The 143,564-nt window shown below is 47.0% G+C and overlaps 8 protein-coding genes across 11 annotated transcripts; 5 read left to right on the top strand and 3 right to left on the bottom strand.

Annotated features, from left to right (window-relative positions):
* Positions 1-514: 514 nt before the first annotated feature.
* On the top strand, positions 515-2,110 carry LOC135823721 (ataxin-2 homolog; the record flags this gene model as incomplete). The annotated part of the gene is given in 2 exon segments (XM_065336567.1): positions 515-585; positions 1,480-2,110. Coding segments are annotated over 2 exon segments (240 nt in total), but the record flags the coding sequence as incomplete, so codon positions are not given.
* A 954-nt stretch (positions 2,111-3,064) lies between these two features.
* LOC135822931 (uncharacterized) lies at positions 3,065-6,428 on the bottom strand. Its single transcript, XM_065335771.1, has 2 exons — positions 4,870-6,428; positions 3,065-4,603 (listed from the first exon to the last, which is right to left on the bottom strand). The coding sequence occupies exons 1-2, from the start codon at positions 6,229-6,231 to the stop codon at positions 3,698-3,700; spliced, it is 2,268 nt and encodes a 755-aa protein (XP_065191843.1). The 5' UTR covers positions 6,232-6,428; the 3' UTR covers positions 3,065-3,697.
* A 9,165-nt stretch (positions 6,429-15,593) lies between these two features.
* Positions 15,594-16,028, top strand: LOC135823505 (uncharacterized). Its single transcript, XM_065336348.1, has one exon. It carries the CDS (start codon positions 15,594-15,596, stop codon positions 16,026-16,028), a length of 435 nt encoding a protein of 144 aa, XP_065192420.1.
* Positions 16,029-29,121: 13,093 nt separating this feature from the next.
* On the bottom strand, positions 29,122-40,366 carry LOC135822939 (uncharacterized). 2 transcript variants are annotated; one of them, XM_065335779.1, is made up of 6 exons: positions 40,068-40,366; positions 34,783-35,174; positions 32,255-32,380; positions 31,664-31,873; positions 30,539-30,709; positions 29,122-30,228 (listed from the first exon to the last, which is right to left on the bottom strand). In XM_065335779.1, exons 1-6 carry the CDS (start codon positions 40,093-40,095, stop codon positions 30,028-30,030), a joined length of 1,128 nt encoding a protein of 375 aa, XP_065191851.1. In that variant the 5' UTR covers positions 40,096-40,366; the 3' UTR covers positions 29,122-30,027. The 2 variants fall into 2 exon arrangements, with proteins under 2 accessions (XP_065191851.1, XP_065191850.1); XM_065335778.1 differs by lacking the exon at positions 40,068-40,366 and adding an exon at positions 36,200-36,631.
* Positions 40,367-55,672: 15,306 nt separating this feature from the next.
* LOC135822927 (connector enhancer of kinase suppressor of ras 2-like) lies at positions 55,673-85,467 on the bottom strand. Its single transcript, XM_065335766.1, has 25 exons — positions 85,106-85,467; positions 82,795-82,901; positions 82,548-82,607; positions 81,601-81,884; positions 80,554-80,641; positions 79,470-79,505; positions 78,875-79,000; positions 78,552-78,608; positions 77,897-77,965; positions 74,672-75,214; positions 74,170-74,297; positions 73,720-73,798; positions 68,974-69,010; positions 67,989-68,029; positions 67,060-67,102; positions 66,728-66,750; positions 66,257-66,431; positions 65,611-65,624; positions 65,040-65,106; positions 64,435-64,500; positions 60,643-60,719; positions 59,615-59,688; positions 58,972-59,081; positions 58,737-58,778; positions 55,673-56,972 (listed from the first exon to the last, which is right to left on the bottom strand). Exons 1-25 carry the CDS (start codon positions 85,152-85,154, stop codon positions 56,941-56,943), a joined length of 2,427 nt encoding a protein of 808 aa, XP_065191838.1. The 5' UTR covers positions 85,155-85,467; the 3' UTR covers positions 55,673-56,940.
* An 11,342-nt stretch (positions 85,468-96,809) lies between these two features.
* Positions 96,810-109,529, top strand: LOC135822924 (uncharacterized). Its single transcript, XM_065335764.1, has 16 exons — positions 96,810-97,457; positions 98,347-98,425; positions 98,913-98,950; positions 99,403-99,621; positions 100,492-100,594; positions 101,311-101,499; positions 102,204-102,433; positions 103,136-103,168; positions 103,410-103,506; positions 104,088-104,284; positions 104,972-105,172; positions 105,714-105,746; positions 106,137-106,248; positions 106,855-107,070; positions 108,013-108,203; positions 108,754-109,529. The coding sequence occupies exons 1-16, from the start codon at positions 97,271-97,273 to the stop codon at positions 108,972-108,974; spliced, it is 2,346 nt and encodes a 781-aa protein (XP_065191836.1). The 5' UTR covers positions 96,810-97,270; the 3' UTR covers positions 108,975-109,529.
* Positions 109,530-111,728: 2,199 nt separating this feature from the next.
* LOC135822649 (uncharacterized) lies at positions 111,729-114,990 on the top strand. Its single transcript, XM_065335459.1, has 3 exons — positions 111,729-112,224; positions 113,463-113,569; positions 114,347-114,990. Exons 1-3 carry the CDS (start codon positions 111,793-111,795, stop codon positions 114,495-114,497), a joined length of 690 nt encoding a protein of 229 aa, XP_065191531.1. The 5' UTR covers positions 111,729-111,792; the 3' UTR covers positions 114,498-114,990.
* Positions 114,991-123,925: 8,935 nt separating this feature from the next.
* Positions 123,926-133,744, top strand: LOC135823268 (uncharacterized). Of its 3 annotated transcripts, none has more exons than XM_065336121.1 (4): positions 123,926-125,233; positions 127,416-128,464; positions 128,674-128,750; positions 132,960-133,744. In XM_065336121.1, the coding sequence occupies exons 1-4, from the start codon at positions 124,963-124,965 to the stop codon at positions 133,078-133,080; spliced, it is 1,518 nt and encodes a 505-aa protein (XP_065192193.1). In that variant the 5' UTR covers positions 123,926-124,962; the 3' UTR covers positions 133,081-133,744. The 3 variants fall into 3 exon arrangements, with proteins under 3 accessions (XP_065192193.1, XP_065192195.1, XP_065192194.1); XM_065336123.1 differs by lacking the exon at positions 123,926-125,233 and adding an exon at positions 125,642-125,772; XM_065336122.1 differs by lacking the exon at positions 123,926-125,233 and adding an exon at positions 125,937-126,073.
* The last annotated feature ends 9,820 nt before the right edge of the window (positions 133,745-143,564 follow it).

The following is a 143,564-nucleotide window of genomic DNA, read 5'->3' as shown; positions in this document are numbered from 1 at the left end:
AAAATGCAAGAAGCTGGGATGGCCACTTCTGTTTTGCTGCGTTTCCTCCAGGTCGTTGGTCTGCTTATAGAAGGCGTGCACCCAGACAAAAAGAGTGTACACTCTTCGTTCTTTTTTACGCCAAACCATGAACTTCGGGAACAGAATGCTGTGTTATGGTAGAGGCGGCTGCAGTCGCAGCTGTTGTGGTGAAACTGGATTATCTACGCCGACCTGAGGTCTCGGCTTCAGCGACCTTTTAGTGCAAAAAGTGGGGAGGAGTAGACACAGAGGGTCGGGGAAGGGAGAGGAAAGTGCATTGTGTAGGGAGTGAAAATGGAAAGATGATACAATATCATGTAACAGAGTATAAAGAGGGAGCCAGGGTGCAAGCGGAGAGAGTGTTCAGGGAGGGTTTAACTGGCATCTGTGGCTGAGTGCCAGTCTCGACTGCGGAGAGACTTCTAATCAAGTCTTTCTTATCTATCTGTTCTCGATTGCTTTGTCAATTTCTGCCGCCGTCTTATAGAGCCCCTATGCTGATCACAAGACCAAATCACAGTTAGCTGAACGGACGGGCCTCTCTACGGACCAGATTGCAGCCTGGTAAGACGGGTGGTATCACGTGCAGTCAAACCTCTTTTGGACGAACACCAAGGGACCGACTCGGGTATTTGTTCACAATAATGGGAGTTCTACTGAGTCTTGTTCAATCATGTTTTGTACCCAGTGAATACACAGTGATTTATCCAATCGCCTGGGAGTTATGAATACTAGTCCTTCTCAAGTGAAAGTACCGTGTACAGTAAAACCTGTGACTAGCGACCACCGTGACTAGCGACCAGCCTGGTACTACAGACCACTTCGCCAGGCGAGGACGGTCTCACATTCATATTATGGTTGTGCGGTGCAAACCTCTAACTAAAGACCACCTGCCACTAAAGACCGCTTTCTCTGACCCCTTGGGGTGGTCGTTAGTCACAGGTTTCACTGTCCTTCTTAATGAGGGTTTCTCTATACATCTACTCCAGAGTCCAGATCCTGGGATTCCTATGTAGATCTACATGTATATGTATCTTCTATTGTCGTCGTCGGAGCATTCTCCGAACCCTGAACTGGACGAAATTGAACCCATGGCCTTGATCAACATTAGTTTTAGGTTGCTCCTAACTGTGCCCCAGTCGCATTTATTCGTTAAGCTGGTTGTATTTCGGGGTTAAATTCCGAACCCAATTTTAGAAAGGTGCGTGGTAACGGGAATGTGGCAAGTTTACTTCCCCTACTTCTCTGCTCACATAGTGCTAGTCGACCAAAAGACAAAGAGTGATCTTTTCCTGATTATCTCGCAAAACGTGAAACGCGAGTCGCAGCAAGAAAGCTTTGTGTCACCTTATATGTACATTGAAAAATTTGATAATAATATAAATAATTGCCTAGTACATGTACTACACTGTAGCTACATACATACAGTGAAGTGTACGTATCTATGCTTTTCTGCAGGTTGACAAACGCCAGGAGACGCTTGATACCCAAGGTCATACCTATTGAGAATCACCGTCGCCGTATGCATGGCTTGCCCTCACTGCCCCCGGTGCAGCTTCGGGAGAAATACCCGCTGGGGAAACCTCCAGGCAGCCGTGAGGATGCAGACCCTGGAGTCACCTTGTGATGTCTTAGACTTTGGGATTAAATTCATCATTTTAAATCCCAGGATAATGTGGTATGAATATAACTGATTCGTCCTGAAAGATCGAGGATGTGCTTAGTAATTATTATGACATAATTATAAGAAGCTAGACACGATCTCCTTCACTAACCATGAACCTTCCAAGTTGGAACGCTGCTGGTTTGCGCATCGGAGATGTATTTCAGCTGGGGGTCAGTTCGTTGAGTCTTTCATTATCGTGACTGTCATTTAGGTGGCTAGTCGTCGCACCTTCTGACAGTATATTATCTATGGTTACAGTGGTGGACGATTGCTCATAACCCGCCTCCGTATGTCCCCTCTTCATACCTGTACGTACTGCTAGGAACACTGGCTCAATGTCCCAGTCTTTAAAAGTCATTATTCTTATCCTTTCAAACCGTTTCTTTAGGCGCGCAAGCTCCATTGCAGCCACTTTGTAACACCTTTCTAGCCCGGAAACCAAACACCTCTTAGTGTATGGTTCATCTCCCAATGTTTGTAGTAATGTAGCAAGAATTTGTGAGTCCGCACCTTGACACAGCAGCAATGATCCCGCTAGAAGATTAGCACAATATAATAACAGGTTTCACTACGAAAAGACATGAATTATTGTGGAAATAAAATCGATTAATAAAAATCGTCAATATCTCATGAAGTGGGGTTCGGCTATCTATTTTTGTACCCTAGTGCCCAAGGTCACGGCATAAGGTTAGTGAAGGGGGATGTGTATGTATATATATCATTCTAGTGTAATTATGCTGGAGGTTTTCACTGCTCACATAGTGCTCCATACCCGGACTTTCACGGCTCACACAGTACCTATTACCCGGACTTTTACCGCTCACATACACATAATGCTCCGTACCCGGACTTCCCCTGCTCATAAAGTGCTCAATACCCAGACCTTTACTGCTCACACAGTGCTCAATACCCGGAACTTTCACCGCTCGCCCAGTAATACTCGGACTTTCACTGCTCAATGCCCAACAGGGGCGGATCCAGAGATCTCTATAGGGGTTCCGGTTTAGCCAAAAGTGAGTAGCTGAATAATACATGTACATGTGCTTGCACATGTACATGCACGTGTTTTCCAGTAGTACATTGGCGAAATTTATTTTAGGGGGTTACGCTGAACCCCTGGAACCCCCCCCCCCTCCCCCCCTGCATCCGCCCCTGCCCATATTGAGCAATGTCACTTCTTTGTGTGAGTTGAGCGCTAACCTCACTATGAAGTGTTCAATACGGGGGGGGGGGGGGGGGGGCGGCAGAGGCTTCTAGTCAGAACTAATTGTTTGCTACAATTTTACCGCCAAGCGAGGCAACCTGTTATGAATTGTCTCGTGTTCTGATGAGCAGCTAGGGTACTCAGTGAATTATAGCGCGCACGCCCACACTCTGTCTTTGCATACACAAGTTCTTTTTCTTCAATTATTCGAAACATTTCACCCAGGAAGGAATCATCAGGGAAATAATGACCCACTATACTAACACCGACCAATATAAGCTGCAAAAATAAGTTGAAAGCATAACAAGGATGCCATTTCAGTCATTTCAGTGCTAACAACGGGAACTAATGTGGTTGATCACGCCACATCAAATGTATATACAAAGCACCATCTGCAAAATCTCAGCAAAGGCAATTCAACATCCATTTTTAAAATAACAAAGAAGAGGTGGCAATGTCTCAGCTTGCAAGCAGATCTAAAACCAGGTGGTGAAAAGCTAGCATGAAGTGCAAGGAGAGCATCATTAGCCAAAAGTGGTTTTTAATTGTTCTAAATAACCACTAATGTTCTCTTCGGCGAGTTTTTCTCTCTTTTCAAGCCCCTCAAACTAGCAAATGATTCAAGCTTCTTTTGATCTGCACGTTCGGTGGTGAGGGTGATATGTAAGACACGACAGAGTACATATAGTATAGGTGCAGTCAGACATATGCATGGGCTCAAGTATACTGGTAAGTCATGGTGTCATAATTATGCATTTTGAGTGCATACCCACGCGTAAACGAATGCTTGCACGCCAGCATCTCACCTACAGCATCATGCCCATCCGCTGTACCACGCGCTCCATCTCCCAGCTGCGGCTCTTCTTTGCCGAGCCGCACATGTAGACGAGGCTGTTGTCATCCACGAGCAACGTACCGTCCTGAGAGGGCGTCGTAAGCGATGGCAGACACTTCCACACCGGGGGTACTGCGCACTTCTCCAGAACATACACGTCAGTGACGGTTGTACTGCAGTCTCCCTTGGCAATATCTGCGTTGCCACCGGCAACGACAAGACATGAGTTGACGACGCAAGCGGCGCACCGACCGAACGGCAGATTTGGCAGCTCGGAGTTTGACCAGACCGCATCAGCGTCGCCGATAGGAGTGGTCAGGATTTCCAGCGAGTTGCCGTGTGGGTAGCAATCTCCACCGATGATGGCCACCTTGTTGTCATAACCGACGATTCCCGGATGATAGCACACCTTTGGTAGGTCCGGGAGAGCTCCCTGCTCGTCTGATTCCAGGCAGAACGTCTCCACGGTCAACACTGGGGACTCTTCACCGCTGTTTAACACCGTACATCCACCGGCGATCACCAGGCGAGTGCCGACCAACCCGGCACCATAGTGAGCGCGTGCCGTGTTGAAGAGCGCCAGCTTCTTCCACGCACCGTCAGCTTGCTTCCAAAGGACGGGCGGACATTGCTGCGATGGATCCGTGCACAGGTAAAGAAGATCATCTCGGTAGGAGAAGAAGTAGCTGCTTACTCCGTCATTCAGTGGAAGTGAGCGACATTCCCAGCTAGACTCCGTGATCACGTCCGGATGCGACTCGAACAGGGCTGGTTTGCTGTCGGCGTAGGCCAGTTTCAGTACAATCCTGCCCTGGTGCAGGAACGGTATGGAGCGACTGCTTACCTTCACCCGCGGAAGGCATCCAACCTTGCTCCACTGCAGACAGAGAGAGAAAGAGAAAGAGAAAGAGAGAGAGAGAGAGAGAGAGAGAGAGAGAGAGAGAGAGAGAGAGAGAGAGACACACACACAAACACACACACACACACACAGACACACAGACACACACACACACACACCCACCCCGCACGTTAGGCATTATGCTTCTGCTAGTGTACTATACCATACTCTTGCTGAGTCGGGAGGTCACGTCATGTTTTTTTTAACACAAAACCACAATACAATAGTAGTTGAAAATACCCTACCTGTGGCTGGTGATGTCCCATTGGAGGTTTCCCACCACCACCAAGAACCACAGCTGCTTCGGCGGACGCTCTCATCTTCTCACGCTGCCTGGAACTAAGGAAGAAGGAGGCCGTTGTATTCATCATGCCCTCGTAGAGAATACCAGTGGCCTTCGAAAGCTTCTGGTTTGCGACGGCAAGCTCCGGCTTGGGCACCACAGCTTGGCTGCCGGCCGAGCACGTACAGTGTGCCAGAGTCTCGCGCAGTCCATCCCGTTCTGACATCAGTGTGGCGTTATCGCTCTCCAGAGCGCGCACTCTGCTGTTGGCTGCATGGGCGCGCTGCAGAATCTGCTCAATCTCGTCGCTGCCCAGGCTACTCCCGGTCCGTGTACCCACACTGGAAGTGGATTGGCCTGAGCCCGGCTCATGCTGTTCAGTGGATGTGTGCCTATCACCACTGCCTTGCACTGCTGTGTTCAGCTCTTGCTTGCTAGTCAACAGCTTCTGTACGTTGGAACAGACGAGATCAGCGCTGTTGCGATCAACAGGATTCTCTTTCAGGCAGTTGACGACGATGTCGTTGAGCGGGTGATCCTTGATGCGCTCCAGCTCGTCCTCTCGGTTGCGTATGCCCTGCGCAAACGGCAGCGGTTCACGCCTCACCACCATCGACATCATGCTGATGGCGAACGCGAAGATATCCACGGGCAGGCCGTACATGGCGATGCTGCCAGCGTCACGCTTTCCGATGTTGCTCTCCCCCGCCAGAATGTGAAGCTCCACCATCTTTAGGGTTTCTGGTGCCATGTAAGGAGTACTGCCTGGGCATTTGGTCATCAGCTCAGCTGTGTCGACCTGCAGTAGCTTTTTCGCTCCGCCAATGTCAGTGATCTTGGCATGGCAGTCGTGTGCAGACGCAAGCATGATGTTGTTGGTGGTCAGGTCGCGATGGACAATATTCACGGAGGGATTATGCAAGTAGCACAATCCGGCCGCCACGCCGCTGGCTATCTTCAGATGCTCTAGCACGCTGAGCGCTGGCGTGGCCTTGTAGCGCTCACGCAGAGTCGTTGCCATCATTTCCATCACCAGTCCTGGCGTGGAGCTCTCGCTGGACCCAGTGGCCGCCATTACGCCGAAGTACTGGACGATGTGCGAGTGATGAATGGACTTTAGCGTCTCCCATTCCTCCACAAACTTCGTCGTGTAGCCCTGCGCACCATCAGGTCCGTTTTCGATGGTCAGATACGCATGCAGTCGCTTTATGGCTACCTTTATTCCTCGCCAGCGGCCCCTGAACACCATGCCATAGGAGCCTTTACCGAGAACATACCTCTCTTGTTCGATGTCTTGCAGCATAAACTTTCCAACCGTCTCCATGTCGGCCCGCCAAGTAACAAAACTACCAAACAGGTCGTGGCCATGAAAACAATAGGGGGAGAGAGAAGAGGCAAGCGTCGCTCAAGACGAACCTTCTAGCCAAGCGCTCAGCATTGTACTGCGATCCTTGCTTGCTTTCTCTCCTCGCGGGTTTGCACCGAATGTCATGCCACAGTACTAGTAGCTAGCCATTCTGAAGACAACACTAATAATTATGATATCGCTGACCACCTGTTCAGGTCCCACCAGCTGGTGTACTTTGAGCCTCACAGTGACGGCCAGGTCGAGTACTTTGTGCCTTCTAATCTCTGACCGAGTCGTCCGAGATCTTACAGAGGTCTGACTGAGTCGTAGATCTAACGTTACACATAGCATTTTTTTAAATGTTGTTGTTTGGACGACAGATCAATGACCACATGTCGGACCTACATGTCAAAACGGTCGCTCCTTGGATGACGACAGCTTAGTGGTTGAGTATCGCTGGCCATAATTTTAATTATTATAATAAGCGATGGTCCCTGGTTCGAATCCTGGGGCGGTGGTGACGGTCAATATTCCCTTCGAATTTTTCCCGTTTACAAATTTCCCTCAAACCAATGAATACTACAGCACTAGTGCTACTTTTTCGGCTTTGGCTGATCGGTCGAACGCCACGATACTTCTAATTCTTAAGCCGAATTCTAGTGGACGACAGCAAGAGATGAAAAAACTGCATGGCCAGGCGGATTGACATTATTGTCACGTCACTTTTATTCATGGTAAAAAATGGAGAAGGACAAAATGTTACGAGTCATGACTAACTATCCACAAACGCAACCAGATCATAAAGTCGGCGAGTGCGACTAAATGGCACAAAGCTGACAAGGAGTACTGAGACATTCAACGACCTGACACCTACATGTAACTCCAACACTTCTCCAAGGCGCAAACCAACAACCTTCCAACTTGGAAGGCTCAGGTTTGGACATTTCCAAGACTTTTTCTTTTTTATTTATTTTTTACTACAAAGCACTGGCCAGCAACATAAAAAGGGGAGGTAGACAAAATTGGACAAGCGAACATGGACAACACAGAGGAGCCTGGTATGCGTGCCGATGAGGTAGGTCAACCTCCCCCGACCTAGTGGTCTCGGGTTCATCAGTTGGTCTACGCATCAGGAAGGGGAAATGGACCGAGAAAAGGGAGAATGAGCATGAGGAGCTTCCCAGGAGAGGAAGAGTGCGAGAGAGAGAGAGAGAGAGAGAGAGAGAGAAACAGAAAATGATAATAATAGAGACAACCAGTTATTCTCAGTGCTGGTGGACGTCAGTGGCCCATAGTCAATTGTTCTCGCGGAGGTGATGGTAGGCCTTGGTCTTGAATGTCGGCAAGTTCTTGAGAGTTGGGCGATCGGCGAGGATTGGGGCAGGCAGTGTGTTCCAGCTCTCCAGGACAAAGTATGGGAAGGAGCGGCGGATGAACTCTGGACTGGAGGCTGGCAGAGGAGTTTCGAGTTGGAAAGAGTGGCCACCAAGGGACTGGCGTTGCCGGCGCGTCCGGGGTGCAGCGTTAACTCTTGCTGGGGGAGGTACCATTTTGGTAAGCAAAGCTGGACCTGGTATGCATTGCAGCAGGTAGCACAGCCCGTAAACATGCCTTCGGATTGCCAGACAGGGGAGCAATGAGGGGCCAATAACCTTCATGGCTCGACGCTGGACCAGGTCCAGCTGATGGAGGTGACAATGTGCCGCACTTGCCCAGACGAGAGGGGCGTACTCCATTATAGGCCGTACAAATCCTTTGTACACAGTTAGGCACCCTGCACTGTCCAGGATCCGAGACGCCTTTCGGAGCAGGCCGAGTCGCTGGTTGGCTCTAACGGCAAGGGAACGGATGTGGGCCCGGAAGGAGAGAGTACTGTCAAATAACACTCCTAGCAGCTTGAGCTGAGGGCTCTCAGGCACCTGCATGCCATCAAATGTGAGCTGTGGGACATCCAGGGATGGTCTGTGGCGGTCAAGGAGTATTGCCTGAGATTTACTGGCAAGAGTCATCCCCTTCTCCAGCAACAGAAAAAAAGCTAGCAACCATGGCGGAAGTGAAGAAAATAATGCTTTTGTCCTTCTATTTTGTCATTATTACAAACATTTTTTATCCTAAGAGAAAGGGACCTATAGGTTCCTAGTTGATGACTAACAGTCCACTAAAGTAACCAAGGTAACGAGATAATACAGTCAAATAGTGCCACAACAAGGCACAAAACTGAAAAAGGATGTTGAGATATTTGACGACCTAACACCTATTTCAACACATCTACGAAGCGCAAACCAACAACCTTCCAACTGGGAAGGCTCAGGTGCGGAAAGTTCCAATGAGGGGAAGGGATGCGCCACGAAAATGTGTACGAGCTATGTTGTTGTTGTTGTTGATTTTTATTTTGCTTCGCAAGGCCAAACGGGCAATGGTGCCCAATTCTATGGAAGCGAATTTCAAAAGGGAGAGAGCTACGGGGAGAGAGAGAGAGAGAGAGGGGGGGGGGGGGAGGGAGGGAGGGAGATGATTAGCAATTTTGTAGCGTCAACAGAGCTATTTTGCAGTGTCAATAGAGCGATTTTGAAGCGTCAACAGAGGGAACACAAAGAGTTCATAAGCGCACAAGCACGCAGAGAAGAGTAAATGACGTGGTGTGTGGACGGGAAAAGTCAGACAGAGCATTCATTGCAAGGTGTAGGGGATGGATGTTCCTCGGCAACAAGGAATGTCGAACGTTACGGAATGATGATGACGAGACTTAAACAGTGTAGGTCCTTTTCTCTTTACGTGTTACTATTGGCTAGGCTTTGCGGATAATGCCGACAGAAATATATGCAGAATTCGGTACTTTTTTCTGGTAAGTTTCATGCATGTTTGGTATGTGGATAAAGAAATGGAGCAGAATTCTAGGAATTGCCCGCCATAAGGTTTGTATGGTTCTGCCAATTTCACTGCTTTTCGAGCAGAATCTGCCACCTTTTCGAGCATTATCCGCCAATGCCTACTATTGGCTCAAAATCCGAGTATAAAAGCACACCTGATCAGCCGTTACCAGCAATACGGCGAAACGTACGTCGTGTGAAACCACTCTTTTGTTGTAGCACACTTGTCCATCATCGTTACATCAACATGGCTTTCGGTTCATGACAGTTCGTCTTCGCTTGGCTTCCCCTCTTCAAGTATTTTTTTACATACCTTTGAGCCTCCAAAGTTTGGTGGTCTATTGCCTTGCGTTTTCAAGTTGTAGTTAGACCGGTTTGTCCAATGGTCTTGCTAGTCTCGTCGTCACCGAGACCAAACTAGCGCCCGACAAGGCTACAGTTGCGGAAGTCTCAATCCCTCGCTATTACCCCCAATACGTCGAGACCGGACAGCGCAAGGCGGCGGAGTCGCCATATGGCTGAAAGAAGGGATGGCGTACAAACAATTAGACATCAACTCTGAGTGTGAAACTCTTTGGATCAGTGTTGCTGCACCGTCAGGCATGGAACTGGGCGTCTGTGCTGCCTACAGACCTGGTACGAGTGCAGACAGCGGCTGCAGTATCTTCACCCAGCTGGAATCTGACCTCGAAAAAGCCCGGCAGTCCTGCTCACACATTATTGTGGCAGGGGACTTCAATGCCTACAACCGGGAATGGCTTGGAAGCTCACGCACCTCGGCTGCTGGAGAAGCTGCAGAAGACATGTGCTGTGTTCATGGTCTCCGACAACACGTTACCTCAGCCACTCGTGGAGAAAACATCCTTGACCTCGGCATGTCGGATGTGCCTGGAACTGTGCCCACCACCACCCAAACACCTTTTGGCAGATCAGACCATGCTGTTGTCATAGCTGCTTTATACCATCCAAGGTCTTCAAGACCAGACCGCATGATCCAATCTTGTGGACGCCAGAATGCTCTGCAGCAGTTGACAGAAAGCGCAATGCCTGGCGGAAATTCCGCGATGACCCCAGAAATGGAGCGCTCAAGTGTACATACAAGCTAGCACTGTAACAGGTTTAATCAAACTTGAAAAGTAAGAGGCCTGGTTGAGCGTGCCTCGACCAGTTATATGCAAAATGTGATAGTATACATGTGGCAATGGCGCCAATGAAGGTGCTAATAGACAGGCGTAAGACGCATGAGGTGCGAGGGAGTGTAAAGTTATAGAGAACAGGGGAAAACTGTTACATCATCCCCCTCCTATGGAGAGGAAGGAGCTTATAACCCAAATGCTCAAGTGGAATAGAGTACAATAAGCGCAAACACGTGCGAGACGAAAAAAGGCTTCGCACTGAAGTAACACAATAAGACGACTGAAACTCCATGCAAATAAAAGTGTAATAAGCTCAACAAATGTGTAAGGTGAAACTAGAAGTTCAACTGCAAAACTCAGCGGGCAGAAGCCAAGGTTTTGTACTTCTGAAGTGGAACAATGTCATTACCAGATTCATCCAACAAATAATGTTCAGGCTCCCAAGTGGCATCAGAGTAGCCTTGCCACTTGACTAGGTACTGAAGCTGATTCTGCCGGCGGCGGTGACTGAGAATGTTCTCCACCACATAGCGGGCATGACCATCAAGGTCCGTGATAGGCGGAGGCGTAGGCTGTCTCCTATTAGGAATAGCGTTCTTCTCGTAGGCACGGAGTGCCGACACATTAAATACCGGGTGACAGCGGCTGGTATGAGGCAACTTGAGCTTGTAGGCATTCGGGCCGACCACATGGGTTATAGGAAAGGGGCCAAACCACTTGGGGCGTAATTTATGGGATGGTCGGTCCCGAGCTTCAGGAGTCAGGAGGAAATCCCGGTAGACCATTACCAAATCTCCCACCTTCAGCTTTCCCTCGACCCTTGTCCGATCTGCATAGAAGGCCTGACGAGCTTGAGCTGCCACTAGCGCATCTTGTGAGATCTTGACCGCGTCTTGTCTTGCTTGCAACCAATCAGCTGAATCTCTGCCTCCCTGAATAGGGTTGAGGAAGTCGGGTGGCGCTCTGGGATTTAGACCGTAATTTAAGAAGAACGGTGTGTTTCCTGTAGATGATTGAGTAGCGCTGTTGATAGAAAACTCACAGAGAGGTAGGAGCATATCCCAGTTATCTTGTTTATGATTTACAAAAGCCCTCAGCACATCCTCTACTATTCTGTTTACTCGTTCAGTTAGGCCATCTGTCTGAGGGTGATTGGCAGTACTAAATGCTAGTTTCGTTCCTAAGCGATCAAACAATTCCTGAAAAAATGCTGCCGTAAATCTTGGATCACGATCACATACAATACTAGAACTCAAACCATGAAGTCGAAATACATGTTGAATATACAGATCAGCACTTCCTTTAGCGTCAATAGTAGAGGAAGTAGGTGCTAAATGTACACACTTTGTCAAGCGGTCTACAAATACATATATTGCATCATGACCTGTATCGGTCCTAGGCAAACCCATGATAAAATCCATCGAGATATCCGCCCACGGTTGACTGGGCACTGGTAAATTCTGCAAGAGACCAGTTTTTAGCTGGCCGCCTTTAACTCGTTGGCAGACGTCACATGACTTGACAAACGCCTTTACATCCAGTCCCATTCTGGGCCAATAGAAATATCTAGCGAGTCTGAAATAGGTGCGATCTCGACCGGGATGCCCCGCAGTCACACAGTCATGGTATTCTTGAAGCAGGGCGAGTCGGAGTTTGCTACTCTTTGGAATGCATAACCTGTTCTGTGGTGAAGATCTGAGATAAAGATAACCGGGTGTTTCATTTAGAAGGTAACGGTCGTGCAGATTGTCATGGCTTGAATTTTTCAGTCTCCTGATAATGGGAGCAAGATCCTTGTCGCACTTGTAACCGCTGACAATTAACTGCGCTAAGTCTGGATTAATCTCTAGGGTATGCTCAATGGCATTCAACTGAATGTTAGGATAGGATGACCCGCCTATTTCAGAATCACTGAACAGATCTGGACGGCGTGAAAGCGGGTCGGCAATGTTTTTCTTTCCTGGTTTGTGAAAGACCGTGAAGTCATAGTCAGCTAAAAACTCTACCCATCTTGCCTCACGCTTGGTGAGAGTCGGTTTGGTTCGTAAATAGACAACACCCATATTATCAGTCATCAGGTCAAAGTGGCGAAATAGATAGATTCTCCAGCACTTTAATGCAAATACCACAGCCAACGTTTCCCTCTCGGCCGCAGTATAGTTGCGTTCTGCAGCTGACAGTTTCCGACTACAATAGGCTACGGGATGCAAATCCATATCTTCTCCCTGCTGTAGGAGCACACCCGCCACGGCAAAGTCACTTGCGTCAGTTTCTACCGTGAAGCTTTTCTCAACATCGGCCAGTTGCAACACTGGCGCCTCGAGTAATGCTGATTTTAGAGACTCGAATGCCTTCTGTCTAGCAGCGCTCCATTCAAAGCGTGAATGTTTTCCGGTGATTTCTTCTAATGGACGAGAGATGGTCGAGTGTCGATCTATGAACCTTCGGAAATAGTTTGCAAAGCCAAGAAACTTCCTCACATCAGTTACTGACGACGGAGTTGGCCATGTTTCCACAGCACTTATCTTCTTGGGATCAGGGGAAATTGATGTGCCGTTGATTTTATGCCCCAAGAAGAGAACTTCTCTCACGCCGAATTCGCATTTAGACTGTTTGCAATACAGCTCGCTATTTCTAAGTGTTTCTAGAACTGTTTGAAGATGATGCAGATGATCTTCCCAGGTCTTGCTAAAAACTAGAATGTCATCCAAGAATACTACAACGAATTTTCGGAGATGCGGTTGCAGAATAGAGTTCATGAGTGACTGAAAGGTTGCCGGGGCATTAGTCAGCCCGAATCCCATGACTCTAAATTGGAAGTGACCGAACGGCGTATTAATGGCCGTCTTAGAAACATCCGAGTCTTGAATTCTGATTTGATTGTACCCCGACCGCAAGTCCAACTTGGAGAAATATGCACTGCCCTGGATCGTGTCGAATAAGTCATCAATATTAGGAAGACAAGCTTTGTTTTTGATCGTAATTCTATTCAATTCTCGCCAATCGCACACCATTCTCAGAGTACCATCCGACTTCTTCACAAAAAACACGGGTGCACCGTATGGCGACTTACTTGGCTCAATGAATCCCTTCTCAAGTAATTCTGACAGCTGTGACTGGAGCTCGTCCATCTCTGGTTTCGGCAAGCGGTAGGCGGGTCGAGACGGTGGTCTGGTTCCATCTTCTATCTGGATTTCATGGTCGATTGGTCTCTTCGGTGGAAGCTCATTCGGCAGCTCGTCTGGAAATAAATCCTGGTACCTCTTGAGCAGGTTCTGGATGTCCTGTTGCTCTGATTCCTGGAGTTGTGGCCCGGAACGATTCTCCTCGTTTGCAGCAGTGACCCATGCAAGAAACCCTTCGGCTCCACTCCTCAGGGCATGACGAGCTTGTCGGCCACTGATAAACATGCTTTCCACAGATGGCCGGTCGGCTGTCGGCGGGTTAGCTGAAGGCAATTTGGCAACAAAGGGCTCACCGTCCAACTGAACTTCGTTCGTACGGAAGTTGATACTGGGGTTGTTCCTTGTAAGCCACGGCTTGCCAAGAATAGCGTCGTAGCGAGTCAGGGGATACACAGTAAAGTGCTGTTCCTCACTGAAGCCCCCGACTGTCACCTTTAGCGTGCGTGTGGAAATCTGCGGGACCTCGCTGGTCGAGCCGTCCGCCAATGTTACGCTCAGCATTTCTGAGCTTGCATCCGTGTCAAGATGATGCTTTCGAACAAAACCGTCTGCAATGAAGTCATGCGTCGAACCGGAATCTATCAGCATCACTGCATGGCGACCGCCGATCTTTCCCTGTATGCGCAGTAGGTCGTGTTCAGGTTCATTGCCGACGCTGACGTTGCTGACATGACACCTTTCTGCAACGGGACAATTTCCTACAGCTATGGGTGTCTCCGGCTCCGTAGGTTCCTGGAGAGCAACGTCTTCAACCTCCAGAGCTCCGAACCGGTTAGCGACTGGTACCGGCGTGGGTGCTTGGGTCGTCGCCAGTAAGCGCACCCCCTTTCTTACTGGCGACCAGCGTTTGGGTAGCGCTGTCCACCCTCAGTACAGTCTTTAGCGAGGTGGCCTGGCTTCCTGCAAGCAAAGCAGTGTCCCATTGCTCGCAGTTGGACACGCTCTTGGTCCGTCAGCTTGCGGAGGCCCTGACCACGGAAGCTGGGCACGGAACGCGACTCTCTACTGGCTGGTGGCCCCGACGCCGGTGGCCCTGGCGACTGCTCCACGGTGTTTGCTGCCATGACAGCTTGCTCCAGGGTACGTGGATGCTCACGCATGACCTGTCGCTGGATGTGCGGCGTAAGACCCCTGACGAACAGCAGCGCTCTGGTGTGGTGGTCGATTTCCGGCACTTGCAGGCTGAGGCGAGTGAAAGCAGCAATGTATGCGTCCAGCGACCCGCGCTGCGCTGCGGAAATTAGTCCCATACGCGATGTTTCCTCGTTGTGCCGTGGTCCGTACACATCGCCAAGTGCCGCTTTCAGAGCAGGCCAGTCGGAAAACACTTGGTTAGCTTCCAATGCCGCTATCAACCAAAGACGAGCGTTTCCAGTCAAAAATCCTGCCGCGTAGTCGACCCTCTGTGCCGCATTTGGGAGTGCCAACGACCGTAGGGCCATGTCCATTGTAAACGTCCATTCTTTGAATGTAGCGGAATCTCCTCCAAACACAGGCGGCTCTTTCGTAAGGCGAGGTGTTGGCTCCCACGGTTCCGAGTTCGGATGTATCGTTCGGTTTCCTTGGCTAACGCGCTGAGCGGTCTTGATATCGTTTATCAGCCGAACGACGAGTACGAGGAGCGTAAGCAGAGCGACCAGAACACCTGCCAAAAGCAGAGTAGTAACCATCCTCTGCTACCAGTGTAACAGGTTTAATCAAACTTGAAAAGTAAGAGGCCTGGTTGAGCGTGCCTCGACCAGTTATATGCAAAATGTGATAGTATACATGTGGCAATGGCGCCAATGAAGGTGCTAATAGACAGGCGTAAGACGCATGAGGTGCGAGGGAGTGTAAAGTTATAGAGAACAGGGGAAAACTGTTACAAGCACGCCTTGATTGAACAAAATATCTAGCAAGAGCCAAAGCCAGATATCTTGACCATGTCAAGCAACGGCTCAGGACGGGCATCCTGCAGGACAGAGAGTGGTGGAGCGTGATTAAACGAGTTGGAGGGCATGGCCGGGACAGCTCCATCCCAGTCCTGGTTGACCCCGATGGCATGGAATGCACCAAAAGCCACGACAAGGCTAACGTCATCGGGAAGTACTTTGCCCAGAAGTGCAGCCCAGAAGATGACTTCGCAGAACCGTCGGGGCCGTTCCCGCATGTCCGCTGGAGCACCGCAAATACGCTTGCAACAGTCCACTTCCGCCAAGCCACGGTACGCTGGACACTCCGACCTCTCAATCCAAGTAAAGCCACATGGCCTGATGGCAGTAGCCGCAAGAGTGCTGAGAACATGTGCCGACTCTCTGGCCCTGCCTCTATCCAAGCTGTTTACCCTGGGCTTCTGCAGTAGTCACCAACCTGCCATGTGGAAAGTTGCCAACGTCGTACCGGTACACAAGAAAAGCCCCAAGTCAAACCCGAGAAACTTCCGACCGATATCACGACCGACCATAATGTCTAAGCGCATGGAGTCCATTATGAACCGCAGCCTGTCCAACTACCAGAAGAAGAATGACATTCTTTCTCACAGGCAGTTTGGCTTTCGCACTGGACTGGGAACCTCCGATCTGCTGATTGCTCTTCAGCATTAGTGGAGCCTTGCAGCTGCCGGTGGAGGCCTCGTCAGGGTCCTTGCAGTAGATATTGCCGCGGCCTTCGACAAGGTCTCTCACAACGACGTCCTCCACAAGACTGAGCGGTGCGGTATAAGCGGCCCCTGGCGCCGAAGTTACCTGACAGACCGCCACATCCGTATCGTCGTAAGCGGCCAGTCTTCACCAACCCACCGAATCCAATTTGGCGGGCGGCAGGGCAGCATCCTCAGCCCCACCCTACTCCTTCTGTACGTCAACGACGCAGAAGACCACCTGCCTGATGGAGCGAAGCTGGCTGTATACGCCGACGACACAGCTCTCTACAAGTACAAGTGCATCACCACCCGACTCAGACTGGCAGAAGAGACAACAATCCTCCAGCAGGCAGTAGACTCACTGGCAGCATGGGGAAGCAGCTTAGTTCGAGCCCACAAAGTCGCAGGCATTGACCATCAGCCGCCACTGCTCGCCAAACCCTCCGAACGCAATACGCTTCCAAGGAGCAGTCGTGCCAGAAGTAGAGGAGCTCAAGCTTCTTGGCGTCACTTTCGACCGGCAGCTGGCATTCCGCAGCCACAGAGTGCGGCCCCCACCACCTTGGCCCGCCTCACTGCCATTCAGCGCCGTTCGGTTCCCTACACATAACTTGAAACGGATCATACCTCCCGAGCCTCGACATTCAACGTACCTTAGCAGGGCTCTGCTTCCTGTACAAGCTGCACGGTCCCGCTGGACCAGTCTCCTTGACCAAACTTGATCCTGTGACTCCCGCTGACGTCCGACGTCTCCTTGAGAATTTGGATGCGCGGAAAGCCACAGGTAGTGACGGCATACCGGGCTCTCTGCTACAGCAGTGTGCTGACTTGCTTGCATATTCTCTTGCTGTGCTGTTCTGCACCTCGCTGAGGACTGGAACCATTCCATCCGCATTGAAATTGGCGTCTGTCGTGCCACTGTACAAGGCCGGTGACCCATCAGTCCCCACCAACTATAGACCTGTATCCCTTCTCCCAATAGTGTCCAAGTTGCTGGAGAGGGTAGTGCAACACCAGTTAGTTCGTCATTTGGACTTGACCAAGGCATTACCCGAAACACAATTTGCCTTCCGCAAGAAATGTTCCACGGAAGACGCCCTCTGTGTGCTGACTGATAATCTGCAGAAGGGGAGAGACAGTGGCAAGACCACAGGGCTGTGCCTATTAGACATGTCGAAGGCTTTTGATATAGTGCACCACGACAAGTTAATTCAAGACCTCCTTGCGGTTGGAATTTCTGGAAAAGCCCTTAGTTGGTTCGTCGACTTCTTGTCCGGCCGCAAGCAGCAGATCCTCATTTCGCCTTCAACCAGCCCTGCTCTGGCTTGCACCTGCGGAGTGCCCCAAGGCTCTGTTCTCGGCCCTGTCCTCTTCAGTATATACACACGAGATGTCCCTTTGGTTTCCTCGCCTGTGCCAAGTGTACAATTTGCAGATGATATAGCCCTGTACGACTCCCAGGCCTCAGCGGCGGAAGCGTCCAGAACCCTCACCACAGCGGCAACTGCTCTGGCCGGTTGCTTGAAGTCCCGAGGCCTCATCTTGAACGCCACCAAGAGCCAGGTTCTGACTATCTCTCCCCAGCAGCATGTACAGGAAGTAACAGTCAAAAGCGGCGACTGTCTCCTCCCCTCAGCGTCTTCTGCGCGCTACCTCGGCGTTCACCTTGACAATCGCCTAGATTGGGACACCCATGTAAACTATGTGGTCACCAAGGTTGCCAAGAAAATTGGCGCCTTGTGGCGGGCACGCCGAAGCCTATCAAGACGCTCTCGTCAGGTGTATGTGAAGGCGGTCATAATGCCCGACCTGCTTTATGGGTCCTGCTGCTTTTCAGCCGCAATGCGAGAGGGTCAACTGAAACGACTGCAAACCGCGCAAAACAGAGCCATCCGCTGTATCGATGGCAACCCGCCCCGGACAGCCATGCAGCCGCTGCTCACTGCTCACTCCCTGTACCGTGTCAGCGAGCTCTACAGGCAGAACATATTGATCACCATCTGGCGGTGCATCCACGCCCGCACCAGCCCTGTGCTCGCCCAGCTCCTGACCCCAGCACAAGGCACCCCTACCCGCCATCAGCAGTCAATGGCCTACTAAGCCAGGCAAACCGTAACCAGTCACCGTCACCTGGGAGTGTTGTTGAGTGAAACACTTAGCTTCCAGGAGCATATTGAACAGACAATAAGCAAGTTTAGACAACGCTGCGTTCTTCTGTGCCATATGGCTGACCGCTTAACAGGAGACATCGTCAGGAAGCTGTACCTTACGTATGTCCGCCCCACAGCAGAATACGCCGCCCCAGTATGGGAGTCCTCCCTCTCTGCTGCACAGCGGCTCACCCTTGAACGGCTGCAAGCCAGAGTAGCTCGCACAGTCATGCGGCTTGAGAGATGCCCTTGCCCATCAGACGAGCCCAAGTCATCATTGTTTAAACAGCTGGGGTGGCCAAGTCTATCCTGGCGCAGGAAGATCGCCTGCCTTATGGAATTCTTCCATTTGGTCACCACCCAACCAGAACTTTTTGAAGCAGCGGGATACTGCCCCACGCGTAGTCGCCGCCGCCAACTCGCATTCACTCTGCCACAGGTTGGGAAACACGCCGGGAGGTCATTTCTCTTCCGCACCGCTACTGTCTGGAATGCCTTGCCCGCAGACCTGAGAGCCACAGCCTCGCAGTCCCTGTTTCACAGTCACATTTGCACGCACTTCTCTGGCACCAAACACAATGCCACTCCTCACTGACATGCCTCTGTCCTCCTTCTTTGTGCGTTGCGCTTATTCTTATTCATTTTTGTGTTTCTGTTTCGGTACATTTCGTATTTCAAGGCATATCCCGAGGCTATAGGTATCATTGATTAAAGGACCATTCTGGAACATTCAGCATAATTGTATTTCTCTTGCTAGGCTGTTCATTACGAATTATTAGCCCTCCACTGTCTGCTATCTCAACCCTACAGCCTCCCATTATAATGGAACTCCCTTCAATTTAGACTATGTCTTTGGGAAATCCTCAAATAATAGCCGCCGCGGTCAGCGGAGATTTTCTGTTGCTGGTGCTCTGCTGTGGAACGCTCTCCCTGGTGAGGTCCGCACAATTACCCGGCTACCTGAGTTTAAGCATGCATGTGTACCATACGCCTGTAGAGAGTAGTTCGAGTTGCTGCTGATCGCTCTGCTCTCCCTCCCCGTGCAGTTCAGTAATCCTCACGTAGTATCACAGATACATCGTATTCTCTCTCTCCCCCCGTTTACTCGCAGTTATTAGTATCCTATTCTCTTACTATGTGCTTCCATAGCTTTTTCTATGTTCTTCCATAGCCACTTCTAGGCTTAGCCTTCGCCGTAATTTTATTGGGTCGTCATCCCGTTTGAATGTGCGAAGTGAAATAAAAACCCACCAACCGACCACTTTGTAGATGGTCCGGAAATGGTGAAAGCCATTCTGCTACCACCAGCAGCCGCACCGCAATGCCACATGTCTACTCGTGAGACAACCAGGTCTGTAGCACATCATCCGTCACAACTCGCCAGTATCCTTCCTCCTCAGTCATGAAACAACACACTCCGCTCATTTCCCCACTCCCTCATCGCAACGTGGAATCAGCTCCAACCTACCCTTCTGAAGTCTCCCGCTTCTCGCAGAGATATGCACACCTTCAAGAGAAATGTCTACGACCACTTGCGGCGCAGCAAGTGGGAGTGGACTATAGACAGGTTACGATCTCTCCATCGCAGCCTATACACCAGCCTAATGTACTGACCGCACTTCAGCTCCCTTCTACCCCTCTCTGAGTCCCTTCGCTCAGCCTTAAACCAAGCTTGTCTCTCCCAGTCATCATACCGTATGCGATTATCAGTTCTCTCCATCTTCCTATTTCCACGGTGCACTGCTTTTACTATTGTAATGTCCTATCTCAATCTCTAATTCTCTCCATTATCGTTTGCAAAGGTGCTTCCCTCTTGGATGCACATGTTCTTTCTCCTACGGATCGGCGCACATGAGTAAGGATGAATCCGAAGCCTTTGATCGGAGGAGTTACTTTTGCCCCGCCCCCACTTCCATCCGATATGCTACCGTCCCTGCGCTGTGCATCATCTGATGGTTTTGTAGTATTCAGTAAAAAAATAAAATCATCATCCTGAAACGCTCGCCATTCTACATGTATGTTACCTTGGGACATAGCTCGTGCACATCTTCGTGGCGCATCCCTTCCCCTCATTGGAACTTTCTGCACCTGAGCCTAGGGTCCGGCGGATTCTGCCGGCAGAAACATTGGCAGAATTCGGTACTTTTTCTGGTAAGTTTCATGCATGTTTGGTATGTGGATAAAGAAATGGAGCAGAATTCGAGGAATTGCCCGCCACAAGGTTTGTATGGTTCTGCCAATTTCACTGCTTTTCGAGCAGAATTATTATTATTATTATTATTATACTCATAAAAAGGACACACTTCAGGCTCATTACAAACATCTTGAAAGTTTTCGTCTTCACAAGTATACTTTCAAGCCTTCTCATCAGGTGAAATACAGGCAAGGGAAAAGGAACAGGAACAGTGGATTAAATACAGTAAGAAGGTGGTAAAACAGCGCAAAAAGAAAGAAAGAAAGAAAGAAGATAGCTAAAGTAAACAGCGAAAATTGCAATAATGACACAAAGGTGCAAATGCGAGAAAACTCAATAAGCGCGACATGTAGTGCGACAACAAGAGACAACCACTGGACATACATGTAACTAACGAGGTTTTGACGACCTACCTAACAGCCTAAGTGTGAATTTGATTTGTTTCTGCTTGCAAAGGTTGGGTTTCCTTGTGTGGATGTATACAGCTTCCAAAACATTCAGCAATCTAGCACTGCGTACACGTGACACAATCGAAAAACAATCATCCGAATACACAGCACGACAATCAGGATGCTCAAACAAATGACTAGCAATGGACGACTCATACTTATCAGAACTAACATCAGAACAATCAGCATGTGCGGTGGACACATCCGATTTCACATGGCTAGTCGAGTGGACCCTAGCCGTTGCCTCTGTCTGTGCTTTAGTCGCTGCCATCGCCGCCGTTGCCGATCTTGTTATTCTTCTGGTTGATGCGGTTCCTGTCACTGCCACGCACGTAGGTGTCTTGTCCGGTTGTTTTTCTGGTGGTCTAGTTAATTGTGAGGTGACGTTCCTTGGTGTTGATGCCGCTGTGTTGGACCTTTTTATGAGTATTATCGCATTTTTGTCTCAGAGGAAACTGTTTACCTATTATTATTATTATTATTATTATTACGCACACACTCATGGCCAAGGCCAATCAAGGAGAAGGTGAGGGCGATTATAGCCAGCCATGGCAAAAAAAGAAGAAGAAAAAAAAGAAGAAAGAAAAACAAGTGCAAATCAGAACAACAACAATAAAAGAAGAGATTGGGCTGCAAATCAAGTTGTATTATTAGGTTTACGGGAAATGGTCCGAGAGATCACGAATAAAGGCAGAAATGTTTTCACATGATTGCATTTATTGGGGAAGCGAGTCCCAGAGACAATAGCTAATGAAAACAGGCGAGCGACTCATTGAGTTATTTCTTGAAATAGGGAATCTTAGTTTATTACGACTAGACGAAGAGGAGTTAAACCAGTTAAGCGCATTTTGAATATGCATTGGGGCCTTCAGCAGTTTAATCTGATGGATAAATGTACAGCAGAGTCTGTTAATTATGGTTTGTAAAGGACAGGTTTTGCATTGGGAATACAGAATTGTTAATGGGGTGTCAAGTGGTAAGCGAAATATCGCTCTCAAAATCCTGCGGTGCATTAGTTCAAGCCGCGTAAGCATTCCTGCTCCAGCACTGCACCACACAATGCTACAGTATAAAATTATGGGTAAGATATAGGAGGCGTAGAAAGCCCGACGACATACTAGTGGTAAATGGCTCATGTGACTGTATCTCTTAATTTGCTAAATCCTATATATAGGATTTTGGTCATATTTTTCAACTCAAAATGGGTGTGGCACGAGCATAGAGAAAAGTATGTGACCAATTCTTCCTTGCTAGGTCTTAGTAGATATTGAGAGTTGAATAAGATAATTTTTTCAAACACTAACATCTCAGGCTCATCTCCTTGCCCAATATTACCAAGGCCTGTGCCCTATTTTTCGAATCCTATATATAGGATTTGAGATTTTATTGGACCTTGTTTTATCCTTAAAACTGGTAGTTTCATGACGGCATGTGCGATATGTCGTCATGAAACCACACCTGCAATGTTCTTCTGCACATTCACTGCTTCAGTCCTTTCCATGACAGCAGCTGAACAAATATGCTCAAATTTCCAATTTTTGCTGAAAATGGGTATTCATCAGAAATATTATCGCCCTATGAATCTAAAATGTGAACATTCATGCCTCAAACATATTTACAACTTCCATGAAAACCATTATGCCGTTATTACTGGTCGTGATGACCAATAACAACGGCATAAAAGGCACACATTTTCAAATCCTATATATAGGATTTTGGGCCAGCAAATTAAGAGATAGAACACCAACAGCCGAACTTGTTCGGCGCTCGAGATACTCCAGATGGTGGGACCAACTCATGCCTGAGTCAAAGATGACTCCAAGGTGTTTGTGGTGGCTAACAATTGGGATGGGCGTCCGGTCGTCAGGGAAATGGAATAGGTACTGGTCGATGTAGGAAAGATCGGAACGCGGATGAGGTGGAATGCATAATATGACAGTCTTTCCAGCATTCGGTCGAAGTTTCCAGAGACGCATCCATTCCACTACTGAGCGAATTTCCGACTGCAAAGAATTACACGCCATGGGCAAGGAAAGTTCAGATGCCACAAGAGTAGTATCATCGGCGTACAGGGAGGTATTTGGAACGCGAGTTAAGTCATTTACATAGAGCAAGAAGAGAAGAGGACCAAGTATTGAGCCCTGTGGCACACCGGAACATACTCCGAGCGGTTGGGACAGCGAGCCTGACAACCTGACCTGTTGGACCCGGCAGGATAGGTAGCTTTCGAGCCACCGCAGAACATTGCCACCGATGTTAATTAAAGGAGGCGACTTTGGCCAACAAACCACGGTGCCACACTGTATCAATCTGCCACCTTTTCGAGCAGAATCCGCCGGTCCCTACCTGAGCCTTCCAAGTTGGAAGGTTGTTGTGTTTCGCCTCGTAGATGTGTTCAAACTAGGTGTCAGGTCGTCGAATATCTCAATATTCTTTTTCAGTTTTGTGCCTTGTTTTCGCACTATCTGACTGTATTATTATCTTGTTACCTTGGTTACCTTGGTGGACTGTTAGTCATAACTAGTAACTTATCGGTCTTTTCTTTTTACATATTACTATTGGCTCAACAGCCGAGTTAAAAAAAATTATCCACACATGCACTTAAGCAAGAACGCACCACCAGCCAATTAGGACATGTGTTATAAGCATTTAACGTTTTCATTCTCTTCTTCTCAAGATACTACAGGAACATTCAATACTTATGACACATGTCTGGTGGTGCGTACTTGCGTAGATAAAACATTTTTGTAATATCTTCTGCCTCCGTCCTAGTTTCAAAAAATCCCATATTCTTTTAAATCTTCGGCCAGCACCGGTATAGCTATTACCGTATTCAGTTCCTCTTGGAAGTGAGACATAAGACGTAAGACATAAGGAAGTAGCCATACTGGGGTGTGAGCCCGCCTCTCGCAGTCTCAGCATCGGATGTACATGTACATGTACAAGTCGACATGCTCGACTCGTCTTTCCTGAGGGAAGAGGACAGACAACTCGATCTGCCGAGCTGCGTCATGCCGTCGGAGAGACTTGCAACCATGATTTCTATCAAAGTTTCTATCTGAGGCCATCATTTTTTATATCTATGTTTCGCGTTGTCCGCACGCATACGTTTTGATTTTTTTCGGATAAAAAAAAAAAATCGAACATGCACAGTGAGTGTACGATCGCGCAAGTCATCACTCAGTGTGGACTGGTTGCATACGGCGAAGCTGGAATTCAGAAATGGCCTCGATGCCAGCGTTGGTAAATCGTTTGTTCGGCATCTGCATGCGAGCAATATTCTATGAGCCACCAGACCGCATCGATCGCCTCAAGCTGAGAGGATGCGTCGTTCCGGAGCTCTTTGCACCGCCGTTGAAGTCTGAGTACATGTACCAATAATCCAGCGAAGCATGGGCACGAATGGTTGTCTCCTCTGTCTAAAGCCTTTTCGAATACCGGATAGCACTGAGTCTCAGCAGCTTCCTGCATCGCAACAAATTAATATCACCGTCCCAATTTGCATATGTTCCACAGCGATCAGCAACGGACCAACTTATCCTGCTTACTCACCAGATGGCTCGTGTCTCGGACAAACACAACAGATATGATTGTGCATTTCTTGACTTCAGGAAAGCCTTCGATAAGGTTCATCATCCAACCCTGATTGAGAGGCTGAGTACTTTTATGACTCGAAACTCAGTGAAATGGTTTGAATGCTATCTCAATCAGAGAACGATAGCTGTCAAGATTAAGGAGACGATCTCTCCCCAATATCTTTTGAATTGTGGTGTCCATCAAGGCTCACATCTTGCACCCCTGCTGTTTTTAACCTACATCAATACCCTTCCCGACACATTGACCCACAGCGCCCCTTATCTATTTGCTGATGATGTTACACTGCTCAACACTCATAACATCGGTTTACCTGTTGGTGAGAATCTGGCCAATTTCCAGTTGGATTTAACAAGCTGCCAGCGCTGGGCTAGAGGCATTCACGGGGAGTTTTCTGCGGCCAAGACCACCATGTTCTCCAACTATGCTCCTCCACCCTCTTCGTCTGTCCAAATGGACAACGTACCACTCAATGTTAAAAGTACCGTAATCCATCTAGGCGTTGAGATCAGCACTAATCTTAAATTCCAAGACCATTTCACTACTGTGTTCAAAAAGTTTCGCCAACGTGTAAATTTGTTATGCTTTATGGGCCGTCATCTATCGCATGCACATATTGCCCTACTCTACAAGTCATATGTACGACCCACAGTAGAGTACGCTATCCCTGTCTGGTGCTTCAGACTTACTGCTAGCCAGCTAGAATCGCTTGACATTTTACAAGCAAAGATCTGCAGATGCCTGCTGCGGTCTGCAAAGATTGATTTTGATCGCTATGAATCGAAGAATAATTTAAATAGGCTGTGTAATTTGGAATCCCTTCACTTCCGACGCACTTACATTTCCATCACCGTTTTGTTCAAGTATATCCATTGGCACCCAGATTATCTATCCCGCTTTGACATCAATATCTCTTCTAGCGCACGCCGACCAAACAAACTGATTTTCAATTCTCATGGCCGCATCTCTTCCTCTCTCTTTCTGCATAAGATCGGAAAGCTGTGGAACTGCCTTCCACCAAGGCTGACATCCCAAGATTCACTTTCTAAATTTCAGCAGCAATATCGCTTGCACGTGAAAAGTTTTAAATTTGACTGTAGTGGTATATCCCTGGACATTTAAATTAATTGTTTTATTTTGAACAACCCAGCCCTGTGTTTATTGCTAATTTATGTAGCATATACTGTAACACGTGTAGTTTTCCTCACTGTTTATTTCTATTGCATGATTTGCATCAGGAGATCCCCTCGACAGGCCATCGCCTCTGGGAGATCCTTTAATAAAGATTATATTATAAAGTGAATACATGTATTTACTCATGCTGATAACCCAGATCTTGTGCTTCGATGTACGATTTTTCTTTCGAATATTCACCATGCACGAGCTACCGTAGTTCCGCGCATATAAGCCCATGGGCTAATACGAAATAATGCATTTTCCGGGAAAATAAATCAGTAATAATGGTTCGTTTTTTAGCCCTGGGCCTATATTCGAATTTTGAAGGCAGCTGGCACGCGAAAAGTACAAGTCCGTGCGCGGTTGTCCGCCTACCATAGGTACCGGTACTGGTAATGTGGTCTGCACTGACATGCTGTACTACGGTGTTTGGGTCTGTTTATTAGCCCATGGGCCTATAAACGGAGGTGGGCTTATATCCGGATATAGGCCCATGGGCTTATAATATGCGCGGAACTACGGTATTGTGCTATGTACTTATAAAATACATACTGAGTCCGAGGTGTTTACGAGAAATAAAAAACCGACACAAAACCCGAGGCGAAGCCGAGGGTTTTGTGGAGGTTTTTTATTATTCGAGTAAACACGAGGACGAAGGATGTATTTTATTTAAAATAATTATACTTATAAAAACCGATTTTCGTTTTGGATTTTCGTACCTATTTCGGCGCATGCTCGAACTTACTCCTCGTGTTTCAAATTTCTCCTCGTGTTGTTTATTTTGGTTTACGAGTGTAATGGCTTCTTCAACGTCTCCTGGACGTTTTGCGTCCGTTTCTGAAGAAGAAAGGAAGAAACTTTTGGAATCAGCAGTTCCTAAGTCAACCAAAGTTGCAACGAAGTTTTGGTTGAAAGTGTTCAGCGATTTTTTGATGCAGAAGAGCTTGTCTTGTGATTTTGCTACTGTCGAAGACAAGGTACTGGCGGAAATCCTCGAAAGGTGTTACTGCTCCGTGAGAACTCATGACAAGAAGGAATATAAACGGGCCAGTCTAATAGCTGCAAGAGGAGCCTTGCAGAGAGAAGTCAATGACCGTGACCAGGGCTTCGATTTGAAGCGTGGCGTGTTTGTCAAGGCCAACAAGCTCCTCGATGCCGTCCTCAAGGACAAGAGGCCCAAGAAGGAAGACGAGGAGTGAGTAGCTCAATTCTCTCCTTTTGATCATATGTATGTGTCTCTCATCTTACCATTCTTGAGTGGACTATTTAACCTTTCCAGTTCAATTTGTGCCCTTCTGATCTTGCTCTGCATCTGTTTGTACTGTTTTCGTGAATACTCTTATCTCTTGTTCTCATCTACCCCTAAAAAGAGGTTTTTATACAGGGTTTTTTTATAGCCGGCAGGTTTTTTATACAGTTTTTTTTATAGCCGGCAGGTTTTTTATACAGGTTTTTTTATAGCCACCAGGTTTTTTATACAGGTGTGTATGAAGTATAGAAACTCCTAACCCTACACGACAATCAATGGAGGTTTTTATAAGTATAATTTAAAGTGCTATACACCTCTGATGAGCCTTTTTTATTATTTTGCAATTTTTTATTTTTTTCCACCTCTCGCATATGATTCTGGAAGTTGAACTGACGCGAAACATAGATATAAAAAATGATGGCCTGCACACAGGTTTTGGTGGAAAAATCGGGGCATTTATACTGAAGATGTCTTGCTCCTTCACGCAATGATCACGAGAATACGCTAAGCAGGGTAAAAATGGACTCTGCCCCACTTCAGCGTATTTTCAAGATTAAAAATACACTGTGATTGTCATCCATCTTTTGACCACTGGTGGTGTCGACCGTTCAAGTAGGCACTGCATCTGCCACTGGATATAGACCGTCGTGAGTGCCCTTGGAAACGGACACGAAAATAATACTTTTACTTAATAATAAATTTGAAACTCGGATGTTGAGCCAATAATGAATGTAGAAAGGAAAAGGAAATATAGATACGAGTTGAGAGTAACTCTCCATCACTGTAACCAGATACTATAATTATATAGTCAGAAAGTGCAACAACTAGGCACAACACTGACAGAGTACTGAGACATTCGACGTCCTGACACCTAGCTTCAACACATCTCCGTAGCGCTAACCGACAGCCTTCCAACTTGGAAGGTTCAAGGTTATGGAAAGACCAAAGAGGGGAAGGCAAGCGCAACGAAAATGTTTTGTAGTCAACTAGTCCATCACAATGTCATGCATGAGGAGTACTGTCGGAGTTTGGCTTTCGGCTTGTACAATTCGTTTTCGCAAAGCTTCCCCTTCTGTACTTATCTTTGATATTTATGACCCACCCAAGTTAGGTGGTGTGCTGCTTTGCTGCTTCGAATTGTAGTTAGACCGCTTTGTCAAATATCCTACTGGTCTCGTCATAGTCCAGTAACAATCGACATTCTTTGTTCCGTTGGGACTGTAGCTTGTGCTCACTTTCGTTGCGCTTGCCTCCCCTATTTGGTCTTTCCATAACCTTGAACCTTCCAAGTTGGAAGGCTGTCGGTTAGCGTTATGGAGATGTGTTGAAGCTAGGTGTCAGGACGTCGAATGTCTCAGTACTCTGTCAGTTTTGTGCCTAGTTTTTGCACTTTCTGACTGTATATAGTATCTGGTTACAGTGATGGAGAGTTACTCTCAACTCGTATCTATATTTTCTTTTCCTTTCTACATTTAATAATAAATAATAATAATAATAATTTGAAACTCGGGTATTGAGCCAATAATAAAAGTAGAAAGGAAAAGGACATAATTATGGAAACGAGTTAAAAGCTAGTTGTTGCACTTTCTGACTGTATATAGTATCTAGTTACAGTGGTGGAGAGTTACTCTTAACTCGTTTCCATAATTATGTCCTTTTCCTTTCTAATAATAATAATAATAATAATACATCCACCGTCCAGGAGCGACACTGACTCACGCTGCTATCTGGTGTTCACGAGGTGTTTGTCGCGCTGGAAATAGAGCGTCTCTGTAAGTTTGTATCCCTGGTGATGTTTGTGCCTGGAGAGCACTATATAAGTGGTGCTCTTCAGGCACAATCTTCCTCAGCCTACTCAAGCTCAACTGATGAGGGGTGAATTCCCCGAAACACTGTGTATTGAGCAGGGAGTGGTGCTTTCTTGCAGGTTTGCCGAGTCGAAGGTTCGATGGACTTCTCGTGTGCTCTGGATGGCAGTCGTGAGTCAGTCAAGTGTCAAGTAAAGTCGGCGGAATAGCGCGAGCTCCGGTGTGGGGAGCAAACCCTTTCTTACAAATCATCGCCGAAGTCGCAACCACTACTTCGTTAATAATACATCGCGTGTAATAAAATAATATTATATCAATGAAAATTGTATGCCTGTTCCGCTTCTGTCTCACATTGAGTACCACGGTAAATAGGGTATGTGTTACTGAAATAGTTCTTTCCATTTGATCTTACTTAGCAAGTTTGGAAAACGGAAATTGTGGACCCCGTTGCATTCTCAACAGAGGGAAGTGAATGAGCGTTTTGCACAATGCCACCACTAGTGATGAGCCATTGACCGTCTGGGCAATTGCTTGCTCTCTGTGAGACTGATGAAGGATTTGTTGATGTGCAGAATAATAGATTCTCGACCTCAACAAATGCATCTACTTCAGCAGAATGAAGCCGAAGTATTTCCAGGTTTAAGCGAAATTCCACAAGTATTTCCGGGTTTAAGCGAAATTCCATAAGTATTTCCAGGTTTAAGCTGGGGACAGGATTAGATTCCGAGATCTCCTGAGGACTAAGAAGTGCATGGCATCGTATAAAATTATGCGAAGAATTCAGACCTCGACCTTTTTCACTGGCCGGGTGTTCATATAATAATGAATTATTGTAATAAACTGGCGCCTTCTGAAATAAAGATAATGGTTTGGCGATAAATGGTTTGGTGTCAAGTGATGTGATGAGAATATACTCAGCGATAAATTTCTGTGCGTGTGGCCATGCGTAGTGAGCTGATTGGAGGTGGGTTGGGTTATTGAGTGGAGCTGGAAATACGCCAGGCAGATGTAAAGCTGAAGTTTGAATGAGATCAGTCGGATGGCTCGTGGTGACTTTCTGGAATAAATTCGAAGGTGGGGTGGGGTGAAGGGGGAGGGGAGGTAGGACAAGGGAGGGGGAAATGGTAGTGGGGAAATATTTAAGTCATTGATTGTTTCAATAAATAGATAATCTGGGGGAGGGATGCAGCTCTAATGTTTCCGGCCGTGGCCTGATAAATATTTGGTTGAATATATTACATGGTTATGTGAGGTATAAATAATTGCTAAAGTACTTGTATGCCTTTCACGCCACAAGTTCTCTTTTCGCCGCAGCTCTTGGCCAGCTAGAGGTCTTAGTGACTAAGCAGCGGTGAGCTGGTTTTTGACACTACGCCAGCCACACAGGTACTGGCGTACTTTGATTTTGCTCTGCGCCTCATTCACGATCGTATAGATGTTCTCTACTCTCCTGAGCACATACTGGACGAACGCAGCCATATCCTGATGCGCGCTGCGAGAGTGCGTGCACGAGAAATCCGGGTAGTCTTTGGACAGTTCATCCTGAAGGAGAAGACGACAGAATAGCAGAGACATTCAGATTAGTGAGCCTTCCCCAAAGGTCTGCTACATCCCGATGATCAATCTGTACTGCGCGCCTGTCCAGACGTACAGCGCAATGTTGATCACAGCGTTCATTCTATCTACGCTATTGCACATTACTTACCAGTGACACTACACCTCTAAGACCTACATGTAGTATCGAACACAAGTGAACCTGGGAGAGGTAAAATATAATTTTTAACAGCTCCTGAAGTAACATAGTTGCCACAAGACTGAAGAGTTGCGAACGAAAGTTGTACTTATCGCTTACCCAAGTGAGTGGAGGTGAAATGGTGGCGACATCAGACTCATTCGACAGGAAGTTTGAGAGTGGATCGTGGTCTGCACTGCTGTCGTCCACTTCATTGTGTGTGGACGGCTGCTCGATCAGGCGTGCACATGTGTGCCAGTTTCGGTATTTGTATTCCTCCACCTTCTTTTCCTGCGAAAGACAGTAGTGCATGTACAAGTAGTTTGAAGACAGCACGGTCAATGCACAGTGCATACATGTACAGTGCGTATATGTACATGCAATGAAGTATATGTATGTTTATCGCCTTCTTAGTATTTGACCCCACTAATTTCCCTGATACCTAAGCGGTCAAATATATCGCGTATTTGACTGCTTAGTCAAATACACAATATATTTGACTACTTATATTTGACTCCTTAGAATTTCTTGGACTTAGAAATTTTCTCTCCAACTTAGAAAAAGAAATTTTTGAAGAAAGCAGAAATACACAAGATGGGATTTGAACCCACAACCATGTGGATCACAGTCACTCTTCCTCACCACCCAGCCACTGTGCTACCGATGCTGAACCTAGTTTAAACAATGACCTTGATCCTGTAATGCCGTACAATGCGGTATAGGCTATAGTATAATACTAAAATTACAAGGATATGTCGTATATGAAGAGAAACTATTGCGTGGAGAACACGATAAATAGATTATAGACCTCATAGTTGGTCTATACAGGATATATAGACCTCGTAAAAGACCTCGGGGGACCTCGGTCTTTTACTCGGTCTATATATCCTGTATAGACCTCCTAACCGGTCTATAATCTATACGTACTGAAGTATATGTACTGAAGTATATGGCTCTAATTCATGCAAAGGGGTACGTCTCCAGAGGGCGATACGCACCAATACTGAGCAGAAAAGACCCAGTGCAATGCTAAATCAAGTTTTTCACTGCTCCAGCGAATGGAACAGGGGAAAGTCTAAAGAACACAATACACTGTCACCATCAGGACTCGAACCAGGACCTTCGCTTGAGGCCAGCAATGCTTTAACCACTGAACTATGTTGTAGCTATCATCCAAGCAGAGACTAAGTAACAAGCAACATCTTTACGGTTAGTACTTTTGATAATCGTCTTTCGTGTACTCACCAGGCCTGGTAGCAGTTTCACACAGAGCGAGCGCCTTATCCTGATTATTGCCCGTCTTGTAACTTGACGTTGTGTACTAGTAGTACTTTGGGTGGACGAGGGATCGTTGTCCAGACACTTCTGCCGTTCTTGGGCCTCCATAAGCATGCTATGTGTTCCATTGCATAGATCCAGCAGGGAGTCCCTTACAGCAGTCAGGTATTTCCCCGTCTGTAAGCCGACACAGGAAATAACGAAAAAACGTAGACATTGTGCAAGGGCCTTCTACTTTGGAGGATGTTGGGTAAGCAGTACACTTCAAATTCAGTCAGAGTGCACAGCTACAGTCTGCCACTCCTGAACAGCTCGTGGCTATAGTAACCAGTGTTGACAAGGTCCGTGTGTTTTGGGACTCCACCGTACACAGGCTGCCGCGTTCTACCACACAACACCACTACTAATGGATTCTCAAGACTTCACCGGCAGGCAACCTGACAACACAAATCCAATTCGGCCAGGTAAACCCTGATATTCCGTGTTAACTCTGATACATTCTGGACCGTGTTTGAGCAGGAACACAGAGCATAATGAGTGGAAAACTGAGAGACCCACCTGATAGAAATTCTCAGTATCTGAGAGATCCTTGCATGGCCAGCTGGGCAGATGCGTGTTCTCCAGATCGTACAGGCGTGAGTTTCGGCTTCCAACTAATACTTCACCCGCGAAGTGTTGACGGCTCTGTGATCACGTGCAGGCAGAGAGACGAAATGCAGGGAGTAATTAGCACAATCTTGGAGGTGCCTAACCCAGTACAGTATCAGCACACTTCAAAGAGTCATGGAGTGGTATGCTGGTGGGCGCAAGCAAACAAGCAACTTCGGGCCTGGTTTAAATCTGGCTTTGGAAAATTCATTTTTCATTGCTATCAGGCTCGGCCTCATTTCCTCTGTGCCGTGCTGATGAGTCCATAAAAGGACGAAACAGTCTGGCCGCAGATTAAGCAACTAATACTAGAACGAGCAACATCTGCAGCGATTCTGGTCTGCTGTTTAGAATTGTGGTCATTCATTCATGGAATTTGAAGTTCTCTCAATCCTTTCACAACTTTATAGCTAACCCGCCATTATCACCAAGAAATAATAATAAGTTTCATGTCAATCTACTCATACACACACCCTCTCTCTCTCTCTCTCTCTCTCTCTCTCTCTCTCTCTCTCTCTCTCTCTCTCTCTCTCTCGCTCTCTGTCAAGAGCTACATGTGCATGTGTATCTTTGGCTACATGTAGATGTACATGTATACCCAAATATATACTGGTAGGTATGTCGAATGAACTTTTCAAAATTGCCTATTCCTAGACTAGTATCCTCGACCAGAGGCGACCACCTGTCCGAAGAAATGCTGCGGACATCTTCTAATAGAATGGACGTCCCTGGGGCTGGGTAGTAAGTGTACATGTCTCTGCAGCGGGTGGTCTGATGCAGCAGTTTTAATTAAACCCTTTCACTGCTCTTCTTTTTCTTGTGATCTCTCGCTCTCTCTCTTCTGCTGGATGTGGCCAGTGCATGTACATGTACGCGTGAGTGGATACCCAAATAGCTAGCAAATACCCGTGGCGTCATGATAGACGTCACCGCGAGTATATTCTCCTTGCACTGATCGAATGTCAGTCTCTTAGACGACCTGTCAACGTAACCTACTGCACAGTACACCCAGTATGACAGCAAGGCCGGCGTCTGGACAGCCTCCATGTGTACTGCCCGCCCAGAAACAGCAGTTGACACCATGTGCCATTCATTTGCGTATAGTGTTCTGAAAAGCGGCCTGAGCTAATGACGGTATTGAGAATGGCAAAGTCAATCCACCCTAACCACAGTCGGGGCACAGTCAGGGCACAGTCGGGGCTTAGACACGTGTACATCATGATCTTATACTCATTGCGTCGCTCTCTTCGCTTGTATTTCAAACTCGCGCCCAACTCCCATTGCGGCTGAGTCCGCTATGATATCCAAGGCTGAGTGCGCTATGATTGAAATGCAGGGCTGAGGGAGAGTGGTTCACCTTTCCACATTGGCGGCTTCCCTGTACAGCCACATTACACATGTGCCTGACGGCGAAGGATAGCTTCTCGTGCCGAATACGGTGTGCAGTTCTGCAAACCATTCGAATGTTTGCAAGCTGTGTCTACTAGTACTAGTCGTGGTCAAAGAAATCCGACCCACGAGTCAAAAGTAGCGGCGCGTTTCCACTTCAAACTACATCATGCATGTTCCCAAAGCTGATCTGAGGGACGCAAGGGCCGCATAAGCCTTGGCGCTGCTCTGGGCCCGCGGCCGGTGGGTTGGATTTCTTTGGCTTCGACTGTAGTAACTAATCTTGATACGCGTACCGCTTTTGTGAATCTTGGTCACATGCCGCCAACACAACTGGACAACTAGATTTTCGCTTTTCACGTGTACAGAAGGAAAAAAAGGTGCGTTGTTTTCTGGCACACGAACATGTAACATGTTGGTGTTGCAAATTAGTTCACTACTGTTCGCCGACTTGTTACCGCGTTCCGGGCACAGGTCAGTGACGCACATAGCCGCCATCTACATGCACCTGGTCTGATCTGGTTTATATACAGTCATGTGGAAAGTCTAACACACTGATTGATGTCTGAAGACAATGTTGAGCGGTCGCCATAACTAAACAGTGGTAGAGCATTGCTGGCCATAAGCGAGGATCCCTGGCTCGAATCGGGAGGTGGTGACGGTCAATTCTCTTTCCGACATTGCCCGTTTTCAACTCCGTATTTGTGGACATGTGCGTGTATATGATTGTAGCTATCTGCCCGTCGTGACAATTCATGCAATGGAGACATCCTCGTTTTACTCGTAGTACATATGCAAAACAATAAGACAAATTCCACACGTCTGAGTAACTGGCTGTTCGAACCAGGGAGTGAATAAAGAAGTTTCTCTGCCTGCTTCCTAGGTTACTACTTTGAACTACACTGCACAGGTAACCAGGTAACCAGGTCACTTCGCTTACATACAGTCATGTACATGAAGTTATTAAAGCATGATCTGATGAAGGGGCAGTTGAGTTCACTATGTACATCTATAGTACATGTACATCGACTGCAGGTGCAGGTACTTACATGATGGGATGCTATTTGGTGTATGGAGGGCGTCTTCAGCACGATTCTTTCGTAGGTCATATTCTGCGTTTCGCATACGCTCGTCAGGACGACTCCGCGATCGACTTCCACAAACGCTGCCCACGCGCACCCATGGCTGTCCGCGTGGTCTTCATCCGACCTGGCCTTCCTATTCGTGGTGTCGTCGTACGCCATACTCATCGTAGCTAGGTCAGGCGTCGTCTCCTGCGCATCCGCGTCCGACACGGGCACGACCATCTGCTGCGCTCCGCGGTGACCGGAAGGCTGGATTGACTTGGCGCTGACCAAAGTAGTAGTAGTAGTAGATAGCATCATGAGCAATAGCAAGGTTAGGGAACTAGGCAGACAACGCGAGGCATGTCCGCTGCTCACTGCGAACAGGCGAATAGAAAACAGAGCACCACCACATCGATTAGCCATGCTACTGGCTGCTTGCGCGAATACCAAGCACTTTACTGAGCAGAAAGCTCGAGTCAAGAGTGAAGGCAATGTTAGATAAAGCAGCAGTCATAGAGCGAAGGGATCAAGGTGTGACAATGATGTGACTGACTTGCAGTGACTATTGAAACGCACTTTATATAGCATTAGCAGTTGACACGCTCTATAATTCGCGCTGTTTGTCGGTTAACCTGCTCAAGCTGTTTATGATGTCGGCGTTGCAATTCCAGTTCGCTCTTCACTACAGAGCCACTGCAAGGGATATACATGCAAGTCCGGGACCCATTGTCAACTTCGGTAGGTAGTACATGTAGTTCGTGTACATGACTGTATGATGTACACATTGCGGACGTGCGCACACAAGGCACGTGTACCGGACCACAAAGCAGCTAACGTACATGTAGGCACAGGCATTAGATAAATTTATTTCATGCTGTCAAACCAACAACAATATGTATGTAGGCACAGGCAAAAGGTACGTACGTGTACATGGCAGTCGTACGCACTGATCACTGAGCTTTGCACCAGCAATATTATTAACATTATTCATGAGGACTAAAGTAGGCATGCCCAGTAGTTTGCAGCAAAGATCTAAGAATCCTTCGAATTTCACTGTGTCCACTGCCATGCCCATTACAGGTCACACTGCCCTGGCTGATTTTCAGACACTATAGTGTACAAGTGAGATGGGGGGCACCATGGCGGCTAGTAGCACTGCATAAACATAAGACCGCCGGCATTTTCTGCGGAAAGTAGGGCCGCTTAGAAAATTGTCGTTTGTGTCGGCGATTCGCAATAAGCGGGATATTTCAAGACTCCACCGCATTCTTGCGAACAAGGTATCTCTTAGCGCGGAGTGGGAAGATTTCTAGCCATGTTTTGTGACATGGAAGCAAAATAAGAGCAACAATAATTCTCGTTTATAACCACTGAAACAATCAGTTATGCTACTACCTACGTCGCAGTGATTCTGCTGGGGCTCCTCCGTAGACAGCAACCTCCTGCCTGCGACGCTTTGATGGATTCATTTCGGCTTGCAGACAGCCTTTCTGGTATTGCGTCCTCCCTTAGGGGCACCCTCACGCTGCCTCTGTCACTGTCACTGCTGCCGTCCTTAGCAGTGTGACTGCTGCAGTCACGTAGGAGTGGCTTGCGCAGAGCTGCGAAGGGGGCTTATTAGTCTGGTTTGTCTGTATGTTCTCTCAGCTGCTAGCGAACAGTAATACCCCCAGGTGCGCACACACAGCTAAAGGTAGCACTAAAGATTAGGAGACTTGCACGCCTGTCAAGGTAGCCGATCGCGGATCAACTCTACTCTACACGAGGAACAAATCCTGGAACAAGTCCAACGTCAGTGTCTGTCTGGGCAATGATCTTGGCGTGACAAGCGATGGCACCTTTTTATACTTTACAAGAGGTCTGGAAATAGCACTCTAGTCTGTGGCTGAACATGTCACCCGCCAATATTATTCTTTCCCAGAGGAAGAGGAAAACGAATGTGTAGATATTTGTAGAGAGTTGATTGCCTGACTGCAGTCTAGTGGGCGGGGGATCCCTGAACTATTTAAGAACTCCTGGTGGTGAAGTATTGCTGAGAAGAGCCTCTAATACAGGCTGGAGATGAAAAGGTCTCCTTCAAGTCTGATCATTCCTACCAGTGCAATTCTGAAGCATAGAATTCCACTAGTATTTGTCTTGGCTGATAAGCGACGGCCCAAACAGATTTCTGTAGCGATCTGGCATGTTTGGCAAACTTGCGGACAATACATTATTTATTGGCTCAATGCCGTTTTCTGCAACTAACGTTACTGAATAACATGCAGCTCACTGTTCGTTCCTCTTCCGAGGGCAAAAGGGACGGCGATTTAATGTACGAATGGGTGGGTACGCTAGGCGCTCGTGCTATGACATCACCAAGAGCACCTTACATAATGCAATTTTGCCGACAGGATTGTATATAGACCTGACTGTAGCCATTGTACATGCATGTGTGTTCACGGACTGCCTTATGCCTAGGTAGATCCTGGGCCTTCTCATTCAGTCAATTCATGAGGCACGCAACACCCAGGTTGGACAACGGGATGAGCCCGCCACAGATGCAATTCAACTGGAGAGGCACCTGACAATGGCAGCCCGTTGACCATACGACCTCGGATATAGGAAGTTTGCGCTCCATGCATTCATACACGCGCTGAACGAAAAAGCAGTCCCCATTCAAACGTCTCCTGACGTGATGCATGACTGCGCAAGAGTGCATTGCTACTGTCTATGAGTGCGCTGTTGCTGCTGCCGCTGTTGAGTGTTGTCCAGGATTGGGACAACTACAGTTCGAACACTTCGAGTAACAGCGGTAGCGATCATTGTGGCTCATTTCATTTTAACTAGCACGCGCTGTGTTTGCGCAGTTCCCGCCAAGATCCTGGCGAAGCCAGGCGACAGCGCAAACGGACCACTGGCGGTGAAAGGGCAGCTTCTGTTTTGCTAGTTTGACCTCTTTGCGGCTAAATATCATGCAAGCGTCTTGCGGGGTATATACCCTTTGGCGTGCCTCCCAAAGAGCGGATATAGAACCGGAGAAAGGAAACTGCTGCAAGGGAATGCTTGGGTGGTGCGACTCAGTCCGACCAGTCGTTTCTACGGGGTGCTTTGTGATAAGACATCTCGTTGATACTGTGGTTGGTGTTTTGGCATAATTATTGTTCGCGACTGGCTTTCTAATGCTCCAGGAGCGACTGCGCCAGAGTTACGCAAACCAAACCGGTATTGCTCTATGTGGTGGGTGCAGAAGCCTGGATGCATTCCAGTCAGCCTGGTCGACTGCGGTCCCTTCTGAGACGAAACGACTGGCAAGGCCTGGCGGAAATCCGCTGGCACGTCATGCAGTACTGCTGTCAACGAGCCTGTCAAACCCTGGATTCCTCTGTCCCGTCGTGTACTGCCTGCCTCGTGCTGCACTCCGCCCAGTAAGTACGACACTGCCACTGCTACCGACTGATGTACGCAGAGGAATGAGTGTCCTAGGACCAGGGAAGGGGTTTCATGACCTGGCATGCTGCATCGATCTTTGACAGACAACCGATCCATCATCATTATTATTGATCTCTACCCCAAGAATAGAGGCTCTTACCACCGACCAGGCATTACCGCGATAGAGAGATACATGTGGATAGGTAGAACGATAGAGAGAGAGAGAGAGAGAGAGAGAGAGAGAGAGAGAGAGAGAGAGAGAGAGAGAGAGAGCACGATAGACAGAGAGTGAGTGAGTGAGAGAGGCAGGAAGGCACGTGACTCTAGGCAACGTCGACAGCTTGTCGTGGCACGGACAATCTTGAGCAAAAACCAGAACTGTCCTGCTTTGGCCAGAATGGGTTGACGTCTGTCACTTACAGCAGACTCGAGTCAGGCTAAGGCATACTGATCGGATGATGTTCTGGACCGAGAGAAAGCTCCATGCGGCATTTTTGTAATGTATATTTGTCCCGTATAACATAGTATGGACTTTAGCAGGCCGCAAGCCAAAGGAAGCTGACAGTACAGTTCTGAACATGGACAGGCACGAACGCAGCAACCGCTAGAGCGTACTTGTAATGCTGCACGCAATCATGGGTCCCATCGATTTGCACAGATACTGAGATAACCTGGCAGAATACTGCTATGCTGCATTTACACCGTGCATGCCATATGCGAACGATTTGCCTTCTGAACTTAACTGACCAAAAAGGAGGTATCGCATTAAGCTTTGTTTCTGTGGTGGGATTTTCCCTCGATTTCCCCCAAAAGGCAGTCCGCAGTTCAGTTGTCGGACCACGTCAGCCCTAGAACTATGTACGGTCCCAAGTGAAACTGTGACACTGAAAGGCATGTCCGTATGTCGTCTGGAGCAGATAAGAGACTCGACAGCATGGGCGTACGTGCATTCTCGTGGAAAGCAGCTGAAATAATTAATTATACACAAGCTTGGCTGAAGGCTCCTCCTGTTCGAAGATGGCTTATGGTACCATCGTTATGACGAGGATAAAATCGTCACAACTATTAGGTCGACAAGCTGCTGCCCAACCTCCTACTCCAAGTCGAAGACACTCTATTACCCGCTCGGCCGGGGGCAATGTCTAGCTTGGGAAATGCCTGAACAACATGCTAGGTGAAAACATAGGGGCCACATCGTTCCATTTGGAATGTGTGCAAGACTCTTTGGGGTTTTCCCTACTTCAAAGTAAGTTTGTCGCCATATGTATTCTGAAAAGTTACGGACATTAGGAACCAGAATGAAACGCCATGCTCCACACCTAACTCAACTGCTGCTTGCAATAGCGTTTCTGGCACCACTAGCACAACCCATGCCTCCACTTCACACGACAAGGCACAGCACTCCTGCTCTGACACTCACCGGAAGGCGCGCGCCAAAAGCAGGACAGACGTCAATCTTTGGCACGGTGCACCGTCTGCTGTGCATGCAGCTGCAATACTCCCAGGCACTTACCAGCGCTGAAGTTGCAATGAATCCCCACCAGTAGTGGAACTAGTCTAGAAACGTTAGAAGTGAACCTCCTTGAATCATGGGGAGCCCAAGTCCTACTGGTTAACGCGAGAGCTCAGTAGCCATGAAGCTACTGTAGATAGATCTAATCAAAACGGCTGGAACCATTTGCAGCCGTTCCTTTTAGGAACTGCCTTCAACACATTTATGTCTAAACCAGGAAACTGGAGACCGCCATTGATGGCACCCTGGCCTACTGTAGTGTAGACACTTGGGTACGCACGCACTTTAGTTACAATGGATGCGACACAGGGTGTCTGCGAGTGCGAGGCACAAGCTGCAGACTTACCTTCTGTTGTTCCGTAGGAAATAGCCATCCTGTGTGATCCACGTGACGACACGATGAGAGGAGAACACGCACACTGGCTGGGGAGAGATAGCGGCGCGAGTGGGAAGCCTCCAATTCAGGTGCCAGACGGGATGACACAAGGCAAGTAACTAGTCTGGCACTCAGGATTCTTTCCAATACTAACTAGTACTATGCTGGCCAAAAAGAACGACAAGGGGATGTCAAGCACGGAAAGCTCGTATACTATGTGACAGAACCGGATGTGTACAAAGTAAGGTTGTTGCCTGAACTGTTGGTTGCGTGGTCGACTCGACTTCAAGACGAATCTGTGATCATCTGCTCAACGAAAAGTTCTTTTATACGTATTGTCTAGCGTTAGTGTGAGTGGAACAGGGAGAGAGGGAGAGAGGGAGAGCGTGCAGCGATGGCGGCATACTATGATGGTGGCCGCATAGCAACCATCAGCGCCGAATGATTCGCGTGTGGCAGCCTGACGGTCTGGGCGTTTGACATCTGTCAAGTGCAATACAGCCTACAGACGCTTGAGTCCGCGAACGCACAACAAAAATGACTGAACGCCGGACGTAACACGCAAGGCTCGTGAACTTAGCAACATTCTGATCCGTAGGCGACTGGAGTAGTAGTGACACTCCAGATCCCCGGATTGGACCCCAACTAGTGCCTTGCCAGTGAACACCGGAGTAGTGACGGAGCGAGCCGTCATCGGTCCAGTCATGGGCTGGCCGGCAGTTGGGATTGGCAAGGAGTTATCACAAGACCCTGCTGTACACGTACACCTCTCTACACTGCACTGGGCTCGACTTTTGTCATGTCGCAGTACTCTCTTGTGGTGCACGTGTGTTTCTTGTAGAACTCCAGTGTAATAATGTCGTGGGGGCATGTCCACAGCCTAAGGTACTAGAGATATGAGTCGCTTGTTCCGAAAAGAAAAATACTGGCACGCCGAAGAAAACAGCCGCAGAAAAACCTGCAATGTTTGCCGGAAGATGAGCGCCATGTTTTCTTGCTGATCGCCTGTTCAAATAGCATGCTGCACGGTCAGGTTGTGTCTGCTGTGTCGTCCCCGTGTCCACACCCTAGGCCCTGCACATATATGCGGGCAACGACTTACGTGTGCCTGTAGTCAGTCCACCCGTTGCACCCGGCACCTGTCGAAAAAGACACGTTTAGTGAGTTTGTTCTGGGCCTGGGAGATAAACATGTCGTGGCCATGGACATCGTGGCACCGTACTCAGCATGCCCGGCCATCTCCTGAATATCGATATCCTATCTTCCTAGGAAATTTGCCGGGAGCAAACAGCGCTGAGATGACACTCGGTTATGAGAGTAAGCTTGGGGCTAGGTGGTGGCGAAATGAGCGTCCCCAGCGTACCGTGCATGATCATTCCGATGCTGCCTGCAGAACAGTGCGACTACAAATAGCATACAGACACTATCCACATCCACTACATACCAGCGTGCTGTTATCTGCCATCGTACTTCTTGCTATGATAATCACGTACATGTACGCACGCACGCACACACACTGCACTGTGCTATGAAACTGCAGATATCATAGTTACGCCATTGGTGACGGGGTTAAAATTGATGTGCGACTTGCTTGTTAGCTGTCGAGTGTCGTGTATATTCTGAACACTGCACTGTGCTAAATATAGACGACATACCATCCCCTGAATCCCATCATCACCCACGTCCAGGTCCAGAAGGCTGAAAGGGTACGAAATGGAATACTGGCTTTTAGACTAATCAAAACAGTCGTAATCTAACAGCTCCTTGAAACACTATCTATTTGTACATGTATCCTGTGTTCTGCTTTTGTGCATATTGTATCCATGTACCATGCAGGTACATGATAATGATTGTACATTGTACATGAAGGTCCCTACTTGAATCGAATACAGCCGCATGCAAATGCTTACAATATAGTAGTAAAGCCATTTGTACGGGCAAAAATGAATTACCAGGTCCACTCCACTAGTGCACTCGCTATGCACCCTGGCCAGAGCAGGTGTTATGTGTGGCTACAATAGTACATGTACATGTCATCTGCCACTTCCCGTTCCGCAGCACAGCATCCACTCACTCCTCTCTTGCAATCTTGCCTGCAATCCGCATCTCCCCCCCCCCCCCCCCCCTATTATACATACACGTCATGTACACATACTCGCTACTGGAGAGCACCTCCAGCGGAATGCACACCCATGTACCCAGCCGATAAACGCTTCTTATGAAGGCTCCGCAGCCAATTTTGTTACATTCCACGGCGAGTGTCGGTCTGATCGATACATTAAATTTGGTGAATGATCGAGCCTATAGAAGAAGAATGAAGATTTACGACGCATCGTGAATCCCAAGAAATCATTTTCGACCATGATGTCACATGAGATACAGGTGCATGGCTGATCCAGTGTATACATGTACACAAAACTGTTTTGGGCATCTTTGACCGGATGCATTTCCAGCACAAGTTGTATCGTTCGCTCCATATTTGATAGCGCTGATATCGCCCATGCTTGGGGACCCACGGTGCTGGCGATTAGGCGGAATCCCAATCGAAAACCAGACGCGCTTTTCCTGTTCTTTAGGGAGAGCGAATCACGTGAACGAGTGCGTGTACTTCCGCCCGGCTATCCTCGGGCAGTGGCAGCTGCTAGCCATACTCATACGCGTGTTTCGTGCTAATTAGAATTGCCTGTCTTCGTCCCACTAGCCCAGATATCGGAGATGAGTGATGAGGAATGAACGGGCATACTCGATGCGCCCTACTGCTTGTTCCACTCCTAGACCCTAATCGCCAGTCAGAGTATTTCCAGTGAAACGGGCACCAAGGGACGCCAAAGCAGCGATCATCGGAACATCCAACACCATTAACTCCCTTGTGGAAAGTTTTGGAATTGCTCACACTTCCAGACCCGACCCGACCGAGTGTGTTGTCTAAACCAATGACTGATCATAGAGTGTACCTTATCACTGCCTGCAATGTTGTAAGTTCATCGCTTCGTCCAAGGCCGGTCGTCGAACTTCATTTTTCACCCCCAAAACTACAGAGAAGTATTGCAACGATTGGATATTGACAGCTTGACACCTTTACGCGTGCCACTTTAGACCACGGCTATTTAACACACACCCTCATTCCAGGCTTGCTCAAAACGCGTAGGCTAGCATTGCTCGTACTCCATGACGGATACCATGGATACCGATCTATGTTTGCTACATTATGTCAATATCTCCTGTCATCCGTGTCTATGGCAACGCGTGCACTGCTATGCCCTAGTATGCGCTGCATCAATGACAATGTGGCGAGTGTCATTCCTGCCCTCTTGCCACTGTGCTGAATTATGATTATACACGCACATGTGTGCACGCTGGTCTTCGGGTATGGTCTCTGTACTTCTCCTGTCGCCCATACTTCGGATTACGGTCTACGCAATCCATTTACCATGCCCTGTCATACGGGGTCGTCAGACTGCGAGCGGCCTGACACATTCGCAGTCGAACCTTTCATTCTCGCAGGGGCTAGATGCATTATGTGTCAAGTTTACTTGTCTTCAAGAGCGTGGTGAATGCCGAAACCATCCCCAGTTCGTCGCGCCTTGCGTCGCACGTGTGATCTCACGTACCCGCCCGTTCAGTAATCAATAAGAATACTTATGAAGGTTATAATTGAAGTCCTTCCATTACTTGAGCAAGGAATTTGTAATGACACACGTGCCTGGTAGATGGTTCGTCAGCGTTCATGATAATGATGGCAACATACACGCTGTCGGTAACAGAAGCACGCAGAATGCGTAGAGAGGATTGTACAATAATGTACACCCATGCAGAGCTGAGGCGGCATCCCGTTAACCCGTGGGAGAAAACCTTGTTTGCGTTTGGGACCTTGGCTGAACCACCGTGACGTCACAGTGGTGAAAGTCAGGAGAAAGAGAAGTCCAGTGCGGCAGTGGTGTTCGTTGTTACACCTTGCTCTTCAAAGTACATACCAGTGGATATATACCTTGTACTCTAACTTGAATGGGACAAGACCGTAGATACATGCATGACCTGTATTAACCGGGGGGCAGGTGTTCAGTCGACGGTGGATTATCATGTCTGCATCATCGTACACATCTCTTACTGGGGATTGCAGAATTCTTAGAGAAGAGCAGTTGACGACGGAATGAGTAGACATGATTCACCGCCTCCCACACTTACACCAGCCAGTGCAACAGATCCAACCACGCTCGACTGGGGCAAGGAAGAACAACAATGAAATTCCTTCGTACCTATCTCCCGTGAACAGACGTTGCGAAAACCCGCAGTGCATGATTACATGTACAGTCATGTATCTCTGAGAGCTCGCTATTGATTCATATACATGTACGTGGACCGCCGTTGCTTTGAAAGCAGGTTCAGTAATCGTTGAAACGCGCCAGGCAGCTGCGTGGCACTCGAGTGAAGGAATTATTATCTTTATTGCAATGAAAAGGATGAACTGCGAACTCTTTCTAAACACACATCAGGCAAAGTTGGTGGGTTAGTTCCAAGACCGTTTTCTTTTCGTTTTCTTTACACGAAAACGTTTTTGGAACTAACGCACCAACTTTGCTTTCCTGTGTGTTTAGAAAGAGTTCGCGGTTCATCCTTTTCATTACTATAATTAAACTGTGGTCTCCAAGTACATGTAGGTTATTATCATTATGATTTTTTATAAATCACCCATTCGCGTCGGCAACAACGTCAGCAGTGCGTGATGCCCTCTCGGTTCGCTCGCGTGAAAGGAGATGTTGAACTGAACTGCTGAAGAGAAAGCAGCCAGTACAGAGAATGGGGCATAAAAGAGAACAACCCCGCGAGTCCCAAATCCGTCATTTTTATATTTCACTACTTTGAAAGCACATGCTAGTAACCAACAGGTACGCTGACAAAAATGGAGAGAAAGACAAGAGAGAGAGAGAGAGGGAGAGGGAGAAAGAGAGACTTGGGAATACAATTGTAGGAAGACTAGAGATTGAATGGTGGTCTCCATCGTGACAGCAGGTACTTCAAAGTAGCTGTGCTGGTGAGGCTGCAGGCACTCTAGTGACCAAGACTGAAGGCAAGTTAGAGATCTCAGTATCGCCGTGCCGGTACATGTACTGCACCGAAAACAGAAGAAAGCACAAGCGCAATAGTGCAATCTTTTTGGGCTACTGTTCTGCTTTCGCATCATATTCGTACCCGCAAAAAAAATAAAAAATTAAAAATAATACTGCAATAACAATACACATGTGAACATCACATGCTGTAATAACTATAATATAGATATTAGGGCGACACAATACAATACACTCATCAGACATTATACACTTGGGAGAGGTGTAATCTAGAATTAGTAAGACCAAGACATGTAAAAAACAATTTGTTTGCCCGTCATCAAGTTCAATCCACGACTTGCTGTCACTGTCTAGCATTCTAAGGTGCTGAAGGTATTCGTCGCTCCCCAGCGCTACTTTTAGACCTTTGATGTCGCTGGCAATCGTCACTGTGATACTGTATTAGATGGTGGCTGGAATCGCTTCACGCAACATATTTGGAAATGGACACAGTTCCGTCCCTCGACGAAATCGTAGGAGTACACAATGTAGACTCATAGATCATGATGAAATAGGAATGACTAATTTTGTCGTCAAATGTATTCAAACTGCAAGTGAAGAAAGCACAATTGTAGGGCGTGCACAATCCCAAATCTCTGGCGGGGAACTTGTCCCACGGATGATTGAGAGCGGGACTGTATCGGGACATTGATGCGCCTCAATGTCGCCAACACCAGAGCGATCCCGGCTGATGGGTTTTTTGTGTCTTCACTGACAATAGCCCTGAGCACTCCGAACAAAGCCATGCGAATTTACGCCCGCCCCATCATGGTGACATTTCAAATTTGAGGAAAACAATGGAGCCTGAAAGAAGCAGGTGTTTGACAGCGTGCTTTCTGCAAGTACACCCCTCCTTGGAAAGTATGTGTGTGAAAGTTGCATAAGAATCGACATGTTGTTTCTGAATACACTGTACTTCAGTAATATCAACTGCGAAACGCACCATTGTAATTTGTAGTCTTTTCGAGTCTACTTGTCGCTGCCCATGTCAGACAGAAGCAAAGAGTATTGAGTGCGCCCACTCCGCTTGGGACTACCAGCGAACACACTATTGCTCCATCAGCACTGAAACAGCAGCAACAACGCGGTAATACGTCGTTGGATAGGTGGTTGTCACTCACACCACATACCTGTCCAGCGGCATGGTCAGATAGCGATGTCCCGATCTTGCCCGGGACCGGGGTTTGCAAGGAGAGGTCTGAGTGATTATAGACAGCTACATGTACTAGTAGTACTAGTCTGACTAACATTCATGCAGACCCCGAAATAAAGTCTAAAGCGGTACTGGTAGCGCCTGGCACCCAGCCAAAGCTGCTGCGAGACTTACGATTGGTCTTGCACAACACCTTTTATGAACATGGGCCTGGCGCCGCTGCAACACTTCTCCAGGTAGCCAGGTAGCCCACTAGAATGAAAGGCATCCGTAAAAACGTACCTACATGTACAATGCAATGTAGGTTACAGACACGTGACATGTATAGGTAAATATGGCTTACTGAGTTCGCTATGTGGGCAAGAAAGGATTTGAACTGAATTGGAGCTGCTGTTCCGAAAGCCAAACCTTGAAGCTCGAGGTGCAGAAGCAGATCTCATTCATTGGACAATGTGCCAACCTGCAAACTTTCCAAAACTGGCAGCCATTATCCATGAAAAGGATCGTGAATGAATGGCGATAGCAAGGTGGAAGATCAGTATTTATGGGATACGATGATGACTGGCGCTCACATCCCATCGTCGCTGCAGCAAACGTCGATCCATCCGCGGATTGTCGGGCACGAGAAGACACAATTCCATTGAAAAGTAACCACACACACACATACCGATGGACGATAGTTCCATATATCTTCCAAATACTTGATGCAGACGAAATTAAAGCTTCTTCGAGTACATGTATATACAGTCTTGGCATGGCAGACATCAACACGCAACGTGTGAGCGCGCTTAGAGCTAATTGGGTGTGTAAATGTTATTCCAGAATCTATTTTCTGTATCAGTGGAATTTACGGACAGCTATGTCCGTTTTGCTTCGCGAACTAAGTCTAAATTTTATCTGCATCAAATATTTGATACAAGCACAACATACTTGTGCGCTGTGGTATGAAAATGATAACTGTGCAGCCAAGTGAACTCCCATGTAAGTTTCAGCACACAAATTCTCAATTATAGCAGAAGCGGCTACCTCTATTCTATGGGCATGTAGTTGAAGGGACTAGTATGTTAACAGCTTTTAAAGCGCGACACTATCAGTATACAAAGGTCGGTATTGCTTGTTGATCCAGGGAGCACTCGCCTGATCCGAAACATGGGCACCAAGCATGGGGTGATGATACATTCGCAAGAACTGCCTGGAATCGATCATGTATTTGCCGACAAACAGCATCTACCAGCCACAAATGTCGAATACCACAGCATCATATCACACGTCTGCTTACCTACATGCACATGAACCTGTATGTGCAAATACTAGTTTAAGATCCGCTCGCTTACAAATGCTTGAAATATCACCACCAGAGTTGTAGGATTATTCTCACTGCTGTGTTATGGATCACACAACGGGGACATACGCCTCAGTACTACATTACAACGTAGAACCTTCCAAGTAGCAGTTACTTCGAAGTAGTTGGAAGGCTGTTGGAGTGCGTAATCCAAGATGTGCTAGAGCTGATTGCCAGTTAGGTGTAGAACGTCATTACCGTTGGTCAGTGTCGTGCAATGTTATCGCATGAGCCAATTCAGACTGTAAAGTAACTGGTGGTGATAGTGGATATCATAGCGTAACTTGTAACTCTTTGGTCCTCTTTTCTTCTTATAAATTATTCCTTGGCTCTCCACCCGAGTCTAATATCTATGTTGTTTGCTACACAAAGGCACACAATGAAAACCTTGGGCAAATTCCGTTGTGACTCAGAGTTTTTATGGCCGAACCAATCATCAGACAACGAACCTATAATTATTGTTTGCTATTATGTACAAAAGTGAGGGTGAAACTCTGTAGAGAAAACAATGTTTTTATCACAATTATTACAGAACAACAAGGAAAATCAAGGCTTGTTTGCTGCGACTTGAAGTTTCATGCTCTCGCAATAATCAGGCCACCGCGGTGTTGAGCACTGTCAGCACACTGGGCACACCCCCCCCCCCCCCGGTGTATCACAATTATTAAAAAATTGTAGAAGTTTTTGGTTTGATACTTTTGCACGCAGCAGGCTGAACGTCACAGAAAACAAACATTAGGAAGTTGGGTGGGTATCCTCTTCGGCGGATGCGTGTCCAGAACAGACGGCTGATCATGCTAGTACATCAACCATGTTGGTGGTTGTGCGATTATAGAAGTTCAGCTTTGAGAAATGCTCTGAGGTTTGCCTTCGGGGGTCCGAAGTAAACGGTATGTAAAGAGAAGCGTGTCGTGGTTTCTGGAAAGTACGAAACTTAAACATACAGAGCTTATCATCACAATTAGTAGTGATTGCCTTGAAAAGGTCAAAAGGTCTAGAAAATTACAAGAGAAGGCAGGAGGTGTCCACTTTAGCTTAATCGTAGGGAGCTCGCTATAAAAGGACTGTGGAAGCTGCTTGAAATCTACCGAAATCATCAATGAATCGACTGAAGAAATGAATGGATGAATGGATGTGCTAAACATAGCAATACTTGTAGTAGGTTTTCTTTCATGGGCAAACAGGAAAACGTTCACTATGTTGAAAGCCTGCACAGGTGTTCCCATTGCCTTACCATGCAGGTGTTCCCATTGCCTTAGCATACTCTTGATGGAAGCATGGCACTAAAACCAAAGTACCGGTAGTTGCTTTCGAGAACAAACTTCAGAAGTGTTGTAGTGTTTCGTACTTTAGTCTATATAACCAGACCAACCAGAGAGCCAAGACCTGTGTTCTAACTGGTTTACTATGAGAAGAGAAAAAACCTAGAACACATGCAATCACGATTAATTTAAACAATGTCATACAGGCTAGAGGGGGAAGGAGGAATGTAATGCTAGATCATGCACATGTAAGTGAATCATGATGAGGGGAATGATATCAGAATGATATCAGAATGCTTGTAAAGTTGTATGCATGGCTTTCAAGCAACTGAGTTTCGAAGAGAAAAAGAGCTGTACGAGGCATGTGGCCTCTAAATTCCTAATATTAAAGTAGAATTCTAAAGGGGTTTGCTCCCACACTGTAAAAGTAGAATTTTGCCGGTTTAAGAGGAATTTAAAAAGGAGAATAAGACCGAGATATCTTTCTCTTGTAACAGATTGGCATGTTGCTTACAATGTTCTTGAAGATCGTGTTCAAGAAAGCTGATTTCAGGAATGAAACGAGAAAACGGTTCAATGCTGCTCTAGCACATCTCGGATGCGCACTCTAGAGCTAGAGTTGTTAGCCAGTTAGTTGTACAGTATAAATGTATGTACTGTAGGTCCGTGTATCGTGCAATGTTATAGCATGAGCTGATTGTTTCGTAACTGGTGGTGTTAGTGGACATTAGAGCGTAACATGTAGTTCCTTGGTCCTATCTTTTCTATAAATATTCTATTTTACTTCAGCAAATGAACCTGCACCTATACCTTCTCACCAGACCAATGGTCTGGCGCATTGAGCGTTCGTGATTGGCCTCGCATCCCAAACGCATTCAATGTAATGTGTTTACATGATATTATCATGAAACCGTTACGCCAGTTGTGTACTCTTTGTAGTTGGGTGCAGCAGAGATATTCCTATCACGGAAACGACGTGATTCTAAAATGAAGACGACTCGTGACGTAGTTGGCCCATGCGGAGTTGTGCAGCTGGGTAAAATAATATTCGTGCACGTTTGGTGACTCAATAAAATAGGGCCAAAAGGCCTCTGGTTCAAACAAACGCCTAGCGCCTGTCAAGTGATAAACGAATTTGCTGGAACTTGCTATTTCCAGATTCTGTATCATATTACATATACTAGGGGTCGCCTACAAATGCCTCACAGTCAGATGATGCAGAATAGTCAACGTACATTAACTTACATGCACTATCCAATGATTATATACATTTTGTGTAGGCGACGGATGGGTATACTTCTCACGTGTGTGTGAAAAGTGTCAACGTGTACACTTCAAGTATATTTATTTTTGTATACATGTGTGTGCGTATGTATTTGTGTGTGTGTGTGTGTGTGTGTGTGTGTGTGTGTGTGTGTGTGCGCGTCCGTGTGTGTATGTGCACTGTCATGTTTTTATGTTCCCGCTGCAGGCAGCGTTGAACAGTACCAAAAATACCTTCCCTCGTGTGCTGCTGGAGGCACATGTATAATATACATGTATATACCGGTATGTAAGTATGTTCAATGCTTGTGCTGTTTCCAGTGAACAGTAGTGAAGTAAATGTACCAGGATGCTGCAACTGGTCTGTGAGCCCATAGGCACGAACGGAGACCATGCAAACCCGTTCATGAGAGATATTGCTGTCATGTTTAAGGTGGATTCTAAATGGAGGAACGCATTCAATACTCACCACGCTATCAACTGCTAGCGGGTATTTGCACCCATGTAGTGTCATACATGTTCTAAGACAGCATTGCTGGTTTGTTATGCGACGTCCTGATGCAAGCAGAACAGTCATGACAAACACAGAAGCATGTGTCTGAAGTGCTGTGTGTTCCATAGGCCTTTACTCTATAGCCTAGGAATACATCACTACATCTATCCTGCTACATGCTATACATATACATGCATGGGTGTCGGACACGCTATGGTCACTACGGTATTGACTGTGCCAGCTTCCGACTGGATGCAACCAGGCATTCAGGGAGTCCTGAAAGTCTGACAGCTCTCATGGCTCCCAAATGCAACTCAGCTACTGAATGTACAATGACGACGGACCAGTACAGTCGTACAAATAACGTTAGCAGTCCATTGACATCTGCGTGATCCTTTTTATGGGCAAAATAAACAACGCTTTTCCGTTCGGCAGTACATGTATTGAGATCAGGTCCTGGACAAACACCTAACATGAGACATGAGAGCATGGTGATTGGTGACGAACAGCATACATGACACTGACAATAACACTGGTATATACGGGACACACACACACACACACACACCTCAGACCTCAGACATGCCCATCGCGGGAGCGATGATAGCGAACAGCTATGTTAGACATAGCAACTTGTGCTGGGATTACACCATTCAACAGCTTGCAAGGCTGATGAATTGACCGCCACTATGTTTAGCCTGGTATCCACCACACAGCTGTTTGAAGTGACACACACACACACACACACACACACACACACACACACACACACACACACACACACGCGCACGTACACTCAGACTCAGACTCAGACATGCCCATCGCCGAAGCGATGACACACACACACACACACGCACACACACGCACACACACACACACACGCACACACACACACACGCACACACACACACACGCACACACACACACACACACACGGCGCATAGATTTATACCGACACATATGAAGAGCAAAACATACATGTACGGTAGTGGTAAAAGTCACTCAACTAACTCACCAAAAAAAGAACATTGATACAGAGAAAAAAAACTAACTCACCAACGTTTAACGTACCTCAGTATTATACTAAGATACACAATGTGTCCTTCACACATTAGAGGGATGACCAACAGGTCGTTTTCACTATTAATTTTTAGTAACTCCAAAATCGTGTGCTGGTCTAAGGGTTTCACATTATTATTGTCAAATGAAAATTCTACTCCAGACGTCACCTTTAGCATCAGTTTACTAAATTAACTAATGATTCCTTTTCGCCAAGCCATGGCCGAGTGATCGACTTGTTATGGAATAATGCGGCCGAGCAGATATCGATGGTTTCACGTAGCGGGACATTCGTAAACAGACTCACAACATCATAACGACATAAGAGCACACCGCTTGACCTTATTTGCGCTTAAATTCTCTGATTCCACTAGCACCTTACCACACTATAATTATCAAGAACATTCATTGAGTTTTTGTAATCATTGCTGTCTGATGATCGCCACAGGCGTGAAACTCTGAGTCACAGCCAACCCAAGCTCCGTATCCCATTCTATTCTTTTTGTAAGAGCACATGTAACCATTCTGGGTTTGCATTTGTATTGCCATTTTCATCCATTGTGTTTCTTTTCGAATTGTGTGTTGCTCCCTACTTGGGAGCTTGCGCTATTCCTGCCGACTTGAATTCTCACTTGACTGACTCACGACTGCCATCCAGAGCACCTAGAGCACACGAGAAGTCCATCGAACCTTCCACTCGGCAAACCTGAAAGAAAGCACCACTCCCTGCTCAATACACAGTGTTCCGGGGAATTCACCCTCATCAGTTGAGCTTGAGCAGGCTGAGGAAGTGTGTTTGAGTAGGCTGAGGAAGTGTGTTTCTTTTGCCCGTAAAAGAGGCTGGCTGCACATGTAACCGGTTGATACAAACTCCGACCAGTCCGTCAGTTTGTCGATAAATTCAAAGGTGTCCTTGACACAGCATTGTACAGTCTCTACACCGGCTCAGCCGCTGGAGTAAGACACACGCCATGGCTATGTGCCAAGGACACCTTTGAAATTAGAACAGGTCGATCATTCCGCCATGGCTGGGCGAAAAGGAATTTGTAACACACATGCTAATGGTGACGTCTGGAGTTGAATTTCGCGATAGGCTCGCCTCTGGGCCCTGTGTTAATAGAAGAAAGTCGATCCAACTCATCGTTCTTGTAATAGATGTGGACAGCATATTCGATTGGCACAATAAACCAGGGCTTTGACCAAATAATTCCTTTTTGACGTTGTCGGTGCGTAGCTTCCCCATGGAATGTTCAAACCAGTAAATGTTGGAAGTACTCAGATGGTCAGGCAAGGAAATATTTAAAAATGGAAACAAGGAAAACGGTGGGGCACAGCTAGTTATGTGTTGGAGTCCACCAAACGGGCCAGATTTTGAACAGTCAAACGTGCACAAGGTAGTAGCAGACTGACAAGGAGTACTGAGACATTCCACGGCAAAAAAGTGAGCACTGCTCCACCGTTTTCCTTGTTTCCAGTAAATGTTGGCTTTCGATAAACAGTCCTGCATGTCCAATGAACGAGTGTTAACCTTTCATTGTGGTGCTAGCGTCCAGGAAAGATATTATGTCGTTCCTTTCCTCGTCCGATGTAAACTTCAGTGCGAGATGATAAAACAGCAGGCATGTCTTCTCATCCTTATCGTGGCAGTAGACAGTCTTCGGCAACAAACCTACAGTTCATAGGTGGCCACATGCACAGTGACGGTGGGATGGAAGATTCGCAGAAGTCCAACAAGAATACTAACAAAAGGCTACCTCAAACCTTTCAGATTAAATTACTCGACGAGCCTCCCGCTGTCGATCCTGTTGACGGGCGGACAGGTCGGTGTGAAGCCTGAACGGCAACCGAGTCTGTCGCTTTGGGGGATCTCGGCGGTGAGTCTCGCCTCGCCTGCATACATGGACATTGCAACATCATCATAATAAACAACATACATGTACTTTCCAGTGGCATCAATATTCCGCGTAAGATTTTAAGATTTTCGCCGCCTGTGTGGTGTGTTCCTCCACCAATGAGCGCGTACCATGAATATTTTATCGCTGTTCTCACACTTTACCATTTTAGCAGCTAGCATAATAATTATTATGCCATTGTAAAATGTGGAAAACGCGCACTTGCGCCATTTCTGGTGTATAAGAATGATCATTCCTCCATTATCATCATTATCCTCTACTGATGAGCTCCGACAGGGAGCGAAACAGCTGTCTAGAGGCGTGGAACAATATTATCTCTCAACGGAAGTGTCCTTGCTGGTGTCTGTATGGTTCGGTTGAAGAGCGCGTGGTTGTGATGAGTTGGGAATGCATTACTAGTAAATTGAACAACCAGTACTATCATTCTAAACCACTGACTTATTGACCAGTTAGTGCTATAAATAGTACTGCGCCTGCCTTGGGTGGGCTCTGTCTGGTGCTGCATATATCCAGAGGAGGACGTTTGCCATAATATTGTCAGTTCGTCTTATCCGTGCGTCAAACTATAATGTTGCAGTTGGGACGACTCGTGCGTTCAAGGTGGTGAAAAATGTTCTGCCCACCCTCTCCACAAGTAAACTCATCTACTTTGTTCAATGCCGACAGTGTGAGAGTCGGTATGCGGGCAGAACTGTTCATCACCTTGGCGCACGAATCCGTCAGCATGTAGGTAGGTAGGTACATTTTTATTTGAATTCGCAGAACCAAACGGGCGGTGTCGCCCAATTACATGTACCGGTAGATGTAGGTCTACTAGCACCGTTGAGTTTAGTTCCTGTACATGCAAGTGATCCTCGTCCTCCTAAATGTGCGTCTACTGAGTATGCATCGCGTGAAGCATTGTCCCAGTCCAAGGTTGTGTCTGGCTCAACAGTACCATCGACTTCTGCTTCTATGGCATATGCGGGGCCTGGGCCAACGCAGGTCGGCAAGAGAAAGCGAGTCACTCGTAGCCAAATGAGGATACGCCCTGAACTGAGAGACGAGCAGTGAGTGACAGCGAGCGTGATTGGGAGGAAGCGTGGAAGACCCCCATGAAAGCCACTGACCAAAACAACGGAAGAATCGGAAGGGGACCCGATGGTGCGATGGAAAGGACGAGTCAGGACGTTTTCTTTTCATTCTTTTTCCTATCTCTACTTTTCCACAATATCCTTTTTAGACAGTCATTTATTCACAGTGGGTTAAGCATTATGCCGGTTTTGATATCCACTGAAGCACAACAACAACAAGGACCTGCAACATCGGATGTGACGACAAACACTCCGGCACAGTGGGAAGGATGAGTCAAGAGCAGTGACATGGGGAGGTGACGAAAAATATCCGACTGTCGACGAATCAGCGATCGGCTATCAAGAGTCATCTGTCGGTTGGTGGTATTTTCGTGATTTGTACAGAGATCATTGTGTTTTCAGTTTTGGTCCGTGGCTGATCTGTATTACATGTGTCTGTTTTGGAGGAATGTACATTGTATTATTCGTAAGTAACAAAGTTAGTTGTCCCCTGAACTGTGTATTCACTTCAGAAGGAAAAGTTCTCTTCAGTTGTTTGGCGCTAATCCTCGTGAAAGTGTCCGGAAACGCTATTGATGTTTTCATTATGTTTTAGCAAGAGAAGCCCCCACGGGGTTATGTACTCTTACTTTTAGTCAGGGAGGGAGTAGTAGAATATCGGTATTGTACTACTCCTTGCTTTTAGTCATCTCTTCACCTTCACCCTGTTTTGACCTGTTCCACTGAAGTTTTCGGTTTCACAAGTATAGTGCGAGGTTTAAGTTCAAATAGCTGTGTGGCGTAGACCAGGCTGAACAGTGGCAGCCAATTCTTCAGCCTTGTAAGCTGTTGAATGGTGCAATACCAGCACAAGTTGCTATGGCTTCTGCTGTAGCATCGCTACCATTGCCTCCGGCGACGGGCGTCAAAAGGTTGAAGTTCAATACAATACACACTTGACACCAGAAGAGATCACAAAGAGGATTGCAGCGAAACAGAATGTCTAGTGAGTTTATAGGATTGTCTGGTGAGCAATATTTTTTGATCTAAGAAACAATAGGAGAAATGTGCCCTAAGTCAAACACGCTCACACTCAATGCAGCGCAAAGACGGTGCTCATCACAGCAAGATAGGGAAACAGCTGTAGTATCACAAAAAAAGAGTGCAGACAAGCTACTAGCCCAGCGCAGTATCCGTAGTAAGAAGAGAACCCAGTGGCAGTACAGTGGAGGGCGTGAGCGAGTGCACACACATCACCTCCCCCCCCCCCCCACACACATACAGAAGCACAAGATATCGTGGCATTTGGCGTGCATATGAATTGACCAAAAAAAGATCGTGTGGGCAAATAAATAAGATAAATGATAGGATAGGGTGGTGGCAGCATTCTGTAACTCAGACGCGTGGTAGGACTGATGCAGTTGTTCATATTCATTCGCTGGTTGTAGCAGCACTTGCTTGGCACATGAAGGTGTCCAAAGACAGGTTTCAGTACAGTCTCTGTATTAGTTAGAGCATGTTGGATAGTCACAGAGGCAAGAACTATACACAATAACACAGCAAGCGAGGTACTGCAACCAACAGACATGTCATCTCAAGTCAAGTCAACATAAAGTCCAAGATAGTGACGATTCAACTAGAACATCTGCTGCACCGCTCAAGACTGGGCATGGCTGCTCAAGGCGAATGGCAGGGACGAAAGAAAGATGCTAGAAACACAAGCACACAAACACTACTGGCGGGTCGTAACATACGAAACACACACACACACACACACCCACACACACAGTTACACACACACACACCCACACACAAGGCACAGCTGAAAAGATGCTTCACACAATGGTGAGCACACAATGTTAACATGATGATAAAGACAGTGACAGGGTTGCCCTGTCGCACAAGTACACAGTCCTCAACGACGACATACGGGTGCTAGTAGGCGTGTGCCCTAGAAGTTATCTTGAGAAGTTCATCAGGATGGCGACTGGAAGAGTATATGCCTACACGGGTGAATGTCACACGGTGTAGTGTGCATCGTTCACACATTGTCCACAGCGCGGACTGCAAGCATTAGTGTGGCATGGCATGACGAAACAGTCACACAGTCACGTCTGCTGGTGATGTTGGAGGATGAAACCAACACGTCGGAGAGCGAACTGAATGTAGAGGGAGATGTGTGCATCGCTGCCGTAGTCAGGTTAGAGTTTGGAGGATTCCGTGAGCAGTGATTCTGCAAATGACAAAGCAGTCATGAAAAGAACATGAATGCGGTCATGAGCACATAGGCAATACATGTGGTCATGGACAACAGTTTAATTTAACCCTTTGCACGCCAGCGTCGTGTATACGCAACGCTCAGAATGCACCCTGGATGGCCAGCGACGAGTATACGCGACGCACCCAAAGTGTACGGTACAGTACACTACACATCACGGCATATAGACGAGTGTTCAAACTTTCGTAACTCACTCAAACGGCAAGGGATTCTCACGAATGATGCATCGCTGGAAAGGTATTGGACTCAGCTTTCCAGTAATGCAACGATCTTCGTGATAGGCCAATGTATCCCTGAGCGCCGGCGGTGTGAACAGCAGGAAATTTTAAAGTTCACCTGCCGGCGATCGACTCAAACCTTTTGCTCGTCACTTCGTGCATGCAGGGGATTTCCCTTGAGAGCAACACATGCGTATTGGGTATCAAAGGAAGCGCTTGAATCTCAGCTTTCTTTTGCAGTTTGAATCGTGAAAATCCTTTGAGAGTGAGTAAGGAGACGATAGAAAATGCGAGATGTTATTGTTTTGCAATTTAGAGGCATGGTAGGGGGACTTGGAGAGAACTTAGCAGTCTTCCTGGCTTGTCTTTTGAGCTGGAAACTATCTTGGTGTCTTTGTTGGATCCAGATCTTTCCAACCAAGCCATAGACCGTGAAAATCCGTCAATGTGGAGTGACAATATAATAAATTCAGTGCTGAACCTGAGCATGCAGGTGAGTGCATTGCGAGTTTGCGTTCACCATGACGTGGCCAGTACCCCGGATCAAGGCTTGGCAGGGAAAGAATACAAGTACCTTGATCCTAGAGTGTGGTGGTGTTCCTGCGAATGCTGAGAACTCAGTCTTACTGAGTCTGATGCGAATCGTGATTTTTTTACAGGAGATTTTTCAAATCACAGCGTGCATGCATCGTCGCTTGACCGGAGTGTTTTAAAACACGGTGAGTTTGCGCTTGGTCCAGATTGCATTCAACCTGCTGTCTCGGGGGATGGTTGACATCGAGAAAGCGCACCGCCAGCATGCATGTCTGTACTCGGTGACAGGATAGCGCAGCATTGCGCAATCAAATTTCCTACCAAAAATTGGCCACGCAAACACACAAGACTCTTTGAAAGGTCGGAGAGGCGGAAAGCTTGTGCCTCTGTGGGTAACTTGATAATTTGTGCTCACACTGCGTGCAAAATTGCACCGGACTTTGTGATTTCGTCCAAACTTTTGTGTTCCGCAAAAATGTAGTACTTGACCGCACCCCGTCACTATACAGTGGTTTCGTAGGTGTAGTTCGTTGCATGAAATTTGTCACGTTTTCATGTGCCTGCTCTCGCAAAGAGACTGGACCATCAGCCGAAGATTTTACTGCAGGAAGAGCGGTTGAATACTTGGGATCGCAAGGTAGACTGGATTGGAGAGTTTGTTTTCTGCTGGCCAGCCACATACGCTTCAACTGCAGGCCAGTCCTAGTCTGCTTCAGCATCAACTGCTGATCAAGACATTCTTCAGCTATCCTTTTTAATAAACGAAACTCTCCTCGACCCACCACCTACTAAAAAAACGTTTTCTGTTTCCGACGGTGAAAAAGATCGATGATTATTCACGGCCCCTTATGCCACAAACAACTAGCAAAGTTTCGGTTCCAGAACGTTTTCTTGTCACTCTCATTAACGGAATCTCGTGACCGAAGCAGAATAGGGGAACAATAGTAGGACAAGACCACGGGCATACCTTTAATTGAAAGTTCAGATCCAGACTGTTCCACAGTTTTCACTGCACATGAAACCAGAACACATCAATAAAACATAACAATGATTGGGTGCAGGCACCAGGACAGATAGTAATATCATACACACCAAACAAGCTGATTCAGGAGGAAAGGGATTCTAGAGTCGAGGCATACTGTATTTGCCGGAGTATAACACGCACCTAGGCTTGACCCTACGGAGCTCTGTTCTGGACTTACATTGTCCCCCGCAGGCCACGCGCAGTGCATCCATCCACATGATCATCTCCTCAAACGTATCGCAGTAGAACAGGAACGTCCTGGCGTTGCTGTGGTGCAGGCGTAGCGCACTATTCGGGGGGAGTGCGGGTGCACACACGTACACATGCACACGTGCACACACACACACACGCACACACACACACGCACGCACACACACTCACACACACACACAGACACACGCACACACACGTACACACACACACACGGTGAACGTAATGAGGCAGCGAGAAAAAAAGAACACATGGAAAGCCTATGCAAACGGCGCCAGATTGATTGCGAGCCAATCCGGCCGAGAGCAATACCCAAAACATGAATCGATATCATAAAAGACAGCAAAGGTGATCAGCTAGGATGCTGCAGTGTACACGAAGGAGGGCAATTTGTAGCAATTTCTCCGTGGACCCATGTGCAAGGAGAAACGAGAAGGAAACCCTCACGTCTTTGACAATGACCAGGCAGCTGAATATTGCATACGTTATGGGGGTGAGAACAACATTGGATGGAGAAACACACACACACACACACACACACACACACACACACACACACACACACACACACACACACACACACACACACACACACACACACACACACTTACAAACTCTTCTTGATGTCCGGCGCCAGTTCAATCATGTAGCTGGGCAGTGGTATGACATTGAGTGCTTGCTGATCCTGCACTTGCAAACACAGTCATAGGAGAAACAATACATACATAAACAGCTGGCCAGGATACTGATGGATTTTGTGCATGCCACGGACATGCGGACATAGAAACAATTGAACGCCAGAATACTACGGAAAATAACTGTATAAAGCAGAAGAAAAATAATCCCAAAAAGGAGGGAGACAATTGCTCAGGTATATGTTGGGGCTCCATGAGCACTAGCGTTTGCGTGTAAAAAAAGTAAATTATCGTGTCCATTCCCGAAGGGAATTCAAGACGGCCGCGAACACCCGGTAAACCCTAGCGGCAGATGCAGCGCCTAACGGTGGGGGTGAGTGGATACGTCTCACAACCACTGGTACAAGTGCCGAAAACGACCCCATTAGCTGCATCCATTGCTCAGGTATATGTTGGGGCTCCATGAGTACTAGCGTTTGCGTGTAAAAAAAGTAAATTATCGTGTCCATTCCCGAAGGGAATTCAAGACGGCCGCGAACACCCGGTAAACCCTAGCGGCAGATGCAGCGCCTAACGGTGGGGGTGAGTGGATATGTCTCACAACCACTGGTACAAGTGCCGAAAACGACCCCATTAGCTGCATCCATGTACCCCGTGTGCCTGGCCACAAGTTCCCAGTTGACTGTGGGTAGCAGCACGGCTGGAAAAACCGCTCCCAGGCAGGACTTGAACCCGGTACCTCTCGTATCTCAATCATGGTCTTTGACCAACCCACTGTGCCTGCCTGGTGTGTAGTGTGCGAGTATAGCGAGGACAGCAGTCCATCAGCCCATTCCGCATCACAGCCAGCACCATACACGTAGATTGGTGGTTGTGGAGCATGACTGGCCTATGGCCAAAGTAGGAGTACCTGCTTTGGATCCTCGTGACGGAAGAATAGATTTTCTTCGGCTTCTCCCATATCACCTTCCTCAAACCAAAGAATTTCAAGTATTACAACTCACCGTAGGAGTACGATAATAGTAGAGACAGAGGTTTTTCAGGATGAACCACCGCCGCTTCCAATTCTTCTTGACATTGCCTACAGCACGAGCAAGACATTACGCAAATGCATTCCAACATACACACGCATGGGAAACAGAAGACTTTTAAACAATGCTGGAGAAATATGGTACCGCATCCACTTTATACCGTATTTTCTCTAATAATAGTGCAGGTCTCTAATAATAGCGCAGTCTCTAATAGTAGCGCGGGTCACTATTAGAGACTTCCGTCTTGTAGTACTGCAGTGCGCAGTCTCTAATAGTGGAGCGGGTCACTATTAGAATGATTTAGAGAGTGTAGTTCTGTAGTACTGAAGCACATAGCGCAATGCAGACCTGTAGTACGATCGCAATCGTTTCGGTGCACTTGCCGTGACTTGCTAGGTGCTAGTTCTACAGGGTTCGTTCTACTTTTCATATCATAGGCTTGGACTTGTACTGCCACGAGCCTCCTATCGATTTGGTTATTCCTCTCTTTCTTATCTAGCCGCCGACCGCTGGAACTCAGTTCCGCATCGGTCCGCCTTGCTGCTTCAAGTCAATTTCGTATCGCAATCCTAGATTGGCTAGGGTACTCCGTAAGGAGACCATAGGTCTGTGGGGACTGCCCTAGAGAAATATGAATAAATACTAAATACTACCATAGGTCAGAGTATCGTCAGCGCAAGCTTTCCTTTTCCTTTTCTCTGTACTGTAGTTTAGTCAGGGGGGTTGTGTGGAGATGAGTCGCCACCCAGAGTGGAGAGTTGTGTTGGTGCCAATACCTGTAAGAAGAAGAAAGCGTACACGCTGAAGAGGAAGCTCGAAGTTGTGAAGTTTGCTGAAACTGTTTCAAATAGCGCAGCTGCTAAACAAATTCAACGTCGATCGAAAGCAGGTTCAGAACTGGATACGCCAGAAAGAAACGATCGTGGCCGCTTCTGCTGCTGGAACAAGAGGATCCAAACGGCAAAGACTCGTAGGCGGTGGGCGAAAATTGATCTAATCGACCGTGAATGATCGCGTCTGGGATTGGATTTTGGAGCGGAGGGAGAACAGGCATTTGTTTCTCGGCGAGCAATTCGCCTGCAAGCGCAGCGCATCGCCAAGGAGTGCAGCAACGGCGGCGACTTCTCTGCCAGTTTGGGCTGGATGGAGAAGTTTCTAAAGCGACATAGGTTCTCACTCCGCGCTACAACAACCACCTGCCAAAAGCCTCCCTCTGACTATGCCCCGGAGATTATTGATTTCGTTCTGTATATTCGCCAGGAAATGGAGAAGCATCGCTACCAGCATTCAAACGTGTTTGCATGCGACGAGACGGCGGTTTGGCTAGACCCTGTGGGGAAACGGTGCATCTAATCGATTGGCGTAAAGGATGTAACTGTCCGTTCGCTGGGCCATGAAAACCTTCACATCACAGTGATGTTGTGCGTTCGTGCGAATGGTGGTAAATGCAAACCGTTTGTGTTGCTGCCAAGGAAGAGGCCAGTGCAGGCGATAGTGGACAAGTTTAGGGGCCAGCTGATCCTGGTGTGGGCAGGCAAGGTCTGGATGGACAATGCCCTTACAGCTGATTTCCTGCGATCTTGCCTTGGCCCACTGGCTTTCAGCAAGAGGTTGTTGGTCTGGGATTCGTTCCGCTGTCATATTTCAGAGGACACCAAGGCCATGCTCAAGCAACTTGGCATCCAGCAGGCAGTTGTTCCTGGACGATGTACGAAGTATGTGCAAGCTCCAGACGTCAGCTGGAACCAGCCTTTTAAGGCAGCTATTCGTCACTCTTACGAAGAATGGCTGGCGACAGGGACCAAGGAGTACAACAAGGGTGGTGGATGCGTGGCATGGCCCGAGTACTGACCTTATTGCTCGCTCTTTCAAGTCCTGTGGCATTACCAACAAAGCAGATGACAGCGAGGATGACCTCATACACTGCTTAAAACCACACAGGCCCATTCCAGAAGGCTTAGCCGCTCTCAAGGCTAAGTCCACCGACACGGCACCCATTCAGCCACCACCAGCAGTGCCACAAGAGTGCCATGATGAGGAAGATGGTGTTGTAATGGAGATTGAAGTGGCTGCAGATGGCAATGGCAGTGGTGACAACAGTGGCGGCAGCAGTAACAGTGAGACGGATGAGTCAGAGTTGGACGAGTGATGGATCCGGCAGTCTGAATTTGCTCTCTAGTGGTGTTTTGGTAATGACATACCGGTACCAGTACCAAAAACAATATCGGTATCATTGTTTTCATCGATTGGTATTTCAATTTCTTATAAATTTAATCAATGCTGTGCTACTGCTACAGTGTATATCTATTGAGATAACACACATTTTTTGGCTGAATTTTTATGTGCTGTAATATGGCACTGTGACATTGTATCGATATATCCAGGATATCAGCATTGAAAAAAGAATAGCCCGGTCTCCAATAGTAGCACGGGTAACGGGGTCAACGAAAAAATAAGAACCCCGGGCTCTTATGAGAGAAAATACGGTAAGTTAATTATGACCCTCCACCACCCCCCCCCCCCCTTGAACGAAAAATATGTTGACTTGACAGCTAAAATGCATTGATGTTTCAACTACCAATATTTTTCATAACGAAACTCTCCTCGACCCACCCACCCAACTTTTTTCAATTTGTGTAAAAGATTGATAAGGCCACACTTTGTTTTTTCTATGTTTCTCGTCATCGCCCGCGTAGGTTTTCAGAAATTTCGGAAGAAAAAAAGAGTTCATACTACGTACATGTGTACATGTGTGTACGCTGCACATGCTGCAGCAGCTAGATGCGTCAATCAATAATTCTAAACGTTTGCACCATAGCATGCAGCAAAGGAGCGCTCCTCGTCCGTTCTCTGCGATGAAGGCTGTCATGACAAAGCTTTCAGTCGTTCACTGGCTGAGCTGAGCCTCGTGGGTCCCAGGAACAGTAAGTCGGACGAGTTCCGCGGCAACTGGCGTCTGTGGGACGATGTCGTAGGCAGAAAATCCAAGCAATAGACGCATGGCAAGGAAAAGATGAGCAGCATGGAGACAAGAGTTTGATAAGCGGACACAAGAACGTTGAAGTAACAAAACCAAAAATTAATGACGAGTGGGAAACGTTTGTTGATGCGATAGCAGATAAATGTATGTTCTCTTCGCCATCTCGTAATCAAACTTTATGCTCTCATTGACATTGTTGCAGTTTGCCTGATATTCGTGGGTTGATGTGATAATGTAGTGCAATCATGTATGGGACTACATGTACATGATTGTACAATGTAGTACTGTATACATGGTATACGCAGTGTCTTGTATGAATCACGCATATACATGTGCACTGTAAAATGTATACAGTTTTCAGTAGAAATTTTTCTTGTTTTTTCCTTGGCTTTTGTTTTTTTTCCGCCCGCCCGCGTACCTTTTGTTAAAATTCGCCGACGAGAAACATAGAAAAAACAAAGTGTGGCTTAATCATGGACGGCCCTTAACACGGAGTGACAACCGGTGCCAGTGACGTACATGAGCCAGACTGACAGAAGTTGACATTCGGCAACTCCTTTGGGCCAAGCAGCAGAGAAAGACTACAACCATACAACTACTACAGTGGTGGTAGCATATGAAATCCAACCCCAGAGCCGTGGCACGCTGCACTGCCCACTGCTTACGGTGCTTGGAATGTGCAGTCCCGGGACTGCTATACTATCTAGGTTGGATTTCATTATCCAGCACTGTACATGCACTGTTATGCACTGGTATGTAAGTGTGTGTAGCTGTGTAGTGCGTACCCTGTTTGGTCATCCATCCTTTACATTCCGGATCAGTGAGGCTGGGTGCTGGTACATCGCAGTCTCCTGCAGCACAAACACGAAACAATCAATTGACTTCTATCATACCAAAGTACATGCACCGTATCATCGAACACCCCCCCCCCCCCCCCCCCCCAACACACACACACACACACACACAGATAAAAGTGTGCACAGCAAACACACACACACGCACGCACGCACGCACGCACACACACACACACACACACACACACACCGGTACACCTCTACAGACGTACATGCAATGATGAGTCGTTGGGTTGACCCGTAGAGGTCAAAAGGACAACAGATGTATGCCCCAAAGCGAGATTTTCGATACACACAGCAGATACTCCCTGAGTTTCCAATGACGTTGCAACAAGCCTGCTTCTCGGAGACTACTCCACACAATCCATTCAGCATAGGAGAACTATTCACAATGACTTCCACAACCAGGGACAGTCGGACCACCCGCAAACGGCGCCCTATGAACCTACGCGCAGAGTGGTATGCAGAAATACAGAATTTCTTAAGCAGAAAACACAAAGTTTCGTTTCCGACTGGACATTAGCACTTGTACATACCGACTGTGGTCTCCTTGTCCAGCATACGTGACAGGCCAGAAGCAATCATGGCGTGTGAAGAGCGTTTCTAAACAGGGTTCGTAGCATAACATAAACACACAATTTCAGGGGATTTCCAGGGTCATTTCAAGGGTTTTCACAGATGCCATACAGTCACCAGACACCACATTACGGTTCTAACACAGTGGACCCAACAAACAAGAGAATAACGACTAGGTTGGTATGTAAGCGCATTGTGATGGAAGGTAGAATGGCTGCAGTCAGCATCACATTGTGATGTAAGATAGAATGGCTGCAGTCAGCATGACCCCGCACAGCACTGGTGTTCTTGCCCACCAATCAAGGTACAGTATGTATTCAGTATGTGACTAAGCCGGTGGCGGCACTGCCCCCTGTGCAACAAGTCGGCATGAGACTGAGCCTGCAACAAGTCGCGATGTGAGAGTCCAGCAGCATATGCTGGACACATTGATTCATAAACTAACTGTTTTTTTTAATCTTCAGACTACACCCCAGGACTATGAAAATGCTATGCATTAACAACTGGAGACACGTTATTCATTGCTCATACCTTTTTCAGGCTGTCTGCAGCACGAAGACAACAGCGCCAGCAAGGAAGCCCGCAGAGAAACGGTGGTGACGAAAACCAAGCAAATGAAGATACGAAAGAGAGCGAGCGTGAGAGAGAGAGAGAGAGAGAGAGAGAGAGAGAGAGAGAGAGAGAGAGAGAGTTAATGGCACAAAACACATTCTCGTACACACTCCACACGCGCTGCGGCAAGTAACATGAGCTATCCAAATCCAGTGGAATAGAGTGGTTTCACATAATCAATTTTGTCATTTGACTAAATTTGTGCAGAAAGTGATCATGGCATGTGGACAGTAGAATCAACATGGCCGACATCATGTGACCCATAGGTGTAGGGGTTGAGTGGAGTTGCAAACAGCATAGCTACCCTGTGTGGTCATGTGATAGAGACGCAATAGCTCGAATCTATTCATTCCGGTTTATTTCGACAAAAGTAGCTACATACATCGTCCATTATGTCAAGAGGTTCATAGTCTCTACACAATGTCCTTTCTGAAAACAAACAACAAACTGTCAAAGGTCAATTCATAAGCATCTAAAGGGGTTTCCCCAAATACTTTATTGATATACAATCCTTGACCGGTATTCTAAAAGTCTTCAATTCCACACTACTAACTTCAAAACTCACCTCTTTGGGCTGCGCGATCTGTTTTAAACCCCTCGCAAGTCCCAAGGACGTCCGACTCGCTTTCGCATGCATCTTTGGGAGCCGATGGGTCTGCCGATGAGCTAAAGCTTCGTCTAGATTTGACGGTAACCGGCGAGTCCAACGCATACTCAGAACTGCTAGTGGCCGAGCGTGGCTGTAAGTACATACACGTGTGTGTACACGTGCAAACATACACACACACGCGCACACACATACACACACGCACACCCACACACACACACAGGTGCACACACACACACACATACAAAAAATCCCAGAGAAACTCACTTATACGACCACCGGAAGAATCTGTAAGTAAAATACACACTTATTCACGGCATAACGTCAATACACCCACAGAGCTCACCCACACATATGCTGCCAGTACTCATACAGAGCTCACCCATGCTCTCCGCAGACAAATAAGTCAGTCAGGCAACTTCTACTTACATTCGAGTCCTTCTTTTCAAGATCTAAACACAAACAAAGCAAACAGCCACACCACATACAAAACGACATGGAAAGTAAGCCGTCAAGAAACACAGTTGCAGATTAATTTTAAAGTCACCTTTACAGTCAACGAATACACAACAATGTCACCACACACTACAGTTCTTAGTCCCCCCCCCCCCCCCCCTCCACTCCCTGCTGGGGCCTCAATGCAGAGTTGAGCACCAAACATGGCTTCACACACATCTCAGTGTTGCGTGGTGCTTCTGACCCACAGCAAAACACAAGCAGTGCAACATGCTATGAAAGACAGGGCAAACAAGACAACTCACCAGCTCTTCCGATTCCTTGCATTGACAAGCTAGATTCCACCACCTACACACAGACGGACAAGATTCACACATAAACAGTAGCTGGCGGATATTCGCGAGACAGTGGAATCTGAGAAGCAACTGTTTATCCTCCCCTCAGTGTTTAGAGAAAAAAGTGATATCAAATTACTGCCCACAAGATCGAGGGAGAAGTTCAAGAAACATGGATCGGCCAAGCAACAACAGCCCTTTAACGCTCCTACTATTACAGGCGCAGAGAGAGAGGGAGAGAGAGAGAGAGAGAGAGAGAGAGAGAGAGAGAGAGAGAGAGAGAGAGAGAGAGAGAGAGAGAGAGAGAGAGAGAGAGAGAGAGAGAGAGAGAGAGAGAGAGAGAGAGAGAGAGAGGGAGGGAGGGAGGGAGGGAGAGAGAGAGAGATGTGAAAAATGCCAGAAAAGTAATTGTGTATGAATTCTACCGACCCCAGATCACCAATCATGGCAACACTCTAAAAAAACTCAGCATATGACACACAATGGAGTGCCTATGGCAGGTACCGTATTTTACCGGTTATAAGTCGACCCCGGTTATAGGTCGACCCCCGTATCCGGAAGTCTTAATTATGTTTTTAAAGTGTTTGCTCAACGAAGCACTGCTAACCGCTCCCTGCTACTAACACATGAACAAATCACATAAACACTCCTCATTGGATTCTGAAACATCCCAATCCTTGAAAAAGGCAAACAAACTTGGCAAAAATGCATACACATGGTGCACTCGTGTATTCAGAGCAGGTCTTTTTTGGAAGATACCGATAATTCCCGGTTATAAGTCGAATCCCGGTTGTAAGTCGACCCCCACCTTTTCTCCTGCTATTCTCAGTCGTAAAAGGTCGACTTATAACCGGAAAAATACGGTATCAATCATGTATTCCAATGACTACTCAACTCACTCGTTTCGAACGGATCTTGGCACTCAGCACTGCCCATTTGTCTGAGGACACAAAAACATAAAGCGGTTATGCACAATGAATCAAACAAACACACTCGCTCGCCCACACACACACACACACACACGCACACACGTGTCCGCCTGCCTGCACGAATGCACGCGTACCAAGCTTCAAGTCTGTCAAATGTTCAAAGTCAGTTCTACTTCAAGTAGCACGAGCGAGAGAGCTTGGAAGCTCAGGGCCCTACGCTATGCGTTTTTGCCTTGATGACCTAGACAAAAAAAAGCATAGGGATGTTATAAATTCTTTAAAAATTCTTTTTTTTTAAGACATAACCTGGGATTCGAACCCGCACTATCGCGCGCCCTGCATGCATCCCCCAATACACTTCGCATACATACTTATTCTTCCAAGTTGTTTCACATTGTGATCTTGCATTTGAAAGCCCTATTTGAATATGCATTGTGGCCAGCCGTCTTTGATGGCACGGTACGGTAGGGGATAGGTACGGGACAGGTACGATCGAGGGTAATACGACACCGTCTCCCGTACCGTACCATCAAACACAGCTGGCCACATACAGCTGCCCGCAATATTCAAATAGGGCTTTCAAACGCAAGATAATAACGCGAAGCAACTTGGAAGAATGGGTATGAATGCGAAGTGTATGGGGGAATGCATGTAGGGCGATAGTGCGGGTTCGAATCCCAGGATATGCCTGAAAAAAATAGGAGAATTGAAAAATTTATAACATCCTATGCTTTTTTGCCGTTAGATACGGATAGCGCCAGGCGTGACACAAACAAACAAACAAACAAACACACAAATACCAAATTAAAGCTGTGTGGACCCTGGCTAGCGCCAGACGTTACTGAAGTAACGTCTTCTGCATAGCTACGGGAATAAATACAATATTTCAGTACTCTGCGGTTGACACTGAGCAGACAAGGAAACCATATCAGACACGTACGATAGGAAAACTTACTTTTCTTGGCAGCCTTCTGTTTTGATGGTTCTTCATTCTGATCAAGAGAACAACACATGTACATGTCATGTAGGTGGCTTTAAAACTAGTCCATCAACGTATACTAAATCATGATACCGTAAAACCTCCGTTTAGTGGACATCTCTCGATTCTTAAACCTATGTTCAGGACACCCCTAACTTACTGAGGACGCATATGTTCGGTCCCGAAGGTTCCTAATCAAGTTGTAATACATGCCATGATTCGTACAAGTCCCTATGTAGGAGTTGCATTACCGTATTTCCCCGTAAGTTAGTTCTCCCCAATGACTTAGTACCCCCCCTATACTCAATCTGCGGACAGCATGCTGTTTCGTTCTTTTTGAACTCATCAGCGCAGCACAGAGAAAATGAGGCCGAACCTGATAGCAATGGAAATAAAAATTTCCAATCAGGCCCGAACGTACCTTGCCAGAGTGCTCAAACTGACACGTCAGTGAGCTCTGCCCCCCCTATAAAAAATACACTTTCCACTGCCGAGGTTATCACCCCGAAAGACAGTTCCCCCCCCGAAAGATAGTAAGTTCGTACCCGTCCTACATGTACAGACACCGTACAGTACATACATCATATGCACGGACACTAGAGTTGCGCAGGCTTCCCACTGTGTGTCATTTACCCCCGATAAAAAAGTACTCCCCGAAAGATAGTACCACCCCCGAAAGTTAGTACTCATGTGGCTGCTAAGTTCGAAAGTTAGTACGTACTAACTTACGGGGAAATAGGGTATTTGATCGACCGGACACTGATTCCTAGGTTCAAACCCCAGGATTGACAGTAGTTACATTTTTCCCTCCTTGCATGTTTTTGTATCTTTCCGTGAGTCACTCACGAGTTGCGTATAGCTAAAACTCGTATTTCTCCACTTTACCCATGTGACTCTCTTTGGCGAACTGTGATTGGCCGCTTATTCTAATACCGTAAAAGCCCCTGTATACGCCCAGTCAGGGGAAGTCAACACTTTTGTTTCGAAATAGCGCTCATGCCCATGTATACGCCCAGGTATGCCGGAAACACCAACACATGTACAGGTACTGATACCCAATACTTACTGCTATCCCTATTCCAAGTATACGCCCGGTTCCAAAATAACGCCCGTGCCCTTGTATACGCCCAGGAAATCGAGGCTCCTATTCTATACGCTCGGGGACTATACACGGGCTTTTACGGTATTCCAGAATGTTCTCAATATTGTCGGTAACCGGTTATTGTACAGTGCTCATTGGTCACTGACAGAAAACATGGCTGCCGCTCGCCGTGTGTTTTGTTTTCTTGCATTGTTCTTTTCTTGTGCTCTTTCACTTCTTATCTTTACTTGCCGAGTGTGCAACTAATATTCTGTCCTTACGATTATTCGTAAAACCACGAAGTGAGTGCTTTATTTGAGTGCATGTAATTGTCTCCGAGGGCCAGCTACTACATTGGTGGCAGTGGTGGGATTCGAACCCACGCCTCCGGAGAGACTGTGTGTGCTGCAGGCAAGTCTAGTCGCCAGCCTGTCGCCCCGCTCGTACCGATGTTGGGTGGGTGTCCAGGTGACCTTGTAGCTATGGATCTTGTTGGTCCCCTTCCCCTCACTCAGTCCCGCAACCACTATTTACTCGTCTGTGTAGACTACTTCACTCGGTGGCCGGAAGCCTATCCTATACCAGACATAACAGGTCGCACTGTTGCGCATGCATTTGTACACGGCTGGATTTCTCGGTTTGGTGCCCCTGACCGGATCCACACCGATCAGGGCGCTCAGTTTGAGTCTGCATTGTTTTCTGAGCTTTGCTCCTTGCTTCAGGTCCGGAAGTCACGGACAACACCATACCACCCTGCTGGTGATGGCTTAATCGAGCGCATGAACCGCACGCTGATCACCACGCTCAGACTGTATGCCAGTGGCCACCCTGAATCCTGGGACCTGCATGCACCTCTGTGTCTACTAGCGTACCGGACGGCGGTCCAGAAGTCCACAAGTGAAACGCCTGCATGGTTAATGTTTGGGCGCGAGCTCCGTTTGCCTGCAGACATAGTATAATTATGGTTTGCCACCTGAGTACCAAGCTGTCTCGACCCATGAGTATGTCCAGCGCATTGAGTCTGTCCTTCATAGTACTTATGCCCGTGCGACCGACGCCGTGGCCCATCGACGGATGAAGGACTATTATGACCGACGTGTCCATGGTTCACCTCTTCAACCTGGACAGTATGTTTGGCTGCTAACACCGCTGTGAAGCCAGGCGAAAGCCGCAAGTTACACAACCCATGGACTGGCCCATACGCTGTCCGATCGCTGACTGGTCCAGTCGTAGAGATCGTGTCAAGCGATAATGCAAAAAACACTTTCCACTGTGTGTGTTCTCCTCTGAACAGAAATGGCAACTAACGGACACTCCGCAACCCGCGCGCTGCCTCGCCATGCGAGTCACCAGCAGGATCTGTTTTTGGCGTTGCAGGCGGGTGCAGCCGCACTCGAAGCTCTGAACCGGTTTCCTCAAGCTCAGAAGCTCCGAGTGCTGGCTGGAGGGTTGACCTCCATCCTAAATGCACTGAAAAAATGGGCGTCAGCCATAGAAGAGGGCCCGCCGCCCAAACGCTCCCGGGCGCCATCCGCTGCCCATTACGTGCCGTCAAGTCGGCCGACTGCTGACGCTCTCGCCGCTCGAAACGCCGCCCAGGCTGCACAAGAAAACCTCACGGCAGAGGCCGATGCCGAAATCGCGGAGGCAGCCAAACTGGCCGTCGCCGAAGCCGTACTAATGGCACAAGAATGATTGTCCCACTGTAATATTCTATTGATAGATGGCCTTCGGGTAAACTCACTGACTTGTGTTCTGTGTGCGACGAGCACAAGGGTTCTTTTGCTATTAGACTGGCTGGTCTAAAGGGGGTGCACGTCTCACGTGCCTACATAAACTCCGGTACTTGGGAGTCAGGAAGCTAGCAGTCGAACTATGGGGATCATATCCTAGTGAGACTGAAGACTGTGAGGTGTGATTTATTACAACTACTTAGCGTACTCGGGTTCAAACTTTGGACTGGGAAATGTAATATTACACCTTGTACCACTGCCTGGTAACAGTCAGTGCCATACCATTCAGATTGCGTACGCAGCGATGCGCAAGCCGCACCGCAAAGCCGAAAGGCAGGATGGCAGAGCACTGACTCGCCAGGCAGTCCAACTGGGTGAGATAAAAGAGGACCAATGGGGAATAAGAACTCATTCCACCTTCGGGTCAGAACTAAGAAGCTAAACAGCCTCTCCTCCAAGCTTTGCTTGCCCTTTTCGTGCTATTGCATTCTTCTTGCAATAAGATGGCTCAAAACCGTCCTGCTGCTGGTGCCAATGTTGCTGTTCTACACTCTGGTGTGAGAATTGAAACAAGCGAGCTACTTGATGTCGACTATATTGGTCGACGGCCTGGTGCCACTAGATAGATCACTGGCCATGACACATGTGTGAGAATGTGTGTCCTATTTTCTTCATAATTAATTTGATCTCTGCTGTATTGCTGTGTTGCTCTGAATTTTTTTTGGGTGTGTGTTGTGTTGATGTATACACTTGAAAATAGAGGACGATTTTATTCTCGTAGGAGGGAGTAGTGTAGGAGTTGCATTATTTGATACAACGGACACTGATTCCTAGCTTCAAACCCCAGGATTGACAGTACCGTAAAGTACCGCCAGAGCGCCCTGTCTCGCGAGAGCGCCCCACCTTGATTTTACAGCCAGGGAAAGGAAAATTGTATGGCAGAGTGCAACGAAGTTTGTACGGTGTGAGAACCTTAGTGTACTACGGTCACACTAAGCAGGCTTTGTGAGGAGCTCGTGTCCGCTCGAAGGTACGGATTGTCTGCACAACTCAACTCGCAATATGTGTACGAAGTTCGTGTCGTATGACCTACAGACAGGAGACCACCTCCACAATACGACCACGAAAGGACGAGATGGTGGGGCGCTCTGGCGCTACTTTACTGTAGTTACATTTTCTCTCCTTGCATGTTTTTGTATCTTTCCGTGAGTCACTCACGAGTTGCGTATAGCTAAAACCTGTATTTCTCCACTTTACCCATGTGACTCTCTTTGGCGAACTGTGATTGGCCGCTTATTCTAATATTCCAGAATGTTCTCAATATTGTCGGTAACCGGTTAATGTACAGTGCTCATTGGGCACTGACAGAAAACATGGCTGCCGCTCGCCGTGTGTTTTGTTTTCTTGCATTGTTCTTTTCTTGTGCTCTTTCACTTCTTATCTTTACTTGCCGAGTGTGCAACTAATATTCTGTCCTTACGATTATACGGAAAAACCATGAAGTGAGTGCTTTATTTGAGTGCGTGTAATTGTCTCCGAGGGCCAGCTACTACACCTATACCGGAGACACACAAGGCGAGTTGCTAATTACTTGCCAAACTGTTTGATACCACGAGGGTAGAGCCAAGTGGCACATGTTGGCAATGGAATAAAGCTACTCAATCTCCGGACAGCAAGCCGTATCGATCTCGCTTTATCTCGTCAGAAACGAGGCTATATGTTCGCTGTTCCTCTCAGTTTGATTGCAATCCGTCCAATCTTCAGACAACACTGAACAACAATTCCCTCCATTCCATCAACTTATGAACAACAATGAATGTTCGCGGTTTGAGCCGCAGGAGTGATCTTGGCCGGATTCATAATGACAAAATTGCCTCTCAGACAGCGGCAAGTACAACAATGGCGTACCTGGGTTACTGGTATTCTCATTACAACCCCGCCAACAATTTGCGTCCGGTAACCAAACTCCAGCGCTTTTGGTTCCGTCCTGAAGACAAACAACAGCAACACGAACAGAGCCAGTTCAGCCAGCGCACAAGTGACAAGGCAGTGAATTCATGCATGCACACAGGAACGAAGTGAGCGAACAGCCAGTGGTGAAACTAGGTGTATTGATTATGTGCAGAGCAGAGGCATCATATGCCGCTTCAAGGGACTATTTACTCATTGGTGGAGAACTATTCTCCCCCCCCCCCCAAAAAACATTAAAATAATGCCAATCCTAAGATGTGCAAACAAACACAGACATGTCGTAAATGAATGCTTGCACGCACACACATGTACACACACACGCACATAATCATGCACACAAACACACACACACGGACACTCATGCACACACGGGCCGCTGTTACTCACGAGTCGATCGGCGTGCTGTGACAACTCTGAGTGCCTCGCATGCCATCACCATTGCCGTTGACAGCTTTCATGCCGTCCGCACTGCAAGAGCTCACCGCGCTGCTTTCACTCTTGCGACCTTGCAGTTTCTATACACAAAAAACCGGCACATTAGCGAACAATAAAAAAGTTTGTTCGTGCAATACTGCAGTACTAAACCGAACCTAGATGAAATCAATACATCACACCGCGCTAAATGTACACACATGAGCACGCACGCACGTACACGCACACACCTTTGGACCTTCACACACACACACACACACACACACACACCCACACCCACACCCACACACACACACACCCACACACCCACACCGACACCGACACCCACACACACCGACACACACACACAGTGTGACACCCACCCACCCACCCACCCACACGCACACACACACACACACACACACACACACCCATACACACACACCTAGCCAGTATATCGCTGGAGAGAATTACTCACCGAGTGTCGAGGCTGGCGCGCCACAGCACCATCGCTACTGCAGGGTTTGACGCAGTGGCTGCTATCGTTGAGTATCCGGTTAGTCTTGACGTCGGTGTGCTTGTGCCGCTCCCGACCGCTATCTTCATCGTCCTGCTCATCGCCGCTCACTTCGGGACTGGATCCCTCGTCATCGCACATCTGCGCCTTGCTGTCACTGCGCTCCAGTTCCAGTGGAGTCCGCTGTGCCGAAGTCTGCGCCACACCGTCACCACCATCACCATTGACAATACCGTCCGTCGGCAAAGCAGAGCTGGAGGGTGCGGCGCTAGTAACGGGTGTGTTTGCGACCGGTTGATCTCCACCTCGGCCGCTCGCGGCGGACGGGCCACCGACACTCAGGCTCTCGGGAACGAGCTTGAACAGGCTGCTGGCCTGCTGCTGTGACGAGGATTCCTCCGCTGACGGCGCCTGTACATTGCCTCGCAAGACCACAAGTTCCAGCGGCTTGCTCTTGTCGATGTCGCGCAGCTTCTGAGTGATATTCTCAAACGCCCAGCCGGTCTGCAGCAGCACGGCACACAGCACATGATAACACAGAAGTTATGCGATAGTGCCACTCACTCAGTACGTAGGCACACAGCACATTACACCACAGTAGTTATGCTACAGTGCAACTCACTTAGTATGTAGGCACACGGCACATGATCAGTACAGTAGTTATGCTAACTTACAGTGCAACCCACTTAGTACATACTCTGATAAGACATACTCTTGCTTAGTACGAACATTGTCTGGACCATGAGTGTATTGACCCATACTGAAGTATGAAGTACCTTGGATAGTAAGTACACTTTCCTGCTGCCCACGCGGGTACGTATTATCAGAGTTCCACTGTATTTCTGGTGGATAACAATAACTATAGAGTTACAAGTCAACAGACCTCCTGGTCACCTTTGACTACAGCTTCGACTCTCGGCAGTTTCCTCCGAAACGTGGGGTGGGAAATCTTTTAAACACTTGTACCGTAAAGTACCGTTGATCCCCCCCCCCCCCCCCCCCGCCATGTCGCTTCCCAGCTGGGTTTTCCGCAGGGGGCGGGAATTAGATCAAGGCTGTCAAGTGCAGTACGATGTACAACAACGTAGAAGTTCGGATTCGATGTGCTGGATTGTGCACATTTTCATCCTGGATTGGCAAGTATTGTGTACAGCAGTGCATGCGTCGGTTCAACATCGTATTTCGTTGTATACGCCGAAGTCGCTTCACAGGTAGAAAATCGACAGGGGGCGGGAATTAGAGAGGGGGCGGATCAACGGTACTTTACGGTATATTGATTGAATCAAACACACTGCCACACAATCCGACTGCTCCACGTGATAAAACACGCAATGACAAGCATTACAGGATATACACGGCCCGGGCACGGTGCCGCATTTGTTCATGTTGTTAGGTACCTCCTCCCGTACCTTTTCTAGCTGGCCTGCATGCACTTGCGTACGCACCTTTTGTCTCCTTTTGTTCCGTTGGCCTGGGTAGCTACTTGCCCGCCCATATTTGCCATAGCTACCCAGGCCCTTTATCTTGCCGTTCAGACTTGATCTCTCGCTCTCTCTTTTCTCACTCTTCAATGTAGTCGTTTCGTTCGTCTTGGTCTCTTGTCTCGTCGTCTATAATAAATGTCGGTCCCCCACTAACCTGTTCCCGTTGTAATGTCTGGATATGTCGTCAGTCGTCTTGTTTCGAACTCAACATTGGCGCCCGATTATTGATCGACCCACGACCCTGAGATCATCCCATGCCCAGCCGTCCTCAACCGCCATTCGTCTCGTCTATGTCAACCTCGTCTCGTCCATGTCAGTCTCGTCTCTCCTACGCCAACCTCGTCTCGTCTCTATCAACCTCGTCTCTCCTACGCCAACCTCGTCTCGTCTATATCAACCTCGTGTCGTTCAAGCCATGCAGGTCAGCAGCTACCTTTCTCTCTTTCTTTTTTTTTGTATGCGTTCCTTCTTCGTCAAATTTATTTTCGTGAATTTTTTTGTAGTGTGTGTGCGCGCAGCCATGCAGGTCAGCAGCTACCTTTCTCTCTTTCTTTTTTTTTGTATGCGTTCCTTCTTCGTCAAATTTATTTTCGTGAATTTTTTTGTAGTGTGTGTGCGCGCGGGTGTCCTTCATTAATATTAGGGGTCCGATCATGGTGAGCCACGCTCTCTTATTTATGTCGTATAATTTAAAGTGTAACTAGGCTCTATTAGCCGTGCAAAATACTAGTCATCAGAATACAATTCAAGTCCCTCGTCGAACTCCAATAGTTATTTTTTGTGCCATGTTTTGAAGGGGCGTTTGGGCCCGTTGTTATTGGCAATGTACACACTATAGTATGAGTAGTACAGGAACGTTGACGGTTGTAATGATCTGTAGTGCATTTTTTAGTAAACACTTTTGTGAGGCCCGTGCGGTGTTGTGTGTGTGTGTTTTCTCCATCAGTCATTTTTTTTAAAATCTTTTTCTCTCTTTTTTTTCTCTCCGCGAGGACGCGGGATTTTTTTCATGGAGGGGTGGTATGTTACCTCCTCCCGTACCTTTTCTAGCTGGCCTGCATGCACTTGCGTACGCACCTTTTGTCTCCTTTTGTTCCGTTGGCCTGGGTAGCTACTTGCCCGCCCATATTTGCCATAGCTACCCAGGCCCTTTATCTTGCCGTTCAGACTTGATCTCTCGCTCTCTCTTTTCTCACTCTTCAATGTAGTCGTTTCGTTCGTCTTGGTCTCTTGTCTCGTCGTCTATAATAAATGTCGTTCCCCCACTAACCTGTTCCCGTTGTAATGTCTGGATATGTCGTCAGTCGTCCTGTTTCGAACTCAACAATGTACATGTACTACGTATTGTAGATATAGGGGTGCAGCGCTATGCTGCCGTGCGCTGTGCACCGTGGATGGGGGCAGAATTCATTCACAGCTACAGTGCTGCGTAATGAAATCCAGTCGCGTCACTCAAGTTTGCGCCTTGCATCATTCCATAACCCAGTGTTAGGTCTAGGGCTGCCCAACGCCCGGCGCGTACTTGAGTGACGCGACTGGATTTCATTGAGCAGCACTGCACATGCACTGCTGTAGCATAGATATCCAGCACATGTACTGGCCTCGAGTTACTGACACCATGTCTCCTCATCACCTGCAGAGTAGAATAGCAGACAGCACAACTCTTGATCTCTTGTCATCATAAAGTGCACGCAGGCCTTACCACTACAACTCCATCGACGGATGCTACCTCATCCCTAGCTCTAAGGTTGTCACACTCTGCTGCCGGAGTCTAATGGATAGAGGCACACAACGAGCACAGACAACACATCATGCTACTATCAACAGACAGAAGAACGGGCAGTTGCTGTTTCGTAAATTTGATTTTCACGAACTGAATCGATCATCAGATGAAACTTGATACTGATCCAGCCCTGACAGCGCTGCCATATACCATCATGCAACTATCAACAGACTTGCTACAGTGCCCGGGACAGAGTCCCGGTCGAAAGCCGTGACTGTGGACAACAGAGGCAAAGGGTGAGAGGATCACGTGACTGCCCACACCGATCGAACAGTGCTCAACACAGTGAGGTGGAATCGGTACACACAGAAGAGGGAGAGGAAATTTATAGTTACAAGACAGAGTTTCATGCTCTGGGCGATATTCAGGTATCCAGTACACCCTGCTCTGGGCGATATTCAGGTATCCAGTACACCATGATTTGTAACTATAAATTCCCTCTCTCCCTTCTGTATACTTGTAAATGCCCGTGCATGCAGCTGCTAGTAGTGACATTCTTATTGTTAGATTGACAGCATGAAACAAGGTGGAGGACACTGTGTTCGGAAACAGTGTCAATCACAGAGTGACTTACATCACTGACGATGCAATTGATTAGCGCTAGGCCATAGCAGCACTTGACGGAGAATCCCTGAACAGAGAGAATAGGCAACATCGTAAAGCTACATGTACCCCAGTATCAAGTCTGAGGACTGTGTGGAATAAAACGTGATATACCAGAACCCAGTCCACATGCAACTTCAAGGCGAACATACAAATGTACACACGCATGCATGCATGCATGCATGCATGCGCAGCACGTGCACCAACACACACACACACACACACACACACACACACACACAGACACACACACAGACACAAACACAGACACACACACACACAAAATGCACTCACCCATTCTTTACAGTCGCCCTTTGCGGGACTCAGGGTGGCCTTGACCTGGACGGGACGAATGTAACCCAGCGATGTGGCTGCCAGACACCGCTTGACTGAGCTGGCCAATTCACCCATTACTGAACACTGCCAGGTAAGACAAACACACAGAGAAAACTCAGATGGTAAGCCAAGGAAAAAATTGCAACTCTTCGTGCTAGATTGTGCATGTCTGACTGTTCAAAATCTGGTTTAGTTGGTGGACTCGATCGCATAAGGTGTGCCCACATTTTTCCATATTACAAAGAGAAAAACAAATACTTGCACAGTGCTGCTCGATGAAATCCAGTCGCATCACTTAAGTACGCGCCGGGCGTTGTGCAGCCCTAGACCTGCGCACGCTTGGGCTGCAAAATGGTGCAAGGCGCAAACTTGACTCGCGCAACCGGATTTCATTGCGCAGCACTGTATGTCCATGCACGACCACTGACACAGTCGTAGTATCAACAGGTTGCATTACATGATACTTCACTATAGAACAAACCGGTCTAGAGAACAGGAATGGCGAGTGCCACGTTCAAGTAGCACCACAGCTAGATGGCAAACTGCTACTTACCTTCTCCATTACAGCTTCAAAATCCGAGTCCAGCGCCTAAAGCAACGGTAACACACACACACACATGAAAACACAGCACAATGCTTAGACAGCAGTTAACACACACAGCAACTGCAGACAGGGCCATACACCACGCGTACAGGTATGATTGCAGTAAATAGTTTCTATCAGGACTGAATCGATCGTGGATTTCACCAATCGATTATATCTTGGTCTAAACGGTTGATTACTCGATTATAATTACTCGATTATAATTGTCAGCAAACAGGGTCAGGTTTGCATGCAAAAGTTACTCCATTTCAAGAATGTCTACGTCACACCATGACAAAGATGTAAAGCCACTCCTATACTTGTATGTGCAACACACCAAAAAGACATGGTGCCAGTTATGGATGAATTGAATGCAGCCATCCATTTCTTTACGGGATACGGATAGCAGCTTCTACCTGAGTTTAATTTCTGGAGCGCAGAACCTTATTCGGAACAAAGTCCAAAAGCACACCGGGGTATTTCAGTGCGAGAGTCTTGTGACAGGGACTAGACCTTGGCTACAACTGGATACCCCCCCCCCCCCCCCGCTTTTTTTTAACTGCTATTCCTATTTGTGTGTGTGTGTGTGTGTGTGTGTGTGTGTGTGTGTGTGTGTGTGTGTGTGTGTGTGTGTGTGTGTGTGTGTGTGTGTGTGTGTGTGTGTGTGTGTGTGTGCGTGCGTGTGCCTCTCTGAGAGAGAGAGAGAGAGAGAGAGAGAGAGAGAGAGAGAGAGAGAGAGAGAGAGAGAGAGAGAGAGAGAGAGAGAGAGAGAGAGAGAGAGAGAGAGAGAGAGAGAGAGAGAGAGAGAGAGAGAGAGAGAGAGAGAGAGAGAGAGAGAGAGAGAGAGAGAGAGAGAGAGAGAGAGAGAGAGAGAGAGAGAGAGAGAGAGAGAGAGAGAGAGAGAGAGAGAGAGAGAGAGAGAGAGAGAGAGAGAGAGAGAGAGAGAGAGAGAGAGAGAGAGAGAGAGAGAGAGAATAGGTGATAGACCTTCACTGGAGCCACATTCTTTCTGGCTGATCGGATATGCCACTTGCACACTAAGTCAAGATCTTACCGAAAATTTACACGCAATGAAAAGGGCGTATCGAAGAAGTAAATCTCTGAAGTCACTGTAATCTGCCGCATACTCCTGGGTGGGGTTTCTGTGAGAAACAATACCAGAAACAGTAATAAGAGTGTGTGTTTATGTGTGTGTGTGTGTGTGTGTGTGTGTGTGTGTGTGTGTGGTATGTGCAGCGATTTCCAATCGATAGGTTGCGGGTTCGATTCCCGACGATTATGGTCACACACGTCTTTCTCCTCTTTCTCATTCTCCTAGCTCTTCTTTCATTCTCCTGGGTGGTTACCAACAGCCAGTGTATGCCGGAGTATGTGGTGTGGTGTGCGTGTGTAAAAAAAAAAAAAAAAAAATGAAAAATGAATCACTGGCCAGAAAAAGCCACTTCAATCAGCTGTGTGGTGGATACCAGGCTAGAAAATAGTGGCGGTCAATTCATCAGCCTTGCAAGTTGTTGAATGGTGTAATCCCAGCACAAGTTGCTATGTCTAACGTAGCTGTTCGCTATCATCGCTTCCGCGATGGGCATGTCTGAGGTCTGAGGTGTGTGTGTGTGTGTGTGTGTGTGTGTGTGTGTGTGTGTGTGTGTGTGTGCGTGCGTGCGTGTGTGAGAGAGAGAGAGAGAGAGAGAGAGAGAGAGAGAGAGAGAGAGAGAGAGAGAGAGAGAGAGAGAGAGAGAGAGAGAGAGAGAGAGAGAGAGAGAGAGAGAGAGAGAGAGAGAGAGAGAGAGAGAGACAGAGACAGAGACAGACAGAGACAGACAGAGAGAAAGACAGACAGACAGACAGACAGAGAGACAGAGAGAGACAAAGAGAGAAAAAGAGAGACAGAGAGGCAGAAATAGATGATAGAAAATTAAGAAATAGATAGATGGAGGGAGAGAGAAAGATAGAAAGCATGTTCGGTTGAGGCACGTTCTGCAAATTTACAGAGCTTACGAGGTCTTACTCAGACTTACAAAACAGCAGGCATGTACATGTACTAACAGAGGACAAGTGCACAAAGAGATCACACACATATTTTGAAAGTATATTATTCATTTACCTGTCTAACCAGAGAGCCAGACGACGGGAAGTGTAGAGGAGATCACTAACACGGGTGCAAGTCGACTCCTGATCTAAATCTGACGAGGAGCGTACTTTTCCGGTGTCACTGCTCTCGGTCTGCAGCCCCGGCGAAGATGCAGAAGTGGCGGAGTCAGGCTGGCTCGGTCGATCTCGCGGCACGGGGATAGAGTACGTTGAGCTGAGGTACCGCTGGACGCGATGGCTGTACATGATGACATCGTTAGCCAGCGCGATACAGCGTTCGCTGTGGTGGTCAGACAGCTGAGCAAAGCACAAGAAAACACAGAATGAGCCCATTGCGCATTGCCGAATACAGGAGGCATGAGTAATACGCTGGGATCAGCAATGCACTGTTCAATACCCCACACGACAACACCCAGGTGGCTGTGTGGGGTGAGTATGGTACAAATTACGTCATTGCGCAATGGGCTTATACTGCTTCACTTGACACACTGCTTATTACTGCTTATGCCAAGTACATGCATGATAAAACAGCCATCAGGAGTTCCTGACTATACTTGCCATTAACAAGAAAAAGACCAAATCCACGATTGTACTTTTGACATCAATGACAAACGCAAGTGAGAACACGCGGAACACACTCAGACTCAGACATGCCCATCGCGGAAGCGATGATAGCAAACAGCTAAGTTAGACATAGCAGCTCGTGCTGGGATTACACTATGCAACAGCTTGCCAGGCTGATGAATTGACCGCCACTAATTTTAGCCTGGTCTACAACACAGAGCTGATTGAAGCGGCTTTTTCTGGCCAGTGGATCCCTATTTTTTCTTTTTTCCACACACAAACCACATCACATACTCTGGCATGCACACACAGCCTTTTAAATTATCCACCTGACATTCAAGCCCAAACACAAGTCTAGGAGAGAAGAGAAAGTACAAACACTTCGATGTTACCTACCGCACAGGACAGCCGCTTTATGCCAGAAAGAATGACATCGCGATGACCCAATGACGTCACCTAGATAAAGCACACAGCAAAGTTGTGTTAGATTGTCAAATAACAATCGAACACATCCAACGTCAAATACCAGCTTCGAAACAAAGTACGGAATGATCAAAGTGAAATCACGATATCCTAGGACCCGAAACTATGTGCGTTCGACCCAGGATTTGCAAAGTTTGCACGGCTTACCGCCTATACTCACTTTTAGATCGATAAGTTTCGAGTGGTCCAGCTTGAGAAGACTAGCACCATTGATATCTGCTTCAATGACAGCTGAACATAAGGCCGGGGAGATCGGGAATGAAAGACCTGGCAACAAGAGACAGAAACCCAAAACACGAGTACCAGAACATATTGCACAACGATTCACGACAGCAGTTGACAAGACCAGTAAGAAATGAAGAACGTTAGCGACGCAAGAGAGGCAATCAGAACTCCCACAACTGTTGAAGCAAGAGCTCTGTCGAACTTGAAGATATACAACGCGGAGATGGCACACCATTTCCCTACACCAAAAACCAGTACACATCTACAGAGCTACGCATAGAGTTTAACACCAGGTAGAAGTCAGAAAGGTACCAGAAGCCACCAGGCTGTCAAGTTGCATTGCAGATGCTCCGCTTTACGAGACGGAAACGCAACACGAAGAGCCGAGTAGTCGCGTGTTGTGTTTATTCTGCTCCACCTTCACGCAAAGAAATCATGTGGAATGTGTACTGAGATATTTGCATTTCAAACTTGGCCATCTTCTGACGACCTGCTCCCAAAATTAATGAAGTGATGTCCTGCAGATATGTATGCATTTTCTGCGTGTGTTTCACAACACAGACATGCTCATCGCCGCATAGAAACCTGGACCCTAAACACGGGGAAGCTGTAGACGCTAGCCTAGGCACTTGTTCTTTATGCGCAGTATTTTCCGGAGTGTACACAAGCCACACAACTCTTCATTTATTGCCTCGTCTTCCATTATACCCTTAACATGCTGGCACGTGTCTTAAACGGGTGGAGCGTGTGCATACAAACACAGAGCATGTAGAAGTGCACTGTGTAGATCTACCGTGAACACACCAAAACGCATGCAATCAGACTTTGTAGTGATTTCCAAAACCACTACTGTATACTATGCTGAACAAGGCAAGTTGGTTGCATCCAACTACAACAGGCAGATTTCAGCAGCTGATTGCGACTCAACTGCCCGAAACAGTCACTGCCACTTTCACCCAAAAGGCAATGTGAAGCCTGCACTCAAAGAAGTCCGCAGCATGCCCATGCTCGCTTACTATACGAGACCTCTGGTCGGCTGAGCTTGATGGGCCTCACCACCACACTCCATTATTCACCCCAGTGTCTGGAGATACGTGGATTTTGTAGAAATAACCTACTGTAAAACGGGTAACGTTTGCGACAATAAATGTTTTCGCTTTACAAATTGAGACTGGTTTGCGCTGTTTAATGTTTGCGATTGAATACATATGTACAACATACATTGTACGACACAGTCGAGTCAGTCCTTGCACTGAACTTAACATGGCGCGAGTTTGCGTTGTCTAAAGTTTGCGATTCGGGGCCTCTCGCAAAATTCGCAAACATTTTTACGTCGCAATAGTTACTAGTACCCGTTTTACAGTATACTGCCCCCCCCCCCCTCCCCCCCCCGCTCCCACAGGGTCATGGCTCATGCTAGTGCCACTCAATCTGTGGCCTTCTGCCAGAAGGCTTCACCTGCTTTCTCTGTTTCGAGTGTTGCTCATTCACCAATGAAAATCAGCAGTCTATTGGAGACTTTACCGACTTCTGTGCATGTGACGATGGGTGCATATTTGGACTGTTCATCAAGCAGTCATTACTCAGTCCTGAGCTTGGTAGTTCATGCCATCATGGGTGATGAGGACACACGGGCCACACTGACAGCCACGAACATGTTTTACGTTTTGAAACCGGTTATCGCTTGAGTATGCCGGTCAGTTGCAATACACAGATCTACAAGCACACATTCGTACTGGATGGAGAGAGGCAGAGTGTTCTCTCGCTCGCAGGTGGAAAGTAATTAGTTGGGAACAAGTCCGAAATCGCAACATCGCCTACACATGTACGAGAAGAAATCTACGGTAAGGCGTCCACCGTACTTCAATGCCACGAGTGATCTACCATATCCCACGAGTGCTTGCAAAAACACACATGTACGTGTCGTGATATCGGCAAAGCACGAGCACTTTGACAACAAACAAGATGAAGAAAGGATAACACCAACACTACACAAACATTATAGCAGTGTAGATTTTCCACTGGTGGCAAATAAAATTTCTGGTGAGGTACCAGATGATGGGTTCCAACTGTTACTTCCAAGGGATTCCCCGGATAATGTCATTCATCTGCTTTGCCACATGTGGCACCACTGGCCCATTGCCATGGTCTTCAGACAATCCCCACCGGTGCACCGAGCAACACAAAACACAACAAAACTTATCTACCAATTTTACGCCACCATAAGGCACACTGTACGATCTCACCTCTGAGCCATTCTACGACTTGTGTTGCAGTCCACTTGGAGACCAACATCGCCTCCTAGGCTGCGTAGCTGGAAGCCAGGTCACTAATGTCAGTAATAATATTCAGCTAAGGTGGTTGACCAACGACGAGAAGAGACGTTTACTAAAAAATCTGAAATTGCTCCTCGTACAGCCCCCGGCGCAATCTGAATTATTACTATTATCGCAAAGGGGTACTGACTCTCAGCAAAAGGTCAGTGTGCTTTTTAATAGAAAGAAACATTAGAGGAAACAGAGCAGCAAGTACAGAGTACTCTATTCTCTAAACTGATCTGCTGCAATGAGACAGAATTATTAGAATGTCACGCTCTCGCTCTCACTCAGCTCAGCTTTCAAGTAATGTTGAGAGCTCAGGCTCGACTTTGGCATGTCAAATCTTGATTATGGCCTGGATCTGCATGGAGGTAGATCGACTACAATCATGTAGTACAGCTCACCGGGTGACCGGGTTCACACACTTCACACCTGTGTTATGTGGGTTACTGACCATGCTGACACTGCAGTACTGACTCACTGCATGCACTGGCTCGTAGTCTAGTCGTAGATCTACACGGTACTCGTACGATCTCCAGCCTCTCCACACACTACCAAGAGTCCATAATCCCCCGGGGAATATGGACTCTTGACACTCGCCACCAGGTCACCATGGTCACCAGGTCACTACAAATCAAGAGTTCTCTTGCTTGTACCGGTGCTTTTAGTTGTAGCCGGTGACCACACTGACCAGGTGATTTGGGCACCCAGGAGCACGTGACCGCTTGTTCAACCATTCGATTGGGACGAAGGCCTCGGTCTACGGCAAAAATGCTGCGTCAGCGTCAGAATCATGAGCTTTTCCATGGCAACTGACGCAACGCGGGAAGTTTGAGCGTCAGACGCTGCGTCAGACGCTGCTGCGTCTGACGTGGGGAAATGCTGCGTTGCCGCTGATGGGAGTGACGCTTGGCGGAAAAACAGTGTCTTTCAAGTAAAATTAGTTTCAAGACACTTTGCTTGAGTTGAGCAGTCATTCGATATTCGTCTGTTCAAGGTTTGTTTTGTTCCCTCTTTTTGTTCGAGATGAGTCCGTGGACCTACGAGGCCGAGGTTGCTCTGCTCCGAACCTGGCGGAAGAGCGAGGCGTTTTCTGAGAAGAAAATGATGTCGAGAAAGGACCAGTTGTTCGAGTGGGTTATCGGCCAACTGGAGCCTGTTGACTTGTGAGTGTTGTGTTGCCGTCAAGAGCCCCAAAAAGGACAACCAGTATGACCAAGTCAGGAGAAACACAGCTGCGATGCGGACTTTTCTTGCCTGATCAATGACACTACAACTGAAAATGGCTTCAAATTCGGAAAGAAACAACAACGATCGTGCACGCGTGGACCTAGTACCTTTCGTCTTCTTGTAATCAAAATCAATGAAAAATTCGAAAACTTTGTCCGACAATTTTTTTGTATAATAAGCAAAAGGCCGGTTTCCGTGGGAATCCGTGTCGTCATTGAGTTTTCCTTGTGGTTTTGTGACGTAGACAAATGCGTCAAGCCGCGGCAGTCATGTGCTGCAAAAAAAAACAAAACACTGTGTGACCCCACGTCTCCGTCAAGTGCTGCGGCTTGACGCTGCGTCCAGCTTCAAACTGCCGTACGAGTCGTAGTGTGACCGAGGCCAGCGGCAGCAACGTGAACAATACTACGGCGGCAACACGACGACTTCTACAACACAAAAAAACGAAAATTATAAAAATCCTACCAACCCATAGAGTAACGTATAACGAGGGTCCGAACCTGGGTTTTCCCGGTTCAGATGGTCGCAAGACCGGGACTCTGCCAACCGGGTTATGGTTGTAGTCAGGAGCACTACGTGTCCTCGCCTTGTAACATGCTGTCAAAATCGAAAAACATATCCGAACTGTTGTAGTCCGAGCAACGCAGAGACTTGGAGCCTTTTTTTTTCTTTTTCTTTTTTTGAACTTTGTTTTACTTCGCAAAATCCAAACGGGAATTTCTTCCCAATGACAAGGTACGCGTAGCGAAGATCGAGAAAAAAAAGGAAAGAAAAAAGTGTGTATGACTGGAAATGATAGTCAGCTGGAAATCGGATCCATTGTCAAACATGGCATTTGCTACTGTTGCATGTAGTCAACGAGCAATTGCGTAGGGTACTGCTGCAGCTTTGAAGGTCTCCAGCGTTGTGCTGGAGCCGACGTCTCCAGGTAATCTGTTCCATTTACCTGTAGCGTTGAAGGCGTACCTCGACTTGCCAGCGTTTGTTCTTGCAACTGGAAGACTGAGTCCGTCCTGCTGCTGAAGGCGGGTTTCTCTGGTCATTTGTGGAGTCATTAGTTCTGTGACGGACTGCGATGTCTCACCGAGTAGGCTCTTCCACACAAGAGCTAAGGTGTTCTGGTGGAAGTGCTCTGACACCTGGAAAACTCCCAGGCGGGTCAGCAAAGGTTCAGCTGAGTGTCGCGTGGGCACACCGTAGACAGTGCGGACTGCTCGATTTAGCAGAACCTGCAGCCTCCTGGTCTCAGCACTCGACAGTGAGCCACTGAAAGAGGGCGAGGCGTATAGGGCGTCTGGCAGTACTACGGATGTCACGTACCGGTACCGTGCCCTTGCAGCTTCACTGAGGCCGCGGCGTGCGCGCCAGAGTGCTCCGATTTTCTGAGCCATCTTGGCTGCCACTTTGTCAATGTGCTCCTTGAATGTTAAAGTGCTGTCCACGGTCACTCCGAGATACTTGACTGAGGAGGCTTCTGGGAGGGGTGTTCTGTCGCAGGTGACTTTGATCAGTGGTGTTGGCTGTTTGCGTCCGGCATACACTGCTAGGAGATGACTCTTTGTCTCATTGAGAATGAGGCCACGTTGACGTAGCCAGTCACTGAGCTTTGTGACTGCTGTGGAGAGATTAGCTGAGATGACATCCGTTGACGTGTGACTGAATTGAACCTCAATGTCGTCAGCAAATTGGATTGACTTTGCTAGCTTTACAACCGATGGGACATCCCGGGTATAGACACTGAACAGCAGGGGGCCAAGCACAGAGCCCTATGGAACACCACATGTACACGGCTTCATGCCACTTTGGAGGGTGCCAAATCGGACATACTGCTGTTGGATGCTGAGATAGCTGGCAATCCATGACAATGCCCTGCCAGTTACGCCAACCTCAAACAGATCCTGTATCAGGACATGGTGACGCACTTTGTCGAAAGCTTTCGACATGTCCAGAAAGCATGCACCCGTGTGGAGCTTCTGATCCTTAGCAGCAAGCAGACCATCTGTGAGTACTACAAGGGCCTGTTTGGTGGAGTGCCTGGCTCTAAAGGCATACTGTGTGACGGGCAGCACATTATTCGCCTGAATCAAGTCTGCCAGTTGTCGCTGAACCAACTTCTCCAGCAACTTAGACACAATCGGTAGAAGGGACACCGGACGGTAGTTGGTTGGTATTGAGGGATCGCCAGATTTGTACAGTGGTCTCACCAATGCCGTCTTGAAAGCTGAGGGGACGACGCCTGTAAATAACGAGACACTAAATATTTCACACAGAGGGAGGGTGCAAGAAGATCGGCACAGCTCTTCAGGAGCAGCCCTGGTATGCCATCACTCCCCGTTGCCTTCCGAGGATTAATCCTGCAAAGCAGTTTCAATACTGTGGCTACATCTGGGCACTGGAAACACTGGATACCGTTCCGGTCATGGGGGCCACTGGGGATCCTTGCGCAAGGCATTTCACTAATGTGAGCCGAGCCTTTCCCCACTCCGTCATCCCAATTTGGAACCAGCTGCCTTCCTCTATCATTCCCCACCCATTTCACCCAAAGAACATCCAAAAGTTCAAGACAGCAGCTTATCACCACCTCCTCAGAACGAACTGGCACTGGGCCACTCATAGCATACGCGAGTAAGAGGGCACAGTGTCCTACCTTGCTTGGACATACATGTAATCTCTCCTCACAGACAGTCTCCTCTTGAATTTAAAGGTCTAACAGCGTTCACATCAATACTCAACTTATTCTTTTGCTCACTGAGCAATACAATCTTTCCATTTCCTTTCTTCTGTTTTCTTTTTCAATTTAATCCTCCCTCCCCAACCTCCCTTTGGTACGGCCATGGAGCTATGACGCCGAGACCTCTGGTCGGCGGAGCTTAATGGGCCCCACCACCACACTCCATCGTTCACCCCAGTGTCTGGAGATATGTGGATTTTGTAGAAGAAGAAAAAATTAGCCTTTGGCGGATTATGATTATGCCGGCATAATATTTGGCATAATCTTGGAATTGTGTAAAAAAAAATATGCTCCGGCATAATATACGGATTCCAACGTGTAAGGTCGGCATAATCTTTCGGTTTAGACAAAAATTATGCTTAGGGGCATAATACAGCTTTGTCAGAAAGCAAGTTTTTTTTAAAATACCCCAGCTACGACTTCTTGTCATAGCTAGCCCTTGGCGGATTATACCGGCATAATAATTATTTGGCATAATCTTGGGATTTCGTGAAAAAAAATTGCTCCGGCATAATATACGGACTCCAACGTGTAAGGTCGGCATAATCTTTCGGTTTAGATAAAAATTATGCTCAGGGCATGGCCATGTGTGTATGCGTGGTTTCTCAATCCTCTATGTACAGCGTAAATACATAGTGGAACCGAGCATAATTCAGCATATTTGTTGGCATAATTGTAGCATAATCAAAAGCATAATTTGACGATTGGCCGAGCATAGTCCGCCAATGGCTACGCTGCATCGCAGCCTTTTCGCGACTTTCGGACCAAAATCAGTCGACTCAGCGTCCAAAAGACTACAACATATGGGCCGGTCATCCGTGCGAACGGCATGGCGCTTTTATTAGTGACATTTTGCATACAAATCCCCATCTAGTAGGGCGCAGTCACCCAGTTGCAGTGGGACTCGGAGTCGAGTGGGAGGTCGTAGCCCTTTGCAAATCTCAACTCCTGCCGTAGGCGCTATGCACTCACTTTATTTAGAGTGTAGTTCCAAAACAGGCCTAAACCTAATGACAATGGTCCCACTGATAATAAGAGAAAAGAAAAATATATAAAAAATAAGCGGACAAACAGAACAAAGAAGAAGATAAGTTGGATAACTAATATGAGCACGGCAGCAGGGGGAAAAAATGTCACAAGCACGGCAATCGGGAAGTAGATCTATGGGACAAGTATTAGTTATCAGTTGAAGATTTACGACATGAAAAGGCATGAGAGACTCGACCCCTCCCCTCCCCCCCCCCCCCCCCCAACCGATGATTGTAGAATCATGGCCAACCAGGTCCTCCTCTGCTGAGATCCATGCCCCCCCCCCCCCCACTCTCCTTGTCCGCCATGCCGCACCTGTAAGTTTAACCCGGAGACAATGCCAACAGTCTGGTTCACACCCCTACCAACTGAAAAATGTTCTCCCTCCAGGCGCTCCTAACTTGCTACCTAAGACGCGCATTTCCATACAACATCATCAACACCTGGAACGCGCTGCCATCCTGCCTCTTCACCAAACCACCATCTCCCAGTAGTAAGGGCCTACAATCCTTCAACACGAACGTCCACTACCATCTTCGCCGAAGCCGTGGCTTTGGGCCACAGACTCCCTCTAAGAGTTGAGAACTACATGTACATGTATTTCCATCTTGTAGCTCCTAGGCTCCGGGGGATTATGCTCGCAAAATCATGGAATTTTGCTTTCATGGATTCTCGCATTATGCTCTCAAAATCCTCATATTATGCTTTAGCACGCGGGGATACATATTCACTTTGTTGTACTTATGGAGCCTCAAAGCTCGGGAAATTGTGCCTTTTTCGTACTAGCAAGTGGCCATAAGTACAACAAAATAGATGAGTATCCCCATACCAAGGTGTCCATGCATGCTAGAGATCAACATGGAAAAGAGAAAACATTACTTCTATTCCATTTATATACCAAGCATTAGTTGACTTCTTTTGTAAAACGATAATTTACATTGCCAAATTAAATTATCATGTTCAACTGTCTTCGTAATCGTCATACTCGTCCAACCGATGTGAACCTCATCCTGCGAATAATCAGCGGATCTCTCCCGTAGCTCCACCTCTCCTTCCATCATGACGGAACATCAGCTATACCTCTTTTCAATTATTAGAGCAATATCCATAGCCTCCACAGTCAGCATGGTGATGGCTGCTAAAAAGCCTAAAATCCAGGGGTCATGACTTCGTTAACAGGCATCATGTACAGTCATCATGGTGATGGCTGCTAAAAAGCCTAAAATCCAGGGGTCATGACTTCGTTAACATGCATCATGTACAGTCATCATGGTGATGGCTGCTAAAAAGCCTAAAATCCAGGGGCCATGACTTCGTTAACATGCATTTTTTTTTTTTTTTACTGTATACCACATCATGTACATGTAGTCATGTACGCGGAGTTTTGCGGACTACCAGACTGTACCAGTCACTAATACTTGAAGTACACTATCTACTGTGGTTGTGACTTTGTGCCCATACACATATACAAGAACAAGGGCAGCAGACATGATCCTGGTAACTATCGCCCTATCTCTCTGCTGAACACTGCTCCAAGATACTTGAGAGAGCCGGCTATGGTCGGCTGAACCATCATCTGGCACCACTGCTCCACCATGGTGTGTATTCTGGGTTCGGCCATGGTGACTCTACCTCCCTACATCTACTGTCGTAACCAACCTTTTTCAGAGACTGTGCAGCCTCCGAGACCACCGGCATTACATTGACCTACCTTTCTTGGACCTAGCAAACGGTTTGATTTTGGCATCGGCGATTTATCTATTTTTTATTTATTTATTTTTATTCACAATGACGTGGCACTAGCCAATGAAAAGGTGATGTGGGCGATATCCAGACATAGCGATAGCCAGACATAGCGATAATAGAGGGAAGAAAGTAAGAAGAATGAAAGGGGAACTGAAATGTAAAGGAAGCGTGGGGGGGGAGCTAGGGCTGAGCTGGATATCAACTAGTACATGTATATTGCATTCTGCAGTAGCTGTATGAATGTCTTGTAACATTGCGGCGGGATTTTAGATCTTGTGGTAGGTGAGACCAGTGGCGGTAAGCAAGGAGCAGAGGAAATGTTTGCATAGAGGCAGATCGCGCAATAGGGAAGCGGAGAGAGTTTTTGTTGCGCATTTCTTGAGATTGAACAAACCAGCTTAGGCGGTAGGGAGCATGAGGAGGAGCAATGACCAGCTTAAGTTAATTTTATGAATTGTCTGACGAGACAAAAATCGCACGCGAACCGAGAGCGCTAGCGGCACATTCGTGTGCGAAGGTGTTGCTCGAAAGGGCAAGTATGCCCAAGTTACAGTAGAACTGCCGATAGAAGCAAGGCGGTATGAATCTGTGCTTGGAGTCAGGCGAGGAAGCCGAAATAATATCTTCAGAAGACGCCCATGCATAACTTCGAGTCGAGCCAACAGTGTTGTAGAAATGCAAGCCCAATTTATGCAGCAATAATTAAAGAGATGGATTTCTAACATCAAAAGTTGGACGAGTCTTCCCTTGCATGCTCTCTCTCTCATGCAGCACACGATAGAGTTGGATTCAGAGACATCATTCACAATTCTCTCGCTGATTGATGCCTCTACGATCACCTTGTGATTATGAGTTATACATACATACATACATACATACATACATACAATCAAAATAGACAGAATATAAGAGGTGTAAATAACGTGGCGACAGTCGGCGTGAAGGTGGGTGATGTGTGAGGAGAGAAATCCCATTACTGAGCTAGCACGACTGTCTACATTTTCAATCTGGGATTTCCATGTTAAGTGTTGGTCAACAGTAACGCCAAGATGCTTGTGTTGTTCGACGATGCAGAGCGGGGTTGTGGTGTTAGTAGCCCAGATGCATGCTTATGGGGTCACCGGACGCTTGCAGTCGTGGCTTGCCTCCTATTACAACAATAGTAAAGCTTGGTCCAGTCCTCTCTGATTCTCTCCTTGTTTGTTCTGATGTACCGCAAGGGTCCACCCTAGGACCGCTACTGTTCCTGGCCTTTGTCAACGACCTCCCTGTCCTCAACCCTGGCGTGTCTAGGTTTGCAGATGGCATTAGTATGCTGCGCAGTAGTCCCTCTGTTCCCCGTCTCTAGGCATATGAGGATAATGCCGGCAGAAAAATTGGCAGAATTCGGTACTTTTTCTGGTAAGTTTCATGCATGTTTGGTATGTGGATAAAGAAATGGAGCAGAATTCGAGGAATTGCCCGCCATAAGGTTTGTATGGTTCTGCCAATTTCACTGCTTTTCGAGCAGAATCTGCTACCTTTTCGAGCATTATCCGCCAATGCCTACCGGTCTTACATTGGACCTTCAAGCGGGCGTCATGGATATCACCTCGTGGATGACATTGTGGAAGCTAAAACCTAACGTCGGGAAGACCAAGGTAATGATAATTCCCCCACTATCTACTACTCTCTACTACCCTCTCCCTCCCATAAATGTCCATTTCTCCGCCACCCCATAGAATATGTAGATCACGACAGGCATCTTGGTGTCCTTCTTGATGCCAACCTTTTCTGGAATCACCCTGTTGCCCTCGTATGCAAGAAGACTAGTCAGGCCATAGGTGCAGTGTATAATACATTTATTTATTTATTTCTGCACCTCGTGGCATGTCAAGACAGCCAGTTGAATACTAGTAGAGAAGAGGGTGAGACCAACCACGGAAGCAGAGAAAAAAGAAAATGAAGAGCACGTACACAAAGTGGGAAGGGATTAGCAACTTACAAAGCAATGGGATGCTCAGCGAGCTATGTATACTCACACCTTCTAAGGAGGGAACGATTACGAATTTCCAGTTGAAACACGTTTTTTTTTAAATAGGCCCTCTATACAACTCTCTTATCTACTAGTACTCTACGACCATCGACCACAAGGAGCGAATCGTAGAGTCTGCGATTCCCGGGGCCCGGGGGGTCATCCCTGGGTACAACTCCCTGATCTACAATCGCTGTGTACTATGTACTTAGTAGTAGTAGTAGTATTTATTTTATTTACCATCGGATGCCTCAACAGTGATACACACAACTCTTAAGAGGGCCGATAACGGGATAAGTGGAAAGGAAAGGAAAAGAAAAGAAAAAATAGAAAAAAATTGGAATTCAGACATCAAGCAGTACAGTAATCAAACACCAAGTCAACTTCAATCTTAGTACAAGAGCTATCAAGATCATCGAGAAACTCAACAGATTCCAAAAAGAAGGTCAAAATACTTCTTAAACGCCACTGGGTCTTTAAAAAGATCCCTGAGTTGGTTTGCAAATGTAGAGGTACGGTGGTGTCTGCGCCACTCGGCAGGTAGTGTATTAAAGAAAATTGCGGCACGATTAGAAAAAAGAATTTACTCCATCAGTTGTCCGGTGCTTAGATATGGCAATGGAAGCATTAGAGTGGCTTCTAGTTCTAAGGCCTGTTGTGATCGGTGGAAATAATTCCGTTAGGGTAGGCAGTGAGATGATGACATGATTTCTATGAATAAACTGGGCAAAGTTGAGAATCATATAGTGTTCAAATGGATAAATCGCCAATGTGGTCAATAATGGCGTGATGTCGTCCTGTGACTTAGCACCACAGGCAGCTCGCACAGCACGGCGGAACACAGTAGAGAGCCTTTGGCGGTCCTTAGGGGACAGCTTCGTTACAAAACACGAACAACAGTACAAAAGATCAGGTAGAATGACTGATACAATAAATTGCCTCCTGGCCTTCCTGCTCAATTCCCGAAAGGACCGACGAAGAGCGCCAACCTTAGCACATGTCTTGCGAATTACAAAGTCAATGTGAGGCGACCACGTTAGGCGGTCATCAATGATGACTCCCAGGATTCGGGTGCTGGTAACGCGGGTCAATACCTGATCGTTGAGTATCACAGGAACAGACAGGTGCATGGGGAGTTTGGAAATGAACATGGCGACAGTTTTGGCAGAGTTGACTGACAACCCTAGGTCCGCAAGATCTAGAGCAAGCACTGAAAGTACCTTGTTGATGGCGTCGACAGCTTCATTTGGCGACCTTCTACTGGCATACAGCGTCATGCCATCCGCGAACATCGGCAGCTTGCAGGAAAGAGCATCAGCTGTGAGCGGCAGCTTCCGCACATATAAATTGAAGAGCACAGGGCCCAGAATGGTGCCTTGAGGTACGCCACTAGTAACTGGTACCAGAGGAGACGTTCCGATGTAGGTAACCACGCGCTGCTGCCGTCCACGGAGGTATGACTGCAACCAAGCCAGGGCTATGTCAGAAATACCCACGGCCGCGATTGCGATGAGAAGTTGCTGGTGTTGCACGGTATCAAACGCCTTCTTCAGGTCAACGCAAACAACAGCTGTATGCAGACCCGCTTCGCGGGCTAGCAGCCAATCATTCGTTACCTTCGTGAGGAGTTGCTCGGTCGACCGGTGCTTCCGGAAACCAAATTGATCTTCATGGAACGGGCAACGTTCTTGGAAAAACACCTGGAGACGAGAGAACACGAGCTGTACTTGTACTTGTACGGCGATGTTCAACGCCGATCGGCGTGATCGCACCTGTCTTGGCAAGAGAGCCACCAAGCACAGCCCATCACCGTGGTGACGGTTTTATGTGGGTCTGTGTTTTGTGGCTTCCATGCGCAGTAACAGGCACTACCCGAAACGGTCCGTCGGCTACTTCCAACACCTCCGCCTCACCGCCCTGGAGGACATGTTTCATGTCAACCTCCTCGTCGTTGTCCGTCGTTGTTTGCTTTCCCGAGCCAGCTCCGTCTTCGCCAGCTTCTTCCTTACGGTTACTGGTGATTGCACTCCAGGAGCAGTACATCACCTTGTCCAAGTAACATTCTGGCCCCGTCATGCGGGTCGAGCGACCATCCAGTATCCAGTTCACCACGACTTTAAAATAAAAAGCTTCGTATGGTTCTGCCTTTTCGAGCATTATCCGCCAAGGCCTGCGGGTACCTACACTCATGTACATGTATATGTAACTACTTTACTTGAAGTTCTTTGGAGCAGCTGGCATTTTCGCTTTGCAGTTTAGTTTTGCCCGTAAAAAAGGCCATTTCACTTTGAAGGTTCATGTTTGAAATTATGATTGTCGTTGTTTTCTCGATTATTGCTTTTGGATTTCGTTTCTACACTAGATTGCTTTGCTTTTGCAACGTTTTACTTTTAGTATTCCACCGACCGTTGTGTTCTTTCCAATAACAGTGTTGTACCTATAATGTTACTACCGACCGTAAGTTCTGATCTGGGTAACCTTGGTGATCATCCCTCGATGTGTGTGGTGCGGCAATATCAGACCACTCGGACAGGTGTGACTTCGCTCCTATCCAAGGACTGACATTTTGACAAGCGCCAGTCTAGTCTGTATGACTCGCATAACATTAAGTGTAGTTCGGAGGAGCTGAACTATTGAAGTATTGTCTGCTGTCTGAGTTCTGAAGTGAAGCCTGTGCAGCGAGGCTGTCATGTGAGACGCAGATATGAAGAGTTGGAGCCTGCACTGCGGGTGGGGGTGGGTGGGTGTGATCCGAAATGAAAGCGCGAAGGCGACAAGATCAAGTCATGGTTCGGTGCATCGCATACCGAACCCTGTTCTACAAAAACGCGAACCACACTCCACAGGTTCAGTTGAAATTGTTTTGTATGGGTCCTAGCGTTTACCGGGTGTTATTAGCGGCCGTCGTGAGTTCCCTTCGGGAACGGACACGATAATTTACTCTTTTTTTTACTGTGACTCATTTGCGTAGATCTACTGGGTGTGACCAACTTGTCCAAGAGTAAATGGGAGCGTATGCAGTCTTGCTGCAACGATACGTGTTACTTTACTTGACGGCAGCCTGGCCCGTAGTTCGTAACGAACAGATTGAACCTACGTGTACGCGTGTGTGACTGAGCGCTGCGGCGTGATCCTGAACAAATGACTTGCCTTTGCTCCATATGGCCATGGGGGAGTGATCATGCCGATGGGCGCGCGGGAGCGAGCACCAGCGGAGAATGATTAATTGGATAACGTCTTGTAGAGGTCCATTCGTTGCTCTGTATCCACTGGACCTTGCGAAAAGTTGCAATCGTCACTTGAGGGTGCGGATGATATTTTCTCCAAAACAATCCGTCATTGTATGAATGGGCTTGTGGCAATGCCACTGGCAAGGACAAGGACTGGCGGTGACGACCGCACACATACCACCGCACTGCCCCTAGACGGAATATCCTTGAACTCGTGGTCGTTTTCGAGCTGCGGACACGTTCTGCTCTGGCGAGTAGTGGCTTTGTGGCTCGCTGTCCTCATTATCGTGCTCGACGGAGGTGAGTTTTCCTGCCCGGTACCCCTTTGTACACAGAATACGAGACTTATGTCTTGCATTAGGTAGCCATCGGTTTGTCTAGCACAGTCCATTTTGATGTTCCCACATTCTCGACGTCCATTCGTTTTGCCATTGAGCATCTCTGATAGCTCGGCGAAATCAAATGAAACAACCAAACAAAATCACCATGCAACGGTTCATGTCAGAAGTGCAGCTACATGTACTGTACATGCTTACTGTACATTTGTCTATGTTGTACACGTACAGTCATACTACACGAATGCATGGTGGTGATCCCGCTCATGCGATGCCGTGTACCGGTGTACTCGTGCTATAGGGTACCCGTGCTACCCAGATAGCAGTACCCAAACTCATTACCCCCCCCCCGATCAAACCCATGCCCGTTGCAGCCCTAGCGAAGCCACCTCATTTTGCCTATCGCATTATGGCGCAAAATATTCCCACTCCCTGGTATGCACAGCTACATAAGTAACACAGTGCTTGTCGATGGAATCCAAGAGTGTGAGCCAAGTGTGCACACTGTACCAGTTCACATCCTGGTGTGCTCAGATCCAGAGCTGCATAGCACACAGCGCATTTTTTTTACTGACGCAATTGGACTTCACTGAAAAGGTATTTTCTGATTATCTTTGAGCCAATTGTGTGATTGTCCAGCCCACTGATTGCATACTCATGGGTCTCTTTCGCCATATCAGTCAGATTCAGTCAGGAAGAGCGAAATTTTTTGCCACCAATTCATTATTATAGCGGAGTTGTCATGCTATTTGTAACGGCAGCTAGCGTCAATGTATTTGATATGCTCTGCCGACGGGTGAACTGATATCCAATTGCATGTTCTCTTGTCTATGTGCTGCTGTCTCCTGCATCAGTGAACTGTGTGGAAGACTGCTCGCAGATCCAGTGTCTAAACGGTGCAAGCTGTGAGCCAGGTCCACCGTCTAAATGTGTGTAAGTCAGGCGGCTCAGACTACACTCTTATGTTTACATGTACAAGTACATTATACCGTATTTTCCTCAGTTTAAGCCGCACTTTAAATACCAGTGATTCACCAAATAAAGTCGCTCCGGAGCGGCTTATACTACGAAGGTCAAATAAACAAGAAAGATGTCTGTATTTGTGCCAAAAAAAAAGTGTGGCGTCCACTCCAGTGCTACTCCGGAAAGTACGGTACCGAAGTTTTAGAACGCAGCACATCACACTTATCGCATGAACTTTTTAGAAGTCTAAAAAAATACTTCAGTATAACGTGGCTCTGAGGTCGATTAGGCACCGGGCATAGAAACAAGTAGAAATCCTTACCTGACCATGTCATCTATGCAAGTCAGCCTGGGAAAGCGTATGTTTTCATTGTAGTAGATCCCCCAGCTGAGTGACTTTGAATTTCACAGCTGCTATCCTTTGCTGTGTTGTCGGTTACTCATTCCCTCCTTTCAGGTGTCTTCCGAACTTTTCCGGACAGCTATGCGAGTTTGGTGAGTTCCATTTGCATTTATCCTTCTTCTCTGATCCAGTCCAGAGACAAATGGAGCGTAACTGTTCGATGTACATGTAATTACGTGAAATGAAGCTGAAAAGCTCCCTTACGGAGCTGGCATTTCATTCTGGATATATTAATATGTGACCGGGCTCAGTTTCACCCAAACACGTGTATGCATTCTCTAACCCAGGCATCCCCAGGCCAAGACAGAACATTTTTTGTCAACATGTATAACCCATATAATTATGGTGAGGGCAGTTAGGACTTAGAAGGTTCCACTCCATTTATATTTAGATAATAGTACTTTTCTCTCTCCCCCCCCTCTCTCTCTCTCTCTCTCTCTCTCTCTCTCTCTCTCTCTCTCTCTCTCTCTCTCTCTCTCTCTCTCTCTCTCTCTCTCTCTCTCTCTCTCTCTCTATCTCTCTGTATGTTGATCAATTTGCACAGAATCACTGTGCATAGAAGTACCACCACCCATCCGCGGAACAGTGCTGTACACGACAGCACCGCGATACACTAACTTCTCCGTCTCTGCAGCCCAGTACACGGTGGGCACTGTAGCTCAGTATCAGTGTCAGGAAGGTTTCAAAACCACCGCGTTTGACCTGATCAGTACTTGCCGGAGTAGCGGATTGTGGGACCCGCCACCGCCCACCGAATGTCAATGTACGTACTAGTATACTGTGGAAACGACGTCACATGAATAATATGGTCTGTGTATATAGCATAGTCGGCACAATTGAGCTTCACTTGGGATTGTGCGTACATGCATTGCACACTGTAGCATTGTCTTACTTCACATGTTAGTTTGCACCACCATTCACCCTGCAGGCTCATTGCATGTCATAGAGCTGAATGCATGCGTACACTTCACCAAGGCGTGCAGGGTGCAACCACGTAGTGTATACTTAATCTCGGGACGACTAAATGTTTCGACATGTTTAGATCTAATCGGCGGAGTTCCCAGTAACCATGGTAACTGGCAACACTCTGCTATGCTACGCGAATGATCTACATGTATGTATGATGCAGCTGTTCAATACATGTATGTACAGTGCTGGCAACTGAAATCCAACCCCCTTGGCGGCCCGCCGCGCCGGCAAGGGGGTTGGATTTCAGTTGCCAGCACTGTATGATGCAGCTGCTTAATACAAGTATACTAGTGCAGTGAAATCTGGCTAAGCTGACCACAAAAGGGACCTTACAGAAGTGGTCTCCATGTACAGCTGGTCTCATTGTCCAGGGTGATTTGACTTGAACCCTTCCCTTGGTCCTAGTCGTACAGGTACTGTGGGACAAGTGGTGGTCTTATCAGAGGGATTGCCTAGGCAGGTTTTATTGTACCTAGTACTGAGTTAGCTGTGGATGATGCAACGGTGGGCATGGTTGACATTGTACCTGAGAACCATGTCAGGTTTCACACTATCAATTGAATGCACTTCCAAAGTGCAAAACACGTGTAAGAAATCATTAGCAATGCACTCTCTTCCTTCTGCGCTGTGTTTGTCAATCCTGTCATGGCGGTCCCTTGCACAGTCACTTGCAATGCCACTAGTTGCCCGTCGGTCGAGGACACGAACCGTCGCTTCACGCAATGCTGTGCGCTGGATGACCGGCCTGTGGGATGCTGCCGGAACGTGTAAGTAACGTCAAGCAACTTGTCATGTAACTAGGTCAGGTTGTTACCAGAACGTATGCATGTAGGTTAGGTCATGTCACTATTCATGTGATTAGTCATGTGATTGGTCATGTGACTAGGTTGGAATGTTGCCAGAATGTGTAGGTTAAGTCATATGATTAGTCATGTGACTATTCATGTGACTATTCATGTGATTAGTCATGTAATTAGTCATGTGATTGGTCATGTGACTAGATTGGAATGTTGCCAGAACGTGTAGGTACTGGTTAAGTCATGTGACTAGGCTGGGATGCTGCTGGAACTTATTTTAAAATTAAGTCCTGTGGCTAGGTTAAATCAAGTCATTTTTAAGAAATACATAGGATGCAACGACGGAGCACCGAAGTGCATAGCTTTGGGAATCAAAAAGCTGAGGGATAAATGTGTATGTAAACCAACCCTGCACGAACCTTCTTGAAATTGAGTCCAAAACTCCGTTCAAGTTCCTCTTCTTCTAATAATCGTTTCGGGAATCTTGGAATCCTGAGTCCCATGCCAGTGACTAGAGGCAAATACAATGACATTCTCCTAACTCACTTAGCAGGAGTTTTAACCTCATGCATTCATCTTGCTCTGAAAGGGCAACTCCAGGCATTCCTCCATTTCTGAATGTGCTCTACAAATGTGTCTAATTGTAAAACAATTTGCTCACTTCTGCTCAAACATTATAATTGCAGCACGAAAATCCTGCTTGAGGACCGCTTTCACAGCATTACCGGAAACTGCCGCTTTGCTCTGCAACGATCCCTGGTGCCGTGTGAACGTGAGCTAGCCAGCTGCTACGAATCCCTGGCGACGTACAACTACAGCTGTCCAGATCTGCATGGGTGCAAGTCGCGCATCGATAACCCGGAGAATATCTCCAGGTAATGGATATACTGAAGCGCCGTCTACACCAGCATGGTACATTTGAATTGAGCACCCCCCCCCCCCCACACACACACACAACAAAGCAACATTTACCACATACAGTACTGTCAACTGAAATCCGACCCCTGAGCGGTGCACTCACACCGCAAACACCCAATACGGGATTGTAGCACTGCGAAATAGAGACCGCTAGAGTGTGAACGTACCGCTCAGGGAGGGGGGGGGGGGGATTTCATTTGCCACCGGTGTACTTGCAACTACAGTACGAACACGGCTCACCTTATAGTTAGTGCTCCTCTTTGTAATACAACACAGTGCAATGCTGAGATGCGATACTCGCCACAGCGAGCAAGTTTGAACTTTAAAGCAGCGCTGCCATCCAGTGCATTGGCCAGGTCCCGACTAGCTTGGCCGGTCTTGCAGCATACGATGTTACTTTGTTTCTGGGGACGGCGGTGGTGGTGGTGGTGGTGGGGGGGGGGGGGGTATTCCCCCTTGTCACAACTGTAGGTTTAGTGCAAACAGTAAACTTGAATGCGGCGTCCACATGACCTTGACTTGAACTGATGGGCCAACACAAAGCGGTCTGAAGGCCATGTGTAGAACTGATACAAGACCATCAATGATGCCTCAGGATCATAGTGAACACTCAGTCTTGCTCAATGATGTGTTGATGTTCTGCCAATCTCCTTTTCCTTAGTGCCTTGACCTGTGAGCCGGTTGCCGGTCCTGGAGCAGAGCTGTGTCAGAGCAACTGCAACGGTTTCTACTGCTTGCAGCGCGAGCACTACTGCCTGCCAAAGTCGTGCGTCAGCTCACAGGCCCTGGCGCAGATTGCACTCAGCGAAACACGCATGAACTGTGACCTGGAGAAGATATTTCTGGGAGTGAGAACGTGCAGTGGAACGCTAGTCAGTGTCAAGTGCTATGGTGAGTGGTTCAAGAAACAACAACCAAAGCACCTTGAAGGGAAGGTATGATGTCATCCGGTGTGAATCCAGGTTGTTTATTGAATCGTCCATGCCAATATGTGTATGAAACCTAAGATAAAAAGTCAGGCACCTGTTGTCAATGTCCAACTGGTCTGTAACACTGCGTTTCTTTGGCACCGAGTGTATTGAATGTCCCCCCCTCCCCCCCCCCCCCCCCCCGATTTTGCAACCACCTGCATTGGAAGAGTGCAATGAACTGATTCTATGTGGTGGTTCATGCAAGCAGGTTTTTAACTGTATAAACTATTAGTATTTTTTCGTACTTCAACGGTATGTTTAGTCTGGTGGACTATGGCAGAAGATGGTATTAGCATGTTTTCTCAGGAATGCTGATTGGAAGAAGTGACAAACGTTTACACTTTACCCATAGTTTATCCAACACTAACAATTATAAGCAAGATTCTTGTCAGTCAGAACGTGCAACACTTAGCACAATACTGACTGATCAGGTACTGAGGTTCAACGGCCTGATGTTTAGCTCCATCACGTCTGTTAGCGTTGGACAAGCTACGGGTGACATGTAAACCTTTGGACCTTTCTGTCAATTTTCATCCTTGGCTCTACTAATCCTGGTTGGGTTGACGGCATCCCCCAAGGCACTGATGATGCACATTCTTCTTGCCTGTGTTCATTGCTGCAGGCGGTGGTCAAGGGTCAGCAAGTACACTGATAGGTAAAAGTCTAAGCTGGTGTACTATGTGCTACTGTTTATTTTTGGTAATAAACCGAATCAACTGTCAGAAGGCTACAAAGTTCATCATAAATAGACTCGATGTCTGCATTTCGTGACAAAACATCTAGACGTGCCTTATACTTCAGTGCGGCTTATGCTCCGGACAATATCGGAGATTTTTTAAAATGCCTGGAACTTGTGTCGTCTTACATTCTCTAATGTAAATATCCTACTGTTCCAGGCAACTGCACATCAGCAACATGTCCGACCAGTACGAACCCTGAGCGATCTGTGTGCTGCATGCTGCAAGGACAACCAGTCAGCTGCTGCACAACTGGGTAAGTTCAGCGGCCTGGTGCAGTAGACTTTGGCGTTGTCTTTGCCGGTAATCGCCATATTTAGCTCTTATGAGTTGATTGTGTGAGTGTCAGGACTACACCTGCACGTGAGTTCAGTCAACAAAACAAACAAAACGTTCAGATTCACAATGCACCTGTGTCGGATTCACGCCTTCCATGACATACTTATCCGTGGAATACATTCATTTGTATGATCTGGTTACAATAGCGAGAGGTCGCTCAACATCACAAGGATGTAGCATTACCACACGGGCAGAAGGGAACGGAGACATCCGGCAAAGTCATTGTTGTATCGCTGCGTTTCATGCACATGGCAAAGCTAAGGCAATCAATCCTCAGACAACTGATAACCTGATGTATGGTCTGGTTAGATTGGTGGGCCATCAGTCATATCTTATACCAGTAACATGTTTCTCTCATCCAAACATTGAGTGAGTTCAGATATAGGGGACCTGTTCAAATAGTCACGTGATGCAGTTTGATTCGTTCCCTAGTATGGCAATCCCACGACTACACTGATATTGGTCATGCTGTTTGGCTCCACTCTGGCGTTCTTCCAGCATCTCGCAGCTGTTGACAAATCGTTTCCGTTACATCTCCGGCCAGTGTGCAGCCGACTTGGGACGCCAGTTGCAACCCTGCGCTCATCGGCTGGTGCAGTGCCTGAACGACCCCATCAGCTTCAACTTTACTTGCCCAGATAGTCATGGCTGTCTTGTCAGTGAAGAGACACCATCACATTGCGAGAAATTTGTAGGTTAGTACTTCCCGGTCATGACCTTGCAAGCAGCCACTCGTGCAAAGCAACACCAATCAAGGCCATGATGGAATGCATTTACAATAGATGTGTACTCGATGTCTGCTCGATGTCTGCTCTGTCTGTCCATCAGTCCAACATTTCACGTACACATTCCACCACCCATCAACTAGTACCCTTGCGTTCACTCCTGCATGTATCTATCCGCCTATCCACCTATCCATTCATGCACTCACCTATCTGTACGTCTATCCATTCATCCATCCATCCACTGACCGAGGCTACCCCCCCCCCCCCCCTGTAGTGGTTCTACAAACGCACCAAAGACATCTTGTACACCCAATCCAGCGCTCCATGATCCATCTACTACTACTACTGAGTATGCTGAATTCCATTAGCCAACTCAACAATTTATACATTCATCCCCTCATCTGTTCACTCATCCCATTCTTCCGTACTATCCTGAATACCCTGACAACTCAGTTGCGAGCCGGGCAGCACCACGAAAAGCTGCCTGTTGGATATTATTTTTAGCACACCCTACATGTAGTGTCAAGGGCTACTTTACTCTGGGCACTGAAAATTCTACATTGGTCAGATTTCGTTTCCACAGTAGCACTACGCTATTGTGCACTTTTTAAAGCGTGCCTGATTTGTTGCTTGGTGACATTGCATTCTTGTGCCCAGGTGCCGGTTCGCAGTGGTGTACCTCAAAGCGTTGCAGCGCCATTGGCTGTGTGACAACGTCCTTCTGCATGTCCAAGGCCTGCAATGTTCTGGAACAACGCTACAGGATGGCCCAGTCCGACGCCCTGCTCAAGTGCGACAGCGATATAACCTTCTCAAGAAAACACTGCTTTTATGCGAATAGCACAATAGAATGCAGTGGTAAGCCACATTGCATATCTCAACAATGTGTAACAAATACTTTTCCTGGGGAGGGGGAGGGGGGGAGGGGGGAGGGGGGAGGGGGGGGAGGGGGGAGGGGGGGGGGGAGGGGGGGCAAAGCTGTTGATATTTTTAAAATACTTGCAGTGTCTGATTTTTCCGAAAATTCACTGTTTCCAAAACCGATCTAAAGAAGAACCTTTCCGATTGTGAGAGCGAACTCAAAGAGTTTACCGTATTATGTCCAGTATGTAAGAACAATCAGAGTGATAAGGATGACTACTATCCATGCCACCTTATCACACAAGGAGGATTGGTTAGCATGCACATGCATATTTGTTGCATGGAACGGGTGGTCAAATTTGGGCGAAAGAAAATTTGCAGCAATGCGCTTGTCATGGTGCTGCTGTAGTTTGAGCTTGTCAAAAGCTCAGTTCTGCCTTTCCCAGTGTGTTGCGGTCGAATCAGCATTGCTTGCATTGTCAGCAATTAGTTCCCTGTACACTAGTCTGCTTGGTGCCTATGTCTCTTTGCTGCACAGGTGATAATGTTCAAGTACAGGCATCTACAACAGGTGAGTCAACTGTTAAAATTCAGCTAGGAAGAGTCTGGATTTGATGTTAAATATCGAGAAATTCAAAGGTTGGCTCTCCTGATTGATACCACCGGTAATACAGTACGACTGCTTTGGTTTAAGCCTGAGCTGCGGCAGCGGCAAACTCCTACACCTCTTAGTACGACAGTTATTTGTTTGCAAAGCTAGATGTTGTGGGATCCCATAACTTTGAAATATTGTGTATTTTGCACACTCTGTCTGTCCGTCCATTCATCGGTACGTTCATTCATTTCTCTGTCTGCCCACGCCCTGTACATCTACTGTCTCCCAAGGTAACATATTATGTTCTTGCCAAAATTTTTGCCACTCTATCTGCCTGCTGTCCTCGTTTTCCCAATGCATCTTCAGATGGTTGCACTGACGTCCTTGCAGATGATCCAGATGCATTTTGCACAAATGTAAATGGGTCACCGGAGTGCTGCAAGATTGGCAGTGTGTCGCTCGGATGTTGTTCAGAAAGGTACGCTACGGGTAGATCTGCACCTTGAACGGAATGGGGAGGGAGGGGTGGGGGTTGGGGTGTGCATTTCAAGCATCTTGCATATCAACAGCTGCCCATGATAATCTCCGTATCTGTATGACGAAGGAGTTCATGGATGTCTTTCTCTCTCTCATTGCTCTCTCATTGGTCTCTCTCTCTTTCTCTCTCTCTCTCCCTCTCTCTCTCTCTCTCTCTCTCTCTCTCTCTCTCTCTCTCTCTCTCTCTCTCTCTCTCTCTCTCTTTCTTTCTCTCTCTCTCCTTCTAACACACACTCTGTCTCGCATACAAATACACCCCCCCCCTCTCTCTCTCTCTCTCTCTCTCTCTCTCTCTCTCTCTCTCTCTCTCTCTCTCTCTCTCTCTCTCTCTCTCTCTCTCTCTCTCTCTCTCTCTCTCTCTCTCTCTCTCTCTCTCTCTCTCTCTCTCTCTCTCTATCTCTATCTCTCTCTCTATTTCTCTCTCTCTCTCTCTCTCTCTCTCTCACACACACACACACACACACACACACACACACACACACACACACACACACACATGCATGCACAAACTGAGTTCTATTTTTTCTTATGTTGTGCTTGCCAACAGAACTAAGTCCACTGTGCAGCGCCTACGCACCTTAGTGGAGTCAGCGACATGCAACCAAGCGCTGATTGCGCTACTACGCCCCTCCGGCGAGGATTTTGTCACCAGTCTTCAGTCAGGACTACTTGGCAGTGCACTGCTGTCGGCAGTTCCAACTTTCGGACCGACCACTGGTGCTAACTTGACCGCATCGCAATGTGCTCGGCTGCTTGGGGATAGGTACACTAGCTAATTATAACTTGCAGACTCCTGCATTCTGAACACCAAATAATTTTAACCTGGATTCGGTTCTGGCTAAGAATCTACACCAGCATGGATAAACCGTGGCAAATCGCGGGTAAAGCTTCCTATAGACTGGTATTCATTTTTGTGAAATGTAACACGTAGGACGTATGAGAATTGGAACACCACGTCTGCCAGTTAAGAGATGCTCAGACTATCTGTTGCAGATAATCTGGGACCAGCATGAACCAAATTTCGATATTATATTGCCCATTTTGAATCCATATCTCAGTAAGGAAATCAACACTGAATTGGAGAGCAATTCTCTACGCTTATCCCATGTAGGTCATACTACCGTACTGGCAATATATGTTGCCGCGTAACGCGTAACGCAGGGGGGTGCGGCGTAACGCGCGACCAGGCTAGTGCGACAAATTTTCGTTGCGTTCGTAACGCGCGTCCGGCGGGGTGCGGCGATCTTTTCATTGCAAAAAAGGCTGAAAACTGTGAAAGCACGTGTACCGCGTGGTGAAAAGTTCAAAACTGGACGCAGCAGGAAGTCCTGCAATAGCAAAAAAAGGACTGCGGCAATATAGAAACCTGTGTAACGGCTCCTGTGCGACTTTGCATGTAACGCCCTGCGTGCGGTAAACATATGCCAATGTAACGCTTCATGGCCTCACTGCGACCATATATATTGCCAGTACGGTATCATTACTTCTGATTGAAATTGCAATACACAGGATGCAATCTGCCGTCATCGCCACAACACATTTTAAAAGGTTTCCAAAATCGATTTTCACGTCACATTCATCAGTGGAATATCGTGACTGAAGGTTATCCATGCAAAACGATGTCACCACGTCGTTTATTTTATATACTTCTAATTGAATGTAGCCAATTTTAGACATTGCTGCCTTTTCTCTCCTGTGTGTTAAGGGCAATGAACTGTACACTGTCCATTGTTGAGGCGTCTTCGGCCGAGTACCAGCAGCCTGTGACATTTTGCTTACCGCCCACCTGTGCAGACACGTCTACATTAATACAGGTTGGCCAGTCAGAGATCTTCTTCAGATGTCTTCTGCTGAGTCCGCCATGCCCTCTCGAGCAGTGGTCACTGGTTTGTCAAGGTATGTTGGACTGGACTTGGATAGAATTTAGCAGTGCAGGCGTGATCATACCTCATGGCTTTCAGTGCACAGTACATTCGTTACGGGACTTGAAAGTGTTACGTCACAGCCTGTACAGAGTCATGGAAATGCTGACGTTAAACGGTTTGAACCCACATAGATCTGGTGTCTGTATATACCAGGTATGCATACATGCCGGGGTGGTTTTCCTTCACATCAGGGTGTCACATCCGCCGGACGTGACCGGGCTCTCCTGGTCGGGGACCCGCTCCTGGTTTAGAAAAGTGCACACCTGTGTAGGACACGCGGGGCCTTCCCACCGCATACACTATGGGTAGAGTGGGATCCCTATGCATCGTTATTAAATTTTTTGATTTCTGACATCTAAACTTTCAAGCCCTCCACTAAGGAATCCTCTCTGTTTCTGTCTTCCAACACCAAGGAGACAATAATTATTACTGTGTACGTGTGTATGTATGAGTGGCTCTGTAGCAAGATGTCTTACATGCTGATGCGCTACTACATGTTTTCTGTGCTCTGATCACAACAGACATTACTGGCAATGTTACGCGACACGCCACGGAAGAAGAGACGACGGGCACACCTGACACGTCCAATGCACACATCGCAGTAGCAATCGGCTGCAGCGTGGGCGGCGTATTGCTGGTTGCACTCCTGTTCCTGCTGATCATCTATGAGACGCGGCGAAGAAGCAGTGAGAGACTCGACGATAAACTGGAACTTACAGACAATCCTGCGCGGCACAAATAACCATTCGCGCATATTGCACTTTGTCGCTGGATCTCGAGTCTGAACAGTTTGTAGGGGTACACAGTGATACCGTCTGATGATTGATTTCTTGACCTACCGGTAGTTTTGTTGGAGCCTCTCAAGATCCGCTGACAGTATATTTTGATCATGTTGACAAACTACTACACATACGTGACAAGATCACTTCTAAGTATAGAAAGGTGTACGAGAACACTCTCGTTGCTGTTGGAAAGGTAGAATCTCTTTGCACTTGAATGCTGAAGGGCATTTATTTATTTCTGCTGCTAATATTCCACCTACTTCACTGACATGGCCCAAGGTCTGAGAACACGTATAAAACTGTAAATTATGATAGAATTATATGCATAGATGCTAGCTGTCCCCCCCCCCCCCCCTCATAAAGTATAACCGAATGACTATAATAGCGCAGGTTTGGACATTTTGAATTTTTCTCTCACCAGTAATGGCATCATGGCTACTTGTGTAGAATACGTCACACCTATTTCACTCGAAGTAAGTTAATTAATAAAAACTCGGTTGTTGAGCCAATAGTAATATGTAAAAAGAAAAAGGACCTGTAAGTTACTAGTTATGACTAACAGTCCACCAAGGTAACGAGATATTACGTGTCTAATATTGACTGAGTACGAGGTCAATATAGGAAATAAAAGCCGAGTAAAAGACCGAGGCGAAGCCGAGGTCTTTTACGAGGTCTGGGTTTTCAATAATATTTTTGTTATAAAATACACAGTAAATACATGTCAAACAAGTAACGTAGTTGCGTGATGTCTGCGGCCTTCATCCTATTCATAGCTATATTAAAATTATTATCTCCACGTAGATTATTACTGTTAAGATCAGACACAGTCATAATACAAGTACATAATCATTTTGTGGACAATTCAATCCGCACTACTACTGGACACAATCTTTATTAGGAAAATTGAAACAGAGATGTGAAAAACAAATAGATGGAGCAGCAATGCAATACAATGTCCAAAAACTCAAGAATTCACCATCATGGGACAATGTTCGGCATATTATTATGTCTCTGAAATACCATTCCGCTCAGGCTGCTCTCAGCCGGCACAGGCTACTACAGTAGTAGTAGATCAACGAAACATTGTCCTGATAGTCCAGGGGCGTCGGAAGGTCCAGTGTAACGGTGAGTAGTAGGTATCTGGTGTCAGACTTCCATTGCACGTTTTACTTTGAATAACGTCCTACTCCGTACCTGGTCAGGTAGCGAGGTCGGAACTGTCGCAGTCTAGGTACATGCTTGCAGGAAGCCGCAGTTGTTTTCTTCTTCCTCTGCTCACACAGCGTGCTCAAAAGAACGATAAGCGGAGCGGCCTTATACAGAAGGCTGAACAAAGTTTGCTTGAAACTCGCAGGTGCACTGAACAGCAATCCTCGCGATAACAGCAAACAGAGACAGTACGATGTACATTGTGTACGAGTGATACTTCACATTGACCCACTGGTGACCTTGCTGTGAGAAGGTGGGAAGCCTTCAACGGACAGGTAGTATGCCAGGAACCTTTCAGTGTCCGGAGCAAAAGGTATTTTAAGGCTTAGGAGCTACATGTACATCTCTGAACAGGATGATCACATACAACTTGAGGAATACCGGGAAGCCAATAATTATACAATCACAGTATGATCTATTTCTGTGCGTCCGGTCCATGCGTTGTTGATGTATCTTTTTTACACAATGTCGTATCAGCACGTCCTTGACATCCGGGCGGTGATTATGGTGATGGTGGGAGGCCGTAGCTCCAGGCTTCGCGGTATCCCTGAGTGATGCGCTTCAGTAGCTTAAAACACCTCTACTTCTCATTATTGCCATACATGCGAGAGCGTATCGGAGGGAAGGCATTTTGTTGATTATTAGTGACCGCACAGGTAGTGACTGATGTTTAGCATGGCCCACCGCACATCGATTATTGAAAGGAAAAGAACATATGGAAACGAGTTAAGAGTAACTCTCCACCACTGTAACTAGATACTATTATACAGTCAGAAAGTGCAACAACTAGGCACAAAACTGACAGAGTACTGAGACATTCGACGTCCTGACACCTAGCTTCAACACATCTCCGTAGTTGTTGCACTTTCTGACTGTATATAGTATTTAATTACAGTGGTGGAGAGTTACTCTTAACTTGTTTCCATATGTCCTTTTCCTTTCTACATTTATTATTGGCTCAATACCCGAGTTTCAAATCTATTATTGAGTATAGAGGAATACCGTGACGTGATCGCGATTTCCTTCAGTAGCTGACTCTGCATGCATCATCCGCACATTTACAATGTAAATTTTATGTTGAAATGGGTACCAACACTATGCAATGAATATGCATACCAGGTAAATGTTGAATCGTTTGCAGGCAACCCGCCTACACTCAAGAGAGCACTGCATTTCACACAAATCCATTAGGAGTATCGTTTCAAGGTAAATGTTGATCTGCAATAATAATTACTGTTCGCATCTGCATCAACACACATCATTGTGTCCGTCTGTTCACTTCACCTTTGTACAGGCATCGCTTTAGGAGAGGGGGGGGGGGGGGAGGAAGGGAGGAGGCTTTGTTAGTCACGTTAGCTGTACTTGACACAGGTGTAAGGTACACGGGAAGTCACTGGAATCCTACAAACTAAACCATCGATCACGCGTGCGTGCGGCGTCCCATCTATGGTCGATATAACCTCTCCACACCTTTGGAACCTCGTGATAATGTCTGCAGTCTTCCAACGAGTAGGCAGTATTTAGAACACTCTCTTTCAGACAATTGTACTGCACACCAACATAGCCAACATGGCCTGCAAGTGGAGACTATTGGCGATTTTCGTGTTGGTATGGTCGGCGCTTACCACGGGCTCCTTATCTCTCTTTGCTAACCCACCGGTCGTCGAGGACCCATTGCAGCAGAGCGGCTCTCGGTGCTCTTACCTAAGCAAAGTCGCTTATGAAATGCACTCGGCCGCCCGCAGGGTCATTGTACAGCCATCGAACATGACCTATGTCGATCACAGCGACGTGCTTGGCCTACCAATAGGCCCCGAAGAGAACCCTCTGTCGGCCGAGTTTCGGATCCATCGCGTGGCTGCCACTCAACAGTTCTACCGGGCTCTGGAAACGTATGTGAGGACGCTGTATCAGAGGGTCAGGATAGGAACGAAAGGGCCACGTTCAGACGTCCTGGGCATTGCTGGATGGTTGCGGTTGTACGAGGACAACCTCTTGATGGTAAGGAATACTAGTACGGCGATTTGGTTGGTTAGTTGGTTTTCAGAAAATGTCCCCTGGCCGCAGTGGCTGCAGTTTGCCTGGCTGAGTAGGTCATTTTACAGCTGATGGCTGGTAGGGTTGCCTTGTTCAGGGGACAGAAGCTGGGCGAGGGCAGGTGCCGTTTGAAGAAACAACCATCATCCTGTGGCCATACATTTACTTCAGAGTACAACTAACAGAGCGAAACAGTTGCTGTCCACAGATATGAGTACTTCAGAGTACATGTATCAAATTCTAAGTCTATTGGCCAAAGTGCAAGAAATCCACATGGAACACCAACAAGACCCATTTAGAAATGTATCATTTCGAAAACAAGGTTGGATTGTCGAATTGTACTAAATACCAAACATCTCTGGATCAGTCAGCTCCGACGTCAGACCTCATGTAGAAGGCGACCCAAAGCAGTAAGGCTAGTGTCATTGACGAATGTAGATACAGTAAAACCTGTCAAGGCGACCACTCGGATAAGGCGACCACCTGTTCTAGAAGACCGCTGCAACCAGGACCAAGGGGTGCTATTTCCAGTCAATTGACCCTGGATAAGGCGACCACCTGGTGGCGGAGACCACATTTTGAAGGTCCCATGAGCGGTCGTGTTAGACAGGTTTCACTGTACATGGTGACCTTGGAGTGAGCAGGTGGGAAGCCTTCTTTGCAGACGCACGGAGTTCTGTAAGGCAGAGGAGCCTTTAGGTTAGCACGACATCCCTAGATAGAGCGGTTTGTGAGGTACCGATCACAGCGGCATTACTAGGGTGTATTTTTAAAGATATGGCTGCTTGATCTCGGTATAATAATACAAGTAATTGTGTCCGAAGATCATCAGGCAATCGAATGATTTGAGATGAACTAAAACTATGTCTGTGTCATGCATGACATGATGTGTAGACTCTGCGTCTACCACGATTTCCCATGTGTACGCCTAGATACACACGACACAGAGCACCACGCATCGAATGATGCGTGGTGCTCTGTGCCGTGTGTAAGATACTGCGGCTCTATTCGAACGAATTTTGAGCACTCTACCGAGCCGGAGGACTCTCATTTGTACACCAAGATACAACTATTCCGTATGAATGTACAAGTAAACATCTTCCAGAAAATGAGTACAATTTTAAAGTCCCGAATATGAGGCATTTCACTTCTCACACTTCAAAGTATCAACATTTAATCGTATGGTTTTCCTTGCGTCGCAGATTCGACCCGAGGACAGCTATGGTATGCCATTCGATCAGATATCGGCGTTAGAACACATGCAGCGGTCCGCCATGTTCTTCAACTGTCCCTTCAACTCCATCAACAGGTGCGTACACTTAGATTTCCATGCCTGATCAGCGTTTAGGGTCGTAGAGTACTGATAATCCGGTGTAATTCGAAGGGCCTGTTTATTTCGAACCTTTTCCACGCACCGATGTACGTGTGAAGAAGACTGTGTGAAGAATGAGGGAAGTGCAGGTTGAGGGAGGTCTCAGTGAAAACGTCACCAAGACAAAATAGAGGAATAGCTGAGTAAAGAATGGTACCAAGCTGAATTGGCCGTGATGCCGAGACCTCAGTCCTCAGGTCGGCAGAGCCATCAATGCCCCACCATCACTGCTGCGTCTCGGTGCAGCCCCTGCTCAATAGTTGTCACGTTCGTCCTAGTCTCAGTATCATCGTCTTTCTTTATTATTTTCGAGCTGGGAATGTGAACATAGTAAAAAGAAAAGAAGAAAAAAAGAATAGTGACACCTCGCACTACATGTAGGTAGTAACGAGTGATACGGATGAAGAAAGGAAAATGTTCTTCTACAAGAACATTCAGTTATTCTTTACACTTGCGTTGTACATACGAAGTACTTTTAAACAGACACAACGCCCCACATGCACAGGCCCATTATTAGAAGACTATGGTGCAGCAAGCGGTGGTATGTGAAAAGATCACCTCCAGTGGCCTCCTGTAAAGTGGTCAAAGCCCTGAAATCCCATTCGCTGCATGCACACAACTAACTTCCTCTTCTTTTTGAAGAGCATTGTCATTACAATTTGTACACTGATGGCCAGCTTCAAGGTGGTTGATGTGTTGTATTGTTTTGTTCAGTTTGGCTAAACGACTCTATCCTCACATCGACAGCACTTTTACTGTTCCCGACCACATGTCTCAACAGCACAAGGCTATGAATCGCGCACGACGCCTCTTGCACTACAGTATTATTGGCATCGAGAATCTGCCTCAAGAGTTCAAGTGCTAGGTACAAGGTGCGCCTGCCGCTGTGGTTGCTCAGTACCCGCGTGGCGCTCTGAGGACTAAATTGGCTCAGTAGCAACAGTCGCCGTTCACTCTGACTGTCTCACCGTATCCATTCTCCAGAGCTTCTCATTTCTCTATATGCCATGCAAGCTGATTAGTACACTGTCCCTGCCAGACTACTAGTGACAAAATACGTGGCTATTTTGTATGTACCTGTACTTGTACATGTACATTTCAGCAATCTTTTCCATTCTATTCAATAGCTTCCAAATACACACTTGTGAGAAAGTGAGCATACGTATTCAAGACGATTGCTTGCTGTTCATGCGATGGACAGTTGCTTCAGTTTTCACTCGCCATAATTATTGTCGCCCTGCTCTGCCACAAGCCTGTCATTTAAAACTGAGGCATTGTTTCAAGAAAACATACATTGTACAGTAGCTGCATTTCTTCACGCATTCAGTTAATTAATCATACATGTACAAAATGTAAAATGTACATGTACAAAATGTAAAATGTACATGTACAAAATGTACATATACATGTACATGTACATGTACATGTATACCATTCACGGTGGTGTGAAGATACATGGACATGAAACTACACTCGTCCAGTTCACTCATTGCGACACGGGCTTTGAACCTAGAAACCAATTTTGGGGTGCTGAACAAACTAACTGTGTCACGACTTTTAAAACTGAAATTCAACAAGACCAATGTTCCTCAGCTCAGGGAGGGTGATAGACCAACAACAATATAAACATGTTCACAGAAAAGGGGAAAGGCCGACGGCATCGACGGTCGCGGGTATCACCGGCGACTGAGCACATACAAGCATGTACATGATGTACATGCACACGCACTGTTCATCTAGGGAACAACGAGTGGGTCAGCATGAATCGGTTCGGAGTGTGCCGGAAGTTCACAGGGACACCAAGGTTAGGCGCATGACATGTACAAGTACCGTGCTCGCGCAATATAGTGGCGGTGGGGAACTATTTATTTTTAATGTTTTTCGCCCACACAGATGGGGCACTATGCCAGAGAGGGTACTATTCAAGAGAGGGTACTATTCAAGAGAGGGCAATATTCAAGAGAGGGCACTATTTTTCAATGCTGGTACATTTGCGTCATCCAGTATAAAAGCAAAACAGAGCTAAAAGTTTACTCTTAACTATCACGACTCAACGGAAGCGGCAACAAGAACTGAGATTTTGATCCTGAAATAACCAGTGCATGACATGGACAAGAACATTAGCAAATTAATTAACACCAAACTTGCACATGCGCTTGGTTACAAGCTCGGGGGGGGGGGGGCATTTTCAAGAGAGGGCTTTATGTTTTCACTGCCTCTTATAGACCGGGGCACTATTCAAGAAAGGGCTAGCTCCAATCGCGCGAGTACGGAACATGTACGCTCTTTGGGGGGGGGGGGAGGGGTATAGCCCTAGAAGAGTGCGGATACTTGCTCATGCCGCTGCACCGTCGCTTACAATGTACATTTTTCGGGGTAAAGGCCTCTTACGGGCAAGATAAAGCCTATGGATGTGAGAAAATACCATGAAAAGAAAATTCAAGAATTCATTACAATACATGTACATTCGAAAACTCCAAGTCGATTATTTGCAAACTCCAAGAAATTCCACTTAAAATAGACGGAATTCAGTTCTCAATGGTCGATGCCTACCCCAGCACCACCCTGTGTCGACAGACCAGTCAGTCGCCTTGTGGACCCGCGTAGCCGGAGGTCAACTGCACGGAACACGGCGAATTGGGTGCGAATTCGCGCCCGAGCCATTTCTCCTTTGTTTACGTAGCTCGTTGATCGATTTCACTGGGGAATCGTCAAAATAATAATACTGTTGACGAGTCCTTGGATTTCACACTGGAACTAGAATTCAGACGTAATAATTATTCTGTTCGTACAAAGTAATGGCTTAAATTTTTTACTTGTCTTTCATTCCGGCCATTATGGCTTCTGTACTTCGTCTTGGGGTTGGGACATGATACATGTACGAAGCTGCCATGCATGTATTGTACATGTACATGGGTGTTAGTAGGGCCGTGTTACTAACTACTGTTAGCCAGCCTCTCGGCGCCGAGAGTACAACGTATGGTATGTCCCTTTCGTACGTACGTGCAATAATTATAACGTTATTATTCTGACTAGCCCGCCCGCCCCGCCAACCCACCATTATGCATTGTAGATCTACATGACTGTACAAAGTCATGCAGTTATTGGCAGAGTAAGCTGCGAGCTGTGCATTCTTTGGCGTTGCGCTGACTGACCTGGCACCCAGAGACCACGTGTGCTTGGCCTCCGGGGTTGATTGCATTAAGATACCAGGTCACAAGTCCTTAGCTGACCCTTACCGTTATTGTCAGGCAGTCATTAGCTGCGTAAGAGACTATTAATCAAGGGACATTTTTTGCAGGCCAACGTCGTGATGGAACAGTTTTGTGGCCACATAAAACCTGTGATTTGTGACGAGGGCGCTACGCAATCAAAAGTCTGAAGAAAAATCCGTGTGCCGGATGTGTGCAAGTCTAGGTGTGCCGGTTCCTTGCTGTGAGACACTCAGCGGCACAACAGTGAAGACTCGGATCGATGCGATCACGAGTAGAGTATTCGATTGTACACATAATGGCACGCACAGTTTGTACGTGATAATGCAATTAACCTCCTTTCGCTTCCATGGAATTGGGTGACTGCGCGCGTTTAGCTCGGCGAATTCAATGCTTTCCTCGGTCTCTTACTGTCTCTCTCTTCCATCTCCTTCCCTCTCTCTGCCTCTCTTTGTCTCTCTTTGTCTCTCTTTGTCTCTCTTTGTCTCTCCTTCTCTCTCTCTCTCTCTCTCTCTCTCTCTCTCTCTCTCTCTCTCTCTCTCTCTCTCTCTCTCTCTCTCTCTCTCTCTCTCTCTCTCTCTCTCTCTCTCTCTCTCTCTCTCTCTCTCTCTCTCTCTCTCTCTCTCTCTCTCTCTCTCTCTCTCTCTCTCTCTCTCTCTCTCTCTCTCTCTCTCTCTCTCTCTCTCTCTCTCTCTCTCTCTCTCTCTATCTCTCTCTCTCTCTCTCTATCTCTATCTATCTCTATCTCTCTCTCTCTCTCTCTCTCTCTCTCTCTCTCTCTCTCTCTCTCTTTCTTTCTCTCTCTCTCTCGCTCGCTCTCGTCCTGCTGTGCGCAATCTGAGTCTAAACTGTTTCCGCCTCAAGGGAACATCACATTGTGGTAACCCTTGGCGGATCAGGGTTATGGTTCGGGGTCATTGCATAACCGTATTATTGTATTGCTGTTCTCCCCCTTTCCCGTTCCTAGACTTCATTCGAGCTGTTGTGTTTAAGTATATCGTTATTCGACCTAGCAATAGGTGGTTTAAGACTGAAGTTGAAACATGCACAACACCAATGTCCATAATTATTATAGATGAAGGGGTCAAGCTTTAGTGATCTTCATCTTAGAGGGTCACGGTCTTCTCGGGTGGAGGAGTACACCATACCTGTAATGTCGCCTTAACAATACTAAGCATAGAGACTGAGAGGCATGTGTTACCCGGCGCAATGGGTTAGACCATCCCGCGGCATCATCATCGATATGCTGGTCTTCCTTATGAAGTTATGCCGATGGATGGTCATAACGAGCGAGCGGGATATACTGGGGACTCTTAAAAAAAAGACGGTGTTTCCCATTCACATCGTACGTGTACCTGTCACTTGTCAGAGTCCTTTCTTGTCCTTTTTAGAAGCCATCATCCATGCCTTTGACCAGTGCAGTGGCAGATATTGGGATGATGCGAGAACCGGACTAAGCAGATACATGAATACGTGTGCTTGTGTGTGTGTGGGGGGGTGGGAGGGGGGGGGGGGGGGGTAGGGGTGGTACATGTATGTATGTATGTGTGTATGGATGGATGTATAACCAAGAGTACATAACCTGGTTATGTACTCTTGGTGTAAACCCATAACCATTCTGGTCGTAGGGGCGTCATGTGTGTCATAAGGCAGCAGCATGAAAAGAACTAACCTAAGTACACTGATAAACAAGCTGCCTATACATGTACCTATCACGATCAGCAGCAACGAAAGAGAGAGAATTGTATAAGATTCATTGGTCCAGTCTTTGCTGGTCACTAGTACTGAGACATGAACTAAGGGCATTGTACAGTGCTGGCAACTGAAATCCGACCCCTGAGCGGTGGGTACACATTCTAGCGGTCTCTGTTTCGTAGTTTTACCATCCCGTGTCGGGCCTGTGCGATGTGAGCGCACCGCTCAGGGGGTCGGATTTCAGCTGCCAGCAGTGTATGTGTATATTCGCTTCGTGTATAAAGTAGCCACGCTCCAACCGGCACACATCTTCAGACCACCTCGTGTGCTTGCAACCACTTCTCAAACAAAATTCTGTTCCCGAAGCAGAACCACAATGGGTCCACCAACCGTGGATAATTCGATTACCGGTACTTCATATGACCCTTATAAGCATGGACAAGCTCTGTCAACTTCAACTGCACATAGCAAGCACTTTACTTTTTGCTGTCCTAGGAATTACTCTCGCACTTGATTAATAATGGCTGTAGAAGATGGTCTCTCACGTTCCAGTCCCCCAGAAACAAGTTTCCCGCTTGTGTTCAACCTGAACCTTATACATGTACATGTATATGTACATGATTGTATCTCCATGTATTTAAATTACGTTAGAACGGACCAAGCCCCTTAGCAAATTTCCAGTCAGTGTTGCTGAGATGCAGTAATTGCACCACAAGCGCTCGCAAACGGTCCAGTATTTTCGCACATCGTACCACCCTGCAAACGTGCTGTACTACACGATGTACACGTTCCACGAAATGTGGAGAATCAAGCTCACTCCTTGGGGCTGTGAGTAAAACCACAGCGTCACCGCAAGCGACTCAGGCACGTTAATACAAAAGAAGCCCTTCTTCACCTTCATCGTGTGGACAGGTGATCGGCCACAATCGCCCCCACACGTGAAGTGCTTGTTAAGGACTAGCAGAACATCGCCTAACACATCGTTCGCGGATAGTGTCGTAATGAAGACCGACTGAACGGAGAGTAGCAAATGTCCCCAACAATCAGGTGAATTACGCGTGAATGCCTTGCATCAGCGACACCAGTAGCAGCATTAAATTTAGTAGTCACTGTCATAACAACAAGCCCTGGTTGCATTTGAATGCGTTGAGTTCTTTGTCCATTCTTGGTCTTACAAATTGTATCGAGCATCATTAACTACTGTCCTCGAAGTAGAATATTTGGACGATCCCTCGCTTTCAGCTGCATCGCGTGTGACACCTAACTGCAATTTTGAAGTTTAAGATGAAAATTGAATTACTTTTACTTAAAAAAGTGCAGGATTGCTAGGAAACCCAGTTACAGTGGTGACACCATTTTGTTGCCATGGTGCTACACTGGGTCAAGTCACTGCAGCGGTTATGTTCAATTGTTCTGATGAGTCAAAGAATTTTATTGAAAATCCATGATAATGTGATCGGAAAGATGATTGAAGAAAAATCCAAAGTCAAACCCAGGCAATTATTAGCAGTCACTCCTATCAAAGCAGATCATTATTAAATTTTGCAATCGCGCAACTTGGAAAGCCGGCCAAAATTCCAATTGTTCTGATGAGGATCTCCCCCTCCCCGTTGATTGGAAACTACTAGTACATGCTATAGGATGTGAACAAAGTTACTGAAGTAGATTAATTACGTGTGCTTGATCTGGCGATGGCTCTGTTGGTACTCTGTCGAAAATACCCAGGCGACCACTGGACGGGTTTAAAGGCAGTTCGAGATTTTCTTCGGATCTTGCCAATGTGTCCAGTTTTAGCAAGAGCTATTCTTGTAAGGATCGTGTCTATTATGATTGGAAGAGAGTCAGCAGATGGGAGTTGGTCAGCAACATCTATTTGTGGAGTACACTATCATACAATGCACCCGTGAGGGTTTGCGGTCGACGCGCACATGTAAAATGTGGAAACACCCACATACATGTACATGTACATGTAGTCATGTACAATGTATGTTCTCCGTGCAAGTGAGCTGATTTAGCTACCATGCATGCCTCAACACCTGTGCAAACCTGCTTTGTTAGCCCAAAATGTCCGCAGAAATCGACTATTTGCTCGCCATGGTGGCGAAGACAAGACAAGTTCGTTTTCACGTGCCAGGGAGGGGATGGTGGAAGACTGAAGCAGGAACTTTGACGCGGTCAAGTTCAACGTGTACAGTCAACTTCGCGTATAACGACACTCGGCGGGACATCAAAAAGGTGTCCTTACTCGCGAAGTGTCGTTATACCCGAAGTCTCATTATATGTATTCCAGTGGGATGGGACTTTGCTCTGGGCATGGAAATTCTGTCGTTATTCGCGAATTGTCGTTATATCCGCAGTCGTTATTGGTCAAGTTCAACGTGTACTTCATTGTTAGGTGTAGTGCTAACGTTGACGCATTACATCGTCGACGTCCCAAGGCATGACTTAGAATGACAACCATTGTGATACTGTCTGAGTACAAATTTTCTTTCAAGAAATCTTTCATTCGATTACTCCACCAGCAGGTTCGTTACGTACTAAATTTCGTTTTTGGTCGAGGTCTGTCACCCCGAATCTTCAGAAAAAAACTTTAGTTTGCTACTACGAAGTACGAACTTTAGTTATTTCGTGCCCCTAACGAATATGGCGAAAGTTAATTCCAAACGAAACTTTGTACTTATACAGTAATCACCAGTAGGGGCAGCAACAACGAAAACAGCCATCATGTTTCAGTGCCACTAGCATGTACAATGTACGTTATGTACACAGCTTTCAATGGGCACATCGCCCATCAACATCCCAGATAACTGCAGGGTCGTTAGATGAAGACGGACTTCATGTACATGATTGTACAATGTATAATGGCCGCCTCTGATTCGATCGAGACAGATTAATAATTAAGAGTGATTTCTCCATTGCCCCCTATCATGGGCCTATGTTTGTAATAACAGTTCTGTGCAGCCTGCCTTTGAAGAAAGTGGCCTACCTTTTTATCAAAGTGATCCCTACCTGGAAATGGAGAAGAGCTGAGCATAGTAGATCTACATACATGTACATGTACATGTACATGTATGTAGATCTACATACATGTACATGTACTTGTAGAGTGTCTACATGTGCCGTGCGGGTGCGGTGCGTTTCCCAACCAATGGTGCCTGGATTAAAGCGCACAGCTACCCCAATGGAAGTAGAGGAGAGACGAGAGTGAGAAAGGTGACTGACTGACTGACTGACTGAGTGACTGAGCATACACATGTACATGTACATGTATAACTATTGTATTAGATTGTCAAATTTCATGCTGTCACACCAACAACATGTGTGTGTAATTATTGTGCAATGTAGATATGTACCTCGAAGTAGATGTACATGCCCATTGTACTATTTTGTAGTTTTCATGACCTCTGGACTGGATCTGCACCGACTGCCGCGTCTCTGACAGAGTTCATCACCATTTTGATTGATTGAGCAGCTATGGACTCTTCAAGACTACAGAATGTAGTACATGTACTAGTATTGTACCTGTGGAGTCTATATGTGAAGAAGAATAGACAGGTGCACAATCAATGTCATCTACATGTAAATTATTATGTACATGTAGATGTACAATGTACATACAAGTAGATACTACTGTCTTATTCGTGAGTCCCACACAACATGCCTGTGCGGGGACTACAACGTAACATCCATGTACAATGGAGATTGGATATAACGACACTCCTTCGGGAGGGAACAAAATGTCACTATATTCGATCTGTCACTAAACCCGATCTTCACAAAGGACTTACTAAACGACTTGGGCAACAGAATTGTGTCGCTAAACTCAATCTGTCGTTATATGCAAGGTCGTCATATCCGATCTCCACTGTAGTACCGCTGACGGGACCTAACAAGGTCGAAACAGCTAGATATCCGGAGATTGAGTTCATGTACAAGTATCCGTATAAAGGCACAATAATATCATACAAGACGGGCTGATGTAATACCTCCTCTTCCGTGATCGGAGAGTACAGCGCCACTTGTACTTTGCAGTAATTTGTAACTACAATCATGCTAGTAATCATGCTAGTAGTACAGAACTGTAATCTAGATCTACATGATTGTACATGGTACAATAATTACAGTATGTGTCCGCATGTACATGTACATTTGGGAACTGACATAGTCGTTGCAAGGAGGGTAGATGCACACCTACATGTACATGTACATGAACAACAGGATGATTCAATGATTACAACAAAAGTCGTCAACTCATCATGGTATTAAAGTGACACAAGACCACTTGATCGAGAGCGGAAGCTTCGGCGCAAATCTAACAATATTTCGATGGCGGGCGCCATGCCACGATCACCCTGAGGTGAACAAAAGAATGTTTTTGCTCAGCACAGACGTCCATCTACAACTGTAAAGTAGGTGTTGAACATGACGCTTGGATCTAGCTACAAGTAGTTGTAGGTCAAACCGTGAGTAACCATGCACTCTCCGACCGGAAATGTCGCCGGCGGCATTCTTGCTTTACAACATGTCAGTACAATACTATGTGAAGCTGCTAAGGTGCCATGGGCAAGTGGGTAGATGTACAGGTGAAATCCATCTCCTCGCTTCGCGTGGTTCAGCGAGAGCACGACTCCCGGACGTCTCCTCCCGGAGTCTCTTTCGTGAAAACTCACGGTACGCGGTTCTTTGCACCACGCACGCTGAACGGGCACATCCGCACCAAACCCGTGCCATCGAATGCATGCAATCATGTAGTTCACAGAATGTGAAACGTGTGACCTTTTCTGGAGCCGAACTCGAGGAGTCGTATCACTTTCATGTCGACATCGGTGTCGATTTTGCAACGAGAACATTGTGAACACACTGGTTCTCAAGTCAAGGCATCTAGAAATCAAGGTCCGTCATTTTGACCGCCGAAGAAAAATTTTGCTTAGTGCAAGTGGTCTGCATTTGTAGCTAGGTAGACAGTACGTACAATGATGTCATCGGCACCATCAACAATAGCGCTAGCGTGCAGCCATTTGTGGATCTGATAGTAATTATCACGATGTGAGTGTTATGGTCTCGTGCAGTTCACCTGGTTCACAGGCGGAGCTCGTTCATTTTTCACTTCAGTTTGTGCCAAATGGTTTTGTCGAGTTGATAGTGGCAGCAGCAACAAAATCAATAGCGATGAACCATGCGAACTCCGATGCTCGCCAGGGATACAAACATCTTCACCTGTGGACTCTATGTACACCAGGAGATTGTCACAATGGAAGGTAAAGCCAAATGGCGAAACTGGTTGACTTCTGTCGATTCTGATTCTTTCAAGTCGAAAGTTACTAACGAAGAGGCTCTACTTCGGGCTGTGAAGAGCCATGCTGCATGCGGGAGGGAGAAGACGGCCGGAGGAGCCCATTGTCCATGTTTGGCAACCGCTAGCGCTGGGGGTAACCACGCCATGCGCGTTGCGTGCGTGCGTGCAACCTCTTCCGGAGTCGAGCCGTTGTACCTTGCAGCTGATTGAGTACTGCTTGTGAAGATTGATCCCGGGCGAGTGGTCCAGGCTCTGTGCATGCGCTGTTCCTGGGAGTAGCGCTCTGCTCAGTTTTAGAGTATGACAAGTGCCCTACTTCAACTGCACTGGAAATGCCAGTGGTGACCAACCAGCACTACGTTGGACTGGTTCCTCACATTGTATACTATTAGTATTAGTACTAGTAGAGTTTCATGGATGGTCAGCACTGCACATGCACATTATTATGATGGCACAACGACACATTGGAGTACTGGGACGGACAACGGAGCCGGTACCTGTACTGATTTGCGGATGCTATTCGCTACAACCACCATACCGACAGACACCTCCAACCCTGCTCCGGCTTCTACGGATTGCGAGCGTAGTGGTGTATGCTACAGAGCAATGTATGGATCACAGTCAACATCCCACCAGTACACAGCCCATGGCTGGATCAGCGGATGTTTGCCCAACACATCAATTGGAAATCATGACCGCAAACTGCATGCATAGGAAGGTTGGCCCCCTGCGTCAAGTCAAGTCCGGACGCTAGCCAAGCACAAAATTGGGGAGGATCTCCAGCCCAGGATGTCTGCTACAAGCCTGGCTGGGAGTCTCACCCATGATGGCAATGCTGGAACATGGACCATTCCCCGTGCTGGGCAACTCCAAATCCCTATTGGTTGGAACCTGCACATGGCTGCCGCACTGAGCCTCACCTATAAATATGCACTCTGACGATAGTAGTCAGTTCAATTCCTCAAACTACGGACGAAACGTCCGGCAATAAAAACTACAGTTGATATCAACAGTTATAGTACAGTAGTTGCCAAGGTATTTGTACCAAACACTCCAAATCGTCAGACTTCTGATAGTGCTTTCCTGGATGAAATATTGGTCGATTCGCATATTCTTGAAAATCGGAAATGGCCGATAATGCCGTACCTTCCGGTTCTCGAAGCACGCCTTACACGTCACCTTGTCAGGATTGCCGGCCGGAGATTCTGTGCGCGGCGGCCGTCAAGGGACACGGTGCAGGCCATAAAACACCTTGTCAAGCAGCAATGCATCAATCATTTCAAATCCGTCATCATCAGCAGCAGTACCGGTGCTTTCCTTCGTCATTCTCCAGCTGTCCACCCAGTGATTCATCATCCATCTCCTCGTCACCATCACCACCAATCTCATCGATAAGAGGTAAGGTTGTTTTTTTGGTGTTGGGGAGAAACAAGTTAAGTAAGTTAGCCATCTTCATCGCATACCGAGGTTTCCCACACAATGAGTGTAGGAGTTGAGCGTATGGCGCGAGTTTTGTTCTGTGCCTTTATTGAATTGTGTTACGCGTGTCCCTGCTGTTACATCTTGAGTGATTGTACATGAACACCTGGGTGCAGAAATAGGTTTCTGATCACTGCGTAACATGCTAACCAAGTACGTTTTACCGGAGGAACGTAACAGCAGTTGCTGAAAGGAGCATTGGCATTGAAAAGTACACGCATCCATGTGCATGTACATCGGAGGGAATTTGCACACTCCAGTGTAGGTATGGTTTGTTTTTGTCACAGTGATTGTTAGCAATCTGCATAGATGTCTTGTCACGCGTTCACCCACTAGCAGTACTAAATGACTTGATACTGTTCGCTGCCAACGGAGGTCTTTCGCTATATGGTACTGATTCCGAAAATATACTTCGTTGCATTTGTTCGAGCACGTCTGCCTGGAACTAGCTTTCAATTGTGAGTAAGATCACCAAACACGTCTCTGAGTATAACAGAATGACCATGCAGTGCTTCTCGGGTTGGATTTGCTTTGCTGGAAGCAACCCTTGATCTCATAGCAATCTGTTTAGGAGTGAAAATGTATGCTGATTCAGTATTATGTGGATCAGTGGTGAAATTTCGAGGCCTGGTGATGCGGTATTTCGCAGCTCATCTTGTGTCAAAGTGTTATGTAGTAGTTTAAACTAGTATGATCACGAAGATGGGGCTGTGCCGGACAATTTGGTGAATATAGTGTTTGGCAGAGAAGTCGAAGTCTGTAAGTGGAGTGTTAAAAGAAAACTATACTGTGTTTTAGCTTTTGGGCTGCACACTGGAGAAATGCTTCTGGGAAGGGGAGTTTGAGTAGTGGTGAGCAAACCATGGTTGTAGTGAAGTGTCTGTATGCCCAGTGGCCGCCACATACTCGATGGTTTGTAGTAGTTGCTGCAAGGCTGTGGATACATGTAGTCCTGGGATTGGCCCAGAGGCTGTAGCAGTTAGTATGCACGGCCGAGAAGTGATTGGTACACGAGTGTCATTCTGCTGCGGGATATTTCTGACACAGGATTCAATTTTGTGGTGACATTATGACAATCGTCAATGAGCAAGGACAAAGGCATGATTCTTTCCTTGGCACAAGGCCTGAAGTACTCTGTACTATTTTGTTAGAAATCATGGTAATTCCCTGCTCATTGCACATGTTGGCTGCACAAATATGCATCCATACTTGGTGTCAAGCCTCAACAGCACATGTACAACGTGCAAGAAGGATAGTTTGTAAAGTTGTACCATGGACCGAGAAATGGATGGACATCCACCATTGAAAAGTGGCAGTACCTGGAAAAGACTTGCCTAAGGCAGTGCAATTGGTAACCAAACTTGTATCAGTAGTCAGTTTAGTCTGTACTTACGTTTGCTTGGGATATTGGTCTTTCAGGTGTCTGTTGTTGATATTTATGGCCTAACTGACGATTCGAATTATCTTGGAATTTTTTTGCAGTGAGTTATGGTAATGGTAAAGCCCCTTTTCAACGGTCACAGCGACCTAGCCTGATCATGTCCAGTCTTAAAACAGAAAGGTTCCAGGCTGTACAATCGAGTGCTTGACGCCCCAGGGCAGAGAAACTTACATGTACATCAAGAAGCAGATGTGTGACTTCGAGTTTTGCACACGAGGCAATAATCACACCACAGTAATGAAAAATATCTGGGTATTTACAGCGAATCTTTCATCATCTTCTTCTTCTTGCTGCTTGTCCAGTTTTAAGTACATGTGCATCATACTCGAGCTCAGCCGTAGTATATACCATTCAGCCTGTACTTCACCTCTCCTGATCCTCATTGTTCTCCACGGAGACAATGTTTTCCAAAATCTCTTTCTCTGATTGGAGGTTTGAAAAATGGCTACCTTCAACGCCTGCACGTGTTTCCGAAAAGTTTGTATTGTGAATAAAATCACCGTAAAACCATCAAAATGGTGTACAATTAATAATAAAGACTTGTGAATTTCTTTCTGGCAAGAAATTATGTGCAAGTTTCGTCGTAAATATCAATAACAATGGTGTGCATGCTAAATTTGCCTTGTCTCTCTTTTGCTATTTTCTTGTTTCCATGTGTAGTTGTTCCTATGGGGCAGCACATGCTGGTGTTGTCCCCGTGCATTGGCAAACACATGCCATTGTGCCAGCCACAAATCCAAACCGACATACCAAAGGGAATCTTCCAGCCAGCAGAATCATCTACTAAATTGCAGACGACATTTGGACATTATTTCCCACAATCTGCAAGGAACCCAATGCCAAGGAACTCCCTGGAAACTCCATCACCAGACAGCGTGATGAGCAAGCAAGCTGATTCTAAAGGTACTGCTAAGCCCCAACTGCTTACAACTCCATCCCCCGATCTCTCGCTGGGGAGCCCAGGACAGCCAGCCAATACCCATGCATTGCAACTGTGCCTCCAGCCTGCTGCAGCTGAGTTCAGGCAAATCTCGTCTTCCAGAAGTACCCCTGGTCACTGTGGTAGCTCTCGTGTGCACCTCCAACCAACTACAATGCTTGTTCCTCTCCGGCCTATCTCATCACCCTGCATAGCAACACCGATAAGTGTCAGTTCTGGCATCGGCCTAGACAGTAACGTACGCACGAGTGTGCATGAAGACACTTCATGGAGTCTCCCGGGATATTGCTCTGACCGGGCACATACACTCTGGCAAGCTTGCTCCTCAGGAACAGAACCGCCAAGCAATGTAGAACGGCACTCCGATGGTTCTTTACTACAAGCTAGACGAGTGATGGGTGTTCAGTCTAGCCCGATATATGGCACCACATTAGACAAAACATTCCCAACGGGTGCTGAATGTCCGTCAGACTCCGTACGGTTTGAGGCAGCGTATAGCTCTTTGGCTGTTGATCATCAATACTCTGATAGTGACAGTACCTGTAGCTCATCTACTGCAGATGCGGTAGGCTGTCCATCCGAAAGCGGAATATTGTCCGACACTGCCAGTTGTTACGAAGATGAAATTAGCTACGGATGTGGTGGTGAGGATGCGCTACCTCTAAGCTTGGATATGCTAAAGAAAGTCGTCGAGCCGTCCACCGCTAAGCAAGTGTTTGACTCTTCAGCCACAGATGTCCTCCATCTCTGGGTCTGCAAGAATATACAGGTATGTGTTGACTTAGAAATCCAATCATGTATTTGTCTTACCACTCAAATTGGTGGACAGCGTAGCATTATTGGGAGGGTGGCAAATTTATTCCGACTCATTTCATTCATTTGAAAATATTTTGCACCGCCAATGTGCATTTATGCTGGGATTATTATTCTCTGGGATTCTAACACAAATGTGTCTGTTTGTGCTCTGCACTTCTCCAGTACCCGTATGCTACAAAAGTGGAGAAGCGTCAGCTTGCACGGGAGTCACGTCTCACCGTGAAGCAAGTTAGTTCCTGGTGAGTAGTTGCGCAGTGTAAAATACGAATACGACCAGATTGTTTCCCTATTTTCCATTTAGACTCAAGTGGAAAGCCAAGGATTCATTTATAAGAAGAAATGAGGACCCAGGAACCACAAGTTATGCGATAATGTCCACTAACACCTGCAGTTACTTTACGATCAGCTCGTGCGAAAACATTGCACGTCATTGTCCAACGGTACTGACGTTCTACAGCTTGGAAGGTTTTTTTTTTTTTTCTACAAAATCCACATATCTCCAGACACTGGGGTGAATGATGGAGTGTGGTTCTAAGTTAGAAATAGCATAGGAGGGCAAGGTGAGCGTAACGAAGACAAGCACGAGCTGAAAGTCTCAGCTGCGAAGGACGTTGGCGGATGTACATGTATGTCAGCTGGTCAGGGCCGTGCAATGTTATCACATGAGCTGATTGTACAGTACTGTGGCAGGTGTTAGTGGATATTATCACGGAACTAGTACTTCCTTGGACCTCATTTCTTCTTCTATAGTTTCTATTTGTTTCTCTGTTTTCCGTCTTTTTGGTTCCTCCTAATTTTTTTTAATTTTTTCTGGTGAAACAGCTTCTGGTCTGGCTCTTCCAGTACACCTAAAGTCTACTGGTGATAACAGGCACTCATGATCTTAGTCGTGCACTTTCGAAATCCGGACGGTATGTTGTATATGTATGTTGGACTCAGTAGAGCGTCCAGCCCCTATATGATGTCCAACCCCTATATAGAGTCCATTGGTCCAAAATCCACTGTACAGAGTCCAAACTTGGAATCAACTGTGAGCTCAAAGTTTTGATGGACATCACTCCCTGTATAGAGTCCAGCCAATTGGCTTCACCCCTATATAGAGTCCATTGGTCCAAAATCAACTGTACGGAGTCCAAACTTTGAAATCAACTATAAGGATTCTTTATGTGGACAACACCCCTGTATAAAGTCCAGCCAATTAGGCATCCCCTATCCAGAGTTCGAAATTAGACATAGGATCTGCTGTAAGCAGTGAATATTGACCAGAAAACGGCCTCTCCCTTTAATCCTTTACATCATTCACTTCTCAAGATAAAAAAATATGTATTGAGGCGCCACTGCAGCCACTTCATTACATGAAAAACCCTACAAACACCATCCTCAAATCAAGTAGTCTCTTCGCAGACGCTGCAAATTACAACATCTCAATCATTTAGTGTTGCCAAATTATTGTGCACGCACACACCCACACAACGCCAAGAAAATAACTAGAAAAAACCAAGAATCGAAAGAGAATAGTGGAGAGCCCAGGATTAATTATTTGTTTTCAAATTATTGTGCGTGCGCGCACACACACACACACACACACACACACACACACACACACACACACACACACACACAAACTTATACAACGCCAAGAAAACACCAAGAAAAGAGTAGAGACACAATACACACGCAACTCCAACAGCCATGCAAACGTCCACCCATTTACATGTAAAGTCAAGAGGGATAACAAATAATTATACGAAACTAATGCGTACGGGGACGGGTACACGCACGTTTACATACACGTAGTAGTGTAAGAGAGTAACATAGTGCAGTGGTCAGCATAATACTAGCACATGCTGAGAGTGCAATAGCAAGCTTCACCATTGCTCATGGCCATGCAAATGTTCAGCAGCAATCAGTTCCGCAAGCTTCTGAAGATCAGCACACCTGCAACAAATAGATAGCACAAGGAGACGTTTATTACCGTAATGATGCATGGGAGCACACAACTACCAAGTTCTCAACGAATGTGATGCTCAATGAAAATCAATCCACTCAAAGACCTGTGAACAGGTGATGGTGGGGACAATAATCTATTAGTAATACGAGGAATAAGATCGTTTGTGCACACTCAAGACGCACAGACACACCAACATACATGTAGTGTACACAGTGTTTCACTTCACTGCAACTAAATTGAAATGAGATGATTTGAACAATCTGTACAGCGTTGCTGTCAGTCAGTCTTCCCCAAGATGGAAATGCAATGATTTGTTGTCACGAGGCAGTTTCACTGACACAATGTCATGTTGGTGACATCAAAACGGTTACTTCAGGGAATACGAGTATTAGCTTGAGAAGCTTTTTTTGTCATTGGCATACAAGCAATCCTCCTAGTCCTACTACTACTACTAGTACACTGGCACTGCGTTTGTGGATCCCATTGTATTTGACATCATACTACAGGAAGAGTGTCGTGGAGTTCACATAATTATCACAGGGATAAACTTGAATACATTTCTCATGAAATAAAATAATAATTGATGATAGCTAGACGATCATATACGATTGATGCAAAGTCCTTGCAGTCCTTGAGGACTATTACGAAGTGGTTGATTACTTTTAGGGCATTCATTCAAGCAACATCAAACAAACGCGATACGCTCCTTGAAAATGGAAAAAAATATTCAAGCATAACGACAGAACAGCAGACCAATCGAAACGAGTAAAAGCTTCCTTACCTCAGTCATCGTCCTGCCATGTAGTTGGACAGCCTTTTGACACGGTGGTACAGGCAGCTCTTGTCCAATCAAACAGGGGTATCCTTGTGGCGTCGAACGAAAGAGAGTGTCAGTGTATCTGACTCGTCAGATTGCAACTGTGCTGAACTTTTCTCTTTCTCCGCTTTCTGCTTTCATCCCTCGCTCTGATGAAACCGTTCAAACGTCTTACTGGCAGCAATGGCCAGCCAATCAGGGGATCCTTGTGGCGTCACGAAAGAGAGCGTCAGTGTACCTGACTCGTCAGATTTGAACTGTGCTGAACTTTTCTCGTTCTGCAATTTCTGCTTTCATCCCGCGCACTGATGAAACGTCTTCAGAGAACCACAAGACGCTTTCCAGATTTGATTTTGAACGTCTCCTTATCCTCCTTGGTTACCTCGAGACAGACTACTGTCAGCAACTGCACAGCAGAATTGGCAGCCATGGCTGAAGTGAAGAAAGGAATGCGCTGCCACGAGGCAAGCAAAACTGAAAATGTTTTTGTTCTCTTTCGGGCACAACACACAGGACGGCGTGACTGGATAAACTGGACTCCTGGACTGTGAATAGGGGACTTGTAGAAAAAGTGTACTCCTTATAGGGGATTGCGCGGCAGGATGAAGCTGATCAAAACTGAGTGGACTCCTGGACTCTGTATAGTGGATTTTGGACCAATGGACTCTATATAGGGTGCTGGACATCATATAGTGCATGGACTCTATACTGAGTCCTACATGTATACAATACAATGTAAGTCACACATTTTGTCCTCTAGATCGGGTGCACGACTTATTGAGAGTAGACTGTGTAGTGTACTGACAACATACTCGGGTGGGAATGGGAATGGAAATAGGTACACACCCATCGATGAGGACTAAACCATGGTTTGATGGAGATTTGTACATTTCGCCAACATGCCCTCAACGCTTGTCCATCTCCCTTAGAAAATGTTACCTGCTTGATATGTGTCGTGATATGCATTTTGCTCTCTCCCAACATGTTGCAAGCACTGTACATGTCTGCACGGGCTAGACAGCACAGTACACAAGCAAGGTGCCTTCATTTTGAATTCATGTCTGTCTCCTGTCTGTCCGATTCCCCCTGTCCTTCTCTACCACCTCCTCTATGTCTGTCTTTAACCACTTCTCCATCCTGTCCTTTGTCTCATTCTCTACCTCCTTCAACTGTACGAATTTCTGAAATTCTTAGGTCTGGCGTGTTCCAATAATGGTTGTATTGGCTAGTGTTCAATAGAAGCTAATAACTCATGTGTAGTCTACATAATAATATGTGACTGCAGTTCAAACACCCATATCCTAGCTAGTTTGCTGGTTTCTGAGGGTGATAGTTGACAAAATGCTCCTGGAATACGCATATTTCCGTTTCACATAATTATGCTCGTGGAATGACCTCTGCTATTTAACAAGCTATAGCTTTGTGAGTGTGATGCTTCCGATGCGGGAACCGCCGATCCAAGCCACCAGCCATGCTTGTTATTCCCTAAGAGCAGGATGAAATTAATACAATTCCAACACCAATTTGGTGTCTGAGTAGCTTGTTTCTTCCCTCTCTGTCCCACTTTCTCTCTTTCTCTCTCTGTCCTTCTCTCTTTCTCTCTCTGTCCTTCTCTCTTTCTCTCTGTCCCACTTTCTCTCTTTCTCTTTCTTTCTCTCTCTCTCTCACACTCTCTTCCAGGCTGACTAATGCTCGAAGACGTCTAATTCCGCGACTTGTCCAGCGAGAAAACGAGCGAAGGCGTCGCAAAAGCTTGCCACTACTCGGCATTGTTAAACGGAAGAGGAAGAAAACTGTATAACATGCTCGGAACTTCGTATCGGATATGCTGATTTGTTCTGCGCATTGTGCTGCTGTAGTAATTTGGTTGTTGATTCGTACAATTGTACCATTATGATCTGATTGTCGAGTGCCTAAGTGCTCGTATATTTCCTTGACTCCTAACAGCTAGGGGTGTTGGAACTCATTTGTCATACTGTCTCAATGTAGGACGCACTAATAATCAACTGAGGCTTTTGTCAGACAAATTTATCCATTTGCATACATTTGGGTCAAGAACCGCATGATTCACAACACAATTATATGCCCTACCGGGAAGACGTTTTGCTAGGTGTTCAGGTACTTGCTTGGCCAGTGGTTTACCTGATGGTTACTCTGGTAAACACGCCAAAGATGGGAATATGGATGGCGCTTGCTATGTTGGACTTGGTTTTCCCCTTTTTTTATTACCATGGCTGCTGCATAATCCTTGACTTATGCATAAAGGACAGCATCTGCACCTGGATCCTGTTTTAAAGCCTAATTTGCTGCGTGATATTAATTTTTACTAGGTTGACCTGGAAAGACCTGTCATTAACCTCTACGGCGGACACCAACAGTAACCTTTTGCTTTTACACATCATATCAAGATAGTACATGTGTTTGCGTATGTTTTTAATCTTTTTCTCCCTTACAATATCCACTTATCTCCAGACACTGAAGTGAATAAAGGAGTGTGGTAGTGGGTACATGTGCATCGGGAAATCGTGGCATCTTTTACTAGGATAGGTGGAGATGGCACGGCCGACTGGAACGTGAAACAATGTGGATTTCAATCATTGGCTGCCCACTGCAGTCGGCCTTGCGAAAGGGCTGTTTTGTGAACGCTCCTTCTCATGCAATCCAAGCGGTCAGTTCTACATGTAACTGAGTTCAGTGCATGTAAGGGAGGATGATCCCTCATCATAGTCTCATACTTCATGGTAAATTTAATACTCCTTTTCAAATTGGCTTGTGAGCAACACTGGCTCACACTCAATCACTGCTTTTCACAAATTCATTTCAGGAAAAGTATTTCAACGGTTTGGTTATAAAATGACCATCATCAGGAATAAAGAAGCTGCGTGATGCGTCCTACAAGATTTTAAACTTCTTTTCAAGTCTATTTTAAGGAAGAGTGACTGAGTCCGAAACTTCAAAAACCAATTGGTTTAGAGGAGTAACTCTGTGCTTTGACTGAGGGTAGGTACATGTAGCAACTGAATATAGCGTGGTCATTAATTTTGACAGGCTCCCCTTTCTTTTCACACAATATCTACAAGTGATAGAAGACAGTTTTCCGTTTGTGGGAAACCCACTGTGTTCTGTGTATGTCGTGCCACTTAGATCTCATTTGTCGAAACACTAAGAATCTGTTACACACCTTTACATGTTTGCAAACGTAACACAGTATAATGTACATGCACTTCGAAGTCATGACTGCATAATTTTGTAGCCTCCCAATGTGTACAAGTATGTGGTGTCTAGTAGAGAGAGACGTGCAATGTTAATTATTCATTCCTGCAACGCTACTTCCTCAATGTCCATAAGCTGTGCATGCAGCGAGGTGGTCAGATGAAACTGAGTTGATTATGCACCAGCGGGAAACACGAGCTCCCCAGGATACAGATGTACAGAGCACGTAGAATACATTGTAGTTGTAGAAGCATGGATTTTGCCTTCTTCTGAAGACATTTTGTGTTATTACAATGTAATAACACAAAATGTTTTTTGTTATTACAATGTAATAACACAAAATGTCTTCAGAAGAAGGCAAAATGATGTCATCACGAAATTTTCATAGTGACTGACGTACTGCATCGGAAATCATTTACACGTATTGTCTTTCCAGACACTGAGACAATCAAACGGGTAGGACCGTGTGGCATCCAGTCCTACATTGCATTTATGATTCGAGGGCAGCAGGGCCAAAACGTTGTAAGAACACTATCAAAAAGAACGCAATCATAGAGAAGAGTAGACCGTACGGAACAATACACGGTGGTTGTGCTTCTTGGTAACGTAACTGTGAGCAGATTCCACATGCACCAACAGGACGACAGACCATTCACATGGAATAATCCCGAATTCCGAAGTGTCTACAATTGATCGGCAACGTCAATTTTCCTGGAGCATGGACAGCGTCAATCGCAACGATCTGGCTTACTGGGCTTCCACGCCTCTGTTCTCCACACGTTGCTCTGGCTGGTCTTGATTCGGGGTTCGGGGGATAGTACATGACAGCATCTTTCCAGAAAGCCCGAGAGGAAAATACTTCCTTCCTACATGCATGCTTTCAGGGAGAGTGTATCTGTTCACATAATGTTATGTGTTGGTGGAGAAATTATCATCGTCGACAATACTATAGTCGAATTCTGACCCACCCAACATTGGGCAATGAATTCGTAGTTGATGTTCACAAAAGCAATACTCTTTTCGTGGCACTGTAAGACTTTCCAGGCGTGGTGAGGGTTTATTGTAAAATCCGATACTTTGGAATTGCTCCTGGGAGACCGTTGGGAGAGCTGTCACACAACATGCTTTCTTTTCCCAGTGCGAATAGCAGCTGCATGCGAGACGGCCGAGGAAAGGAGGGAAGCGGCCCCAGTCGTCCCTGGTGTGCCCGGGGCATGCTGGAGGAGGTCTGCCGCAGTCTGTGTGAACTGGAGACCCGGAGAGCGCATGGTGCATGCACGGTGTGAGTCAGATCTTATCGACCCCGTGCATGCCACATGCACATGCCATTCGAATGCGACGTGCCACTGAAATGTGGCAGTCTGGTAATCAAAATAATGGCAATAGTCGCCATAGCTTTCGCATGCATGAGCCGAGAATAACATCGAGTCAGCTGGGCTACGCCTAACGCCTGTGAGTGTGAGTACCATACATAGACATGACATTGTACATGTGTATTTTGTAGATGCATGACTTGTGCTACTAGTAGTCTACTAGTCTACTGTCTATGTCTATGACATGCAAGTCTAAGGCCTGACACGTGCATGTCAAAGGAGAATTATACAGGGAGCAGAGCCAGAAGGGCATGGCAAAGCTCCGGGATCGAGAGTAGTTTTAAAATCATAGAAAAGACGGCTATGAGCCTATGACTCAGTATGAGCAGGGCCTGCGTTGCTGACCGCGAATTACACTTGCAGGTTTGCATGTCGTGTGTATACATGTACATGTACATGTACATATCCCCATAGTTTGGAAACTCTCGCTATTGTGTATTCCCATAATTTGTATTGCCATAGAATATGAATCATCTCCAAATGCGTGCCTGCATTATACATGTACCGGTAGTTGCCTGATGATTGCATTCAGCAAGAAGTTATACATGTACCGGTAGTGGCCTGATGATTGCATTCAGCAAGAAGTTATACATGTACCGGTAGTGGCCTGATGATTGCATTCAGCAAGAAGTTATACATGTACCGGTAGTTGCCTGATGATTGCATTCAGCAAGAAGTTATACATGTACCGGTAGTTGCCTGATGATTGCATTCAGCAAGAAACTCTGAGTGGCGACAAATCTGTAAACCTCTGTTGTGCTTTTTGTGTGTACAGTCAACTTTGCGTATAACGACACTCGGCCGAGCATCAGAAAGTGTCCTTATTCGCGAAGTGTCGTTATACCCGAGGTCTCATTATATGTATACAGGTAGAATGAACTTTGCTCTGGGCATGAACAGTCTGTCGTTATTCGCGAATTGTCGTTATATCCGCAGTCGTTATTAGCGAAGTTGACTGTATAATTATTATGTCATGCAGTTGACCAGCCGCATGTACAGTACATGTACATTGTACAGTGTACATGTACTGTACAATGTACAGTACATGTACATTGTACAGTGTACAATGTAGCTTGTTCACAAGTACATGTACAGGTGACAACGCACCACTATGTCACAGAAATTTACGAACAGTCATCAGTCAAGGAACAATAAAGTCAGCGTGAGTGTGTTCTGAATCTGCATAATTATGTACAATGTATGTTGGGACGTGTGGGAGGCGTGTCATGCACCCTGTCAATGTAGATGCAGACTGCTTCACTACATGCATGACATTGTGCAACTATTGATCAAGCACGATCTGGAGGTACATGTAGCTCGTGGCGGATAATGCCGGCAGAAAGTTGGCAGACCTTTTATGCATGTTCGGCACGTTGATAAAGAAAAGAAAGAAGCGGAATTCAAAGAGATGCCCGTCATAAAGTTTGCATGGTTCTGCCATGCAAACTCTTGGAGCATATTTCAACAAGGGCTATCTGAGGTCATGAGTCTTGACGGCCGAATTTTGCGTGAGCTGAGGACGCAGCCTGAGGGCTAGCTGTAAGTCCCAAGTGACTGCGTAAACGATAGTCACAGACTGTTGCCTAATCACAGCAAGCAGCTTCGCAGAAGGTTAGGCCTTGACGGATTATGCTAGCATAATTTTTCGCATAATTCCTACCAAAATCGAATAATCGCATAATTCGAGGCAAATTGCATACGAATCGCATAAAATTGTAATAATCCGCCTGTTCGCATCAAATTCCATACAGTTGTACATGTTCTACAAGTACATGTAGATGCACTAGGAAGTTGTAGGTTTACGACCCCCTTGATAACATGCCGTAAGAAGACCATATACAGTACATGTAGGTCTGTGGGAAACACCCTAGTAAAATAAAAGTTAATAATAATAATAAATAAATGTCCAGTCCACTACAAAAAAATGTACAATCAGTGATGGTCGTAGCTAATTCGGACGGAGCGTTGACCCCGTTGAACTTTTACTACTACAGTACCCCTACAAAAAATTCGCCTGTTAGCCCCATCCCTCACACAAACAAGTCAACAAAGAGGCATCTTTGGATTGAGGAGTGCTGGTTTCGAAACAACTGGTTTGAAGCTCAAAGTAGAGCTGCTGTTAGCTCAGAGCAGAGCTGCTGTTAGCTCAGAGCAGAGCTGCTGTTAGCTCAAAGTAGAGCTGCTGTTAGCTCAAAGTAGAGCTGCGGTTAGCTCAAAGTAGAGCTGCTGTTAGCTCAAAGTAGAGCTGCGGTTAGCTCAAAGTAGAGCTGCTGTTAGCTCAAAGTAGAGCTGCTGTTAGCTCAAAGTAGAGCTGCTGTTAGCTCAAGGTAGAGCTGCTGTTAGCTCAAAGTAGAGCTGCTGTTAGCTCAAAGTAGAGCTGCTGTTAGCTCAAAGTAGAGCTGCGGTTAGCTCAAAGTAGAGCTGCGGTTAGCTCAAAGTAGAGCTGCTGTTAGCTCAAAGTAGAGCTGCGGTTAGCTCAAAGTAGAGCTGCTGTTAGCTCAAAGTAGAGCTGCTGTTAGCTCAAAGTAGAGCTGCTGTTAGCTCAAAGTAGAGCTGCTGTTAGCTCAACGTAGAGCTGCAATGCTAAATGGATGTAATATAGCGCAAGGCAGAGCCGCAGCAAATAGCTAGATAACACCAGTTGTGAGAGTGGACCCGATTAGTGGGTACGATAATTATGATGGTGTGAATAAGTTGGTTAGGGAGGGATGGTGGGAAAAGAAACACTGCTGAAGCACGATCCGTTGTCTGGAAGAGCACAACAGGGCAAGCAAGATTTGTTTTTCTTTCCGCAAAATGGGCTGGTGCCATTTGTGATTACGCAGCAAAACAAAGCGCATGACGTCAGTCTTGAATGCAGTACAAAGCAATGCAGTGCAGTGTGTGCGCTAGTTCGGATTGTTGCTAACAAGTACTAGCACAGCTAGTACACCATTAGCCCCATCCCTCACACAAACAAGTCAACAAAGAGGCATCTTTGGATTGAGGAGTGCTGGTTTCGAAACAACTGGTTTGAAGCTCAAAGTAGAGCTGCTGTTAGCTCAGAGCAGAGCTGCTGTTAGCTCAGAGCAGAGCTGCTGTTAGCTCAAAGTAGAGCTGCTGTTAGCTCAAAGTAGAGCTGCGGTTAGCTCAAAGTAGAGCTGCTGTTAGCTCAAAGTAGAGCTGCGGTTAGCTCAAAGTAGAGCTGCTGTTAGCTCAAAGTAGAGCTGCTGTTAGCTCAAAGTAGAGCTGCTGTTAGCTCAAGGTAGAGCTGCTGTTAGCTCAAAGTAGAGCTGCTGTTAGCTCAAAGTAGAGCTGCTGTTAGCTCAAAGTAGAGCTGCGGTTAGCTCAAAGTAGAGCTGCGGTTAGCTCAAAGTAGAGCTGCTGTTAGCTCAAAGTAGAGCTGCGGTTAGCTCAAAGTAGAGCTGCTGTTAGCTCAAAGTAGAGCTGCTGTTAGCTCAAAGTAGAGCTGCTGTTAGCTCAAAGTAGAGCTGCTGTTAGCTCAACGTAGAGCTGCAATGCTAAATGGATGTAATATAGCGCAAGGCAGAGCCGCAGCAAATAGCTAGATAACACCAGTTGTGAGAGTGGACCCATGAAACCAGCACTCCGTTAGCTAAGCACTATTGACGCACAGCAAGGGTCAATTTATGTCAGCACAGGCAAGCATTGCGCAGCTAGAGTTCAGTAGCTCATTACTCACCCGAGTTGGGGATCATGGCATCCATGGCACGGCAGCAAGCCGGGACGATAGCTGGCGCTTAGCGCTTGTTGTAGTCCGGATGTAGCATAGACACGCATCGCTCTTTCCACTGACCTGCCACTCGGAAGAAGGAGTCGGGGCACTAGCCATAGCAGCGGTGGTGGCTGCACCAATGTAGACCGAATGCCCGGAGTAGTTCGACTGGGATGGTACACCGGCCGCAGCGACAAGAGACCATACTGTTACTGTGAATGACTGCCTGGTCAGCTGCTGTCTGTTCGAGAGTACGAACAAGAGTTGCTCTGGTCCCTCGCGACGAGTGACAAATGGGTAGCTAACAATGGCACGGACTGGGCAGTACGGCGGTACAGACGGGCCAATGTCACTAGTAACGCCTTTACCGAATGGGTCCGTCTTGGATGAAAGCAGGAAGAGTTGCAAGCGTCCGTCACCAGGGGAGCTAGTACAGCCCCGTGTGATGCCATTAGTGAATTCAGCACACCGAAGAAATCCAAAGAAGCAGCATGGCGGCTTGGTAGAGCAGCTTGTCATGGCCATTCAGGATACTACTTTTCCGGCGTGCATCCGTCAGGTGTCGTAGGATTGGCATAGTTATAGGAAGGCGAGGGGTGAGTACAGCCGTACCATGGCATCGCTGGATGCCCTTCAACACCCTCTTCAGAAGCCACGCATCTACTAAGGGGCCGGCAAACCCATTCTCAAGGTGGGCTTTATGCACCGCACTCGCATACACAGATACAGTTCAGGGCACGCTGATCATAGTTCATGCATGAATGTGTGTCCAGGAACGATGACTCGGGCAGCAAAAGTGAGCTTCCCCAGGAGGGACTCGAGTTGACGCTGGCCGATGCTGCGCTCGCTGATAGTAGCCATGAGTGGCGCACGGATCTCGGACAGCTTGTCCTCTGGTAGCCGCAGTCTAGGAAAATACCAAGGTCAATGATGGTGATGGCCCTCGAGCTGGGATGGAGCAAAGAGGAGTGCCGAGATACGTGAATGCCCGGAGGGGGGTGGTGAGTTGCTGGTTGGCTGCAGCCAAACCAGTGGAGATATCGAGAAAGTCATCGAGGTAATGAAGCCGGTGATCTATAGCAAACTCGTGCTGCATGATCCAGTTGACTGCTGTGGCTACTGAGTCAAAGACGGCTGGGCTGGAGCGGAGGCCGAAAGGCAGAAAGCGCTCGTAGTAGTAGGAGCCTTCCCAGCGAAGTCCTGACGGCGGACTGGGATCTGCCGAAATGCACTGCGTACATCGAGCTTGGACAAATACACAGGCTGTGGGCATGACATGATGATGTTGATCGCGTTGTCAATGCTCGCGTAGTGCAGAGAGAGCGGCTCGGCAGGAATGCTGTCGTTCGCGCCGGTGCCTTCCGGACTAGACAGATGGTGGATCATTCGCAGCTTGCCGTTCTTTTTGGGGATGGCACCAATACCAGAGCGGCGCATGAACTGAAATGGAGGTGACGGAAATGGGCCTGTGGTCTCGCTGCGGGCGCAGGAAGCAGCTAATTGCTCGGATATAAATGCCGAGTGAGTGAAAGCCAAGGGTAGATTATTAGAGAAAACCGAAATGTCGTGTTGGCCGGCAGATCCAAGAGTAAAGCCACGGCGCAGCCCATGGAGAACATACGCAACGCATTATTGATATGAGTGGTTACGTAACAGGCGGGCAAAGTGGTCAGCTAGCAGTGTGGTGTCTGCAGAGTGTATAGGAAAGAAGCTACGTACCGAGTCAAGCTATTCGGTAGCCATTCTGCTAGGAGCGGCGGGGTGGCCGATTGGCTCCGCGCTGCTGCTGGTTGCACATGATGCATGGGTGGTCCTTGCCACACTGGCTGCAGGTGTGGGAGAAGCGGCACGACGACGAAGAACAGCGACCTCCATTGAAGTTGCGGCAGATTTCTTGGCTGTCGCTGGGATGGTTGCGACCACTGGAGGTAAATGCTGCTGGCTTGGGGACGAAAAGGACACAAACCGCCCCTGGATGGGCCGTCTTACATTGAGCGCATTTTGGGTGTGCATGGCCTGTGACAGCTATCTGCCATAGGTTCACGTCGATGGTGTCCAACCTCTTCGTGCCTGGTTACTGGGCCACGAGCAGCCGCAGCTGGCGGTCGTACTCTAGCCACGCGCTTGGGAAGAACTGGCGGTTAGCAGTCAGGATCAACTGCTGGTACGCAATCAGTTCAGCAGTTCAGCAGTGCGGTGTAGGGCAGCAGCCGTGATAACAGACATGTATGTGGTCCATGCCTCGAGCCGGGTAGTTACATGATTGTATAATTATCGTGAACCTTGCGACGCACCTGCTTCGCGTACGGTCATCCGACTCAACGATATTTAGCTGGCTATCGTTATTCGGGCTGTGCACCAGCCGGAATGTTGGGCTGGAAGTGTGCAAGAATTTCAGGCAACCAACTTGAAAATCTACGAACTCCCCTCGCAAGATACGTTCTTGCACAGCCTTGGGCACAGCTGGTGCAGGTGGCTGATCGGGTGGGTTACAAGGGCTTGGCCTGGCGTAGTGGCGGCAGCAGCCGCATTGCCTTGGCCTTGGGTGAGGAGCGGCACAATGCTCTCCGATAATAATAAAATGGCGGCCGACAAAGCCGACTACACCTCGTCACGTAGATCTACGGGAGCGCAGATCCCATGTTGAGCCCGCGTCACCTGAGCTGGCGGAGGAGGCATTGGTGCAAGTCGGGCTTCTGGGCTCGCGAGCCGTGTCCGCACTGTCATGTTGCTGGTTCTCCTGGCCGGAGCAGACCTCACTACCAAGGGCTAGTGTGCCAGCAAACGGTCCTGTAAAATACTTTTACTAAGTTTCCTTTCGGATTCAAGCCGCGCTGAGAAGGCTCGCCGCGGGGGCTTGGCAAGGCATTGCCTTGACAGTGTCGACAGTTAGGTCAGACATACTGAAGAAATACAGTGTCGAGGTGACACTCGGGCTGGCAGCAAAGCTACGAAAGGAAAAGAAACACTGCTGAAGCACGATCCGTTGTCTGGAAGAGCACAACAGGGCAAGCAAGATTTGTTTTTCTTTCCGCAAAATGGGCTGGTGCCATTTGTGATTACGCAGCAAAACAAAGCGCATGACGTCAGTCTTGAATGCAGTACAAAGCAATGCAGTGCAGTGTGTGCGCTAGTTCGGATTGTTGCTAACAAGTACTAGCACAGCTAGTACACCATTATTTTGCCCAGAACCATTAATGCATTAGCAGCATATGTACATATGTGAGCATAATGCGGCATAATAATGATAACTTTTAGCATACAAATAGCATAATTCTGCAATCTTTTCAGCAATGCGAAAAGCATAATTTCACGAAAATATTAGCATAATCCGTCAAGGCCTACAGAAGGTACTTGTGTCTGGTGTCCTTATCCAGGGTACTTTGTAAATAAATATCACAGGATGTCCGTTGTCTACAGCCAGCGGCTTCGCAGTAGGTGCGTGTTCACACCTTCCTTAAAGCGACGAAGGCTTTTGGGGTTAGTTCAGCTTCCAAGTAGACAAAGGGGAATTCGTTCCAGGTGGGGATATCAGCGGTTGGGAATCCCCGCAGGAGGCTGTTACGGCTCCGAGGCAGGACATCATTGGAAGGTACTGTCGACTGTGTCTTTAGGGTGCGTCAGGTTCATGCCCGTTGGAGTGCGCATTGTCGGAGTCCCGTCCATCTGTACAAAAGTACCGGGCGAACAAAGACTTTGTAGACGCGATATCGACCCTTCCAGGCCAGGATACAGGATGCTTGCTTCAGTAGACTGAGGCGATGCGGATGGCGTGCCTTGTTTGTCAAGCATCTCAAATTAGGGCTTGGCGGATAATGCCGGCAGAAAAATTGGCAGAATTCGGTACTTTTTCTGGTAAGTTTCATGCATGTTTGGTATGTGGATAAAGAAATGGAGCAGAATTCGAGGAATTGCCCGCCATAAGGTTTGTATGGTTCTGCCAATTTCGGTGCAAAAAAAGCAGAATCTGCCACCTTTTCGAGC

Source organism: Sycon ciliatum, chromosome 8 (genome assembly GCF_964019385.1).
Source record: "Sycon ciliatum chromosome 8, ocSycCili1.1, whole genome shotgun sequence".
Classification (NCBI taxonomy): domain Eukaryota; kingdom Metazoa; phylum Porifera; class Calcarea; order Leucosolenida; family Sycettidae; genus Sycon; species Sycon ciliatum.
This window is presented reverse-complemented; position numbering and strand designations above follow the sequence as displayed.

Coding starts and splice junctions, on each gene's coding strand:
- LOC135822924 (XM_065335764.1), top strand. CDS start 97,271: ATGAATGGGCTTGTGGCAATGCCACTGGCAAGGACAAGGACTGGCGGT. Junction 98,951..99,402: donor CGGACAGCTATGCGAGTTTG/GTGAGTTCCATT, acceptor CAATTTGCACAG/AATCACTGTGCATAGAAGTA. Junction 106,249..106,854: donor CTCGGATGTTGTTCAGAAAG/GTACGCTACGGG, acceptor GCTTGCCAACAG/AACTAAGTCCACTGTGCAGC.
- LOC135823505 (XM_065336348.1), top strand. CDS start 15,594: ATGTCCGCTGGAGCACCGCAAATACGCTTGCAACAGTCCACTTCCGCC.
- LOC135822931 (XM_065335771.1), bottom strand. CDS start 6,231: ATGGAGACGGTTGGAAAGTTTATGCTGCAAGACATCGAACAAGAGAGG. Junction 4,604..4,869: donor TGGGACATCACCAGCCACAG/GTAGGGTATTTT, acceptor CTCTGTCTGCAG/TGGAGCAAGGTTGGATGCCT.
- LOC135822649 (XM_065335459.1), top strand. CDS start 111,793: ATGGCCTGCAAGTGGAGACTATTGGCGATTTTCGTGTTGGTATGGTCG. Junction 112,225..113,462: donor ACGAGGACAACCTCTTGATG/GTAAGGAATACT, acceptor CTTGCGTCGCAG/ATTCGACCCGAGGACAGCTA. Junction 113,570..114,346: donor CCCTTCAACTCCATCAACAG/GTGCGTACACTT, acceptor TGTTTTGTTCAG/TTTGGCTAAACGACTCTATC.
- LOC135823268 (XM_065336121.1), top strand. CDS start 124,963: ATGGCCGATAATGCCGTACCTTCCGGTTCTCGAAGCACGCCTTACACG. Junction 128,465..128,673: donor GGGTCTGCAAGAATATACAG/GTATGTGTTGAC, acceptor GCACTTCTCCAG/TACCCGTATGCTACAAAAGT. Junction 128,751..132,959: donor GTGAAGCAAGTTAGTTCCTG/GTGAGTAGTTGC, acceptor ACTCTCTTCCAG/GCTGACTAATGCTCGAAGAC.
- LOC135822939 (XM_065335778.1), bottom strand. CDS start 36,269: ATGAATCCATCAAAGCGTCGCAGGCAGGAGGTTGCTGTCTACGGAGGA. Junction 35,175..36,199: donor CCCAGCAGAATCACTGCGAC/GTAGGTAGTAGC, acceptor GCCTGTTCGCAG/TGAGCAGCGGACATGCCTCG. Junction 30,710..31,663: donor TGAAACTGCTACCAGGCCTG/GTGAGTACACGA, acceptor TGTCTTTCGCAG/GAAAAGAAGGTGGAGGAATA.
- LOC135822927 (XM_065335766.1), bottom strand. CDS start 85,154: ATGTTGGTCTCCAAGTGGACTGCAACACAAGTCGTAGAATGGCTCAGA. Junction 67,103..67,988: donor CCAAGATCCGTTCGAAACGA/GTGAGTTGAGTA, acceptor GTCTGTGTGTAG/GTGGTGGAATCTAGCTTGTC. Junction 60,720..64,434: donor AGGATGGATGACCAAACAGG/GTACGCACTACA, acceptor CTCGTGCTGTAG/GCAATGTCAAGAAGAATTGG.